General features: G+C 35.1%; 13 protein-coding genes, 2 long non-coding RNA genes and 2 pseudogenes across 22 annotated transcripts; 9 read left to right on the forward strand and 8 right to left on the reverse strand.

Moving 5' to 3' along the window:
- Window positions 1-299: 299 nt before the first annotated feature.
- Window positions 300-1,907, reverse strand: LOC126691323 (cytochrome P450 94A1-like). The gene has a single exon (XM_050386376.1). The coding sequence runs from the start codon at window positions 1,833-1,835 to the stop codon at window positions 300-302; it is 1,536 nt and encodes a 511-aa protein (XP_050242333.1). The 5' UTR covers window positions 1,836-1,907.
- Window positions 1,908-12,041: 10,134 nt separating this feature from the next.
- On the reverse strand, window positions 12,042-16,856 carry LOC126691324 (cytochrome P450 94A1-like; annotated as a pseudogene).
- Window positions 16,857-23,545: 6,689 nt separating this feature from the next.
- On the forward strand, window positions 23,546-25,018 carry LOC126691326 (serine/threonine-protein phosphatase 7 long form homolog). Its single transcript, XM_050386377.1, has 3 exons — window positions 23,546-23,605; window positions 24,058-24,164; window positions 24,248-25,018. The coding sequence occupies exons 2-3, from the start codon at window positions 24,060-24,062 to the stop codon at window positions 25,016-25,018; spliced, it is 876 nt and encodes a 291-aa protein (XP_050242334.1). The 5' UTR covers window positions 23,546-23,605; window positions 24,058-24,059.
- A 1,694-nt stretch (window positions 25,019-26,712) lies between these two features.
- LOC126690904 (uncharacterized) lies at window positions 26,713-27,873 on the reverse strand. The gene is made up of 2 exons (XM_050386015.1): window positions 27,562-27,873; window positions 26,713-27,193 (listed from the first exon to the last, which is right to left on the reverse strand). The coding sequence occupies exon 2, from the start codon at window positions 27,186-27,188 to the stop codon at window positions 26,739-26,741; it is 450 nt and encodes a 149-aa protein (XP_050241972.1). The 5' UTR covers window positions 27,189-27,193; window positions 27,562-27,873; the 3' UTR covers window positions 26,713-26,738.
- A 9,068-nt stretch (window positions 27,874-36,941) lies between these two features.
- Window positions 36,942-57,722, reverse strand: LOC126693276 (ubiquitin carboxyl-terminal hydrolase 5). 2 transcript variants are annotated; one of them, XM_050389195.1, is made up of 15 exons: window positions 57,449-57,722; window positions 55,592-55,846; window positions 53,493-53,637; window positions 53,323-53,382; window positions 53,116-53,211; window positions 50,981-51,011; window positions 50,592-50,872; window positions 46,554-46,694; window positions 46,300-46,470; window positions 40,819-41,076; window positions 40,577-40,725; window positions 39,489-40,064; window positions 38,443-38,719; window positions 37,883-38,112; window positions 36,942-37,528 (listed from the first exon to the last, which is right to left on the reverse strand). In XM_050389195.1, exons 1-14 carry the CDS (start codon window positions 57,586-57,588, stop codon window positions 37,930-37,932), a joined length of 2,763 nt encoding a protein of 920 aa, XP_050245152.1. In that variant the 5' UTR covers window positions 57,589-57,722; the 3' UTR covers window positions 36,942-37,528; window positions 37,883-37,929. The 2 variants fall into 2 exon arrangements, with proteins under 2 accessions (XP_050245152.1, XP_050245151.1); XM_050389194.1 differs by having other exon boundaries at window positions 50,592-51,011.
- Window positions 57,723-65,587: 7,865 nt separating this feature from the next.
- Window positions 65,588-67,877, reverse strand: LOC126691327 (sugar transport protein 10-like). Its single transcript, XM_050386378.1, has 4 exons — window positions 67,748-67,877; window positions 67,041-67,366; window positions 66,187-66,816; window positions 65,588-66,065 (listed from the first exon to the last, which is right to left on the reverse strand). The coding sequence occupies exons 1-4, from the start codon at window positions 67,875-67,877 to the stop codon at window positions 65,646-65,648; spliced, it is 1,506 nt and encodes a 501-aa protein (XP_050242335.1). The 3' UTR covers window positions 65,588-65,645.
- A 13,417-nt stretch (window positions 67,878-81,294) lies between these two features.
- On the reverse strand, window positions 81,295-83,272 carry LOC126691328 (uncharacterized). Its single transcript, XM_050386379.1, has 3 exons — window positions 83,233-83,272; window positions 82,850-83,035; window positions 81,295-82,691 (listed from the first exon to the last, which is right to left on the reverse strand). The coding sequence occupies exons 1-3, from the start codon at window positions 83,270-83,272 to the stop codon at window positions 81,466-81,468; spliced, it is 1,452 nt and encodes a 483-aa protein (XP_050242336.1). The 3' UTR covers window positions 81,295-81,465.
- A 12,694-nt stretch (window positions 83,273-95,966) lies between these two features.
- Window positions 95,967-97,413, reverse strand: LOC126691329 (uncharacterized). The gene is made up of 4 exons (XM_050386381.1): window positions 97,341-97,413; window positions 97,013-97,232; window positions 96,317-96,758; window positions 95,967-96,194 (listed from the first exon to the last, which is right to left on the reverse strand). Exons 1-4 carry the CDS (start codon window positions 97,411-97,413, stop codon window positions 95,967-95,969), a joined length of 963 nt encoding a protein of 320 aa, XP_050242338.1.
- A 1,863-nt stretch (window positions 97,414-99,276) lies between these two features.
- On the forward strand, window positions 99,277-101,037 carry LOC126690905 (uncharacterized). 2 transcript variants are annotated; one of them, XM_050386018.1, is made up of 3 exons: window positions 99,277-99,456; window positions 99,604-99,840; window positions 99,934-101,037. In XM_050386018.1, exons 1-3 carry the CDS (start codon window positions 99,291-99,293, stop codon window positions 100,827-100,829), a joined length of 1,299 nt encoding a protein of 432 aa, XP_050241975.1. In that variant the 5' UTR covers window positions 99,277-99,290; the 3' UTR covers window positions 100,830-101,037. The 2 variants fall into 2 exon arrangements, with proteins under 2 accessions (XP_050241975.1, XP_050241974.1); XM_050386017.1 differs by having other exon boundaries at window positions 99,604-101,037.
- A 16,754-nt stretch (window positions 101,038-117,791) lies between these two features.
- LOC126690906 (GDSL esterase/lipase 4-like) lies at window positions 117,792-118,518 on the reverse strand. The gene is made up of 2 exons (XM_050386019.1): window positions 118,232-118,518; window positions 117,792-118,117 (listed from the first exon to the last, which is right to left on the reverse strand). Exons 1-2 carry the CDS (start codon window positions 118,407-118,409, stop codon window positions 117,879-117,881), a joined length of 417 nt encoding a protein of 138 aa, XP_050241976.1. The 5' UTR covers window positions 118,410-118,518; the 3' UTR covers window positions 117,792-117,878.
- A 967-nt stretch (window positions 118,519-119,485) lies between these two features.
- LOC126691330 (serine/threonine-protein phosphatase 7 long form homolog) lies at window positions 119,486-123,430 on the forward strand. Its single transcript, XM_050386382.1, has 7 exons — window positions 119,486-119,556; window positions 120,283-120,394; window positions 121,433-122,190; window positions 122,491-122,581; window positions 122,708-123,106; window positions 123,192-123,378; window positions 123,420-123,430. Exons 2-7 carry the CDS (start codon window positions 120,284-120,286, stop codon window positions 123,428-123,430), a joined length of 1,557 nt encoding a protein of 518 aa, XP_050242339.1. The 5' UTR covers window positions 119,486-119,556; window position 120,283.
- An 18-nt stretch (window positions 123,431-123,448) lies between these two features.
- LOC126690907 (uncharacterized) lies at window positions 123,449-124,661 on the forward strand. The gene is made up of 4 exons (XR_007644768.1): window positions 123,449-123,998; window positions 124,101-124,208; window positions 124,313-124,422; window positions 124,563-124,661. It is a non-coding gene; the product is annotated as an uncharacterized LOC126690907 (long non-coding RNA).
- Window positions 124,662-124,690: 29 nt separating this feature from the next.
- Window positions 124,691-128,643, forward strand: LOC126693277 (uncharacterized). 6 transcript variants are annotated; one of them, XR_007645261.1, is made up of 10 exons: window positions 124,691-124,774; window positions 125,264-125,421; window positions 126,298-126,428; window positions 126,702-126,760; window positions 127,011-127,127; window positions 127,225-127,270; window positions 127,370-127,524; window positions 128,084-128,113; window positions 128,205-128,251; window positions 128,409-128,643. It is a non-coding gene; the product is annotated as an uncharacterized LOC126693277 (long non-coding RNA). The 6 variants fall into 6 exon arrangements; XR_007645262.1 differs by having other exon boundaries at window positions 127,454-127,524; XR_007645267.1 differs by having other exon boundaries at window positions 127,230-127,270.
- Window positions 128,644-130,456: 1,813 nt separating this feature from the next.
- LOC126693278 (chromatin-remodeling ATPase INO80-like) lies at window positions 130,457-133,123 on the forward strand. The gene is made up of 6 exons (XM_050389196.1): window positions 130,457-130,471; window positions 130,979-131,104; window positions 131,992-132,153; window positions 132,259-132,316; window positions 132,545-132,775; window positions 132,950-133,123. Exons 2-6 carry the CDS (start codon window positions 131,064-131,066, stop codon window positions 133,106-133,108), a joined length of 651 nt encoding a protein of 216 aa, XP_050245153.1. The 5' UTR covers window positions 130,457-130,471; window positions 130,979-131,063; the 3' UTR covers window positions 133,109-133,123.
- A 192-nt stretch (window positions 133,124-133,315) lies between these two features.
- Window positions 133,316-135,179, forward strand: LOC126691331 (uncharacterized). Its single transcript, XM_050386383.1, has 5 exons — window positions 133,316-133,361; window positions 133,815-133,928; window positions 134,012-134,319; window positions 134,795-134,937; window positions 135,078-135,179. The coding sequence occupies exons 1-4, from the start codon at window positions 133,316-133,318 to the stop codon at window positions 134,921-134,923; spliced, it is 597 nt and encodes a 198-aa protein (XP_050242340.1). The 3' UTR covers window positions 134,924-134,937; window positions 135,078-135,179.
- LOC126693279 (alanine--glyoxylate aminotransferase 2 homolog 1, mitochondrial-like) lies at window positions 135,177-135,937 on the forward strand. The gene is made up of 2 exons (XM_050389197.1): window positions 135,177-135,257; window positions 135,419-135,937. Exons 1-2 carry the CDS (start codon window positions 135,249-135,251, stop codon window positions 135,656-135,658), a joined length of 249 nt encoding a protein of 82 aa, XP_050245154.1. The 5' UTR covers window positions 135,177-135,248; the 3' UTR covers window positions 135,659-135,937.
- A 6,632-nt stretch (window positions 135,938-142,569) lies between these two features.
- Window positions 142,570-142,762, forward strand: part of LOC126693280 (uncharacterized acetyltransferase At3g50280-like) — a 1,737-nt pseudogene continuing 1,544 nt past the window's right edge.

Here is a 142,762-nt window from a genome sequence, read left to right on the forward strand (position 1 = left end):
AGACCTTATCGTTCATATATCATTATTCTGACATATTTTTCTAATTAAAATTGAATTTCATTCTATATTTAAACTATGCATTAAAATTTTGACGTATTATAATTTTTTTAAATAGTAGAGTATTTATTTTCGTATACAAACATAATCATAATAAATTACTATAATTAATAACACAAAAAGTACACCATAATCAATTATCAATTTTCATATTTAGGAAAAAAAAAAAAAATCTAATAAGAGAGAAAAAAAATCTCATTATATTAATCATTGTCGTACATTGCAAGGATTATAGACTATTATTATATAATTCCACATTCATTAATCTTATCCACGTATCTTTTCCTCAACCTCACAGGTAACCCACCTTTCATTCTCAGTGTCAAAGCCAACAAATGCTCAGGAGCCTTGTCCTTACTCTCCACCTCCATCTCAAACCTCTCTATCACGGAGGCAGCAATGGACTTCATCTGAATATAAGCCATATCTTTCCCAAGACAAATCCTCGGCCCGGCTTGAAATACTGGAAACCGAAACGGGCTCTCTTGCTTACACACTCCATTCTCAATCCATCTTTCGGGCAAAAACTCAAAACAATTCTTCCCCCAAATGCTCTCCATCCTCGCCATTCCATACATGTGATAAGTCACTTCCCAACCCTTCCCAACAAAAGTTCCATCCGGCATTATATCATTGTTTAGACATGCTTTGGTGTCGACCGGAACAGGTGGGTAAAGTCTTAGTGCTTCTGAGATTGCAGCATGTAGATAATGCATGTCTCGGAGCTCGTCATAACTATATGTTTCACCTATGTTTTTACTATTACGAACCCGAATTTTTTCGAGCTCTTTCAGTATGTTTTGTTCTACATTTGGTTTCGAAGATAATAGCCAAAAGAACCAACTCAAAGCTGAAGAGGTTGTGTCACGTCCTGCTAGAATAAAGCTTATGACGATATCTCTGAGAAATTCTGGTGAGTTTTCTTTGTTTAAGCTAAAGCGTGACAATAAGTCTTCTTCCTTACCAATGTTTTGGTCTGTTCTAGATCGTATAATATTGTCTGCAAATTCATGGACAATTTTAATTGATTCTTTTAGCCTTCGCTCTGATCCAATGTTTAGAAACTTTTTGACTTTTGAAAGAAATGGTAACGCATACAGGAATCTCCCAGAGCTAAGCATAGTGGCATTTTCAAAAGCCCGCATGAACTCAGCAGCACTAGTGGTCGTTCCATCAACGCTGAGACAAGTTGGGTCAACATTAAAAGCCAATTTACAAATATTGTCAAACGCAAAACGCTCCAAGATGTCTTGAAAGTCCAAAACTTGTTGTGTTTCCGAGGCTTTGATTAAAATAGGAAGCAATCTGGTATTGATCTCAACAGTGACATTTTCCATGACAAAGTTGCGGAGAGATTTGGTGTTGAATTCATAGCTTGCTGTTTTTCTTTGGAGCTTCCAGAGTTCACCATCAGAGTTGAAAATTCCATGGCCTAGAAAGTCTTCGAGAAGGGTTATAAAACGATTGCCTTTTGGGTAGTTTTCAAAGTTGGTCTTGAGCATGTGTTCAACGTTGGAAGGATTGGCTGTGATGATGCCATGGCCCTTGCCTGGAATCCAATATACAACAGTGTTCGTGCGAAAATAGCTTAGAATTTCGAATGTCCAGTCAAGGAAACGATGCCTATTCTTCAAGAATTCGGGTAAAACTCCAACAATAGGGTATATTTTGGGGCCTTGTTTTTTTATGGGTTTTTTCTTGGAAGTGTTAAAGTTAAAGTAGAGATATAGAGAAAGAAGAAAGAAGAAGAGAAAAGTTTCTACAGAGAAGAGCTCCATAGACAAATATAGGATGAGACAAGTGATAAGATTTTTTTTTTCATATAACAAAGTGATAAGATTTAAAGTGCTAGACATGGATGAAGTATATGGGGAGGGCTTGGGTTTTATAAAGTTAGGGGTTGTCTCGCAGAATTCTTTTATTTAGTAGTTTAATTAGTGTTATGTATTTTGTTTTTCCGAAGGTGAAATAAATATTACTCATTTAATTCTCCACCTATAGGTAAATATTTTAATGAATTGATTCGTTTAACCTTTCACGTAAGTAATGATTTTAATGAATTAGTATTTAATTTTTAGTCATTTATGTTCAAGAATAAATAATTTTTATCGAATTGATTTATTTAACCTTCCAATTAAGCATAAATTTTATTGAATTAGTATTTAATAATTATTATTTATTTATATTCAACTATAAATATTTTTAACGAATTGACTCATTTAACCTTCTAGCTAAGGAAATATTTTAATGAATTACTAATTATATTTTTATTATTTAAATTGTTGGGCAACCACTTAGCAGTATGTATGCATGTATCTCATAGAAAAAAATTAATAAAATATATAATGGCATTATACTCCATAGATGGCTTACCAACATGTAAATGCATGCCAAGTATTGGCTTGAATTTGGTCAAGTCCCGTTAACTAACATCTCTGCCGCCACCTCCATAGTCCTTTAGGGCTATCACAAGTTACAAACACCAACCAAGTCCAAGTAATGCTTGAACTTGTCCTTTGGAACCGGCTTCATTAACATTTCAGCTACATTCTCCGAAATGTGAACCTTCTCAAGAAAAATTTCTTTTGTAACAATCAACTCCCTTATCTTGTGAAACCTCACAGCAATATGCTTTTTCATCACATGATAAACTTGATTCTTTGCCAAATAAATGGCACTCTATCTATCACAATGCAACTGAATTCCTCCTTGGTTTAAACCAAGCTCTTCAACTAGCCATTTCAACTATATCACTTCCTTTGCAGCTTCACCTGCATCCCATGTATTCAGCTTCAATTGTAGACATGGCTATTATGGATTGTAATGTGGATATGCAATAGATAGGCCCACCTGACAATGTGAAAATATAACCATCCACATTGCCTACACAATCCGATTCCACATATCCTACCAATGAATTATCACCCTATTGCCCCGCAAACAAATTCCCATGTTCTGAAGTACCTTCAAAGTATATGAATATCCACTCACTACACTCCAGTGCTCTATACCAAGGTTTGGCATGTACCTGCTAATAGTACTCACTACATGAGCCAAATCCAGCTTAGTGCAGACCATCTCATACATCAAACACCCAATAGCACTTGCATCTGAGACCTTTGACATGTCTTCAGCTTCCATTTTTAACTCCTTGCACAACAGACTTTCGTCTGTCAACCTCACACCTGCTCTTAGCAGCAATTAACATAACATCCTTCTCTCTAGACACCCACTTGAAACCCATTGGTTTCTTTCCTATTGGAAGTTCTAACAACTCCTAAGTCTTGTTCTTATTCAAGATTCCATCTCCTCCATTGTAGCTTCCATCCGCTTGTCCCTTCAAAGCAATCCATTGCTGCCTGAAATGTGGAAGGATCCCCACTACTAATCAGTAAATAATAAGAAGCAAAATTCTCTAAACGATACCTAATTGGTGATCTTTTGTTGTGTTTAGGTCTATCTGATATTGTATTGTGATTTTCCTAATCACAATTGTGAGATTCCTTATCGAGCTGAGACTTCAGTTCATCTAGCTTCACTTATACAATTGTTTTACCACTGTCACTACAACTTCCCACTACTTGAGACTCCTCTTCCTTTCGTCAAAGATCACATCTCTACTTATCACCACTTTTTCTACAACCAGATCCCAAAGCATGTATCTCTTTACACCTTTCTTTAACCCAAGAGAGATGCACTTCTTTGATTTTGAATGCTGTCTTCACTAGGAATATGCCCATAGTCAGGATACCTGAAGATCCTTATTGAAAAATAATCAACTTCTTTCCCAATTCGAACCTCTTTAGCAACGTTCCCATCAAGTGAAAACCTAGGTGATCAGTTCATGATGTAACAAGACATATTCACAGTTTCAACCCATAAGACCTTAGGAAGCCCAGCATTCAGTCTTATGCATCTAGATATTTCACCAAGTGTTCTATTAAGCCTCTTAGGTTTTCCATTTTGTTGTGGTGTTCTTGGTACAATAAAGTGCCTCCTAATGCCATGCTTTTCACAAAACCTCAAGAACTCCTTATTCATATACTCAGTGCCATTATCAGTTCTAAGGCACTTGACTTTCCTTCCAGTTTGGTTTTCCACTTCTTGAACTTTGCAAGGGCATCAGACTTGTTTTTAAATAAGTAAATCCAAACTCTCCTAGAATAGTCATCAATGAGACTCATATAATATTGAGAACCACCTTTAGAGATAACCTTCGCCGGTCCCCAAATATCATAATGAACATAATCCATAATACCCTTTATCTTGTGTGTGGAAGTTTTGAATTGCACTTTACACTTCTTTCCCATAATGCAGTATTTACAGAAATCTAATTTGCATGACTTAACTCCAACCAACAGATTTCTATTTTGCAATTCCCCCATACCACACTCACCTATATGCCCGAATCGCATATGCAATAAGAGTGTATCATCCTGCTTAGATTTAATAACTATAGCAGCTCCACCTATATATGGTTCTACCAAGCAATCTGTAGATATTACCATTTACTTTCTGTCCCTTCACCATAACTATAGCACCTTTCGATACCTTTATTATCTCATTTTCATATTTATATCTAAAACCATTAGAACTTAGGGTTCCCAATGAAATAAGATTTTTTTTTTTTTCAAATCTAGAACATGTCTTACATCCTTTAATGTCCTCACAACATCATTGAACATCTTAACTTCAATTGTTCCTATTCCAATAACTTTGCAAACAACTTTGTTTCTCATTAGAACCAAACCACAATTAATTAACCTGTGTGTGGCAAACCAGTCCCTATAAGGAGTCACGTAGTATGAACATGCTAAATCCCCAAAACCCAAGAATTGACTAACCTGTCTACACTTGATGAAACAGAACACAAATCTCAATTTGAATTTGCATCTACTGCCACTATGTTTACAGGTTTTAAGGACCCTTCCTTGTCTTTATCCTTGTATATTTTCCACTATAGACAAACTCACAACATATGCCCTTTCTTTTGGAATTTATAACACTTCACTGTCTTACTCTTGGATTTGGATCTACTGTGTCCCATAGCAAAACTGTTATCCTTGTCTTTTTTTCTTCCACGATCTTGATTGCCTTTTACCATGAGCCCTTCACTAGAACTCTCACCCAAATTCTGTTTCCAATGGTAGTGATCCATCAAGGCTCCTAAGATCTCTTTAAATTCCAGAGTCTCCTTCCCCAACATAAGGTTGTAACCAAGTGTTCATAGGAAGCCGGAAGTGAGGTCAAAAGCATCATCGCTTTATCTTGATCATCGAGTTTTATATCGATCCTTAACATGTCACTAGAAACTAAGTTGAATGTGTTGATGTGTTGAGTCAAATCTGCACCATCTACCATCTTAAGCTCATAAAGTTCCATTTAAGATTCGATTTATTTGTGAGGGACTTGGACATATACTGACTTTTTAACTTTAACCATATAGCAACAATGAGCTCATCCATGACATCATTCATAAGCTCATCTGCCAGACATATCCGAATTGTACTCATTGCCTTCATCTCGAGTTCTTCCTACTCGTTATCAGTCATCTTCTCTTGTTTCTTTGTTTTCCCATACAAAGCCTTCACCAAACCTTGCTATAGCAACATATCTTTCACCCTTCTCTTCTATAACCCGAAGTTACTAGTCTCGTTGAACTTAACAACGTTTACCTTGGCAATAGAAGCATTAACCTCCATTAGATCTACCAACCTGGGGCTCTAATACCAATTATTGTGAAAATAAACCCACTTATGCAAGATTAAAGAAGAGAGAAGAAAATTAGACATAAAGAATTTTCGTGGTTCGGCAATATGCTTACATCCACTGGCGGTAACAGAGAAGGCTCCACTATAAAATAAGGAGATTACAAAAGTAGCACAATAGTACCCTCACAAATATACCCTTGGCTCTCTCACATAAAGAATAGAGCACCCTATTGTATTTTCACTAGTCTTGTAGCACTACACTTTCTCACACATAATTTACTAAAAAACAAAAGAATCTATGCATATATATATATATATATATATATATGAAAGTTCAAATATGTGTATAAACACCCTTGAACGTTTAGACCCCCAATTACAAAACAACCAATTCAAGCTATATGACAAACACTAAGTGTGCGGAAAATGAACACAAGCTATAAACAGAATTGGTAACCAATCTAAACCAATTAAAATCACATTCACAGCAGAAAATAAAAGGCAAAGATTAAGGGATGAGAGATGCAAACACAAGGACAACACACGATGTGTTATCGAAGAGGAAACCGAAGCCCTCGACGTAAAACCTCTCCGCCACCCTCCAAGCGGTCAATAATCCACTAGAAAATGTAGTTGGGATACATGAACAGCAATAGACCCTCCAAGCCTAATCTACCCGATGTACCTAAGCCCTCCAAGCTTCTTGCTCCAACGAGGTTGCGCCGAACCTTTTTCTTTTCTAGCTTACCGGATTCCGCTATAATCCATAGCATCCGTCATCCTTGGCATCTTCCAATGCTTCCCAAAACTCCAAAAACACTCAACACTCTAAATGGGTGTGGGTAGTGTTTGGATAGAAATCTCCTCTCAATAGGTATGACAATGAGAGAGGGAATGAAAAGAGACTACAAAAATTTCTCTCTAAGAATAAGTAGCTCTTCTAATTGGGTGGGTGTTTTGAAGAAACCTCTCTTAGGGTTTTTTTTTCTGAATAGCCACACATATTTTGTGGGAATGAGGGGTATTTATACTGGTGTGAGAATGGAATGCGAAGAGTCAGTTTTTCCAAAAACAAGGCTGGCTAGCGACTTGACCTCGCGACTTGACTGAGTCGCGAGTTCAAGCCGCGAGCTAACTTAATGGCCAGTCTGGATTTTTGTCTTGTAGTGCTCCAGGTGGCATGACTGTTCAGCTCCCCTGCATGCTCTGCGCGTGTGCAACTTTTGGTGGCTTGCAAGCCGCGAGCCTCCCGCGAGATCAAGCCGCAAGTCCCTGCTTCACTGCACAGTCTTGAGCATTTCTTCACACTCTCTCACACACTACCCTTACATGATTCTCACCTAAATACAGGGTTTCTAAGTGCTGTATTACAAGCAAATTTGTCACGGAATAAAGCCAACACATAGTTGATTAAATTCAACCTTACAATATATACTAGCATAGGTCAGCTACTACAAGTCCTAAACCAAGTAGGACTTGGTTTTCTAGTGCATGTCATACACGGCCAAAGTAGAGTCATATTGCTACTAGGACTATGCAAACCTAATTTGACCAAATACATGCTATTGACTCAACATACACTAAAATAATATCTATCGTAATATATTCATCATCTTACCTAATCAATTTCATCTCCATATAGTGTGTTTGGAAATAGATTATGAGTTAGTTTTTTTGCTTTTTAGCTTTTATGAATAGTTTTTTAAAACCTCATTTTTTTCTAACTTTTTTTATTTTTTCAAAGTACAAGTACACTTTTACACACACTTTTAGCAAAAACAAAATCAACAAAAAGCTAAATAAGCTATTCTCAAATAGTCAGATATAGTCCAAGTCAATGTTATCATCATCTTCATCATATTACAAAATCATCTCATCATTGACATCATCTTCGTCATCTTCAACAGTTAACATCTTTTCTTTTTATTCTCTTTCAATAATTGTTCCTTTGTATTTTTTTTTTTTTTTAGAGAAAGCCCCAAACGGGGAAGTATTGTTCATTATTCAAGTAGAGATCGTTATTGTAAACATCACACATATCAGGAGGAACAGACTCCATCCAAACAAGAAATTAATTACTAATAGCTCTTCTAACAGGCCTATGAGCAACACAATTCCCTAACCGTCTAGCATAGCAAACAAAAACATTATTGAATAAAAAAAAGAAAAAAAAATTAGCTTAATATCTAGACAAATGTGACCAAAGGACGAAGAACCCATATTGTCTCCAATGATAGAGTGTATAACAGATTCCAATCACTTTCCAACACCAACTTGTCGAAGCCCAGCTCTTGTGTGAGACAAAGTGCTCAACATTCTACTAACTCTTCCACCATCTTTACTGAAGTAGGCAGTGGAATTTGTTGTGATAGAGTAACCCTAAGTAATCCATTATCATTATGTATTATAATGTCGAGACCAATAGTACAATCTTTTAAGAAGAGAGCACCATCAAAATTCACCTTAACCTATCCCGTTGGAGGAGGCCTCCATCTAATTGATCTTACTATTGGAGGGATCTTAATATGAGTAGGCTGGAGTTGCTGAAATTCCTGGATCAAATCCCAGGCCATGGAATTAATCTTTGATTTTGGGACCTATTTTTGTCTTGGCCTTCAAGTTTTAAAGTTTACTAACCTTCTTGGTTTTGTTCTTGATTAGATTGACTAAAAGGAAATGTCAAATCAAAGCTGTAAAGAGTTCTAGTATTTAGGTAAAGGTTCAAACTTTGTCTCTTCATTTTTTTGTTGTTTGTTTATTTTCTTTTGTGCTTTATTGCTTTATTACCTCTGTCTTTAGTTTAGGTAGTTTAATGTTTGTGTTATAAGATAATGGGTTGCAAGATTTCCCTGTTTTAATTTATCTGTTTTGTATTTCTAAGTTTGTGTTTTTAGGCGTGTATGCATGCACATGCTTTATACATACGTACACATACACACGGGATGTGCAAGCACTCCCCATGTATGCATATGCATTCTTATGCCCAAAAGCCCAGATTCAGGTTTCTTTGAATTTTATTTGTTTTCTTTAATATGTTTAGCTTCTATGTAATTTAGTTTCACATGTTTAGCTTTATAGTCAGTAGAATAACATGTTTTGCTTTATTTAATTATTAGATGAATGATTAGGGTTTGTGCTTGGATGAATAACATGAACATGCATTAATATATAGGTACTGTGATGCAAAGAGATAAGTGAGATAAGGCATGCATGGCCACATGAACATGGTTTTGCCTGATATTTGTGAATTGATTGTTCATGATGAATATACTTGGTTGATGCCATGATGCTTTGATGTCTTATTTTGCTCAAATATGCATGTGTTGATGTTTGATGCTACTACCTTATGAAGATTATTTGCATGTGCTTTTTGCCGCTCTTGGATAATGTGAATGAATGACATGATAGATGAATGTTAGGGTTTTAGGATGTTATACCATGTTGATTTCTTTAGATGCATGTTAGAATGTGTTCACGTCTAGAATAACACATTAAAAGACCCTTTTATAGGACTAAGACTTGGAACACAATGAGTAGAGGTCAGCCTACGGGTCGGGTGAGGTTAGGTGCCTAACACCTTCCCATCCTATACCTAAACTTTGAACACATGCTTTGGTAAAGATCAGTCCTTTCACAAAGGCGCTTTACATATGATTCCTAAACCTAATCTAGGTGGTTACTCCATTTATACCTTCCACTTGGTTCACCCTAGGCCAAGGCATACTTCACACAAGGAAAACACTCATTACTGGCACTTGCGCCCACACCTTCATCACGCTATTGTTGGATGAGCTTGGGGTATTCACACTATCCTCTTCCAATAATAGATGATACCTAGATTTAACCAAGAATACCCCATCATAGTTCCTAGGCCAGAAAATTGTATCCTCTTGATTGGAAAGGGTCAACATAATGGATTTGATGGAATTGGTTACATGAGGTTGGAAGAATCTATCAATAGTCGAATCCCTCCAACAATGAGACTCCTGATCAATTAGGTTTGAAACCATAGCCTCCGGGTTGTAGTGTCCAAGAGGAGATAGAACTCCCCCATATAGTAAGTCTGGTAGCCAACAGTCTTGGTAAATCCTCACAGATAAGCCATTCCCTCTCCTCAATTTCATTCCCTTTCTAACTACATCGTGCTCCTTCAATATACTCTTCCAAGCTAAAGACCCTGTATTTTCCTTGGAATCGAAGATGGTACCATGAGGAAAATTTTGCTTTAAAAAATCTATAGAACAATATTGAGTCTCGATTACTCATCAATCACCACACTTGTTTAGCTAATAAAGCATCATTGAAGTTTTGGAGCTCTTAGAAACCAATCCCTCCTTCATGCATCGGTCTACACAACTTGCTTCATTTAACCCAATGAATCTTTTGTCGATTACCCCTTTGTCCCCACCAGAATTCTCGAATCATAGCCTCTATCTCATGACAAAGAATTATGGGTAGTTTGAAACAACTCATGGAGTATGTTGGAATAACTTGTACCACTGTTTTCAAGAGAACCTCTCTAGTCTCTACCTGCTTGAGAAATAAGCTTTTCCTTCCAACCTTGAAGTTTGGACCATATCCTCTCCTTAATGTAAACCAAACTAGCTTTTTTGTTGCATCTCACAAAGGAAGGAAGGCCCAAATACTTCTTATATTTCTTGATCTCCGGCACCCCAGCAAGTCTTTAATGCTATCTTGAATCTCTAAAGGGGTAGCTTTGCTAAATTAAGAACAAAGTATTTTGTTCTTGTTCAGTTGTTGCCCTGAATCTTCCTCATAGATTGTAAGAATACCATGGATGAACTGACACTCTCGCACTGAAGCTTGGCAAAACAGACTATCATTTGCAAAAAATCGGACTATTCTACAATTACATTTTGTTTGGAATTTATGCTTCCTAAACTTCAAAATTACAAAACTGACCACAGAGATTGATTTTATGACCCCCTGTGAGTTTTTGCGGTATTAAACAATTCAAACTCCAGGAAGTAATCAGAGATGATTGTTCATACATGGCCTTACAAAAAGACTGGTATGATTTTACAAAATAAAGTAGTATAATCCTCAGGTCTTTTAGATGCCACGCTTAATGTGATGACGAATCAAACCTTGAGCAGCCTTGCGGCCGAGAAACTATAAAATCGTCTTCAAAACCGCAAAGGACTAGTTCTTTCATGCTTACTTTAACATGCCATCATAATCATCACTAGAATCAGACTCCACACAGTAAACTATCATAACAAAGAATTTTTTTTTTTTTTTTTCCTATGTACAAATAACATGTAAAAAGAGTTTGTGTTTATCTTGGGTAAAGCAATGTATGATGAAGTATAATAAAGGAAAGTTAAAATCTGATTTTTCATGTTTTATTTTAATATATATATATATATATATATATAGAGAGAGAGAGAGAGAGAGAGAGAGAGAGAGATTTTTTAGTGTGATGGTATTAGTGATTGGATGGTTAAGGTGACGAACTAGCGTGCAGAAGATATATTTACAAAAGTTGAAGCCTTAAGTTACCATGAAAAATTGATCACTAACAATGATTCAAAACACTTGCAGCAACATTTTTTTAAACAATTTTGGATTTTAATTAGTTTGGATTCCTCCTGGCATACGATTTTGGAGGCCTTATCATGAGAAAGATAACAAATAGTCCAACTATATTACTATTTTAATTATTTTTTCAATATAACTAATTATTAAACAAACATTTAGGGACATTTTACAATTAGAATAACAAAGTTATTGATTTTTTTATGTAGAAAGTATTCTAATATAAATCTTGTGTTTGTAACAAAAACTTTACCGGTTAATTGAACTAACTGAAACCAAAAGCACCACATAAAATAGTAAACACAGATATATACAAAAATATCTATTAAAACATATTTGTATCAACATGTACAATAGATAAATGCTATGTTTATGACATTTCCACAACACATTTATAACAAATCTTAAGTGATAGGTTGTTACTAGTAGATAAAAAAGTAATTTCAATGTTAGGTTCAAATTGGAAACAATAATAATTTAGCACCTAGTATTTGTTGCAAAAGTATTATGAAAATGTTGTAAACATAAAACTTCTCATGTATAATATTATATAATTCCATGAACATTGCTATATAACCAGCTTATTTTATAAGGAATGTCAAATGAATACAAGGTAGGTTGTGATTGATGAAATACAAAATAAATACAAAGCAAGTTGTGATTGACAGAAATTAAAGTAGAAGATAAAAAGTGCTACATAAGATATGAGCATCATCAATTATTCTCATCCACACATCTTTTCCTCACCCTCACAGGTAATCCATTTTTCATCCTAAGAGTCAAAGCCAACACAAACTCAGGAACCTTATCCTTACTTTCCACTTCCATCTCAAAACTTTCCATCACGGACGCAGCAATGGACTTCATTTGATTATAAGCCATATCTTTCCCAAGACAGATTCTCGGCCCGGCTTGAAATGCTGGAAACCTAAACGGGCTCTCTTGCTTACACACTCCATTCTCAATCCATCTTTCAGGTAAAAACTCAAAGCAATTCTTCCCCCAAATGTTCTCCATCCTACCCATTCCATACAAATTAAAACTCACTTCCCAACAAAAGTTCCGTCTGGCATTATATCATCATTTAAACATGTTTTCTTATTGGCCGGTACAGGTGGGTAAAGTCGTAGTGCTTCTGAGATTGCTGCATGTAGATAATGCATGTCATGAAGCTCGTCATAACTATATGTTTCACCTATTTTTTTCCATAACGAACTCGAATTATTTCAAGCTCTTTCAATATGTTTTGTTCCACATTTGGATGTGAAGATAAGAGCCAAAAGAACCAACTCAAAGAGGAAGAGGTTGTGTCACATCCTGCTAGAATAAAGCGTATGACAATATCTCTAAGAAATTTGAGTGAATTTTCTTCATTTGACATAAAACGAAATAATAGGTCTTTTTCCTTATCAACTTTAGAGCACCCACAGTAGATGTGGGATATGTGCCAAATGCTAAATATTTGGCACATATCCCACACCAAATCAAGTTTGACCCCATTTATCAGATGTTGTAAATGTTATATTTTTTGCAACATGCTACAATACAATCATAAATTTGCAACGGTACGGTAATATGTGGTATATGGGTTTATTAATTTTTTATTCCTCTTTCACTCACATATCTCTTTCATCTTCTCCTTCAGCTATTCAGTATTCACCGCCTCCATCTCCATCTCCACTCTCCCATTCTCTTTCTTCTTCCCTCTTCCCTGTTGCTCTATTCTCTTCCCATTCATGAATATGAGCCACCATCAATTTCCTCTCTACCATCACTGATCTATATCCTTCACCGATTTTTTCCCCTTTTGTTCGCTCTCTCCTCTCTGTTCTATCGGCGTGGGTCTAGTTGTGGGTCTAGGTTGTGGTTGTGATTTCCGATTGTGGGTCTGGTTGTGGGTCTGGTTGTGATTTTCGATTGTGATCGGCGTGGGCGTAGGTCTCTGGGTTGTGGGTCTCTCCTCTCTGCTCTATATCCCGGTGAACTGACCAAGCCCTTTCTTCTCATCAGAGAGTAGGCTCTTTGAATCAATTCTTGGCGCCGATTCGCTGTTCTCAGAGTCGCCGAAATCCTCCCTACCATCGCCAATTCGCTGTTCAATCTCGGTAATGTAAGCCCAATTTTTTTACTTCTCAATTTGAAAAACTGATGCATGCTTCTATTTTTGCTCTAGATTTGTTGGGCTTTTGTTTGAATGAATCTGAAAAAATTGTGGGTTTTGAATGATTTTGTGATTTGTTTGGTTATTCGTCTTTTTTGCCCTGTTTTTTTGTTTGTTTGTTTGCTTTATTTATAAATTGTTAGCTTCTTTTTTTTTTGGGTTTCTGGATTTATGAAACGATGAACTCAATTTTATGGTACATAGTATTGTGATGGTATGGTACATATAAAAGTTGGGTCAGTGAAGGTTCTTCTCAGTCAAAATATGGACAACTAATATGAGACAATGAGAGTAGCTATATATTACAGTTCTAGGGTGCTTGAATGATTGGAGTGTATGTGTGCGTGTGTGATCTATGTTTCTTTTTGAAGCTTCTTGTGAGTTCAAAAGTTCCTTGATTGGTGTTGAAAAGTAAACACAATGGAGAAAATCAAGTTTTTGGCCATTTTAAAGATACCTAAACTTGAATTCGAAGAGTCTTCTACTTCTTTACTTGCAGATTTCAATAAATCTTCCTGTTTGAGCCACATCTTTTGGCCTGGGCTTCTTCCTTTTAAGAATGGGGAATCTGTTTTGGCCCCCTTTTTAGCATCATTGAAAGATTCTTTATCAAATATCTCTCAAATCAGATTTTTACTACATTTTATTTCTTTTTATTTTTATTTTTTGTATTTTATGTAAATCTTGATTTTGAAGCTGGAGGCCTATCCCATCATTAGAAAGATGCAACTATAATAGCATAATTTATCTTGAAGTGCATTAACATTTCTCATGGTGGCAGAAATCCACTTGTTTGGCCAGAAAATATTTGAGTGAGATTTATTGGAATTTGATCTAGGCTGAGCCCCTTAAAAGCTTTCAGGCCTAGAGCTGAGGTTGGGCTCAACTAAGGTCATCATATATTTAGCCATACCAGAAGCAAAACAATGCATCTTTGATTTTTGTATGTATTTTTGTATGTATTTGGGCTCAACCAAGAGGAGGTTTGTTTGAGCTTGCGAGTTGTCCAAACTATTTTGGGGAGGATTATCCCAAGGGAAGAAAAGCTGTAATTCCCTTCTTGTATTGACACAAAAACTTTTCTTGTTTTGTTTTGGTTTTTGGGGATTCGGATGTCTAATTGCAATTAGTACTTTATAAACAAAGATTTGGATTTAGCTATTGATATTGATACGGCAATGATGAATTGCTTATCTTTTGATGTTTTACAATGATATTGATATTGATATTCGGATGATATTGATATTTGGATGTGCCTTCTTCTCATTTTTTTTTTTTTTTTTTTTAAGGTGACAGGTTCTAAGGTTTTTTTTTTGAAGTCCCCAGGTTTTGAGTTTTTTTTTTTTTTTTTTTTTTTGAAGGTGACAGGTTCTAAGTTTTTTTTTTTTTTTTAAATGTTTAAGAAAATATCATTTTTTAAAAATATGACCGTTGAATTAAGGGGATTGTCTGAAAATGTTACCGTTAGAATAAGAAAATTTGAAAATATGATTGTTTAGGAGAAAATTTGAAAATATGACTGTTTAGGAACAAATATTACCGTTAGGAACAAATAATAAAGAAAGAATAAAATAAGAATTAAAAAATAATATTTAAATGAAGTGGTAAAAATATAGAACATCTGATAAATGGGATATTGTAAAATGATGTGGTAAAATAATAAAATAGGCTTTTGGTGTGGTAAAATTGCATAATTTTTGCAACATCTACTACGGATGCTCTTATGGCCCATTCTGGATCGTATAATATTGTCTGCAAATTCATGGACGATTTTGATTGATTCTTTTAGCCTTCGCTCTGATCCAATATTTAGAAACTTTTTGACTTTTACCATAAATGGAAACGCATACATGAATCTGTAAGAGGAAATTTTTGTAGCTTCTTCGAAAGCCCTCATGAACTCAAAAGCACCAGTTCCATCAACGCTAAGACAACTTGGGTCGACGTTGAAAGCTAATTTACATATATTATCAAAAGCAAAACACTCCTGTTAGGTTCTAAAGACTTAGGATTTTATGTATTTAGAACTCTAATTTGTATTGTTGGCAAACCATGATCAAAACAATGTGTTTAGAAGTGTTTTAGTCTAGCTCAAAGTTGTGTTTTTATGTAAGGTTGGAATCAAGTTAAAGCAGGAAAGCATTGTGCCTTTCGGCCTGGCTCGATCGATCGAAGCTCGGGCAGAATGTTTTTTCTGCAGAATTTTCCAACTCAGTCCTAGTTGTTTTAAAACGTTTTTAGAATTTCTTATTTGTCCTAAGTATAAAAAGCAAACCCTAGCCACGTTTTAGTGTTGCTCATATTGCGGTTTGTGTAAATCTCTTGTGAAATCTAGAGGAGCTTTCCTTTACACAAACTTAGGGTTTTCAAGGAGAAGATTTATCTACACCTTGATGATCAATTTAGTTGCTGTCATTGAAGTTTAAAGAAAACACAAGCGGGTGTGCTTGTATCTGGTGGTGAATCCAAGAAAGAAGAAGTCCATGAATTCGGAGCTTGCACGTGGTCATGTCAGTAAGTTCTACTGGTTGGTAGCAATAAGAAGTCGAGCATGGGGGTTTATAAGTCTTATTGTATGAACTTCGATTCTTTCAAGATAGTGGATTCAAGTTTACCTTGAGGATAGTTAGGTCAAATCCTCCCCAGGTTTTTACCGGTTTGGTTTCCTGGGTGATCATATCTTGTGTTATTTATTTTCCGCTGCTTTGCATGATTTGATCTTTGTTATTGTGATAAACTAGACTTGTTTAATTGGACTAAGTAACAACTTAGCTAATTACCTAGGTTAAATCAATTGTTTTAAGGGGTCTAAAAACTATCAACTCCAATATGTCTTGTAAGTCCAAAACTTCTTGTGTTTTTGAGGCCTGTGTTAAAATGGGAAGCAATCTGGTATTGATCTCAATGGTGACGTTTTCCATGACAAAGTTTCGGAGAGATTTGGTGTTGAATTCATGGCTAGCTATTTTTCTTTGGAGCTTCCAGAGTTCACCATCGGAGTTAAACATTCCATGGCCAAGAAAGTCTTTGAGAATAGGTGTGAAATGATTGCCTTTTGGGTAGTTTCCAAAGCTGGTCTTTAGCACATGTTCAAGGTCGGATGGATTGGCCGTCATGAAGGTATAACCCTTGCCTGGTCTCCAATATACATCATTATTTGTTGGGCAATCTCTCAGATTTTCAGTGAACCAGTCAAGGGAACGATGCCTATTTTTCAAGAACTTAGGTAAAATTCCAACAAGAGGGTAAATTTTGGGTCCTGGTTTTTTTATGGGTTTTTTTGTGGAAGTGTTAAAGCGAAAGTAGAGATATATAGAAAGAACAAAGAAGAAGAGGAACGTTTGGATAGAGAAGAGCTCTATAGACATTGGAAGAGACAAAGAGATAAGATTTAAAGTGATAGAAATCCATGGAGTATATAAGGAGGACTTGGGTTTTATAAGGTTACATACTAATATAAGCAACGTTTAACAATGGAACATAAAAAGTGGGATAAGGAATTTATATTCCTAATTAATATAGTCCTACTTGGGTTTTATAAATTTAGGTAATAATATAAGCAACACTACGTCAGCATTTTCTTTAAAAAAAACAATCCACATCAAATAAAACAATAAAAACATTAAATTTTAAACTTCTGATTTTTTAATAAAATAATTAAATTAAACCTTTTTTCTTTACATTATATTCTTCCTAGTCATAGTGAAGAACATGCCATCATGTTCTTCCTTAAATAATATGTTTGCATGCCTAAGAAATTTTTAAAAAAATAATAATAATAATAATAATAATCAAGAACAGACCCAACATGGAACACGTAAAATCAAAGGGCACAGATCTACAAAATAAAAAGACCTTTAAAGATTTAAAACACAAAGAACACAAAACCAAACCCAACAATCAATCTCCAGCAAACCCATAACATCACATGAACCCAAAATATGAAAAATCAAACCCTCCATATATATCAAACCCAAAAATTTCAAACCTAGAAAAATTTGAAAAAGGAAAAGATCATTAGATCCAAATCACTTCAAACCCAACTGATTGTTAAAATTTCCCACTACAAACAAACCCACATGAAACTAAAAAGCCAAACCCAAATGAAACTAAAACCAAAACCAAAGATCTAAGATTAGAAAACACAAAGGCCTCTAACAATTACTCTGCTAATTCTTTCACTTTCTCAAAACAAAAAAAAAAAAAAAAAAAAAAAAAAAAAAAAAATCCATTGGAGGAACTCTAGCTTCTTCAAAAGCAAGGACATTGAGAATCTTGATCTAGGTCAATATGAAAATGGGTGCTTATCTCGGTTCTACCACCTACCTTCACTGCAATCTCCACCACCAAGTTGAGAGAGAGAGAGAGAGAGAGAGAGACCCACCCACCAATCTGAGAGAGAGAGAGACCCATCGATATATCTAAGAGAGAGAAAGGATTTTAGGTTTTTAGTTGAGAGCTTGAGAGAGTTTGGGGAAGAATTTTGGTTTTCAGCTAAGAGAGAGAGTATGAGATAAGAGAGAGGGAGATATAGGAAAATAACAATGACGATGGGTTTTCAACTGATGTTGTGTTTGGTTGCCAAAAATGTTTAAGAAAAGTTGAGAAATTTAGTACAAAAATTTTTCTCAATCTTTAAAATTGAAAAATTAAATTTTCTGGGCAACTAAACATGATATTCAAGGATGAACATGAACTGTCATGTTCTGGTGAATGTTCTTCCAAAAAAAAATAATGAAAGGAAAAGGAAAATTTATTTTATTTAAAAAATCATAAGTTTAGAATTTTGTTTTAATTGTTTTTCTGAAATGGATTTTTTTAAATATGTAGCATTATTTAAATGTTAAAGAAAAATTTTATTATTATTTTAATAACTTTGTAGGCATTCTGTGTGCCAACTGTGCACTTTGTCTACCACATAAACTATTTTCCTTTAGTAAGATGATGATAAAAACTAAAATAGAACGCATTTTTCATTTTGAAAACTAAAGGCGATAAAATATAAAAGTAAAAACCAAAATGAAAATAAGATTAAAATATAAGGACCAGCAGTGCATTTAAGCCCTTTTTTTTTCTAAGCTGCCTCACGTCACGTCACGTCACACAAAATGAAAATAGAATTCTGGAATGCTTGAACAGCTCTAGAAGGTCAAATCAGTTTATCCTCTTAACACAAGTCCCGTGGGGTGTCAATGGTTAATGGCTTGTAGTGGCAGCGTCATTCTTACAATTCCTCCTTTGTTGCTGGCTCTTCTTCACCTTGGCTGAAATGTTGACAACTCTTCTTCGATTGCCTTAATTTTCGACATCTAATACTACCACTTGTCAGTTACAAATTACAATGTCAGCATTCTCGCTCAATTTCTTTTGACTATTTCCAATTAGATAACTATCTCACTATTTTTTTTTTCAACAATTTGCTTGATTTCTCTTCTTACATTAAGTGATAATCTTTTCTTATCTGGAGTTGTAAAGGAATGGGCTAATTTTCGTACCAATCAATTGTTCATTTACTCTGCCATACCATTAAAAAGGCTATGGAATTGGAACCTTTAGTAGTCATTTGTTTTATTATGAACACTAGACCCTTATGAATTCTGTATAGAATTACATGTAGTTCTTTTGCTTGTAAAGTGTTTGTCATATTGTTTATCATCTTCCTAGAGTTGGTTGTAGATGAAAGATTATCTGTAAAGTACCTGCATATAAATTATTGGTATATAAAGAGCATAAGAATCATGTTTTTGTTTCAAACTTCACTTTTATTTCATTTTCACAAAAGCAATTCAATATAAGTCTACTTGAACTCCAAACTACTTGTTAAAAATAACAAATGGTCTTCTATCTAGTAGCAACCATTTTGGGATCAACTATTAAGGATATATAAAATGTAAAACAAATTTCCAAAATCTTTAACACAGCTGATTTCTTCCGTATTTCCTCCTTTTTAATTTGTTCTTTACTTAAATTTCTTTTGCAAACGCACTGACAATGCGACTACCCTTGCGGCTGTAGAGAGGAGAGAAAACCAAAAAATAAAAAAATAAAAAAACAATAAAATAAAAAATAAAAAAAAATAAAAAAAACTTTGAGAAGCAGTAAAAGCCCAGAGGGATCCATGAAACGGATCAAAATTTTTTACCTAAAGCAAAAACAAGTTGCCCCGTGACTCTACTTGTGTTTTATAGTCAACTCAATCTAACCCAACTAACTTATGACCTAATCCGTTTTTAAATTTCTTTTTTTTTTTTTTGGTAAAAAATAATAATAAAAGTAAGAAATTATTGGTTTGATTGTGTGTTGTGAGCTTTACGGTGCACACGTCAAACTCAATTGGCAATATATAATAAAAATTATTATTATTAGTTTTTATATATAAAAATAAAATAAAATAATAATAAAAATAAATAAATAAACATTAATTTTTTAATATTTTTTGGATAACACCATTCAAATATATATATATATATATATATATATATGTATATATATATATATATATATATATATTTAACACTATTTAAATACAATGGCTTTAAGGAAACAACTAAGACCCTTACATAATTACATTTAAATTAATTGAAAGATGAATGGTTGAGACATTCTATAATGAGTCAAGATTTTTAGATATCAAATAACAAATTACATAGCAAGATTATTTGGTTACAGTAGAATAAAAAAACATATATTTACAATTATATACATGTATGAGAAACATAAGTGTGAAAAGAGTGAAGCAAAGTCTATCAATCAAATTAGCATAAATTTTGGATACTTGGACCCATTTTTTAACAATTCATGTCCAAAATAAATGGCTTTTCAAAATAAAATATGATATTTTTTGGAGTGTGTCTTTTAACAATAACATTATATTCATAAAAAGACACCATATATAAATAAGTAGACAATCCAACTTTAATGTATATTTTCAAATTGAAATAGAGTTCCAACCACAGTTAATATTAGATTATAAAATTAATTTTCAAAATTTTAAATTTCATATATGTTTTTATTCTTTGTCAAATTAGTTATCCATTAAGGCATTTGTAATTTTCTTTTATATTTTCAATGTTGATATTGTGTAGAAATGAAACTTGTGTGGTTGTTTTAATTATTCTTTGTGCTATTTTGTGTTTTGGTTAGTAATATTGGGATTTGTGTAATTTTAAAATTATTGAACAAGTATTAATTTGTTTAGCTGAGCCATTATTGATATAAATGTTGAATTCAAAGTAATACATTTTATATCAAGTAATTTTCTATATGACTTTCCAAATGACAAATGCATTTTTTTTTTTTCTTAAAAGAAAAAAATCATGTGAAAAAATACGGGTAGACCCAACCTGATCCGACCCTGCAACCTGATTGACCTAATTTGTTTCTAATCCGCTTAAAATGACCCTTTTTTTTTTTTACGCAAAACCATTTCTGACTCACAACCTGATTGACCCGAACTCGACCCTGACCCCAACCCCGGCCATTAACGAAGCTGAACTAAAAAAAAAAAAAAAATTGAGTGAAAAGATGAGCCATGTGCAAACTAAAATGTAATGTTACCATTTGAAGGAAGGTTAGTGAACGAAAGAGAAGTGACGTGAGGCAGCTTAGAGAGAGAGAGAAATGCGTGTCGTTAGCTCACCGGTGGTACATGAATTGGGATAGGAAGATTGAAACAGAGGATGCTCTAAGCAACGTTTAAAATGAAACACAAAAAGGGGATAAGGAATTTATATTCCTAATATAGTTCCTGCTTCGGTTTTATAAGATATAAGCAATGTTTAAAATAGAATACAAAAAGTAAGATAGATAATTTGTATTTCTAATATAGTTCATAAACTTGGAAAGGGTTTCGCCAAAATCAGAGGCGATTTGCACATTATTTGAGAATTCTATTATTTTATTAGCTTCCACCTTAATTATCTCTTAATTTATTACTCTTCTTTAAAATGAAAATAGATATCATTCATTTAATCTTCCACCTGAGTAATATCTAAATGAATAAGTATTTAATTATTATAATTTATTTATATTCAACTATAAATCATTTTTGATTAATTCATTCATTTAACCTTCCACCAAAGGAAATATTTTAATGAATTATAATAATTAAATACTTTATTTCTTATTTACTATTTATTTATATTCAACAATAACTAATTTATTTCTTAGTGTTTAAATTTTAATTAAATTTTTTGGCAACCACTTAGATATAGATATAGATATATATATATATATATATATATATATATATATTATAGAAATAAAATCCAAAAACTAAATAATTGTATTATGCACCATAGATGGCTTGCCAACATGTAAGTGCCAAATACGTAAATTAGCATGTTAGCCAATAAATCTTCTAAATAAAAGGTGTCTAGTATATGTTATTATCCCATGAACTTTTAATCATTTACTTAATTATTTTTAGTATTATTTTTTTTTCCCAAAAATAATTTTAACTTTTGTGACAAGATATTAGTTTATTGTCATATTTTAAAAAAGGTACATGCATTCATTTCTAATTACTAATTTTTTATAGCTAGTGAATCAATTATTAATATAAAGAGAATTTGTATGACTTTTCTCTTTTTCTTTTTAATCACAACTAGCTGTGAAGGAGGACTTTTTCTTTTTCTTTCATTTTTTTTAAATTTTTTACTAATGTGTACAACATTGTACATATTGTTTAGTCTATAATGTAATCTTATATTACTAGTACGATGTGAATTAAGAATTTTCATTTTATTTATTGGAGTAAGGTGTACATTGAACAAAATTTTGTAGCTTAGCCTTAAATTCTTCTGGCAGCCTAGAAGCTAATTGGCACATCTACTCATGTCTAAAACATGTAGGGTCGAATCTCTAAAACCAAATTGAGATCCAATGCAATATCATTGGCTTCAAAATTTTGAAAATTTAGGGAACAAAGTTTTTGTTGTTTTGGGTTTTTTTTTTTTTTTTTTAACCTTTTGTATATAATCCAATGGCTGATGACAAAACTTAACTTTTTAATATTTCTTATAAGCCATTGGAATTTGGATGGGATATAGATCTCCATCTCCTAAACCACTAACTCCTTTACTTTTTTTTTTTTTTCTTTTTTTTTCTTTTTTTTTCTTTTTTTTTAACTCTAAGCCCTTTATTCAACCAAACAAAAGAAGACAAAAAAAAGGACCCATTGTATAAAATTCTGACTAGTCACTTATCCATCATATATATATATATATATATATATAGTGGTACATGTTTGAAATATTTATCAAGAAACAAAATGCTAAATATATATATATATATATAAATAAATAAAATATTTAAAATGTATAACTTGTTAGAAAGCACCAAACGTAATATAATTAGAGTTTGTTTAGTATTGGATTGTTTTATTCTTTTAATAGAAAACTGAGTTGTAATTTATTTTAACTAATTTAAGCAAAAAAATTAATCAAAAATAGGATAAATTGTATTTTTGTCCTCAATTTTAAAACGTTTGGCTTCAACCCCTGAAATTTCAAAAATAGGATAAAACGTTTGACTCTAATCCCTCCATCTATTTTTTAGTTTGCTCGATTATTTAGATGTTGAGGCACACCCACGATAAACAAGCCATGCTTAAGAACTGAATTTAATTCATGCCAGCTTAAGCTTTACAAAAAATGTGCCTAATTGACAAAATGCTTGACAAAGATTTTGGGAGAAAATGGGCAAATACCCTTTTTCTCGAAATTAAACATTCGTTTGCCCTCTTTCTGAAACTAAATAGGGAATTGCCCCTCTTTTGTAACTCGATAATATAGAAATCGAGTTTTAATGAATAACTCGATATTATTATAGTCGAGTTAGTCTGACCTTTCGAATTTTCCCGAATAAAAAAATGTTTGTGCAGACGGCCATAACTCGGGAAACTGGAAATCGAGTTATGTTCAGCGGTTTGAATCAATAGGACCCTAACGTCTCACAACGCTATTCAGTCACTCACTCTCTCTGTACACTCTCTTTCCCTCGCTCTCTGCCATCACTCTCTCTCCACACTCTGTCTCTCTCGCTCTGCGATCAGGTTTCCCCACTCTTCCTCGAGTCTCCATCAGTCGTCGTTGGTTCCCGCCGCCGCTGATTACAGGTACGGTCCTCTCCCTCTGAAATATTTTCTGACGTTGGTTAATGTTAGGTTGCGTTTTGTGTGGGATTTTGATTATTTTGTTGAAACTTAAGGAAGTAGTAAATTTACTAATGAAGATGAGAATTTTGTTGTCTTTTATATGCTGCAATGATGATTTTCTCATTAATGAGTTTAAATGTGCTTGGGGTTTTGATGAGGGGTTTTGGCAAATCGAGTGGTGTTATAACTTATATTTTCATAAATAGTTAATTAATAATTATCCGAAGCTTTAAGAAGTGATTTAAATAGTTCTGAAATAATTTTTTTTATGGCAAGTTCTTATTTATTTAAGAAGTGATGTTGAAAATCTTGTGCTCAAAATATAATGTCTTACTGAATCTATGCTTTTATTTTATATTAAATGTGGTTTACTTGTTAGAAAATTGCTAACAATGTATTTGCTGCCATGTCAGATATGCAGGCACTAGATAGAGTGCGGCCTGGACCCGATGTGGATACCCAGTTGGCCCAGCAGCCGAATCATCGGTCAAGTCCACTTTGGAGGTGCGCCGCTGACGAGGTATGTAGTAGTATTATTAATACATGTTTGTTTTATAATTACCTCGTGTTTAATCTCCTAACAGAATACTCGTCCGTGTGCAGGAGGCGCCTGGCATGATAAAGGTTCGACGCCGTAAATGTGTATTGCCACAGGGTGGGTTAGATCCACGTATCATGCAACACATAGATGCAGCAGGGTTGACTGGTTTATTCAAGGTTCCTGATATGGAGGTCGACCACGCCTTGATCACGGCGTTGGTTGAGCGGTGGCGTCCGAAGACGCACACGTTCCACTTACCCCATGGAGAAATGGGTATCACCTTGCAAGATATGGAGGTGATGCTGGGGCTTCCGGTGGATGGGTTGCCTGTCACTGGGAAGACAGACTACAAATGGAGTGAGCTGTGCGAACAGTTGTTGGGCCATAAACCTCCACCCCCGATACCAAACTCAAACAAGTCTACCCTTGCTGGGGCGAGGATAAGATACACCTGGCTTGATGCACAGTTTGCCGCTCCCTTAGTTGTGGACGCTGCTGACGAAGTCGTGCAGCAATATGCCCGCTACCACCTACTTGTACGGATGGGGGCCCTCTTGTTCATGGACAGGTCTGCGGACCGGGTCTCAGTGCTGCCTCTGCAGTTGCTCAACCCAGTCAGCAATGCGAGACGGTATAGCTGGGGTAGTGCAGCATTGGCCTGGCTGTATAGGCAACTTTGTGGTGCATCGAAGAAGGATGCGATGCAGATTGGAGGAGCACTCTTGTTGGTGCAGCTATGGGCCTATTCAAGGTTCCCACAATTATGCCCTGTTGTGAGGCCGCCTCTACCGCCAGTGCACTCAGGGCCCCTTGCCATTAGGTACGTTCATTGAGTTCTCGTTATTTGTCTCTTCCTCTGGACATAATCTGTAATTTTTTAAGAACAAACTTTTCTCTGACTTCATGTTTTATGGGTTTGTACATTAAGGAAGAAATGTTTGTATGATCTTCATCTAAGTTTTTGATATTTTTACCTGATGATCTTCCAATTTACAATTCTTCCTACGTGGATATTGAATCTCAATGGCAGTCTTATCAAATATAACAATATGGAAGCTTGAATTTCCTTCATATCTGAAGACTAAAAAATAACCATAACAGATAGAATGGTATTCAGCGAAATCCTGCCAACCATTACAAAACCTAATGTTGTTATCAGCTTTCTTCAATCACACTTGCCAAATTCCACCATAGGGAGCAATGACTGTAGCTACGGTGGATAGCTCAGTATTGTTGAACCCTGACCAGAAGTACCCATCCACACTCACGTCAATACACATAGCAACGCAGAAAATTTTGTGCATCAATTTCGAGTGTTATTGGTCCTATTGCTACATTGATGTTCGTAGTGCTGCTCAATAGCTTTGCACTATTGAACCCTATCCAGTCATATCACCTACACGCACGTCAATACACAGCTATGCATCCTTTTGCAATGCAGCATTTTTAAAGGATGTACCTATAGCATCCCTGAGAAGTTTATGATACATTTAACACAGCTCAACATTGTCTCGTCAAATCATGTCAGATGAAGCACATCAATGTTGAATAGTCTTCACGTGAATAAATACGCAACCTCTTTTGCAGTACACATCACCAGCCCGCTACTGTAGCACAAGCTATAGTGTAACTCGACAGCTACCTCAACGAATCACATGCACCAACAGACGCCACTGAACAATATACTGTCAACTCATATCATCTTTATTCACGTGAATACTTATACTCACATCCACCTGAATACTTGCCCTTGCAAAACCCCTATATAAAGTCCCATTTGCATCTACCCTTGCAAAACATCTACACATACCGAAGTCCCATTTACATACATCTACCCTTGCAAAACTTCTACACATACCGATCTAAAGTCACATTTTCCAATGTCAATGCGTAATTGGATGCTACCTCGTTTTCCAAATAACTATAGAACGCAAAGAGATTATGACGAGAGGGAATACTATGCCGGATTGCAACAGGAGTGGGACTTTCGCGTGAACGAGTCCAACGCTCTGCACAATGATCTCCTGCAAATCGGAGCGCCTCTTGTCGAGCGTAGCTCGCTCACACTGCCACGACAAAACATGCACCAATATGAGCGTGCAGTGACGAAAATAAAAAAATAGAACAATCTTATGATACTTCGTAGGTCCAGGTATCATATGCTACAATTGGCGGAGGAGCAAGCCGTTGCAACAAACAGGCAACTCACTCCGGCAGAACGTAACAATGTCCTCAACTACGAGGACTACCTATCAGAATGAATGCCACTGTGGTGTGTGTGTGTGTGTGTTATGTCTATGGTTAAGTTAATAATGTTAGTGTAAGTTATTTTATGTTTTCTGTGTTATGTCGTACGTGCTTATTGAAAAACATCATGTGTGAGAATATTTGACTTTTATGACTTATGTGAGAATAATCTACATTACGAATAACGTGCATGCTTCTCATAATCAATAATAAGGTTTACATAGTACAAATGCAACCATACATATAACACATAGTTAAGCAAAATAGTTCTCCAACAAAATTTAATTACACCACGACACAACACGATTACTCTTCATCTGACATCTCCACGTCTGACTGATAAATGGGATCAGCAAGAAGTGATTGCATGAACTGTGCATGCTCGTACCACCCTTCCTGCACTGACTCTCGAATCTCAACTTGGGTCCGATATCGATTAAGACGTATCTTCATTCGATTATTTTCTTCTCTTATGCGGTTCAATGCTTTACGAAGTTCGTCGATGCTGTCTCTGGGCATTTCTGATGCGAGTCGCCGAGGCACTGGCAACTTAAAACCAACCAACTCATCATAAAACATTTGTTGTTCACGAAATAACCAAGCCCACTCCTGTCTCATGGTATTGTGAACGTAAGCACTATTTCGCAAATTCGGATTGATTGGATAGCTGAACTCATCTTCCAATACCCAACAACGACCCATAGCAGTGAACACATCATGAGGCCTATAGAGTTGTGGGTTGCCAGAACCAGACATTGACACTGAATACAATAACACCAAATGATCAAGTTAACAGTGTGTATCAACTGTTGCTAAATAATGTAATCCTGCATAGAATGGTATACAACAAAGACATTCATAAACAATAGACATTGTTGGTAATGTCTACACATTGTCTTCAACACTAAATGTTGTTGTAAATGTCTGACCAATGATGATTATGTGCAATACAAAATGTTGCTATAGTAAAGAAATTATTTCATTCTCTTCTCACCAACGTTTACTACAACAAATAACCAAAATCACACCAATGTACTTACTTCACATTCATTCAACCTAAAAAATCAAAATTTAGTACAATATCAAATGAAAATAACATTGCCCTAAAATTGTGATGTGAATTTTTTACCTGAGGTGATACAAATTTCAATTGAGTTTGAAGAAAGCTGCTGTTGATCCGTGGAGGAGTTCCAACTCAGTTCAGCAGAAAGTCCTCAGTTCAGCAGAGAGCAAGGCACACTGAGTGGGAGAAGGTGTGCAGAAATTATAAGAGAATAACTCGACTTTACGGATATCAAGTATACTTTATAACTCGATATTCCAGGAATCGAGTTACATTGAAACACTCCACCTGACACAAAGACAGTACGAAATCAGGGTTTATAACAGTATAACTAACTCGATTTTTAAATAATCGAGTTATGTAGAGATTCAAAACAAAAAATGCCAGCAGTGCGGGAAAAACCTGTGTATAACTCGATTATTGAAGTATCGAGTATTTCATATAACTCGATTTTATTATCATCGAGTTACAAAAGAGGGGCATTTCCCTATTTAGTTTCAGAATGAGGGCACAAAGATGTTTAATTTCCGAAAAAAGGGCATTTGCCCATTTTGGCCTCGATTTTGTCCATGTTCAGTCCCATGATCAAGACATCAAAGGAAAAGGTTAAATTAATACTCTAAGAGTAATGCTCATTTCTCTCACACATGAATGGTAGGTATTAACATAAATTTTATTAGTGAGATCTATTATTATATAAATAAATAAAAAAGTGTGGGTTCTAGTTAGCTCAACTGTTAAAGTCTATGATGGTTGAATAAGAGATCTGGAGTTCAATTCCCGCCTACACCAAAAACCGATTGGTATCTTGGTCTAATAACTAAAGAGCATCATCAGGAGTAGACGCCATAGGTTGAAACTCTCTAAAAAAAAATTAATAATAAAAAGGTAGCATTGCTCCCAAAACACTGAATAATTACTCATTTTCAACATTCCTATTAGGGTGCTTGGTACTGTTCCAAGTTAAGCCTTATAGATTATCATCACTAGGAATGACTAGTATGTTTAATTTTTATTATTTTTTATAATTTTGTTTAATTTTAATTAATTGATCATTTTGAGCAATTAGTCACTTGGCCTAAACTTTACTTATAGGCTGTTCCAATAATTCCATATTGGGTATGGAAACACGGGTAAATTTGTCTAAATGAAATGATAGTTGTCAACGTAGTTGTCATTTGTCATAATAAATTATATCGTGAATTAACTTTTTTTTTTTTTTTTTTTTGTCATATCTCATATCACGTATCGTAAGATACACAAACATTTAAAAAAATATTATAGATATACATATATAAATGATATCTTTATTATAAATCTAGAACATATTCAAATAATGACCAATTTGATTATCATTTATGAAGTATTATTTAACAAAACTAACTAAATAAATCAGTTTAAAATACATTTATAATATACACATTCAAATTTGTGAAATTCCAAAGTGATGATACATTGATACATGATATCTAAGCTAAAATAATATTTTCTATTGTAGCATATTTATCATCTTGCCTAATCAACTTCATCTCTATAATCCAAGTCAACGTCACTATCCTCTTCATCATATTACAAAATTTTCTCATAATTGACGTCTTCTTCATCATCTTCAACATTTACCACCTATTCTTGTTATTCTCTTTCAATAACTGTTCTTTTATATTTCTCAATGAATTCAAGTTAATAACAAAAATAAAAGATAATAATATTTTCATTTAATACTTTATTCAAAATGTACAAAAGCAATTTGCAAATGCGAAAGTGAAATTTCAAGTGTGTGGTCCAAATTTTATACAAGAAAAAAAAATATGGACGTGTCATTTTATTGGTTCAACCATGTCACTCAATAATTTTGTGTTAAAAACAAGTCCAATGATATGTTGACTCAAATTAAAGCACAAATTTTAGCCCCAAAAAAAAAAAAAAAAAAAACCCTCAAGAAATGCACATGTTCATATATCATTCAATAGATACTATTCATAAAATATGAACATGCTTTTATATATCATTTGATTCATTAAACATGGTTGATATGTAACTATAATATGGCACTTTTTTAATTCAATCCGATACCTAAGATACTATCTAGGTAAGAATAGGACAATGTTTTGTATAGGATAATTTCCAGTGTAATAATTTCTTGAAGAATGAAAAGAAAATAGGAGGAAAATAACAACAATACCTTCATGTCCACATAAACAAATATGAAAAGAGAGGTAGCTTGTCATGTGCTTTGCTTGGGTGTTAGAATGTGTCGATAAAGACTAGCTTCATCTAAGAACAATGATAGGGGCAAAAGAAAAGAAGACTGTTCTGAATCTTCATTTGCTTCAAAAAGTAGGTTTCTCTAACAGCAACGCTGGTTAAGAGATGTTGAATGGTTGATTTGTTTTCGTCGCTAAATTTGCATGAATTTCATTTTCCGTCTCTAAACTTTTAAAAGTTTGTTTTTCATCTCTAAATTATTATTATTATTATTATATATAACCAAAACCTCTGAAACTCCCACAATTTTCCACATCAGCACAATATTAAAAAACAAAACAAAACAAAGCAAAAAAACCGCAAAAAAAAAAAAAAAAAAAAAAAAAAAAAAAAAAACGTAATAAAACTTTTCTAAATACAATGCTCTGCCTTTCCCTTTCATGATGCTCTACCTTCTCTACCCTACCTTCCTTTACCAGCTCCTCCTCGATTAGACCCACGGCAAACCAACAGCAAAGCATTGCATCGCATAAAGACCCACAGATTCCTTAATCAAAACCTGCCATACCCACCATACCCATAAACCAACAGCCATCTTCTTCCTCAGAACAGAGGTCGATCTCCTTCCTCAGACCACCCATTTGCCACAAACCACCCACATCCAACTTCTACAACCCAAAAATGGCGCTCCATTTGCCGTGGGTCTCATCTAGCCCATGGCCACAGATTCCTTAATCAAAACCCACCAATGGAGCTTACAATCCCATACAAACCAAACTCACTTTTATTTTCTTCAGCTCCACTCACACACAACTCTCAAACTCTCATTCTTCTCAAGCTTCCTAAGAACCCCAGGTCCAAAAATCCACCACAGACCCAATTTTCGTATTCTAGCTTCTCCAAACCCAAATGGGTCTGATGGGTTTTCATGGCTAAGTCTGACTCGGTCAGTCCGACATGGCTCTATTGTAGGGAAAAGAAAAGAAAAAAATTTTAAATGGAAAAGATAGGAGAGTGATATGGAGTGACAACTAGAGAGAAACTTCCTGGCAATGTATATGTAAATACTATTCCAACTATCTCCCAATAGTCTTAATAAAATATGTAACTCTAACCCCAACGTGACTCTATTTAGTATTTTATTTTTCCTTTCTTTCATTTTTCAATAGGCACATTTTCGGTCAAAAGACACCTTTTGATATATCTAATATGAAGAGTTATGACATTTCAATAAGAATCTTTTGGTAGTCACCTTTTTATTCAATAAACACATTTTCATTCAATAGGCACATTTTTGGCCAATAGACACTTCTTCGGTTAACAAGCACATTTTTAGCCAATAGACACTTTTTGCATATATATTACAACCTTTCTTTTATATACCTATATATACAACACAAACTAAACTAGAGACGCAACATTCTGTCTTTTATTCCTTCCCACAAAAATAAAAAATTAAAAAAAAAAATAAAACAACATTACTTTCTTCTACTTAACTAATAAAATTTTATGCTATTTCTTTCAATATCAATTTTTTTTTTTATTTCATGCATTTTTACTTACTACTCCAACTCAAAAATAATGGCTTTTTTTTTTTTTCCTTGAAACTCATTCAATAGCTATTCTCATGCATCGCACGGGTTCGCGACTATTTATTACTAGTCGCAGACCCACGCGATGCGTGGGGATATACAACTATTTTGTAACATTTTATAATATATGATTTATTCTAGAAAACGTACTGAAGATATTATTTATAAAATTATTTTTCATCTCTCCATCTCTACAAATATATCATTCTATTATTTTGAGTTTTTTATTATTTAAAAATTTAGGTGCATTCGATTGATATTAGTCTATTATATTTTTTGAGATGAAAGAAAGAAATGCTATTTTTTTTTTTTTTCAAGTAATCTATTTTATTCAAACTTTTGTATAGTGAGTTATGGTTTTTTTTCTACAACTAAAATTTTTAAGTTCCAAAATTAATTATTTGAATTTCTCATTCTCTTAAGAAAATTATCATGATAATCAAATCTCGTTACAAATTTACAATTGATATTACTCAAATAATTTATAGAGACATTAAAATACATAATCATCTCACTTCTTAAATATCTAAAAATTAACTCAAACTAAAACTATAAGATAGAGAGTACATGTGATAAATAACTCAAAAAACACACCACCAAAGTGTATCATCCAAAAGTAGAGACACAAAAAAAGTTCATTAATCTAAATTTACAATTGCAAGAAAGAATTAATAATTGAGAGAGAGAGAGAGAGAGAGAGAGAGAGAGAGAGAGAGAGAGAGAGAGAGAGAGAACAATCACCTTTTTTGAAAGAGAATGTGAGACAAATAATAAAATTATATAAAAAAAGATGAGTAAAAAAATATTTAAAAGAAAACTATATAGTTCTAAACACCAAATTATCCAAGTCATGCTATGTAATAGAATAATAGTAAATCATTCTATAATTTCCAAGGATAACATGTAACAAATAAATAAAATAATATTAAAAAGATAATAAATTAAAATATAACCAAATCATATCAATCTAAAGTAGAGTAAAACATAAAAATTTATCAATCTAAAGAATTAAACATCCACCAAAATAAAGAATATATATATATATATATATAGAGAGAGAGAGAGAGAGAGAGAGAGAGAGAGAGAGAGAGAGAGAGTATTCACCTTTTTGTATGATCAAAATATGGATTGAATGTAAGAGAAATAACAAATTTTTATAGTCAAAAAATGGGGAGAAGAAGAGTCAAAATAAAAGGAAGTTGAAGGGATGGAGAAAGTGTAAGGTCAAGGTGTAGAGTAGTGGGGAGATAAAAATGTTAAAATAAGTAAATATTGGAAAATGTGTAATTGTAAAGTGGCAAATTAATAAGGAGAAAAAAAAATTAAAAATAAGAGAGAAAATATTAAAAATAGATTGAAGATGTGGTGTTGGTGTGGTGCTAATGTGGCTCGACAGGAGCACGGCAACATTAAACTCTACGCTTCAACTTTTAAATATATATAGATTATCACAAAACTAACAATAAAAGTTCTTTTTTCCTTGTTACACTACTAAAAAAAACTTTTTAAAAATCTTAGAGATATAGCAAAGAGCTGATTCTAGTGGGCATCCTTTGAAGAAGGAATAGAAATTGGTGAAAGATGGCATTGAGAATGGTCTTCATTATTACAAGTTCAATTGGAAAAAGATTTTCTTGGAAGCCATATGCTCTTACTAGAATCCTTCACTGTGTTGTTTCTCCATTGGCAGTGTAGACTTGGTCTAAACCATTAAAGAGTACTAATGTCTCTTAGGCATACTTGATTCCTTAGCCAATACTTAGAGGGTGTTTGGATTGGCCTGTTTTCAGTTACATAACTCAAAAACCTTAACTCAAAACTCAAAATCCATGGGACCCACTAGTTGAAATGTTGTTTGGTTCAGTTTCCAGTTTGTGTTTTTGTAACTCATATCTCGAAATTTTGAGTTTTGAGAATGAGAAATGAGAACTCCTCAAAGGCTATTTTCACTTTCTGAGAAATGAGTTTTGTGGCATTTTGAGTAAATAATTGCAAATATGTGGGACCCTCTTCAGTGTATTGTCACATCACCCTCAGAGCCGTTGGAAGCTTTTGCTGTGTCAAATGCTCCAGCTTCAGTTATGGACTCTATTTTCCTCTATTTTCTTTACTCCTCTGACTTCTCCATTTACTTCATTTACACCTTCTCCATTTACTCCTACTCCTTCTCCATTTATTACTTCTCCATCAACACCTCTCACCCACCTCTACCAACATACCATTATTTCAAACTTTTGCCTTTTCTTTTATTGCTCAGACCTCTCACTTGTTCCATTTTTTTCACAAGCTACTCTTAAACCAGCACAAAGCAAGAGGAAGAAGGAGTCCCAACCAGAAACAAGCACACCTCGACACATCCGATACTGGCGCCAACACCGGTTTAAGAATCCGACCTCTGCCCAAGTGACCACATTTTCTCTCTCTCCTTCCGTAAACCCACCTTGCTCTGTTTTGTATTCCTTTAAATTTCAATGTTTGTATTTCAAAGTTTTTGTTCAGGTGCTCTGTTTTGCTTTTGTTTGTGTTTCAATGTTTTTTTCAATTTCTCTAAACATTGATAGGTTTTGTAAAATAATGAAATTTGTGTCTGATGTGCTCCTTGGTGTTTGTTCTGGCTTTGGAGTGAAGCAGCAAAGCTTCATCTAGATGAGATATGGGTTTTTCTTTGTGGGTTTGTGCAGGTACAATGTTTGATGTTTGGCTTTGTGTTTTGGGTTCTGATTTTGGGGCTTTTGATGGTTAAGGTTTGGTGTCTCTATTCTGTGTATGGGTTTTTGTATTTGGAGATTTGAGGTTTTGGATGGAATTATTATAGATTGTGAGTTTTGTGTGTGTGTGTGTGTTTCTCTCTCTAAGGTTTGGTGTCTCTATTCTGTGTATGGGTTCTTGTATTTGGAGATTTGAGGTTTTGGATGGAATTATTATAGATTGTGAGTTTTGTGTGTGTGTGTGTGTGTGTGTGTGTGTGTGTTTCTCTCTCTCTCTCTCTCTCTCTCTCTCTCTCTCTCTCTCTCTCTCTCTCTCTCTCTCTCTCTCTCTCTCTCTCTCTCTCTCTCTTTGTTTCTACTTCTCCTCTCAAGAATCTCCCTTTGGATTTTCAATTAACAACAAAGAGCTCCAGAGACTCTCTCAAAATTGCTAGCCGTTAGCTTTTGTGAACCTAGCGGTTTTTGGCACAATTACTAGCCATTTGAAAAGGAAAGGACAAACCTGTGGGGTTTGGGCAGAACAGTGGGTACGATTGGCCTAGAAGAAACGGAGAAAGGGGTTTGATGGAGATGGGTTTCAATGAAAATTTGGGGATTTAGGGGTTCTTTTGGGACAAAGGAAGAAGAGCAAACCTCGTCCATCATAGCCCATAAAACAGAGAAAGAAAAGGAACTCACCAGCAGAAATCAAGTTGGCTGTTTGCAGGCAATAGGTCTTCGGGATATTAAGGCAGAAGTGTAGAAAAGGGAAAGAAAAAGAAAAAACCACAAAACCTTGTTCTAACATTTAGTGTGTGTGTGGAGATAGGAAGACAAAACAGTGTTTTGGGTGAAAGGAGAGAGAAGAGGACACGCACAAGAGGAAACTCCCCTTCTGACCTGTGCAGGTTATGGGCTCCACCAAAAAGTGAAAAAGTTAAGTACTGAGATGTGGGGCACACTTTTGAGATATTGGAGCCAAACAAAAATTTTCAGTTTTGGGATTTTAGTGAGATAGAGTTTTGAGAAATGAGTGATGAGTTTGAGTTATGTGTTTTGAGTTTATGATTTTTGAGTTTTGAGATACTCTCAATCCAAACACCCTCTTATTTTCCAAAGACTTGTGTGTTCATGTCTCTAAGCCTTGTGTCGATTTTTGGGGTTTTCCATCTTCCCAATTTTGTTTATCCCTCTATTTCCCTTATTATGAGGATCCCTCACCTCATTGCAAGATTTAAAGAAAATAGTTGAGGCATCCAAATCCAATTCTTCAAACAATCTCAATCACCATTTATTCCAACTGCCCAATCTAAAATAGTTGTTTTACCATCAACCCTAAGTTATTTCAAGGATTTTTTTTTTTTTTTTTAATTTCAAAACCAAAATTCCACTTATGAATAAAAAGATGTTTAATAATTAGATAGACACCATGTACAACTTACCTTTATGTAATTATCTTAAAAAAAAAAAATTGCTTGCCTTACTTAACCCACCCCTCCCCATTTCACCCCGCGCGAGTTTTTCTCGCCCTGCAAAGGTAGTGAGGCAAGGATGAGGCAAGATTTTAGCCCTGCACCACTGGGCGGGGCGGGACGGGTTTAAACTTTTTAGACCCACCCCGCCCCGCGTTTCTAAGGATTATAATTGTAAATTTTTCACACCCTAAAACACTAACATTTAAACAAACATATCAATATTAACTTATTTTATTCTACTCAATTTGGTTTTCTGTCTTTATTTTGTTATTTGTTATACTATGAGATTTTTTATTTTTTTTTTTATGATTGTCTTGTTAAACACTTGGATATATTATTCAATTTTTTCTAATAATTGATTTGATTTAATGAGATAAACTTAGTTGTAATTTCAAGTATATTTTTATTAATGAAATATGTTTCATTAAAAAATTGTACTAGTTGTAGGGCAAATTAACAAAAGGTAAAGTTTTACAAGATGAGGCAGGGCTTCGCTAGGCTCTAAGGGGCGGGGATGGGATAAGAAAGTTTTCCCCATCATGCGGGGCAAGGCGAGGATGGGACAAGACAAAACCATACGGGACGAGGACAAAGACCCCATCCTTCAACCCCACTCTACCCCATTGTCATCCCTAATTTTGCTTATTACTCGTTTTATGAAGGAGATTTTGTTTTTATTATTTAGAAACTAAAAGAATAAATTATTAAATAAAGAATTTGAGGTCCTATTGATTTTTTTTTTAACAGATAAGATTCATCGTATCTTTTAGTTGAAATAAGATGACATATAACTCTATGAAGTGAATTTTGGGTTGTCATTTAATGGAGTGGAATCAAAGATTGTAGTTACCTCATCTACAATGGTTTGAAAGCTTTTTTTTTTTTTTTTTTTTTTCTTAAGCATATATCCCTTTAGTATATTAGTGTGATATGTGCAAATGTAGCAATGAAACAGTTCGATCATTTGTTAATCCACTTTTGGAGATAAGTGTACTCGAATCACTAACATCCGCAACTGGTTACACCCGTGCCTCTTAGGCCCACGATTGATTCTACCAGCAATGGATGTGACTGCTCTAAGGTAGTTTTACTATTTTTTTTCTTTTTCTTTTTAAAATCATTTTAGAAATGTAACAGCATTCAGCAGTGATAAGTGACTAAACTTCCATTCCATTTTTCCCTTACTAACGAAGTGCAAATTGCCAGACTAGAATGCTGCCAAACCTGCTCAAAAAGCAAAGAATTATTCACAACTTATTTTTATGCCACAGTTGTTTATATATATATATATATATATATATATATATATATATATATATATATATATACTGCCATTAGCTTCCACACCGACTTTCCAACCCTTACACCATCTCATTCTGATCTCCAATTAAAATTCATGAGCACGTATACTACCCCCACATGATCTCACATTCTACCACATGCACACAAAATTGACAAAGTAGCCTAAAGACTAAAAAAAAATTAAATTATACAAAGAAGTAAAACGACTCTGCTCATTCAGTTCCTTTGCAATTCAAGGTCCACAACCACATCCATTTGAGAATTATAGAAGGTATGAGGGGGAAGAATCATCCTTTAAACCAAAAAAATAGACCTCTTTGAGCCACATCCTGTCAATTGGACTATTCTCAATTACATTTTGTTTGGAATTTATGCTTTCCTAAACTTCAAAATTACCAAACTGACCACAGTGATTGATTTTATGACCCCCTCTGAGTTTTTGCAGTATTAAACAATTCAAACTCCAGGAAGTCGTCAGAGATGATTGTTCATACATGGGCTTACAAACAGACTGGTATGTTTTTACAAAATAAAGTAGTATAATCCTCAGGTCTTTTAGATGCCACGCTTAAATTGTCCTGCGAGAGTGAACTAGGAGGCTCCTTGACATGTAATGTGATGACCAATCAATCCCTGAGCAGCCTTGCGGCTGTGAAACTATAAAATCGCCTTCAAAACCGCAAAGGACTAGTTCTTTCATGCTTACTTAACATGCCATCATAACCATCACTAGAATCAGACTCCACATCAATACAGTAAACTGCCTAGGAATCTGCAATATGCCAAACATGAGCCAGATCTTACTAAAATATCAATGAAAAACCATCAACTAAAGCTCGGTATTTTTAAAAGCAACAGCTGCATAAAATTTACATCCTGGCCCTTCCTCTTTTCTTTTCTTTTTGTTTGCTTGGTACATCAAGGCCAGATAAGAACATTCCGCTTATTCTCATAACATGATTGGCACTTGCCTTTAAAATTGTACTAAAATGTCAAAATGTAAGTTCAAGTAAGACAATTTGCAAGCATTAGCACTCAAAGCTAAATATGTGTGTGAAATCATTTCAGCCAAAGGCTTGCAAGTTCCATAATTCAAAGAAAAGTTACAAAATTAATGCATGCACACCTGGGTAATGCTCTCTTGTTTGAAGAGAATCATACATGTCCACGGACTCATTTTTGAGAGCTAATGTGATTGCCGCCTGCACAGGACTGTGCCCCATTGCTAGCAGAGGTACCATCATTCTTCACCCTTCGATAAAAGAGGACATATGCATGAGCTGTCTTTACTTCTTCCTCATGTATGGGTGATACCTGGTGGTCATCAAAATTGTACCACCTATTCTCATCTAAAAGCTGCACTTAATAGAAAAAAGTATATATCAGAATGAAATATTGGAAAAGTAGAAAAAGTCCACCTAAAAGTAAACTGGATAGTTGGTAGATAGGCTTATCCACATCTGCAGGCTAAAATTGGACAAAAAACAATGGTGTGCCATAAAGGCGAAGGACTAAAGGTTTATATGTACTCATTATAACAAAGACACTAGACATCAACAATGATCAGTAAAGCAACACCCAAATCAGTGTCAACCACAATAGTTTGCAACTGAGAGAGCAGCTGATCTTTGGAGGGGGAAAAATGACAAAATCTTTGAGAAAGAGGTACAAAGCTTTTTCACTGACCTTGATATGTGCAGTATAGTGCCCACTACCCATGCCACCATAATGATTAGTTAAAGCATACAGTTCGTAGAGTTGCCGTCGGGATGTGATTTTGTTTGCAACATAATTTGTTAAGTCAAAGTCATGAATGGGGAAGTTGACAAAGGTTTCTAACTTATTATGCTTTATGGACCTGCTGTATGAGAATCTCTTTAGATGGATGACCAATACTTCTGGAAGCCTCCATAGATCAAGCTTTTTACTTGCTTGTCGTCGCTCTTCGCATTGAGGACAAAACCTTCATCAGATACACAAACAAATCAGATTAGTGTTTAGTTGTTCAACAGGTAGCCATTCTTTCAAAAGGATTTTTGCATTGATCAAACAGTTTAGATATTGATATAAGAAATTTAGACTACGAATGTCAATAGCAAGTGCAAAGTAGTGGAATCCAACATTCTTCATTCAAGGGCTTCGTAAAGTACAAAGACTTTATGCACTACCAAAAAATGATTGAGCAAAAAACAAAATCTGAGAACACAAACTAAGAGCTGTTCCATTAAGTAACCAAGGAAAGCATTTTGCATTCATTAAATTTGCAAGGCATGACTTGCAAATTCACATGGTGTTTCAAGGTTAACTAACATGTAATAGCCACATTTTCTTATATTTCACCACAATCTTAAGGCACTAGTCAAAGGGGCAAGTTGCTCCCCAAAAGGTTGAAAGATTGAAACCATCGATATTCACCAATTCAGTCTCAATACCCCTATTTCTATTTGTATTTTGTCTTGAGGCAGTAAACATTATTTGCATAAGGCAATAGAAAGTAACATTCTTTTGAACAACTAAGCAATGTTGGTCAGTAATGCAATCCACCAACTAGAAGAAATACAATTTTGTTGGATCACCAGTTTATATATCAATCTTAAATTCTTGACCCTTAGGTAGGATCACCACCATATCAATCTAAGTCCATCATGAACAACATGCCTGCACACAACAACATTTACATTGACAATGACGACACCAAGAACAAATAAAAAGAAAAAGAAAAAGAAACTAACCACATATCTTCAGGGACCAGTGGTTCTTCACGCAGAAAAGCTTCCAGGCATGTATACAAGGAGAGAGGTTCAGTACGAGCTTTCTTGTTAGGAGGCCCATTAAACACTTCTGGCAAATTTTCTAAATAATGTGTATCATACTTGTCTAGAAGCTTCTGTGACCAGTCAACATAAACTAGTATCGAAGTTGATGATGAGGACAATCTAACAGGTTTATCTTCTCCCACTGAAAGATCAATGCAAGCATTGCTTTCATCAACCAACTGAAGAGGTAGTTTCAGTAATGCAACTGCTTCAGAATTAGTGCTTTCCTTATTTATTGAATTTGACATAGAGGAATCAGTGCATGCTTCACCAGAACTGATATCATGACTCTGGTCTGATGCTGCTATAGAGATGCTAGTATCAAAAATATCAGTTTTTCTTCGGCTTTCAGTTGTTGCCATTGGAGAAAGCATTTTGTGAACAAGTAGCTGTATATCACCTCTTGTAATTACATCATCACATGAGATTGATGAGACAAGAGGTGTTCCATAAGGCTTCCAACCTGACATGGTTTGGGCATCATTTGTTTCCCTAAGAAACAAAAATATACAAGAACAAATTAGAAAGTGGCTCAACACAAGAAACCACCATATAGACTAAAACTTCTCGAAATTGGTATTTTTCTAAACTGATAATTGCATGTTAGCATTGGATCAATTCCACCCACCATCTGGTATCCTTTTGGTCCAGGATGTCATTTTTCTTTTCCTCTTGTGTTTTTTTCATTTTTGAAAACTAAAATTAGACTGGGATGCCATTTGACTAGAGACAATTTTGGTCACAGAAAAAATGAAAAAGAGAAACTGTAGTCTTGACTAACTATGGAACTATTTGTTTCTTCAGGATATCTATGATAGTTAAAAGCATAAAGCAGTCGATGTAGTAATTAAAGCAGCCAGTATAATTTTTTTTAAATTGATGGACTCAATAACTACTGCCAGTTTTCTGGAGGCCCTGCCTTCTGGAACAAGAGATAAAAGATAGAGAAAAGGCAGCCCAAATTTTTCTGTCACTGATTAAAAGTGTCATGAAATTATACATACTGCTCTCTATGGCGGTGTATTAACTGAAGATGTTTTGTATTCTTCACCAACTTTGGCATCTTGTATGCAGCAAGGTAGTCATCATCTTTGATGGTGGACAACATTATTAGAGGATCTTCTAGAAACTTTTGAATCAAATGGTTTCGTATCTGTGAACAAAACATTTGTATAATTCAATCCAATTAAACATATAAAAATTAAGCCGCATACACACAAAATTCAGAATGTTTACTGCTGCAAACCTCAACAAGCAAAAGCTTCTCACTGTGCTTCAGGGAACATGCACTGCTAAGGGCCTGTATTAAGTCCCTGCAACGTCCCTGCTTGGGGACAGTCACAGTGCAAGAAGATGGCAGGGCACTTCCATCACAAGTAAAAACTGTTACTGTCATAGTGCGGGTGATGGTCTGCTGGAGAGGTAGGGAGAGGTACATGAATGGATCAAATGTGACGGAGACTTTATTGCATACTGGACACACCAATGTTGACTTGTATTGGCCCTGTAATGGAGACAATTTAGATGTATAAGTTCAAAAGCATTAGTAGGCAGGTGAAATAAATTGTTTTTTTTGGGGGGGGGGTGTGGGGTGGGTGGGTGTGGTGGTGGGGAAGAGTGAGGGATGACAACAATGAAAATCAACAGCATGCCCTGTGGCAGGATGTGATTAAGAGATTTATCTAATGTGAGAAAAAGTGAGGCATAAATTGTATTTGTTGAACCTCATCTAAGCCTTTCACAATTTTATCGGTAAGTTACACACCCGGTGGATCTTAAACCCATGTCCGGATCCTCCACCTTGCTATTACAAGGAAGAAATTTCCATTTGAACTTATGATCATTGACTCTAGGGCCTGTTTGGTAGAGATGTTCAAACAACAGTTTTCAATGTTTAAACATTGAAAACTATGGGCCCAAAAAAAAAAACGTGTTTGGTAGCAATGTTTAATTATGGGTATTTAAGTTACAATTCTCAAATTAGGGTGTTTAAAACATGTATTTTGAAAACTCATCTATACTAGTTTTTAGTTTTCAAGCAACGTTGTTAAATGATCTTTTTGTAAATAAGTTGAAGGCCCATTGACAAGACCAAACTCTCTCTCTCACACTTCAACCCTTTTTTTTTCTTTTTCTCCCACGGGCCCACCTCTTTGTCCTTCTCTCTTCTTCTTTTTCTCTTTTTCTCTCTCCTTAAATAAAATAGTATTCTTTTACTCTACAACCATCATTGCTATAAAGAAGACATATATACATACCAAACACACAATTATATTTTTTTCACATTTTAAAATATGTTATTTGAAAAACGGTACAAAACAAATTTTTTGCATTATGAGTACTTTAAACAAGTGTTTATACAACATTTTTTAAACCACAATTTTTACATCAATTTGAACAACAATATTTAAACACAACTACCAAACGAGCCCAAAGCATTTTACATTAATTAGGGCAAGAAATCTAAATAGATCATAATTGAACCATAGTACTAAAATATAGGCTAAAGCACAATACTGTAATATAAAATTTTCATATAATAATATAAAGATCATATTATTTTAGCTTCTAGATTTTCTACAAGACGATAATGTTTATGCAATAAAGCCTTAGTCCCAAAATTTTGGGGCCGGCTATAGATCCTCAATAGATTAGCCAGGAATGGCTACATGTATTATTTTCCTCCACTCTATTTTATCTGAAGTCGTACTCTATGCTAATGAAGTCCGTTACTTCATTACTTCTTTAATTGACATGTCATTTTTTATTACTTCTACTAAAAGTTATTTTTGGTCTTCTTCTACCTGTTTTCATTCCCTTAACTTGGATCAACTCACTCTTTCTTACCAATGCATTAATCGCTCTCCTCTAAACATGACCAAACCATCTCAAGCGACTCTCCCTCGTCTTTTCATCAATAAAGGCTACCCTCCTTATCTTTAACGAGATTTCCTCATTTTAAATCCTATCTTTCTATGTATTTCCACTTATCTATCTTAACATTCTCCTTTCAACTACAATCAATATATTAGTATGTTGCTTCTTAATAGCCTGCCCAACATTCAATACCATAGAGCATAGCTGGTCATAAAGCAATCTTATACAATTTTCCATTTAACTTAATATGTATTTTTTCTCTTATCTTTTTTTGATAGGAAAAGATTTCAAATTAAATAGGAATCCTTTTTTTTTTTTTTTGGAGATAATTTCATCCTATGGCGTCCATCCGCTTCTAATGATAACTCTTTATCATCAAACCAAAACACTAGTCGGTTTTTAGTATAGGCGGGAATTGAACCCCAGATCTCATATTCAACCTATGTATTTTTGCTCTTATCTTGATTGACATCCTCTTCAATCTCTCCATCTTTATGGATTATTGATTCAAGATATCAAAAGTGTTTGATCTCTAGTATTTCTTGACCATAAAGTCTTACCACCCCTTCGTTTTTTTTTTCCTACTTTTACTAAACACACATTTCATGTACTCTATTTTAGTCCTTAATAAAAAACCTTTAGATTCTAAAGTGTCATGCCAAATTTCCAACTTAGCATCACTCTACTTCTAGTTTTATCCACTAAAATATTACTGGTATATTATAAATATTTCATTTTTGTAGAAAGAATAAATTGATGATTAGCCATTTTCTTGAAACTTTAGAACTTGAGAATAAGCATAGGAAAATTAGATTTGCAATAAAGACTGCCTTGCTTCATTTACTATTAAACAGGATGAATCAATCAAACCCACTAAAGTTATGATGCTTCGTGAGGAAGACTCAAAGGGGCACTTATAACAAGGTAATTTCAACTTACCTCAGCCAAGCTTCATTCATCAACCCTACTAAAGTTATGAGGCTTTGAGAAGAAGACAAGGGCCACTTATGACAACATAATTTCAACTTATCTTAGCCAAGCTTCATCTGAACTGATTTGTAAAATTTATAATGATTTAAATTCTTTTATAATTTTAATGGAGGTATTATTGATAGGAAGTAACTGTAGAACACGAAGCACAATGCATGCGAAAGATAACAGGAAGTAACCATAGAATAAAAAACACAATAATGCAGGACAATGAATTCTCAAAGGGAACTTGGTGTTTGAGGAAACAAAAGAAGTACAAAAGGATAAGACCTAGGAATCACCACCAAGCACCAAAAGAAAACTTCGAACCCAAATTTTATAAATCCATGATCAACTATCTACAATAGTTTACTTTGGGCCCTTTAAATAGAGTTCCCAAATTACATTAAATGCATAAAGAAAATAAAAACTCATAATGCCTATTTGAATTTCAAATCTTCAGTCATATTCAAACTCAAATGTAAAATTCTAAAACACATTGGATTTTGGATTAAATTCGGATATACTGGTTTTGAATACTCGAATTCAAAGTCTGACTCCAACAAGTCCGCACCAACTAATAAAAACATGACTGATAATAAGCTTAATCCATCTCAAAATGTATCCTGTACAAAATAACTTATTGTGTAGAGAATTTTCGTTTTATAAGAGTACATATTGTGCAAAGATACAGACTATTTTTGGAAAACATCTGGTTAAGGACCGCTAACAACCTGACTTTAAATCAAGTTATTTACAGTTAGAATCTTATCCAAAATGAAGTCCAAACAGTTTCTTAAGGGATGAAAAGATAAGAAACCAGGCAACCTTAAAGATTTCTGATGAAAATTATCCAAAGGGTCATGACCACAGCCAACAGTAAAGATAAACAACAACTTTTTTATATATAATTTAAAATAAAATAAAATAAAATAAAAACAATACTGATTTTGTGTGTGAGAAACTTGTGAGGTTTAATATTGAAGAAATGAAGGAAAACATATGGACAACAGGTTTGAATATTCTAGAGCTAACAAGCAGCACCCTCTCCCCTATTTTGAGAGACATTACGATAACAAGTAAGCTTGAATATCTTAGAAACAATGGAAGACATAAGGAACCTCTATTCCTGGAAAATTACCTCGAATGACATATGGACAACAGGCTTGAATATTCTAGAGTGAATAAGCAGCACCGTCTCCTCTATTTTGAGAGACATTACTATAACAAGAAAGCTCGAATATCCTAGAAACAATGGGAGACATATGAAACCTTTATTCCTGGAAAATTTCCTCCAATGAACAATACTCACAAAATGGTATAAACATCCCAAGAAATTGGCACTTACTGGTGCCAGAAGGAAACACATACAAGTTACTGCTACAGGTTTTATTCAACTTGCTTACAGCATAAGATTTCATAAAATATTGTTTTTTTATAAGTGATTTCATAGAATATTGTGAGTCAATACCAATGTCAACCAAGTTCAAATACTAGCATTGAGAGGCTTAACACCATATCTAGATATGTGATGGAGGTCTTTGACAATACTACCAAGACTACTATCCAGAAAAGCAAAACCCTAAAGAATCATCCTACAAATTCAATTAAGGTTTTCAGTAGGTCTGATAGGACAGTTTTACTGGCTTCCAGAACACGTTTACTTGGGTTCCAAGTCTATATTGTCACCATATTAACATCTTACTGATTTATTTTCAAGTTGGCAAGATTCTTTCAGTAGACATCGAAGCATAAATCTGTGGAGGGCTGTACCACATTGTCTTATGGTGTATTTGGTGAGAACCAAACTCAAGATGTTTTGAGGGGAAGGAACGGTCTATTCTGGAAATTAAATCTTTCCTTCTCCACAACTTGTGGGATTGGAGTTCAGATTTTAATCTTTTCCATGTTCTAATTTTTTAAAATGCTTGATCTTTGTAATTTAAGAGTTTGATGTACTGCTACCCATGTACACCCCCAGTGTACCTGGATCTTTGATTAATACAATTTCGTTTTTATCAAAAAAAAAAAAAAAAAAAATTTAATCTTGAAGATGCAATGACAAAGAAGCAATTTTAGTTCCATTGGTGAATGGTTTGATATGTGTCAATGTGTGATATAATCTAGGTTAAGATGCCTGAAGACCTTAGATTTTATCCTGTTTAATGCTAGATTCTTTCTGTCTTCTCTCTAACTTTTTACTTTCTACCTCTGTATTTTAGCTTCCAAACGTCCAACCAGTATTCCAACCATCAAATACTAATAAAACCATAAGTTACATAACAGCCTTTTTTCAAACTAGTTACCAAATCCTTAAATTCTGATAAGTTTCCATTGCCATTTTATGGAAATCCAAAAGATTGGTGTGTGTTATTCTTTTCTTCTTTTTTTTGTTTAAGCGCAATTGTTATCCTACATTAATGAATGGACACAGAAAATATAAGCAGAACCAGAAAAATTTTGGTTAGAATTATAAGTTTGCTGGTGTCTCACTATTAGTGAAGCTTAAGATCTAAGCAAGGACATTGCCCAAGATCCAACAATTTTTTTTTAAGCTCTTCAAGGTTGAAGCTTCTCACATGAGAAATAAACATGGACTAGCATCAGTGGATACCGAAGATAGAATGCCCTATACATTCAGTGTAGAGTATATCAAAGGTGAAAATATTATTTAATAAGTGGAAGAACTCTGCCTGCAACCTATAAGCAAGAGATTTGCCCCCAAAGCTTGACCTGGAGTCCAAGTAACCCATCCCCAAAAACAGCAAGACATACAAGAATAATTGATTCCAGAAAGAGGGTGCTTGCATACAGTAAAAAAGTACAAAACCATAAACTACACTCACGATTTAGATTTAAAATGTATCAACGTTATACTCACTTGGCACACATCAACAATTATAGAATCATTACGAGCAATATGATTTGCCCAATACTCATCGGCAACCTCTTCATCAGGTCGGCCATCAGCATCCCTGGTCTTCATATAAGGTTTGTGTTTGACGCGATTCAGATCTTCGTGAAGACCATCTAGCAAAAATGCTAAAAGCTCCTGACAAAATAACACACCATTTTACTGATGCAAATTGCATGGAAACCATGGAATGAATAAAAGATTCAAGTCAAGCACTAAACCTGAGAATCATGCTGATTGTATCCAGTAAATTGAGGTGCAAAGCGAGCAAGCTTCGCTTTAAAGGATCGAGGAGCAACTGGTGCCCGTCCAGGTGCCCACAGCTTTCGAAGTAACTCACCAAAAGCTAGAGCTAGCTCACCCTACATAATGACTACATCAATTCACAAGAATAATAACATAACAGCACTATTATCAAGTTATACTCATTATAGAATTTTCATCAACAAATTTATTTCAATAGAAAGAATATCTACCTGAAATAAGTGTGGCATTTTGTTTTTGATAAGTAAAGAAAATTATTGATCCAAAAATATAATCCCATGTACACCAGCTGTGTACGTAGGAAGCAGCACATTCAAACTTTCAAATTACACTGCTCAAGCATATCTAATAAAGAATAACAGGGAGGAGATTTGAAGGCAACACTCCAATCCAGTAAAGTGTGAAAAAAGAGAGATTTAATCTCAAGAATGTCCATTCACTTCACTCAAAATATCATGCATTCAGTTCATGCCAAAGACACCACATAATGCAATGTGGCACAAACCTCCAAAAAGCTCTATTTCGATGTCTACCAAAGGTACCTTGCCATGCTGCCAACAATTCAAGGACTCTCTCTGTGGCATAACCCATATAAGACCAAACAAAATCCACACCATTGCCCATAACTCATAAGCTATGGGATAGTGAAGAAGCAAATGATCCACCAACTCCCCACTCTGTTTGCACATATAGCACCATTCTAAGGAAATAATACTTCTCTTTCGTAAATTTTCTATAGACAATCCTCCCTAAGGCAGCACTCCATGATTGCCACACCAACTTTCAAGGGATTGACATGCCAGTAGCTGGGGAAAGAGAATGGTAGTACCCATGCACCTCAAAACCCTGACTCTTGACTAGCCTCCAACAAAGGTTATCAAGATCCTCACCCTTCACTGAGGTGGAATGAATTAAATGCATAAAAGCAGTCAAGCTCTCCAACTCCTCCTAATCCTAGACTGATCTAGAGAACTGAACATCCCAATGAAGAATCCCATTACGGAAATGCATAATCTCAGCTATAGAAGATTCCTAATCACAAAAAATTCTATATAACTCCAAGAAGGCTTCTTTAAGAGGACAATCACCACACCACTAGTCATGCAAAAATTTTACCCTAGTACCATCACCTACATTGAATTGAATAAACCGGGAAAAAATCAACCAAAGATATACACATGGATTTCCAGAGATACACAATATGGACCCGGCACTATAGAAAAAGTCAACCACTCCCGTCTTAAGGAACTTTATTGATGAAAAATTAACAAGAAGCAAGCCTTCTTAGTACACAGGTAGTGTACTAAGGATGGATGGGAATCAACAGAAAGTACAAAGATCTAAAAATTATATAAGAGGAGAGAAAGAATGACCACTCATCACAGCCATCTAAGCATAGAACACAAGAAAAACAACCATCAAACATATTCAAGATCCAATCTTTTCATTACCTAAACCCTTAAACATCATACCTTATTCAAGATCCCTTCATGATCTCATCAAGAAATCTAATTTCATGCTAAATTCCAAAGGATCCTACATCAAAATTAGCATCAGAGTCCCATTAGGTTGGATAAAAAAGGGGGAGGATGCAAAATGAGAGTTTCTCTTGTTTGGTGTGGTGGAAATGAGGGAGGATGGAAAAGGGTCTGAGTGGAAACACATTTACTGAGACTAGTAATAGCTACAAAATATGGCAAGAAATGGGGGGATGGATATTGAAACCTGTTAAAGGGACCCATGGTTGTAGCCTATGGAAATGTATCAGAGTAGGATCGAATAGATTATGCGTCCTTTGATGTAGGTGATGACACTCAAGTACAATTCTGGAATGACAATCGGTGCTGGAATCGTCCTTTGAAGGAGTTGTTCCAGAGTTGTTTGTATGCTCTTCAGACAGTGATCCATCAATTCAATCATTGATTATTGGTCAGATAAATGGGAAGGTGCGGAGTTGGGATGTTAGATTTCATAGAGATTTTAATGATTGGGAATTTGAATTGTTACATTCCTTCGTAAATCTTCTTTACGCATACACTTCTATGAGAGAAGATTGTGATAGATTGAGCTGGACATTGAATGGGAGTGGTAAGTTTGATATTCATTCATTCTACATTGTCTTACATGGTACTAGTGCAGTCTCTTTCCCTTGGAGGAGTATTTGGTGTGTTAAGGCTCCAAGGAGAGTTTTTTGTATGGACAACATCTTGGGGTAAGATCCTTAGATGTGAGAATCTCATGAAGAGAGGTTTTACTTTAGCAGGTTGGTGTTGTAGATAGTAGATCATCTATTGGAGCATTGCTCTCTAGCTCATGCTCCGTGAAGTTATGTTTTTAGTTCTTTCAAGATTCAATGAGTTTTACCAAGGACAGTCATATATCTTCCATTTACTTGGAGGAATTGATTTGGGAAACATTCTTCATATTTGGAATCTATTTCCTTCATGATTGATGTGGACCTTGTAGAGGGAAAAAAATTGACATACTTTTGAAGATGCAAAGTGTTCGACGACTCAATTGCAAACACTGCTGCTTAGAGCCATGTTTGATTCCCATGTATGGAGTTTCACCACCAGCATTTCCATTGTACATTTCAAAGAGTGGCTATGTTTACATCACAACTTACTCTTCGTAATTCTTCAGACTTCTTTATGTTCTTTGACCATGAGGTAGTCTTCATTTTCAGTAAAATGTCATTACTTATAAAAAAATTATAATAATAAGAATAATAAAAGAGTCTCAAAAACCATCCATCTATAGAATTCGAAGTCAAAGTTTCACAAGTACTAGCACTAGAGACAAAAAAATCAATCCGCAATAGAAATCCACACAAGTCTATGTAAAATTCTAGACTCAAATAAGCTTATTTGGAACAAAATTTCAAAATAATTTATGACTATTTAGTTGTACCGCGATACATCAATGTAGCATATTATGTTAGCCAAAGCAAGGAATCAACAATGGCAACAACCAGGCCTTAGTCCCAAAATTTTGGGGTCGGCTATGGATCCTTAACAAACTAGTCAGGGTTGGTCACATGTATTATTTTCTACATTCTATTTCATCCAAAGTCATACTTTCTATTACTTCCTTAATTGACATGACCTTTATCTACTTCTATTTTAGTTATTTTTGGATTTCCTCTACCTTTTTTGTTCTCTCAACTTGAATCAACTCACTCTCTCATTGATGCAAAGCAAGGAGTTATAGATTAAAAATAAAAACAATAAAAAAGTAAAAAGTATAGAACCACGCAATCAACACAATTGAAAAAATAAAATAAATACTTCAACGTACTTCAACAGTAATGCAATCCACACAACAATAAATATCTAAACCTAAACTCAAACGTGAGTGCCCTTTCAAACAAAAAGTCAAATACATATTAATTCATATTCCGATGACTGATGGCTGCATTGTGTTTCGTTTATAAAGAGAAAAGAAAAGGTGAGCATAATAATTCATGCACAAAGGACACCGAGAATGAGAGAACATGAGGCATCAGGACTTGTATTTAACAAAGCCACAAAGGGTACTGGGTCTTAATGGAATTGTCGCATTTAAAAAATATCAAATAAAGGCACCTTGAAGACCAAAAATTATTTATGAAACTATGGAAAAGAATAAATATATATGGGAAAAACAAAACAAAACAAAAACCCTACAAACTGATCCAATAAATTCAACCTACGGTGCCTTAGACACCAAACTCTAGCTTTCACATAAAATCTCAAAAGGCTTTATAATCATTAATCAGGCTTTGATAAAAAAGATCAATTTTTCCTTTTGTCTTTAACTTTTTTGTATATAGGTAAGTTACACATGCACCCAATGGATATTGAACCCATGACCTCAAGCTCTAACTTGCTCTTACAAAGGGAGGAAGTGTCATTTGAGCTAAAGCTCACTGGCCAAAAGATCAGTTATTTCACATTTATAATTGTTTTAATTTATTTTTATAAGTAATAAATTTTATAATTGTATATGATACTTACAACCATGCCCAAAGGGTTCTGCCAGTTGATCTCTTGATGATAATCTTCTCGAAAATATCTAGCAAACTCCGGTGTATGAACAAGGCATTGTATTGCACTGTTCATAAAACAAGTGTTCCCAAGGTTCATCAACCCAGTCAAACCACCAGTAGCACCCCTTGTACTTACGCCGCTGGTACCGTATGCATTATCCGATTCTCTTACTGGAGAAGTCAGGTTAGTAATTTGTGGCAGCTCCACCGCGTTGCTTCTAGTTGCACCCTTACTAGCGGACAAGCCTCCTGCAATTGATAAGCTTGACTTAGACGGCTCTATAAGAAAAGAAGTAGCTTCCCTCTGTGAAGATCCATTGTCCTGAATAGAAGTTATGGAACCAGCCAGTGCAGTACCATTCACATGGTTAAGGACCTCCACCAGAATCTGTTTTAAATTATTAAAGAACAAAAGAAAAATGTCTGTTAAAAACCAGAAAAAGTACAGCATTAACTAGATGGCCATCATCAAATATATAGAAGCCAGAAGGAAAAATAGCCAAATGATTATTACAGGGGGTGAGGCTATTTCATCTTCTACTGTATGTGACTTTCTCAAATTTTAATGCATACATGTACTACATGACTGTCACTGTTTTGGTGTTTTTGTAACAGTGTGTGCGCTCATGTGTAAAGATGACTCTACAGATAATGTTTTCAGCAGGAAAAACACCAGCCATGACAAAATTAATACAAATTACAAGAACTAGATCATTTTATGGCAAATGCACATTAATAAAAAGGCTTCATAAATAGTCTGCACCTCGTGAAACTAAGTGTTCAGATGTTGCAAGATAATGTCGGGCAGCATCAGTGTTGGTAAAAGTGCAAGGCGCACTTAAGCACAAAGGCCTCTTGGAGCCTAGGCACAAAGCGCAAGCATGCGCCTGATTCAAGGGAAGCATATATTCTAAAAGAATAATTTAATAAATTTAAAAATAATTATTAATGAGAACTACAACAATCAAATTATCACATTAATTGAAAAAAAAAATTATATAAGCCCTACTTTTGCAATTTTAACACAAAAATTGCAAGTCAAGTCATTTTAATTTTTTGGATCAGATTTGAGTACTTCCATGTAATACCCTTTCTTAAATCTCTGATAGCCATAATTCCCTATGACTAATTACTAATATTAGTTAATATTTTATACACTTAATAATTACAAGTCTTTAAGAATTAGTCTACTATGTTCAACATCAACTACTAAAGTAACTAAACAATTAACACAAATATATTATATCATACTTTTTTTTTTCATGAATGAGCTAAGAATATCAGGACAAATCAGTATGGTAATTGGTACCAAGCAGATATTCAAAAGGGAAAAAATAAAATAAAAAGAAGAAGAAAAAGCTGGGTGGGTTATTGTTTCGGGGAGAAAAAACCAAGAAAAAATGAAAATAAAAATAGAGAAGAACTAGGGGGTTGTGGATTTTAGCACAAGTTACATTCAAATTTTTTTTTTTTTTTTTTTTGATAAGTCACACTAAAAATATGCCAAATCATGGTTTATATCAATTATGCTGGGGCTGCATCAACATGACTATCAATCAAGGGACATCTGGTAATTAGCAGCAGAACCACATGGCTCACTGTTCTGTTTTTGGCCTTACAAAGAATGCAATAAATATATGTTCACTTATTGAATATATTATTAGAAATTTCTAACACAACAAGAGTATCGAGTAAGCAACCTTAAGTGTATGACTGCCTTCTAAGCACAATTTAAAGGAGAAGATAAATCCAAAAAAAAAAAAAAAAAAAACTTCAACGCTCACAAAAGCAAAGAAGAATCTTAACTTTGAATCACCAAAATCATTTGACAACCATCTTTCATTGCAACCCAAATGACCAAGCCCTATGAGCATCTAGATCAAGAGTTTCCTCTATCTTAAGGAATGCATGGACACCAACAAGACTTTTTTCTAACCACCTCCCTACCACATCAACATTGATCTTAAACCTATCAAAACTTTGTATCATTCCAAAAATATCATAAAACCACAAACTAAACAGTCTTATACAAAAAAAGCCTTCAAAAAACCAAGCACTCAGGTTTCAACCATCCATCCATTACTTGCTCAAAGAGGAAGCGCATTATCTGGGATATTTCAAACCTCCAGGAACATGACCAGCCTAATTGATATCAACTGCATGGCTCACTGTTCCGTTTTTGGCCTAATATAGAATACAATAAATAGTTTTTCACTTATTGAATATATTATTATAAATTGTCCATAACAAAAATATATAGTAAGCAACTTGGAATTATATGAGAGCCTTCTAAGCACAATTAAAAGGACAAGACAAAAATATTAGCCTTCATCACTCACAAAAGCAAGGATGAATTTTAACTTTAAGAACTGCACCTTAGATATTCAACAGCAATTACATCAAATGCAAAATCTTATTTCATATTCTAAGTGACTTCTTTAGAGAAAACATAGTAGTCATAAAAGGATAGCAAGTGTGCAATGTAAACCTACATCCTGATCCATCTGTACATTGGCATCATCAAGCGTCTTATCCATGTCATTCATCAACGCATGTTTTCGACGGCCATAGTAATCCCAAATGCACACCTGCAACAGAGTAATACTCCTGAGAGTGAAAGAAGAGATTCCCAAAGAAGAATATTTATCAAAAATAGACTACCAAGTTATACATGTAGGTAGGATATATGAAGTCTTTACATGTTCCAAGTTAAGATCAAATATTTCACAGGCTTTCCTATGAAGCTCTCCAATGGTTTCCTGCCCACCAAGTTTGAAGACACAATTCAATATGCTTATACCTTGTAACAAGAGAAGTGCAACAGGCACTAAAAGGAAGTCATATAAAAAATGAGGTCTCAATTTTATACCTTCTTGCTTATTCTAATAGTAGAACGGTCACCTTTAGGAATCACATGTAACTGAAGACGCAGAGGATACACCTCAACAGCCAACTCTGTCTGAGAAAGACCAGAACTGATTACTTTCCGTTCTAGTGTTGGACCACCACCATACCTAAGACACACAGAAGGCTATAATTGTCTCCTTAATACTTCATGTAAATGATAGACTAGAAAATACAAGAAGTAGTTTCAATAGATTCACCCATTCATATTGAACAAGGGTAAAATATTTAGTCTTGAAGTTTAAGGATGGTTTCAACCTGGTCCCTCTAAATCTAAAAGTTGCAATAAAGTTCTTAAAATTTTTAAGTTATTAGTGTACCATCATTCTGTCAAACAAAGTTACAAATCCAATGGAAATTGCTAATGTGGCTACTTTTGGCTGATATGACACATGGCATGTGCCACATCAGGAAATAATAAAAATTTTAACGTTTAATTTTCATCTTATGTATTGGATAAAAATATAAGTTTTTTTTTATTAAAAGAGGTACATAATTTCTACTGAAATTTCAATTCAAATGGATAAGGCATTGAAAAGATAAGGTTCTGGAAGGAAGATATTTTTTGGTTTTCCTTTTTTTGTGTTTTAAATTTAAAGGGAAGGGAGGATAGATGAAAATTAGAGAGCAGTGGGTGACGGAGGCAAAACAATGGATTGATATATATATATGACAAGAAATGGAGGCAATGGAGAAATCTGGAGTAAAATAAATGGAAATGGTTCTTGACGGATGCTTCTTCTATGCAATCTTTTCTTTTACTATTCAATCGCATTCACTTAAACAGGATGAAAAGGAGAGATGCAGATCTGAGAAATGAGTCAATGCAGATTTTAATTTGAATTTCATAAATCAGTCTGAGGAAAACAATTTTTAGTGATCCACTAAACTTTGAACTTCAACCAAATAAGCAAACATGGAGAGATTTAAGTGAGAGAAAAGCATGTGAGATGTAAGCAGAGTGATTGGGGGTTGCAAAGGATTTTGTTGAATATTCTTCATGTCATGTATGCGCCATGTCAGTCTCCATTAGTGCCACATTAACCAGATAGAATATAACTTCATACAAAAATCCACTGAATAGGATTTTCATAAGTTTGGTTTCACCACAATTTGGACTATATCAAATGGTTTGTTTGAAATAATCAAGAATGTAGGAATCAAATTGAAACTGCATACTACACAAAGGGAGCTAAAATGTATTCAAGCAAACATATATTTAATAAAAGCATGAGGTTGCAAATGAAACCTCTATATTTATGAGGATAGAGGATCATTTTAATTAGTCTATAGCATTATGTAGAGATGACTATGGCCAATGAGTTTTAAATCAAATGGAACTTCCTCCTCCCACAATAATGGGATAAAGGGTGAGGTTGTGGGTGCAAAACCCACTAAGAGCATATGCAAGATACCAATAAAAAAATGTATAGAGATGATTATGGATTGATCAAGCACCTTTACATCATATATGTTCACCAGAATGTCATCAAGAGGGACCTTGTTAAATTTAGAGCTCTTTTCATATAACAAATGACTAAACTCTAGATCCAACTGAGAAATCATTCAAGTTTATAGTGTTTCTAACATATCAGAACATTTCAAATTTTTTTATCTTTACCCTCAATCAAGGAAAGGGAGGAGTTTATACCATGCCCCATGGTATGGGGGAAAGATCATTAAACCAAAAACATATTGTGATTCCAAAGATCATTGACACTATATCAGTGGTGTATTACAGCTCAAGAAACTATTTTCTCATTCTAGTTTTTCTAATAGACCAGAAAGGAATGCTACAAATTTTCTCCAACATTCCTTCATAAAACAAGACAAAAAGTACATACATTGATTGTTCAAAAAGTAGCCTACTGATATTTTCTACTCATGATGTTAGTATTTTATTGTAATAGCAATCAACATAATAAAACTAACATAAAATATGTTGCTAACCATCTTCATTTAATATGAAATAGCATAATGCTAAGAATTACAGAGAAAAAATGGAACCAAATTATGGAAGGACATTCTCACGTCCAAAATCTTGTACATTCCCACTTAACTTACCACAAATATAATTGGTGCCAAACTTCTTGCGGAAGCAATACATAATCACGACCTTCTAGTAGAGTATCGTGAATCTCAATAACCATACGAGAATTTTCAGATGCTGTATCATATATTAAATCAGAATTATCAATACCAGCAGGCCTCTTTAGAGAACTTGAACCAACAAAATCACCATGATCAGTCAATGAGGATCCATCATTTGCATTGTTTGGCTGGTCTTGGTTCACATATTCAATCCAATGCTGCCACCATCTGTAGAAACCAATTATGAACACAATAAAAATATATTCGCGTTTAATATAACCCAAATCTAAAAGGACAGAAAATTGGGAGCAGCACACAAGGAATTTCAGACTTTAGACAGCAAAACATACCACAAGATACTAGCTATTGAGTGCTGAAAATAAATAAATCAATAAACTGCCGCATCATTAAGGTAACAGCTAATGTTAAGGCTTTAATTGTTCCTTTTTCTTTTTCGGCTTACAACAAGTGGTGAAGAGGGGGATTTGAACTCAAGTTCTCCCTCTGGGGGAGTTCAGGCAGTGCTGCTAAGCCACAAAGCTCTTTGCATGTTAGGGCTTTAATTGTATGAGAGGCTTTTCATTTCAAAAATTCCTCCACATCATTAAGGTAACATCAGGACCAAATTCCAAAATGGACCTCAAAGAGATTGGACATGATGGCTTCATGGAAAAAAGGAGCAATGTTACCTCCATGAATCCCACCATATATTTAACTGAACCTACACTGAACAAAACATGAAATATGAAGTAATGAAGGAACAGGTGTTGACCCCCACACCCCCCACCCCCCCCAAAAAAAAAAAAAAAAAAAAGTTTGTTTTAATTCAGCTATAACAAAATTCAAGCCATGGAGCCACATCCAAGTTCTAGAATAGCAAGCTATGTTCCAAGTATAAAGCTACAACAATTATATCCAATTTCTCCACAAATATCTCTAAAATAGTGGGGTTGTTATTTTTAAGTGGTAAGTTACACACACTCAATGAGACTTTAACACACAAACTCATCCACATCTTTTTAATACAAGAACTCACCCATTGATAAAACACCCAAACGTAGCATTTCTTTTTTGTGTGGTAAGTTACACACGCACTCCGTGAGTCTTGAACCCGTGATCTCACCCATTTTCTTCGATAGCATAGGGAACCTTTCTAAAGAAGAGCCCATTGGACTAGCCTCTAGCCAATAAAACCTACAGGCACTTGCCAGAACCAATTGTCCGGTAATTCAGAGGCATTCACCCCTGACGAGCTACGCAGTTTATGCTCATTCCCAGAAGCATCCTCGTCCCATTATATGGGCAAAAGAGGGCAAAAACACCCCCAACATATATAGCAAGTGTCCCTCACCATACTAAACGTGTATGGTCCTCAGACTCCAAACTTCTTTTTTTTCTTTATTACTAAGTTACAAACTTACACACACCCAGTGGATTTTGGACCCATGAATATGAAATTACCCTCCACGCACTCTTAAGAGACCAGAAAAGCTGCATTTGAGGCAGACCCAATTTGCAAATGTTGAATAGAAGCCCTAGAGTACTACAAACACAAACATTTCAACTGAAAAACCCTCACAACCAAGCTAAAAAGGTATTAAAAAAAAAAATTTAATATTAAAAAAAAAACACTGAAAATTCACTCTCTTTTTTCCTCTTCCATAAAGACCATACTGAAATTGAGGGTTTCGGTTTCACAACTCTCAAATTCCTACAATCCTTTCGATTTTCTACCAAAAAAAGTGTTTTCCAAAAAGATTGAAATTTTGAAATAATTCATAACCAAAAAACACAAAAACAAAAACAAAATTACAAATTTGAGAAATTCACCTCTGAGTGATTAAGAAAAAAGTGTCGCCCTCTTTGCTATTAGATTCGGAGGCCAAAGCAATGTCACGGATCGTAATCCTCTCTTCCTCTGGCGTCAGCTCCGTACTGCTCGCGTTGCAGCACATCTTCACCTCCGCCATTGCCCTCTCTCTTTTCGCCTCAAATCTCAGTTTGCTGAGTGAGCGAATGAGTGAGTGAGAAAATTTTTTTGTGTTTTTCTTTTTCGTTTTCTTAGTAACCAAACGAGGTGGTAAAGATAACACAAGCTGAGAAATGGCAAAAGGGAAGTGTTTTTAAATGTGGTTTTAATCCAGACCCGTATTTTCTCATCAAACGGGTTGAGAGCTTATAAACCCGAACTAAACCCGTATATCTTATTTTTTTAGTAATATTTTATTTAAGTTTTTCAATGAGAAAATATTTATAAAAAAAAATTAATTATTGAAATGATGGAGTTTAGATTATATTAATTTCATGTTATGGCTTTTAAATTCTTTAAAAAAAATTAAATCAAATATGTGAAAAATTTTAGTGAAGTAATTAATGGTTTGAGTGAAAATGTTTAGTAATTAATTGAAATTTCCATTTAACCAGGTAGATTTCAGTTCTAAATAAATTTAAGTGTTGCTTTTAGTCCTACCAATTTTTACTTTTTTTAATAGGAAAGTGCACACTTAATATTAATCAAATAATAGTAAAGTTTACATTATGAAGAATTACTAATTCTAAGAAACTAGGACATTTCTCCATCCACATACACTGATGAACTATGCCCTTGGCATACTTTGCTAACCAGGGGTGTCCAACCCAACCCGGAACCCAACCAACCCGAGCAACCCGCCCGAACCCGAACCGGCAACCGTTCGAACCGACCACTCCGACGGTCGGTGACGGGTTTCTGCCCCAAGACCCGACGCCAGCGAGTCGAGTGGCAAGTTTTCTTCTCCAAAACCCGAGCCACCCGACCCGACCGACGTTATATACAAATCTGGCAATATCCGGCGACATTCAAGCGAAATCTGGCAATATCCGGCGACATTCAAGCGAGATTTGGTGAGATCCGGTGACATTTGAGGAGATCCAAGCGAGATTTGGTGAGATCCGGCAACATTCGAGGAGATCCAAGCGAGATCTCAACCATATTTGGTGAGATCCGGCGAGATTCGAGGAGATCCAGGCTGATTTCGGCAATTTTTGGTGCATCTACTGGGTTTTTGCAGATTCCAGCGAAGTTTTTGAAGATTCCGGCGACGTTTGCAGGATCCGGCGACTCTCAACACCGACCGAATCGACCTGAACACCACCCGAACCCAAAACCGACCCGACCGAGTGACGCCGGCAGTCGGTTTCAGATCCCTCCGCCTTCCACCCGACGCTGGCGGGTCGGGTCCGGGTTGGGTCCAAAACCGACCCGACCCGACCCGTGGACAGCCATATTGCTAACAAATAAGTTGGGATATTTGCATTACGTTTTACTGAGAAAAATACACATTATGGAACTCCAAGATCGCTGATCTAATACCCATAATCACCGCATCAATCGAGACTAGAGCTGAGGAAGAGTGACTCAACGCCCTAGAGACAATTAGCGAATCACCCTCAATTATGAAATCTGAAACACCAAGCTGCTTTGCGAACTGCAAACCAACTTCATCAGCCTTCAATTCCGCTTCAAAAGGCCCCAGTGGTGCATGAGTTTGCTTGCACATTGCTGTTACAAATCAGCCATTCCAGTCCTGTGCTATGACTCCAACTCCCACAGAATGCAACTCTACAAATACAGCACCATCAACATTGAAATTTAAACACGGTACAGGTGGCAGACTCCATCTCAGAATGTGCTAGATAGACACCTGAGCATCCAATAATAAATCAATAGCAACCCAACATTCCTCTCAGTATTGCATTGCCCATTGAAGAAGCATCCTTCCATCTTTTCGCGTTCCGCCATACCGAATATCATTCCTGTTATCCCATATCGTCCACGCATAGGTCAACAGCAGCTCAATGTTTTCCAGTGAACTCTTTTTGTCCATCATTAAACACCATAACATATCCTTAAAAGAGCTAAGCTAGTCCAACACGTTAGGGAAAATCAACTTTGACGAAGACCATAATTCTTTAGCTCGGGAACATTTCCAGAAAAAGGTGGATTGAATCCTTTGCCTCCACGTTGCATCCATCGAATGTATCAACTTGCAAAACATTTCTTTTAACCAAGTTAGTTTTCAACAGTAGAATGTCTCGACAAGCCCTCCAAGCGAAGTGCCTAATTTTATGAGGCACATTGATCTGCCATATGTGTTTCCAAAAGCTTCTTTTTGGCTGCCATTAGAACTTTAACCCGAGGAATCAGCTAAAGACGTTTAAGACGCAACCCAATAGGCATTTTTTACTGAAAAAGCTCCATTAGTGCTCCAAGCCCAAATTTGTTTGTCTTCTGGCAGATTAGAACTTATAGGGATTGCTTTTATAGCCTCTGCTTCATGTGGCAAAAACAGGACATCAACAACACCAACCTTCCATGAAGCCTTTTCCTTATCTATCAATTCTCCAACCTTCATATCTTGTGGCATAAACAACCTGGGAGATGAAACCATAAAAGTTGAAGGCTTGGGCAGCCATCTATCACCCCAAATCCAGATTCTCTCACCATTACCAAGTCTCCACCGTAAACCATATTTAACAAGAGGTTGAGCAAACATAATACTTTGCCAAGTAAATGGAGGATTATTACCCAAAACATCCTGTGAAAAATCACTTGTGGGGAAATACTTAGCCTTCAAAACCTTGTACACCAATGAGTTATGACCTTGTTGAAGTCTCCACCCTTACTTTGCCAATAAAGCCAAGTTGAACTCCTTAAGCTTTTTAAAACCCATCCCACCACAATTCTTCGGAGCACATAATTTCTCCTAACTCATCCAAGCTATTTTCCTCTCATCATTTCTTTGCCCCCACCAAAAATTACGAATCATACTAGTCAAATCCTTACATAAAGAGTCAGGCAATTTGAAAACACTCATAGTATACGTTGGTATTGCTTATGCCACAGCTTTTATCAACACTTCTTTCCTCGCCTTAGACAATAACTTCTCTTTCCATCTAGCAAGCTTTTTTCTTAATTTATCCTTAATAGAATTGAAAGTGTTCTTATTCCTTCCCACCAATGATGGCAAACCAAGATATTTTTCATGATGCTTAATCACTTGGGCCCCAAACCTCTCTTTGGTGACTTCTTGAATATCAATAGGAGTATTACTACTAAAAAATAGAGAAGTTTTAACACGATTTAACTACTGCCCCGAAGCACCCTCATAAACCCTCAACACCCTCTGAAGGGCATCACACTCCTCCAAGGAAGCTCTACAAAATATCAAACTATCATCTGCAAAAAAAAGATGGGATATTTTGGGACCCCTACGGCAAATTGCAACTCCCCCCAACCTTCCATTCTCCACCTCTTTCTTAGTAAGAGCAGAAAGTCCTTCCACACATAACAAGAATAGATAAGGAGATAGTCGATCACCTTGCCTAATTCCCCTACTTGGAACAATATGCCCTTTAGGCTTGCCATTAATCTTTACAGAATAAGAAATAGTAGTGACACACTTCATAATCAAAGCGCACCATTTATCATCAAAACCCAACTTTTGCATAATTTTTTCCAACCAAATCCACTCTACCCTATCATATGCCTTACTCATATCAAGCTTTAGAGCCAAATCACCCACTCTTCCATTCTTCTTTTGACTAATACGATGCATTATCTCATATGCTACAAGAACATTATCAGTGATTAACCTACCATGCACAAATGCACTTTGGGTATCACTAATAATAGAAGGAAGAACTTTTTTCAACCTATTAGTAATGGCTTTTAATGCAATTTTATAAACCACATTACAAAGACTAATGGGTCTATAATCAATCACAATTTTTGGCTCTTTACATTTAGGAATAAGGACAATATGTGTATGATTGAAGTTTGGTGGAATGATACCTGAATTGAGGATGGCCAAAACTGTTGAAGTAACCACACCACCAATCTTGGACCAAAAGTGTTGATAAAACAGTGGAGGTATGCCATCCGATCTAGGGGACTTCAAAGGGTACATTTGCTTAATGGCATTTTTCACTTCAACTTCTGTAAACTCCCTTACAAGTACCTAATTCATCCTAGGGGTGACTTTATGTTGAACTACATCTAGAATTTCTTTGAAATCCGTAGGATCACTACTAATAAAAAGCCTTTCATAGTACTGCAACATCAACTCCTCTACATGCTTATCTCCCTCCAACCACCTACCATTCTCATCCATCAAACCCTCTATGAGATTCTTTTTGTATCTTGTTGAAGCTTTCTCATGGAAAAAACCTGGTATTCCTATCCCTAGATTGCAAGCAGCTAATTCTTGATCTTTGCCTCCACATATCATCTTCCTTATCCATCCAACAATTCAACTCAATTCTAGCGTTTTTCAAAGATCTAATCATATCCGGTGTTAAAGGTTGCAGCTCTAACCATTCTAACTTTTTCTGTAATTCAGCCACTGTTTTCCTCACATTACCAAATCTACGCCATTCCACACCTCAAGTCTAGCACGGCAACTCTCCAAGCATCTATTAAGAACATCACCAAACCCTCCATACAAGCCTTCATCCCAAGCTTCCTCCACAATAACCTCACATCTTGGATCCTTTAACCACATTGATTCAAATCGGAAAACTCTACCCATCCTCTTTTTTCTTGGTTTTACAAACAATTGAAGAATGAGAGGGGAATGATTTGAAGCCGATGATGAAAGATGAGTAAGCGTAGCCATTGGAAATAAATGAAACCACTCCATCGTAGCCAAAGATCTATCCAACCTTTCTCTAATTTGGGACCCATCCTCTTTTAAATACAACCAAGTAAACAATGGCCTCGTAAACCAAACTTCCTTAAGACCACAACAGTTAATAGTGTTAACAAAATATTTTATTTGCTGTCTTGTTCTATTACTTCCCCCCTCCTTTTTCAGCCATGCTAGTAATTTCATTAAAATCCCCAATTGCTAGCCACGACAAAGAGGATGTCCTATGTAAATGTTTGAGTTTTTGCCATGACTCCCATCTCTTAGAAGTATCAGGTTCACTATAAAAACCTGTAAGGTGCCACCAACCAATACCATCCCTCCATCTACCCATGCATTAATATGTGAATGAGAATAAGTTTGAATATCAAGCCTAATCTCTTGTTTCCAAAATAAACCTAAGCCACCACTACTTCCCCTACTAGGCACAATAAGACCATTTTTATATTTACACCAATCACGAACCATTATCATCCAATCCAAACCAGATTTTGTCTCCATTAAAAAGACAATATTGGGATCTTGTTTATTGATTACCTTGACTAAGGCACGAACTGTCCAACGGTTCCTAAGCTCTCGGCAATTCCATCTTAATAGACTCATAATGCTCGATGCGGTTGTGTAGCAACCTCCGCCGATGTAATTTGATCCTCACCAGAAAGAACATGTAAACCTTCATTGTTACTCACCTTGGTTTTCTTTTTTGCCAATTCTGCCTTCTCTGTTTCACGTAAAATCTCCTTGCTACTCCTCTTTGGACCAAGTACATTATTAAGAGGCAAAACCAAACCAGCCCGAAACTTAGGATGAGCCCTCTTCCAAGTCCCTTTCTTGAGCCCATCCTCTTCAGCACTGCTTAAATTACTAACCTTTGAAGTGGGCTTTTTAGTTATAACACCATCTGAACCACTAGAAGGTGGGCCTTGTAAAGTGGGCATCCTACAAATATCCTCCTGAAGACACGAAACATCACACGACACTACTTGTTTTCCTGATGAAACACGTTTGCAAGAAGTTAAATCTTCATCCATCACTTTAATATCAACCAAACCCGAGTAAAAGCCACTTTTCTCCATCAACTGCTCCACATGGATAGAGTTTGAATTCAAAAATAAAGCTAAGCCACCACTACTTCCCCTACTAGGCACAATAAAACCATTTTTATATTTACACCAATCACGAACCTTTGAAGTGGGTTTTTTAGTTATAACACCATTTGAACCACTGGAAGGTGGGCCTTGTAAAGTGGGCATCCCACAAATATCCTCCTAAAGACACGAAGCATCACACGACACTACTTGTTTTCCTGATGAAACACGTTTGTAAGAAGTTAAATCTTCATCCATCACTTCAATATCAGCCAAACTCGAGTAAAAGTTACTTTTCTCCATCAACTGCTCCACATGGATAGAGTTTGAATTCGAAATAATCGACTTTGATTGGATAGCTTGATCAAGCTCAGAGATTATCGCCTCAAAATTAGGAGTAAGTTTCCCAACAAAAGTTGCAACTGTTCCAGCCTTCACAACCGACTCAACCACAGCACCACCCTTGGACAGCCCACCAACAGAACCGCCACTAACAACTTCACGGTGATTCTACCCTAAAACTACTCCCACTGTATCAATCTCTAAGTTTACATTCTCCCTAATAGACGGTATAGATAATCTTCCTCGACTCGGACCCACTTGCGCGTCAACCTCTCAAAACTGACACCAGAGTTTGCAGAAGTATTGGTTTTTTGAAAACCGGCCTTCAACCATTCACCATAAGGGAGTTCTTGCTGATGGTCAACGTGAAAAGAACAATCTCTGGCTTCATGACCAATTCAACCACACTTGAAATAGAGCCCCACTAATCTTTCATATTTAAAGCCAATATAGACCTTATCTCCTTCAGAACATGCAACAACACCACCTCTATGTAGCAGTTTCTCCAATGGCAATTCAACCCTTACATGTAGAAAACGGGGTTGATTTGATGAAAAGGCTTTCAAAATCAACCTCCACAACCTTACCCAGTCCATTACCAATATCTCTACCTACCTCCTCAGACAACAAATCAAAAGGAAGTCCCCAAACTTGGACCCACATTGGTATTGAAGTAAAACGAACAGAAGTAGTAGTCATACCCCGCTCCCATCTACACAAAACCAATGGATGATCCTCAAAACTCCAAGGATCATTTGCTAGCACCCACTTCAACTGGCTTTCCATGGAAAATTTAAATTGAAATACACCATCTCCAACATCAACAATACGAACATTAGAACTCATCTTCCACACAGATCGCAGTAAAGCCTTGGTGGCATGTTGGTTAAAAGACCTATTTGTGAGAAATCTCCCCAACAGACTGAGAGAGCATTCTTCCAACATCTTGTCCCTATGCACTGTTCCAACCTTAATTACCTCTCATTCATCTTCCATCAACTTAATGTTTTGTAGTTTTGAAACAAAATCCGAATCCATAATTGAAAAACATAAAACTGAAAGAAGTCTAATAAAACTAAATTGCTAGAGAAAGACCAAGCACACTACTACGTCTCACCAATAACGTGAGAAGGAGACTCCCATGTGGATTTGAAGAATCTAGATATAGACAAAATCCCCATGAATCTAGATCTCAAGTGTGGGCTCTAAAATCAATGCTCATGGTGATGCAAGAAAAGTGGAATTATGCGATTTATGAGCAAAACTTGATGTTATAAGGTGCACAAATACACATTTCTCAACAACAACAAAAAAAGGTGCACAAATAGACAAACTTAGAGAAAGAACGATTAATACTCTGATACCATGTTAAAATATAAAGAAGAAAATAAAATAACGAAGAGTGACGAAATGAAAAAGAAAACAAAACAAAAAAAAATACTTGATTTAACTTAACAATCTATGTGCAACGTAAAATGCTAAACAACTACATTTTTACTATATTGAATTGTGGGTTCCAGTTAGTTCAACTGGTAAATTCTCTGATAGTTGAATAAGAGATCTGAGGCTCAATCCCTACCTATACCAAAAACCGACTGGTGTCTTGGTCTGATAATAAAGAGTTATCATCAGGAGCGGACACCATAAATTGAAATTCTCTCTAAAAAAAGAAAGAACCTATAGGTTGAAATTATTTATTAAAAAAAAAAAAGAATTGTCTTATAATAAACCCAATGTGGGTTATATATATAGGAAATTAGGAATACAGTCATCTTATTATTATAACCCTATAGCCACTTATGGCATTACAAAACTACGGTAGCTCATGATATCCTACAAAACAAAGGGTTACAAGTTTATGGTAATATTTATACAAATTAATGGCAATATCCTAAAATATTCTAACAAATTCTAATAATCTGGGACAAAATCTTGCCAAAACCAATGTGCCTTCCAGACTCTCTTCATATCCTCAATTGGGACTCTCTTCGTCTCGGGCACAAAGAAATATATGAAAATAGTCATCATGATCTGAAATAATACAAAGAAGAAGAAGAGACCAAACTTCATGTAGCAAAGCATAGAGAGGAAGCCTTGATTAATAGCAAAGGTCAGCGTCATGTTAAGGGAGACATTGATGGCTTGTCCTACTGATCGAATCTCTAGGGGGCAAATTTCACTGGGTACCAACCACCCCAATGGACCCCAGGACCATGCAAATGCAGCTACATAAGCACAGATTAAGAACAAGGCCATATTGGCTTCTGTCGTTGTAAAGAATCCTTCACCAGTGGACCCATACCTCAGGCCTATCATGACTGCTACTGTAGTCTACAATGAAACAAAAGAATTTGTAAACATTAGAATTAATGGTTCTGAATTAGTTAATTAATGTGTTACTGTTTTCTATATATGTAGGATTTTCCTTAATCATATTAGTTTTAAATATTACCTGGCAAATAATCATTTGTATGGCACCTTGAAAGAACAAAAACCTTCTCCCTAGCTTGTCAACTAAGAGGATGGCAACCAATGTGGCAAGGACATTAACAATGCCAGCAAGGACTGCCGACATCAGTGCAGCACGGTCACCAAAACCCAAAGTCTTAAACAAAACAGGTGCATAAAACATCACAACATTAATGCCAGTGAGCTGCTGGAAGAATGGAATGAGAATGCAAAGCACAAGTTGAGGCCTATGTCTTCTTTCTGTGATGTTCTTCCAAGGGTTTTCCACTTTCTTTGCAGCCTCACTTGCTTTAAAAAGTTCTTGAAACTCCTCTTCCACTTCCTCCGTCCCGCGAATTTTTTGTAACAGTTCCTTTGCCTTGCCATTTTGGCCTTTTGTAAGAATGGAATTGGGAGTGTCTGGAAGCAATAGAGATCCAAGAGCCATGATTAATCCGAGAATGGCTGCAAAGCCTAAAGGAAATCTCCAGCCCCAATCACCCCCAAGGTTGGCTGTGCTATAGTGAACAAGGGAAGAAACTAGAATACCAACTGTAATGGCCATTTGGAAAAAAATGTTGAGTGCTCCTCTAAGCTTTGTTGGTGCCATTTCAGATAGATAAACTGGAACAGACTGCAATGCATCAATATTAACATTAGCTTTATGCCTTTTACATTGAGAGTGTTTAGGCAGGAGCAATGGCTAGTGTTAGAACATGAGTACATTTACTTTCCAAATCTTTAAGCTTTTGGGATACGAAATCGATAATATGTATCAAAACATATGGTCTTAAGTTATTTGTACTTTCTCAGGAGTGCAAATTTTTTGGGGATAGTTAATAATTTATCAATTAGTACCTGATTTCCAAAGCCAACACCAACACCGAGCAACAAACGACCAATGATGAGCATCTCTATGTTCATGGCAGCACCGCCTAGGATTGATCCAACAAAGAAGACCAGACCTCCCAAAATCATTGAGGTTCTCCTGCCATAGGCCGTGGTTACTGAAGAAGCGAAGATGGGAGCTACCATTGCTGCCATATAAATGGAGGAGGCGAACAACGTAAGCATCTGGCTATCAAATTTGCAGTACCCATCTTCCTTATCCATTTCACATTTCATTTTTATATACACTGATGGGAAGAACTTCCTTAGAAACTCGTTTGATGTAGTCGCCCCTGCTGCTAAAATATAAAAGCAAACCACCAACTTGTTAGATATGATTATATGATTAAATTCATTATTTTCTAACAGCTTTTATATATATATATATATATCAAAATTCATAATATAATATGGTTTCAAAGTGATCATAAATTCTAACATGTTGGGCTCCACTAATTAAGAGTAATTTGGTTGAAACTAGTGTTAAACCAATTCCTAACAACTTAAAACTTTTGAAATAATCAGACAATCTGTAATTTTTTATCATTACTAAACACTCCAATGCTTTTTAAAATTCATTCCATATTTCTTAAAAGTGGTTATTTTCAACTGAAATCATGTAAAAAAAAAAGTTCATGCATGGTAAATAGAACAAGATGACAAAGTGTGAATCAAACCTGTAACTCCGACATCATAACCAAAGATGAGACCACCTGTAGCAGCAACCAAACAAATCACCAACACAAGAGGGGTGACCTTGCCTCCATATTTTTTTCCCTCTCTTTGAGCATTATCTTCTTGTAACATCTTTAAGTGAACTAGAAGAAGTATATTGTAATCCTTAGCTTAAAGACACAACTCTCACAAAATTATTCCATTGATCTTTCTTTTTGCTCTTTTAAGTACCTTTCTTGCTTGTCCACTTCTAATTCTCAATATTATAATTAGTTTCAACTAATAAGATTTTAGTTAATCTAAGTCTAAAGTTAACTTCCTAACTTAATTTTTAATGGTTTACATTGAAGTTTTGGCAACTAATAAATGCTGTCTTGGCATAGCTAAAAGTAAGTTACAACTACTACAGATCTGTCGCACTTGTTCTAGACAAAGTTACTATTTATTACTTATCAAAAGAAAAAAAAAAAAAAGTTACTATTTTTTTTTTTTGAGGAGCAGAAGTTACTATTTATTTATTTTTTTGAGAATCAAGTTACTATTTATTAACCACTCAAAAAAAAAAAAAAGTTTCTATTTATTAAGAGCACTTGCTCTAGACAAAGTTACTATTTATTAAAAAAAAAAAAAATTACTATTTATTAAGGTACGATCGTTGCAATGTGACTTAGCTGACCCAATTAGAACTTGACACCTCAATTAAAAGCCAAAATTCTTCGGTCATCTTTTAAGTATTTAATTTGGTGGGTTGGAGCTGATTTGGATTTTTTTTTTTTTTTTTTTTTTTTTTTTTTTTTTTTTTTATGGCTTGGATATTTTAATTGAGATGGCAAGCTATAATTAGTGAGCTAAGTCACATTGTAACAATTGTACCTTAATGCATTGCACGTGATATATTTAAAGATACTACAGTCTGTAAAAAAAAAAAAAAAGGAAAAAAAGAAAAAGAAAACTACTATGGATATAATTAAACAACAAACTCTAAATATAGAAATATAAGAAACTTTACAACTAACAAAAACAAAAAAGGAAAAATTTTACTACTATAACTAGTTTTAACTACTTTTTTTTTTTTATCTTCTTTTTTCAAAAGATTTAATGAAGAATTTTTTAATACCATTAACATTACTAAAAAAATAGTAAATGAAATATGATCTATAAATGAGCTAATGATTAATTATAACTTAGAACAATTTTTTTTTTTTTTTTGAGAATACTGAGTTACTAACTATTTTTAACACATACATACGAGAAAATGGGAGAAGATCTTAAAGAAATTGACAATAGTGTATATCCAAAAGGGAACAAAAAGCTTGATTGAAGTAATTAGTGTAACAAGCTTATTTGAATCAAGTTATTTTTTTCTTCACCATCACGAACCCTTAACGTAATAGTCACTCTATAAGTACAAAGTTATTATGGGGTGGAAGGGAATAAGGGTTAGAGTTCAAGTTTTTAAGAGAGAATTTCATATACATATACATCTAAATTAAGCTAAAGTAGATTTTTTATCTTGTATATATATATATATATATATATTTTTTTTTTTTTTTCATGAAAGGAATAGTTATAGTCAATCAAGAGAAAGCAAGGCTTATGTTTTAAGGATTTTGGGGAATAATTTAGGCAATCAAAAAGTGAAAGTCATACTCATGATTTAAAGACTTTCCATTGTTATTTATTTATTGCTGAGACTTTCAATTGTTATATTAGTTTTAAAATTTGTCCTTTAAAAAAAAAAAAATATATATATATATATATATATATATAAATTTAAATCAATATAAATATGTGATGAATACCCTTATTAAGGTATCGATATCACATTCTTCACCAAGGAACATTAATTTTGAATTCTTGAAGAGCGCAATTAGATATGATGTGAATTTTAAATTTACGAATTTGTATTGAAATTTTCCTTTTGGTGTATTGGGATTTAGGTTTGTTTGCGTTTGTGAAGGATTGTGAACATATTTGTATCTTAGAGGATGATTTAAGTTTCTAATTGGGATTTGTGAGAATTGCTCGAATGTTCATAATATTGTTGATATGTCATCACAAATTATTGTTGCGATTGGATATTTGATTGGAATTGTACCGAAACCAATGATTTTAGTTACTGACCATGTAACCACCTAAGGACTCAGTACATGCTTATCAAATATTCATTCAAATTATTCAATTCAATCCACACCATTTAGGGTATCATAGATCATCCACTATTTGATGTCTAAATAATTTTGAGGATATCGGTTGAAATTAGAGGTGGCAAATGGGTGGGTTTGGGGTGGGCATAATTGGGTTAGGTATATAAAATCCATTTACCCATCAAAAACTCATTTAACTAATTGCTTCTAATCCAAATCCAACCCAACCCAATTATTATGGGTAAACCCCAACCCACCCAATTACCCAATTATAAAAATTACCAAAATGCCACTAAAGTGAAAATTACTAAAGTACTCTAAAATCTTCAAAAATGACCAAAATGCCCCCAAATTTAAAATTACTAAAGTACTCTAAAATCTTCAAAAATGACCAAAATGCCCCCAAATTTAAAATTACCAAAATACCCCCCAAAACCTAGAAAATGACCAAAATACCCTCGAAACCTAAAAAATGACCAAAATACCCTAGAAACCCGAAAAAAGACCAAAATACCCCCGAAACACAAAAAATTTCTAAAATACCTCCAAAACCTAAAAATTACCAAAATACCCTCGAAATCCAAAAAATTACCAAAATTCCCCTTAAGCCCAAAAAATGACCAAAATACTCCCGAAACCCAAAAAATTACCAAAATACCCCCGAAACCCAAAAAATGACCAAAATACCCCTGAAACTCAAAAAATTACTAAAATACCCCCGAAACCTAAAATTTACCAAAATACCCCCGAAACATAAAAAAATGACCAAAATACTCCTGAAACTTAAAAAATGACCAAAATATTCCTGAAACCCAAAAAATGACTAAAATACCCTTGAAACCTAAAAAATAACCAAAATTCCCATAAAACCCAAAAAATGACCAACATACCCCCGAAACCTAAAAATTACCATAATACCCCCGAAATCTAAAAAATAACTAAAATACATCTGAAACCCAAAAAATTATCAAAATACCTTCGAAACCTAAAAAATGACCAAAATACACCCGAAACCCCAAAAATGACCAAAATACCCCCAAAACCTAAAAAATGACCAAAATACCCTCCAAAACCTAAAAATTACCAAAATAATCACGAAACCTACAAAATGACCAAATACCCCCAGGAATCCAAAAAATGACCAAAATACCCTTGAAACCTAAAAATTACCAAAATACCCCAAAAATCCATAAAATGACCAAAATACACCCGAAATCAAAAATTAACAAAATACCCCCGAAACATAAAAAATGACCAAAATACCCCTGAAACCCCAAAAATAACCAAAATACCCCCAAAACCTAAAAATGATCAAAATACCCCCAAAACCCAAAAAAATGTCCAAAATACCCTTGAAACCTAAAAAATTACCAAAATAATCTTGAAGCCTAAAAATTAACCAAAATAATGCCAAAACCTAAAAATGACCAAAATACCCCCGAAACCTTAAAAATGGCCAAAATAACCCCGAAACCTAAAAAATGACCAAAATAACACCTAAACCTAAAAATGACCAAAATATTCCTAAAACCTATTAGACATTGGCTCAGGCATTTCAAACACCAATCTTGAAGAACATATATATGTAGAGGACCTATTAGACAATTGATTTGAGTTCTTTATGTCATCTTCTCCACCGATCTATGCTTCGAGACATCTTGGGATAGAATCAAGAATTTAACTTAGGGAGGGCCAAAATATTAATAATTTTTTTTTTGATCTTTCAAGAATAAGAAATATACAAAATTTAAAGCTAAATTAATGCATGAAAAATAAAACTAGTATCGTGTTGACAAAATAAAAGATACAAATTACTATTTTTTAATATATTTCAACTTAATCATTTATGATATATCAAAAGGAATTCGACCTTCTTTTGTATCATTAAATTCATCTATGATTAATTATATGTACTAAATCTCAAAATGATTCTCCTTTTTATGTAACTCCAGCACCAGAGATATCCTTATATACCAATTTATAATCCATAGCTTTTTCTTCCACCAATCTATTCTCAAGCAGCCTCCTCATCCACCAATCTATGCTTTGACAACCTTCTCAGAGTCTAAAATTGATCTTACCATAATTTGAGAGAAGACCATCTTTGGTATATGTTTTGGAATCTGAAATTAATGCAATTATCGTGATTATCAAACTACTAGGACCTTAGTTATGATATACACAAAATTTTCTTTTCAAGGTAAAAAAAGACCCATAACCTATAATCACATTTTATTTTTTACTTGCCCCCCATGACAAATGACAAATTCCTAACTCCGCCACTGCTTACCCCCAAGAAAAAAAATCCTAAAGCCGCCACTGTTTTGGTTTCCAGTATGACATAATATAGCCATATCCAATTTTATATGATGAGGACACAAAGTTTGCCATAAGGGAAGGGCTGCCATGCAAAGGATAAGTGTGTCAAAGACAGCAAAAATTCTAAATGAAAGTCAAGATGCTGCGTCTAAAAACTAAATTTATGGGCCATGATCAACATAGATTTTGAGTTTTCTTCACAGAACAATCATCAAGAAGACTAATCAAGAACTGTTAGATATAAGTATTTAGTGGTCTTAAAGATGAATGCCTAAATGAACATGACAACATCACAATGTATTTGTGACCATCATTTTGCACCTTACGACAAATATGGTCAAGTAACCTATTATAGAATCCACAATCACATAGTTAGCCAAAATGCAAATCTGATCAGTAATTTGCTGTATTAAACCTTGCTTTGTAGCAAAACCTGTAGTTTTAGCAGTTCAATGCAGATAAGAACAAAAATTTCACCTAAAATCCTTCCCAATAATATTCAGTAGATAAGTAGAACAGAACATTTTAAGCAAAGAATTACAGTTAGCATAGCAATTAAGCCTATTGTTAACCATCATGATGGACTTTTATGGCTTAGAGAAGTTCAATTTCCCTCTAAATACATGCTCAAACATTAATAATAACTACACAACTGCAGGCACATAACAAAACATACATAAAAGGTGATAGATTGATATATAGATTCAATAGAGTTTGCTGCTAGTTTGAAATAAAAGAACCTACCCAAGTATTCAAATGTTTAGAACAAAGACATATGAGCAATCTTTCTACTTTCAACTCCATCCTTCTTTCTTTTTTAAAAAAAAAGCAAATTAAATTAAATAAAGTTTGTCATCATCAACCTCAGAACTGCAACTTAAATTAGAAAAAGAACTTCCTACTCCTACAGCAACCCATGCCCCACGAATCTGTGATGGAATTGTTGCAATTTGGGTTGAACATCACGTATCTCCCTGTGTAGATCATCCATTTTGTCTGTCATACCTTCCAACTCAGCCTCAACCATTCGTAATGCTGATTGCAACTTCATTATTTCAAGCTTCATAAAGTCATGATCTCTCTTCCTTAATTCAAACATTTCAGTTGTTTTTATTAATTCAGTTTTCAGATTTTTGTAGTGAGGAATTTGATTCACAGTCTCCCATATTTCATCATGATAGTGGCAAAGCCATTCTACATCCAGATTCACACTTTCAGCAACAAATATAACATCATTTAGAGAAGTTAGATGATGCTCCTTGAGCTTACTAGATGGTAATTGCTGCAGATTCTGAACAGCTGTGCAAACTTTCTCCAGTATGTCCTTTAACATCTCAGGAGACATGAGCCTGCAATTTCTTGCAATGTCACCATGCTCCTTAATTATGGCATGAAGAGTCGGAGCAAACTCAGCACTCACACGATATGAACCAACTTGTTTAAGATTGTTATCCACTGAGCTTGTTGCATCAGAGCTAGTTTCAAAGAAAGAGCTAGTTTCAAAGAAGGTGCTTGCCATGTGAAAAAGTGACTGACCAAAACTCTTACAGCTCACACGATCTGGGCTGTATGTACCAATTTCTTCATTATCTCCTCGAAGATCAGAGTCCAGAAAAACAACTGCATCTGGGACATCTTGTTCTGAAGGCATGGATGTTAAAGCGGCAGCAGTATTGGCACCAGCACCATCAGCAGTTTCCTCAGGAATGTGGGTCTCAAATGTTTTTTCTGGGGCACCTCTAAGTTCTTGCTTAGCCAATGTTACACTTTTTTCTCCTTCAACTTCAACCCAAAGTGGCATATCTGAGCTAGATGACTCTTTAGAGGTATGTGCACTTTGAAGAAGTGATGCAATAATGCCACTGCAGTTAAAATGATCACCCTGTCCATCGTTATATCCTTGAGGGTCAGGAGATACTATTTCTGCACCTTGGACATTTTGATCAGAAGCCATTGATGTAGACATGGCAGGAGAAGTCTCACAAGCTTCTGTAGATTGGTTCCTATAAGTTTGCACTATAATATCTTTTCTGGTGAAACCTACTTGTTCATTGTCTATTGCACCTTCTGCTTCCTTATTTCCTTGAATTATGTTGTCAGGAGAAATGGTTTCTGCATCATGGACATCGCATTAGGAAATTATTCAAATAAAAAATCAAAGACAGCTCATGTTTAATTTGAGCAATAAAACACTCCAAAAGAGAGAGAGAGACAGAAAGAGAGATAAAAGAAAGACACATTACCTTGCTTCAATGTGACAGCATTTGGACCCCTTGGTGAAACAGCTCTCTCCCCAAGGAATATGACGGAATTGTTGGTATGCATATTTCTTTTCTTCCGCTTACCCAACAATTTTGAGGTCAAACTGATTTCACTTTCGTTACCCATTGGCAATTTGATCTTCAAACACTTCATTTTTTCCTGGTTGTCTATATTTTTCCAAATTTACATATTATTTGAGATGCATGCCAATAAAAGGCAAAACACAATCAAGTCAAATTACATTGTTTAGGGCAACATGTCTAGCTTAGGGTGAGATACCTCCCAAGTAGAATTCTTGGAAAGAAAGAGATATGTACACATGAAAAACAGTTTTTTTAGGAGAACAAGTATAAAGAATTTGAACCTTCAAATGATGCTCTCAATAAACCTTGGGGCCATTTCATACCAAACCATAAGGTTGCAGATGAAAGACCTTCCAGTTCTGAGTTAAAACCCAAGAAGAAAAGATGGGAAAGTGAGCGGAAATAGGTAAAATTTTCCTGGATATTTATTATTTATTCTACAACACACAATCCCATTAATAATTTTGTGTCTTCACTATTCATATACTGCAAGAGACTAATCAGGCCTTGGACAGAGGGAGTATTTCTTTTTTTGAGTGAAAGAGGAAGTGATTGTTAACTATACTGAAATACCAAAAACTCATTTTTGAAAAATTATTATTATGCTCATATCCAAAGTTAAAACTTCTACCCTGATATGCTTAACAGTTAAAACCTATCATTCAAACAAGAAGAAGGCTCCATAATTAATGACATTTCCATTGAACAAAATAAAAATTTGTCTTTATTGGAGTTTCAGATCCAATTGCAGAATGGTCCAGCAGCAAATAGGCATCATAGCCTTTCAAGTTAAGGGCCAATTAATTTTTCCAACAGATTCTGGCTTTTCCAAAAAAAATGATATTACCAAAGTGCAATTTCCCAAAGCTACATCTATAAAATGTAGGCAACAGAGTTACGACATATAATTTTGTCCCAATTATTGATAATCTGATTCTTTTAAAAAAAGAAAAAAAAATGTATGGAGCTGTAGCCGTTGCAAAAGAATAAACTAAATGGTACTTCCTGATACAGTAATTGAAGCAATTGTTTGCTTCATTATAATATGCAATTAAAAAAAGTTCTTGAAAAGGTAAAAAGAGAGCTTTCAGTATAACGGCTGTTAATATTTTACCAGAAAGGTTTGAAATAAAACCCCCCACCCCAAGGAAACAAATTTTTCCCAACATTAAATAAAAGGTTGGCGTTCAGAAATATTTCCCTACAAAATAAGATATTCTAGTGAAAGATCCTATTCCTAGTCAGGAAAACAGTGAAGTCATTGCTATTCTTTCCCCATATCCCACTACTAAGAAAGATGTCCACTTCTTAAAGGGATCATATTTATCCCAGCAGAAGTAATAATAACGTTTATAATGCTATAACAGATGGTATAAAGAGCAAAATCATATGAAAAGAAAAATGAGAGTAATGGAGGAAGATGGATCACCTGTAACTGCCTTACAGTCCTTCAATATATTTCTTGATTTTTCTCGTTCAATATTTCTTGATTGTACACGTGCACTTTTTCAGCGTGGAATAGAACCCCAGTTTGCATGCCTAGATACCTCTGGACTTAACATATACTCTTCACCAGAGCTTTCCTTCGTTTGTTGCAAGCGATTAGTGGGAACAATGCAACAAAAGAAAAATAGAATATAAGTAAAAGGTAATTTTATAATTATGTTGATGAGAAGAAGAATGAACAGGAGGTTTCAGAGGAAGGTCTAATGAACTACTTAAAGAGCTATACCTACACCCTGCATACACACACACACACACACACACACACACAGAGTACACACTATATCAATATACGAGAACTTTGATAACCTTTTGCAAGAAGCCCCTTTTTCAGGCCAAACAATAGCAAGGTATTAGACCTGGATCCAGCTGAAAAAAATGATGGAATACTCTAAGATGCATAGCTTCAACAAGTGCAACAGTTGTTTAAAAGGGATTTGGCAAGTCTTTGCTCTATGGAGAATGTTTAATTGAGTAAGTTTTGATTTGTATTTCAAACAACACAAGTTTTTTCAATTCCAATATTATCAAGTTTAATATTTTGAAGATAGTCTCCTTCCAATCTTTATTATATTAGCTATGAGTTTGTCTTCTTTAAGATTGCAAGAGGAAACACAAACAACTCATTTGACTGAAATTGACATCAGAGTTTGTCTTACAATTCTATGAAGTGATATAAACTGGGCATTATGTAACTTGATAGAGCAATGCAGCAACTTGATACCTGAGTAATTTAAAGACTTGGAGTAGCTGTTGTTGTCACCACAGGTAGACAAACTATGGCCGAAAAAAAAAACAAACAATAAGTAAGCACAGCATATAGCACTCTGTCACCAAACTAAGCCACACCTATTAATTATTAACCAAATAGATTAAAACTCCTCAGCCAGAAAAAATAAAAAGAAAGAGAGAGAGAGATCTAAAGCAAGAAAGAAAGAAAACCCTGAATAGAAATTGGAATTCAAGGATGGAAAATCAAGGGATGCAACAGAATCATAACAAGTTTCTTTGTTATTGTAAACTAAACAACAGTTTATGATGCTACTACTTCCATCTTAAACACTCTCCCATATCTTGCACACAATCGGTTAATGACGTCAATCAAAGAAACATGCAAATGGAGTGAGAGCTTGAGAACCTAGCTACATGCAACTCCTCTGCCTTTAAATAATATTTTACATTTTCTTTTTTGATTGTCTCTAAATAATGGTCCATTATTAAGAAAGGTAAGCATAATTTGTTACACGTAACCCTTGTTAATCCTATCCATTAAAAAGGATATTTCAATGTAAAAATAAAGAGTTTGTTGGAAAGTTAAATTCTTGAGATAGGTGGGAGTTCAGTTCCCCTCCCCCCTCTTGAATCATTTGTATTTTCAAGTGAAACTATAAGAAAGAATTATTCAGCATTCAAGTCTATAGGTCTAGTGTGTTCATCCTCCCAAAAAAAGGTTTTGAAAGCTATTGAGAAATTCTAAACAAGTTCTTATGGAATGGTGCCCGAAAATTCTGCTCCAAGGGCTAGAGTTTCTTGGAAAGAAGTGTGCTGTCCCAAAAGGGAGGGTGGATTGGGCTTGAAGTGGTGTGAGGAATGAAGTAAAGCAGCAATTATGAGATCCATTTGGCTCTTGTCCAAGCAGGCGAGCTTTCTTTGGGTTGCATGGGTCAGGAATAACTTGTTGAAGAACCAAAGCTTTTGGCAAGTGAAGGTTCCTCAACAATGTTAAGTTTGGATGAAAATTCTAAAAATTCAAGAGTTAGTGAGACCAAGTATCAACTTCCAGGTTGGTGATGGCTCTAGTATGTTTTTTTTATAACAGGATGGTCCTTTGTATTTGAAGTATGAACATCATGTGGTGTGTCATACTGCCAGCACTACAAATGTTAAGCTCTCCTCAGTCATTAGCAACCATTCCTGGTATTGGCTGCCTGCTAGGTCTGAAGACCTTGTAAGTATACAATATAAGCTTCCTGAGATAGTTATTGGGGACTCAGACCAGGTGGTTTGGGTGCATACAAATGGCTGCTACTCTTGTGCTTCAGCTTGGGAACAAGTCAGATACAAGGATGTTTTCCAGAAATGATTCCTAGTCATACCTTTATATGTTGGTTAGCAATGAAAGACAGGTTGCTAACAAGGGCTAGATTGGAGATATGGGGAGTATGCAGTGATGTACTGTGTCTATTATGCAGTGCAACTTTAGGGAGTCAGGACCATTTATTCTTTGAATTTCTTTTTCCACAAACAGTCTGGAAAGTGATTATGGAATTCAGTCTACAATGTAATCCTGAGTTTGATTGGGAAAAGATGGTTGGGCTGTAAACACCACTGGAGAGGGCAGAGCTTGAAGGCTGTAATTTGTAAATTTGGCTAGGAAGCTACTGTTTATGAAATCTGGAAATGCAGTAACGCTGTGTTGCATCAAGGCTGTCCTAGTTCTGAAGAGCAGATTATTACTTCAATTAAGAAGCAAGTGAAAATGAGACTTGAGTTCAAAGGGTCATTCCCTTGTACTAAAGAGAAGAGGGACATTTGCTGTAAATGGGGACTATCTACAGACTTTCTTAGGTCTTGTAGGCCTTCAATTTAGACTAATGAATAGGTGTTTGCTGGCATATCAGCCAGTTGTATTCTATGTTGTTGTAATTTGTGTTGCTATTATGGCTGCTTGTTTTCTCTTAAGATTTGTCTTGATTGTCCAAAAAAAAAAAAAAAAAAAAAAAAAAAAACTATAATAACAGTGGGACTATTAATTAAGAAAGATAATTACTTTAGCCCTCAAAACTGTAAATTACTAAAAAATAAAAGGTGATTGTAAAGGCCTCATTCTCATCAAATCATTTAGCGCTTTTTGTTGACTGAGAAAACTCAGTAAGAGCAACATAAAAGCAAATGTTGTCTTATGTCTTTTGGGATTTGTAAGGGATAAAAAATCCCCCAACTCAACAGATTGAATTTTAAAGGTTTTTCCTTTCTTGGGTTCCACGTAACAAACAATCATTACATTCCCAACCCATCTAAAAAATTTCCTTCCTTTTATTTTCATTTTCCAAATTTTCAAACATTAAAACATTACACTCAAGCTAAGTATGAAGCTCAGCCTTGCTTACTCTAATACCCATCAGAAGTTCAGACACATCACAAACACTGACACACAGACACCCACTCACCCGCATATATACATGCAAAAGGGTGAACAAAAACAATAGAAAAGTAGTGAAACAAGAAAATAGTGTTTTTTTTCTTACTTGCTTTGTCTTCTTAGTGACCCTTTGACCAGTATCAAACGCAGTTTGCAAAACCAGAGGGAGCGAGTGAGAAAGAGAGACAGAATAGTTTTACAAAAAAAGCTGACCCAAGTAGTATCCGGGTTTAGATTATATGAGTCTGGGACTTTTCTTTTTCATTTTTTAAATTTGGGTCTTAGTGATAAGTATTCGTACTCTTGAGTCTGAGATTTATTAGATTCTCACTTATATTCTTACTCTCTTTTTAAAAAAATCTTTGGACATTGGCATTTCATTTCATGGGTGTAAAGTGTCGTGGTTTTTGGGTTGTTTCTATAGATAGAAGTTGATGAAGTTAATATGTCTCCTGCAAAGCTTGCCATGCCATGCGCATATTTGGTATGGGTTTCTTGAAAAAGGACAGGCCATCGACACGTGGAAAGAATGAGTGGAGGCTTTAACTGTAGTTTGAAGTTTGAAATGATGTTATTTGAGGAGAATAACAAATAAACAGTGCAATGGTTTCTAGCTAGTCCATTTTTTCCCATTTTTTTTCTAGTTAATTTACACTTTATATATTTTTCCTCCGTTTTTTTTTTTTTTTTTTTTTTTTTTTTTTTTTTTTTTTTTTTTGGGTAAGAACAAAATATTCGTTTTTTTGTTAATAATGTTAGATTGAATTATTAATTCATAATTTTTTTTAATAATTTAAAATTTTGAAATAATCAAAATTTATCATGGTATTAGAATATAAGGTTTTAAATTCAAGTTCTATTACTATTTCTACCTTACATCTCATTTAAAAAATTTCCACAATATTACTTGTTTTGATATGTTTTCCTTTGACGATTATGTAAGATTTGAATCTATAATCTCATTACAATTGATCTTTATAATCAAATCCATATATTAATGGATTTTCTGCTTATATAGATAAAATTTGAACTCAATTTCTTTATTCACTGAAATTCTCATTATAATAATTAATAATTAGCCTGTTTAGGGGTTGATTATTATGAGATGTATTACGTCCACAATATTTTTATAATATTTTCACAACAAATTCTAGGTAGTAAATTATTATTGGTTATAATTTGAATTTACAACTGAAATTACTTTTTTGCTTACTAGTAATAATTTGTTACTTATAATTTGTTGTGAAAATATTATGAAAATATTGTAAGAGCTAACCTTTCTCAATTATTAATATTATTATAGCTTCAATGGTATAAAGATGCCGTGTAAAAATGTCAATTAAAAGGTTTGTAAAGGTGCAAAGGAGGTGGGAATGGTTTGAGATTAAGATGGAGCATGAATAAGTGGATATATCTTGGATGAAAATATTGGAGTTATCAAAACTAGATGATTCACTTAAGAAGATGAACGAAATTTCCTTCAATTTCTTATTTGGTTACACAAATCAATGATCCATGATGAGGACATGGAAATGGTTACACAAGTAGTGTAACTAGCAAAAACATCAACAACCCCACGCACATATACTAAACTTATTACACGTGCTTTACACGTACAATAATGCACTTTTTATTTATTTATTTGTTTTTTGAATTAGTATTATATAATGTTTAAAAGTGATATATAAATAACTTTGTATATTTTTTTTAAAGAAAGAAGTAAGGTAAGGTGGAATATATAATGTTTAAAAATGAAATGAAGATAGTGTTCTAAGTTTTAGGCCGAATGGAGAAGATAAAGAAAAAAGCAAAACTTAGAAACAGTAAATTACTCTTTTAACCAGATTGTGTTTTTTAATTTAAAATTATTTAACTAAAAGATAGGAATATTTTAGAAAGTTTAAGAATTTGTGTAAAGGTATTGTAATATGCAAAAGGTTGAAATCCAAACATGGAATTCTGTTATTAATAGTGTGTGTGTGTATATATATATATATATATATATTAGAATACTCAGCTGGAGGCACATAACAAATACTGTAATACTAAAAGGTGACGGATTTAATACATAGATTGCATATAGTTTGCAGCAAGTTTGAAATAATAGAAACTAGCCAAGTATTCAAAAGTTTAGAACAAGGCCATATGAGCATTCTTTCAAGTATCAACTTCATCTTTTCTTTAAAAAATAAAAATAAACTTAAATTAAGTTTTCCATGATCAACCTTAGAGCTCCAACTTGAATTAGAAATCGAAGTTCCTAGCTACTTCTTCAGCAACCCATGTCCAGCAGACCTGCAATGGTATTGTTGCAATTTGGATTGAACTTTGTGTTTCTCCTCCTTTAGTTCCTCCACTGTTTTTGAAATGCGTTGCAACTGACACTCCTCATTTTCAATCTCACACTCCAGCATTCGTAATTCAGCTTGCAACTTCAACCTTTCAAGCTTCTTATTATCAAGAGATGTCTTCTTTGATTTGAGCAATTCAGTGGAATTTGCTAAATCAGTTTTCAGATCTTTGTAGTAAGGAATGTTATCCACAATAATCTCCCTAATTTCATCATGATGGTCACGAAGCCATTCTACATCAAGCTTTGCAGCATCAGCCAAAACTATAACATCATTAACAGAAGTTAGATGATGCTTCTTGAGCTTACTAAATGGTAATTCCTGCAGATCGTGAACAGCTGTGCAAACTCTCTCCAGCAAGTAATTAATCATCTTAGGAGACTCGAGCCTACAATTTCTAGCAATGTCACCATACTTCTCAATTATGGCAAGAAGAGTCGGAGCACACTCAGCACTCACACAATATGAACCCACTTGTTCAAGTGTGTTATCTGCCGAGCTTGTTGCATCAGAGCTAATGTCATAGAAGGCGCTTGTCATGTGAAAAAGCGATGGAGCCAAACTCTTACAGCTCACGCGATCTGGACTGTATGTACCCATTCCTTCATTATCTCCTTCAAGAGCAGTGTCCAGGGAAACAACAGCTGCATCTCGGACATCTTGTTCTAAAGGCATGATGGTTAAAATGGCAGCGGCATTGGCACCGGCACCACCAGCAGTCTCCTCAGGAATGTGTGTCTCAAATGTTTTTTCCAGGGCACCTTTAAGCTCTTGGTTTGCCAATGTTATACTTCTTTCTCCTGCAACATCTACACAGATATCATCTGAGCTCGAGGATTCTAAAGAGGTACTTGAATTTTCAAAAAGTGATGCATTAATGCCATTGCAGCTAAAATAATCACCGTGTCCATCGTTATATCCTTGAGGGTCATTATCAGGGGATACAACTTCTGCACCATGGACATTTTGCTCAGAAGCCATTGATGTAAACATGGCAGGAGAATTCTCACAAGCTTCTGTAGCAATGTTCCTAGAAGTTTGCACTTCAATATCTTTTCTGGTGATACCTGCTTGTTCATCGTCTATTGCACCTTCTGCTTCTTTATTTCCTTGAATTTCTTTGTCAGGAGAAACAGTTTCTGCATCACAGAAATTCCGTTCGTAGAAACAATTCAAATAAATAAGCAAAGATAGCTCATGCTTAAGTAGAGCAAAAACACACTCCAAAAAAAAAAAAAAAAAAAAAAAGAAAAAAAAAAAAAAAAGAAACAAGAAAGAAAAAAGCAAGACACATTACCTTGATTCAATGTGGCAGCATTTGAACCCCTTGGTGAAACAGCTCTCTCCCCCAGGAATGTTAGGGAATTGTTGCTATGCATATTTCTTCTCTTCCGCTTACTCAACACCTTTGGGGTCAAACTGGTTTCACTTCCTTTACGCATTGGCAATTTGATCTTCAGCCCCTTCATTTCTGCCTGGTTGTCTATATTTTTCCAAATTTAAATAGTCAAACAAGTAGGATTCTTGGAAAGAAAAACACAAACAAGTCAAGTTACATGGTCAAGGCAAAGCGTCTAGCTTAGGGTGAGATACTTCCAAGTAGAATTCTTGGAAAGAAAGAGATATGTACACAAGTAAAAAGATTTGTTTAAGAGACAAGTATAAATAAGTTGAAGTAACCTTCAAATGATGCACTGAATTGAACTTGGGGCCTAGTCATTTTCGGTTTATAGTTAACCAAACTATAAGATTGCAGATGAAAAACGTTCCAGTTCTGAGTTAAAACCCAAGAAGAAAAGATGGGAAAGTGAGGGGAAATAGCTAAAATTTTCCTGGAAATTTATTATTTATTCTACAACACACAATCCCGTTAACAGTTTTCTGTCTTCGCTATTCATATACAGCAAGAGACTAATGACCAGGCCTTGGACCGGGGGGGGGGGGGGGGTAATTTTTAAATTTTTTTTTTTTGAGTGATTGAGGGATTGTTAACTATACTGAATTACAAACAACTCATTTTTGTATTATTATTATTATTATGCTCACATCCAAAGTTGAAACTTCTACCCTGATATGCTTAACAGTTAAAAACTATCATTCAAACAAGCAGAAGGCTCCCTAATTAATTATAGTTTCATCCAACAAAATACAAATTTTTTCTTTATTGGGGTTTCAGACCCAAGTGCAGAATGTTGGAGGAAGAAGGATCACCTGAATCTGCCTCACTGTCCTTCCATATATTTTTTGATTTTTCTTTTTCACGATTTATTGATTGTATACGTGCACTTCTCCGGGATGGGATAGAACTCCAGTTTGCACGCCTAGATACTTTTGGACTTATCATATACTCTTCACCAGAGCTTTCCTGCATTTGTTGCAAGTGATGACTGGGAACAATAAAACAACAACAACAACAAAAAAAGAATATAAGTAACAGGCAATTCCATAATAATAGGTGTTGGAGGAAGGACTAACGAACTAATTACAGTGGTATACCTACACCATGCACAGACACTTAATATATTAAAATACATATGTGTTGATAGCCTTTCGCAAAAATCCCCTTTCTTTCTATCTACTAAATACAATGTTTTTCAGGCCAAACAATAACAAGGTATAACAAGATGGAATAATCTAAGTTGCTTATCTTCAATAAGTGCATCAGGTCTTTCAAAGGGATTTGGCAAGCGTTTGATATACATAGAATGCTTAATGAGTATGCTTTGAATTGTGCTTCAAACAAGATAAATTTTTTTCAATTCCAATGATATTGTTTAATATTTTGAAAAAAATGTCCTTCCAAAATTTTTACATTAGCTACAAGTCCATCTCCTTTAAGATTGCAGGAGGAAACACAATAGAGCAATGCAGTTCTGTGAAATGATATTAATTGGGCGTTATGCAACTTAATAATGCATTGCAGCAACCTGATATCTGAGTAAATCCAAGATTTGGAGTATCTGTTGTTGTAATTACATTTAGACAAACTATGGCCTAAAAACAACAAAAAACAAGTAAGCACAGTATATTGTACTCTGTCATCATACTAAGCCATACAATGGGGGTTACTCCTCACCCTCCCCATATCCCTTCCCTATAATGACAATATCTATTAATCATTAAACAAATAGCTTAAAAATCCTCAGCCAAAAATAAGATCTAGAGCAAGAAAGGAAAAAAAAAAAAAAAAAAAAAATCCCTGAATAGCAACTGAAATTAAGGGATGGAAAATTAAAAGATGCAATAGAATAATAGAAAGTTTTTTTGTTATTGTAAATTAAAACAGTTTATGATTTCACCACTTCCATCTTGAACACTTTCCCAAATCTTCCATATTAAACACTCTTTCATTCCTCAAGATAGTTCTTGGGGTTGGAGTCTTGGAGAGCTATTCTTAAACTTCAAGAGGAGGCAAGGAAGCCTTTGAGATATGAAATTGGTGATGGCAGAAAATTTATTCTTTGGCATGATTCATGACATCCTGATGGAGTACCACTTACAGAAATATGGGTACAGCTGTACAGGGTCATATACGAGGCTGCCAGCAACTATGAAGCTAGAGTTAGCTCAGTCCTTAAAAATTAACTATGGTCCTGGAATCCTATCAGATCAGATAGTTGGTGAGCATTCACAGGAAGCTGCACCTGGTTGTTTTGAAGCAAGATGATAGAGCACTGTGGGCCAATTCCTACAAATTTGATTTTGCTGGCAAATAAAGCAGAGTGGTGGCAGTTATTGTGGTTTAACTTAAGCCATTCCTAGACACTCCTTTGCTGGATGGATGGCTATTCTTGATAATCTTCCAACCAAAGCTAGGATGCTGCAATGGGGACTTTCAGTAAATGGTTTATGTGTTTACTACTTTACTGCAGGTCTAGCCTTGAGTCTAGAGAACATTTTGATGAACCTAGGTACATGCTACTCCTCTATCTCTAAATAATATTTTACATTTTCTTTTTGATTGCCTCTTAATAATGGTCCATTTGTAAACAAGGTTAGCATAATTTTTTACACATAACCTTTGTTAATCCTATCTATTACAAAAATGTATTTCAAAGTGAAAATAAATAGTGTTTTGTTGGAAAATTAAAATCTTGAGAAAGGTGGAAGCTTTTTTTATTTTCTTTGAAACGAGTGTATTTTCAAGTGAACCTATATTAAGCATAGTACATATTGCATCATTGACACCATGTAAATGCTCAAAATAATGAATAGTTTACATGGCGTCAATAATGCAAGAATGAAAGATAATTATGTTAGTCCTCAAAACTGTAAATTACCAACCAAAAAAAGAAGAAGAAGAAGAAAGGTAATGTACACATGCCATATTCACATCAAATCATTTAGCTCTGTTTGGTGACTGAGAAAACTCAGTAAGAAAGTTACAAGACATAAAATTTAAAGTTGTCTTATGTCTTCTGGGATTTATAAGGGGCAAAAAAAATTCCCCATATCAACAGATCCGAAATATTTGGAACCCCAATATGAAAGGTTTTTCCTTTCTTTGGTTTCAAGTAACAAAACAATCTAGACATACCCAACTAAAAGATTTCCTTCCTTTTCCTTTCCTTTTCCAAAATTTTAAAGCAACCCAAACCATCAGAAGTTCATACACATCAGACATCACACACACACACATGTATATGCAAGAGAATGAACAGAAACAGTGGAAACAGAAGTGGAACAAGAAAAGATTGAATTTTTTTCTCTTACTGGCTTTGTCTTCCTAGTGTCCCCTTTGACCAGTACCATACACGGTTTGCTAAACCAGAGAGAGTGAGTGTGAGGGAGTAGTTTTACAAGAGAAGAAAGTTTGTCTCTTTGGTTTAGAATGTGTGAATTCTGTGTATGGGACTTCTTTTTTATTTGGGTCTCAGAAAAAAGCTTCTCATGTGGTTTGAATGAGGAAATAACAGCCAATGAGTACAGGGCATTTGTTATGCAAAGTAGCACAAGGGGTACTCTATCTCTCTCTGAGTCTGAGATTTTGATTCTTACTGATTTTTTTTTAATGAAAGCTATTCTTAACGTTAAGCATTTCAATTTTATCTCACTTTTTTTGCCTATTTGTTATATGAAATTACCGAATTCTCAAAAAAAGAAAAGAAAATGAAAACCAAAGTTTTTTTTTTTTTGGGTTCTTTCTATAGATAGAAGTTGACGAAGACAGTCATCTTCTACAAAGCTTGCCATGCCAGCACAGTTTTGGAATGAATTTTCTGCTGAAAGGCCACGCGCTTGACACGCGGAAAGAAAAGGTGGAGATTTTAAGGGTCTTTTTGTATTTGTCTATGGTTTTTGCATGGTGGGAGGGTTTAACTTTTTTTTTTTTTTTTTGGTAATCAGACCAAAACACCAATTAATCTTTGGTATAGGCAGAGATTGAACCCCAGATCTCTTATACAATTATCAGAGACTTTACCAGTTGAGCTAATTGGAATTCGCATTTTTTTTTTTGAAAGAGAATTTCAACCTATGGCGTCCGCTCCTGATGATAGCTATTTATCATCAGACCAAGACACCAATTAGTTTTTGGTGTAGGCAGGGATTGAATCCTAGATCTCTTATTCAACCATTAGAGACTCTACCAGTTGAACTAACTGGAACCCACAGTGATCATTGAAGTTTGAACTGCTGTTATTTGAGGAAAATAATAAATAAATAAATAATGCATTAATTTCCAGCAAGTTTATATATATACTTTTATTTTTCTAGACTAATTTTTAATTTTGTAGGTAAGAGCAAAGTATAAAGCTAATTATTATTTCTAATTCCATTGTGAAATGTTTCATGTAATACTTACACTTTTGTATCAGATGCCCACATTTTATATATGATGTGAAAGATAGTCAACATTGTTGAATGTGAAAGTGTAAACAACCAAAACTCATCATTAAAATAATTAGCCTAAACCTTTTATTTCAAAAATCATTTATAAGAATGAGATAAGATTGATGAGCTTTACCTCTCCCTCCCCTACTATTTATTAGTATTATTTGTTATTATATATTCCTTTGTTTTTTTTTTCCCTTCAAATATCATAAGATTTGAATCTATGATTCTATTATTAATAATATATTCTTCTAAATATATATATATATATATATTATTTAGATTAAATTTAAACCCTTGTTCTTTATTCACTAGATTTATTTGAACTAATGGAAACCCATTGAAAAAAGATTTTACTATTCTGATATGCAAAACTATATTAGTTAAAAAAAATTGCGGGATTAAAAAGAGTGATAGTGTTTCAAAACCATCGAAGTGTTTCATTTTCATACCTAAAGTCCATTTGGGAACAACTTATTTAGCTGAAACTAAAAACTTTTTGCTGAAAATATTGTAAATAAAACTAAAAGGTAGCTGAAATAGTACAAAAAGACCTAATCAAAATGTTTCATTTTTATACTTGGAGTCCATTTGAGAATAGCTTATTTAGTTGAAACTGAAAACTTTTTGCTAAAAGTATTGTGGATAAAGCTAAAAGGTAGCTGAAATAGTACAGGGAGCTAAAGTTGCAAATAAAAACACTCATCAAGAAGAAAAGAAAGTGGGACTATTTGCCAAAATGGACAGAACTAGTTTTATTGCGAGCCCAAATTGTTTTGCAGACCTTATAATTAGTACACAATATATCCTCACAAATTACTTGCCCAGGTCCCATGCAATGCCAAGTAACCTACTTTGAGTACAAGAACCAATGACTCATACGAAGTCAAATGGCCCTCTTGAAAATATTCCAATGGAAGGGTTACACAAGAAATCCTGTGGTTATTTTCCGGAATTGCTATCTATAGAACCCAACAACTTAATTGTATCCTAGAGAAAAATTTGTAATAACCCTTTAGCAACAATAGTGTGGGGCAAATATTTTTTAAGTATAACAATTTTGTGTCTCCAAGTTATCTTTTCTGTTTGTCTTTTGTGTTATCCTTGTTCTTCCTTTATTACTTTGTGTATTATTCTCAACAGTCTTAGAGAATATTCCCTACGATGGAAGGAATAAGTGATGTTTCAGCACTGAAGATGTTGAATCATGAGTTGGTGAAATTGGATCGCTTTGATGGAACCAATTTCTCTTGGTGGAAAGACAAGGTGATATTCCCATCAATTCGAAACAACTCTAATCATTTAGGAGAGACATGTGAATCTTGTTGATCTTAAGGATTCCTTCATTCCTAACTGTTTTGAAGGACGTGGCTGGGATAAACTCCTTGGTGAACTCTCCAGAGTCTGTGAACCTTTGATTAGAGAGTTCTATGTAAATGCATCACTCAAAGAGGTTCACATAGAATGCTGGGTTAGAGGACGTGCATTCTTACATGGAGGACATTGATGATATACTTGGACTTGAAGAACAAGATTATGAAGGGTTCATTTCGTTCATGGACAGAATGGTCTCTCTAGAATCTGTGCAACTCCGCATTGGTGGCTATAGGAAAGGAAGATGCCTCCACACAACCTCCTTTCCTCCGGATTTGAGACGCCTTGCCTATATCATGATGTTCAACTTGTATCTGGTAAGGAAGTTGTCAACCATTAACCATGCTAGAGCCATATTCCTCATGGAGCTTCGTGAGAAAATCTACATTGACATTGGTGCACACTTGTACAACATCATTGCCGAAGCCACAAAGACAACCGCAAGTTCAAAACTTGTTGTTCCAAGTCTTATAATGAGGATTCTTCATGAAAATGGTGTGGAGACTCCACAAAACATAAGCCTAATGACTCCATCTCCTTTCTTTAACACTCAAACAATCCTAGGAAGTAGGATTCGAATTCTTAGAGATGAACAAGCTGAAGAGCCTGAAAAGGCACCTCTTGCTGATACAAAGACTGAAGCGGAAGGACAACAACCTACTCCAAGACATGGTGGTGGTCGAGGTAGGAGCGGAGCATCATCGTCTTCATCAGCTTCTCCCGATACTTTTCAGATCATACTTGAGAGGATTGATGGCCTTCGGGATGTAGCAATTGAGCACTCCAACAGCTTTGTAGCTATCCAGGACCAAATTAACTTGTTGGCTGCCAAGTTTGATAGCTTTACTCACCAGCCTTAGCCCTTTGGCCATTTCGGTCAAAAAGGGGGAGTAGTATTGGGTAGCTCTTAATGGGGTGCTTATCTTGAAGGGGAGAATATGGCATTAGTTTTCATAGCACTTATGGTTTTTACAGTTTTTATGGTTTTCATAGCACCTTAATTTAGTACTCTATTGGTTTTAGTACTTTGGTTTTAAAGGATATTTTGTGTTATGGATACTTGGATGTTTTAGCTATTTTGACTATGCTTATTATGTACCTTTGCTTATGTAGCTTAGTACTTTTAGTTAATATTTTGTATTTTCTTTAGTACTCTTGTGCCCTTGTTGGATCTTGTATCCTTGATGCAATTGCTTTAGTGTTCTTGTATCGGTTGAGTGTTGGGCATGCAAATGATACTTTGCATTGAGCTTACTTGCTTACATGTCCGGAAGTTCATTCATCGTGTGAATGTTCATTGTAGTCACTATTTATAGTGATTGTCCTTGTATAGTCAAGTTATGTTTCATTGTCATATTCATACTTGCTTGATTGTATTGTGCTTGCTCCATATGCATTCTAAGTTTTCCGCTTACAATGAACTTAATGAGTGCATTTTATAATATTGTTTTCAAGAGACTTCTTTGTATGATTCAAGAGCTTCACAAATCTAGAATTAGGTGTGAGTGAGTTTTGGCAACTGTTCCCAACTCAATTTTTAAGTCTAGAGTCTGTTTTAGGGTTTTGTCACGGAATAGCCAAAGGGAGAGATTGTAAAGTTAAATTTATTCAACTATGTGTTGGCTTTATTCCGTGCCAAATTTGCTTGTAATTCAACATTAAAAAACCCTGTATTTAGGTGGGAATAATATAAGAGTTGTGCATGAGAGAGTGTGAAGAATTGATCAAGTGTGTGCATCAAGAGGCAACTCACGAATGGTGACTTACTAGAATCTAGCACACGTGTGGAGCATGTAGAAAGTTGAAGGGTCAGGACAGCTGGATCACTATAGGACAAAAAGTAAAGTCTAGCCTTTATATTAACTAGTGACTAGAACTTACGACTCATCCCAGTCACAAAGTGACTCACTAATGCACCCTGTTTTGCTGAAAACTAATTTTTCACATTCCATCTCATACCCTATTGAATGTTCACTTGGTGTGAAAAACACTAGTGAATATTTAGACCCCCAATTTCAAAAGTACCAACATATACTTATATTGAAACAATGTTTATGTGGAATAATAAATATAAGCTATACCCAAACAATCAAACTACTTTAAACCATAATTTAATCACAACACAAGATAACACCGGCATGTGTTCTTAAAGAAAAAACTGAAGAACTCGATGAAAAACCTCTCTGCCGCCTTCCAAGCAGTGAAATGATCGACTAAAAAATTAGTTGGGATATATGAATAGCAATAGACCCTCCAAGCCTAATCTACCTGATGAACCTAAGCCTCCAAGCTTCTTGCTCCAATAGGGTTAAGCCTAACCTTGTCTTCTGTAGCTTACTGGATCTCGCAATAAACCCATTGCATCAACCAAATGAATTGGTCCTCTTTAAACTGCTTCCCAAGCACCAAATAACCTTTTCACTGATATGAATATGGTGAGGTAAGGATTTGGCTAAAACTCCTTTCAAAGGTATGTCAATGGAAATAGTGAGAGTAGAGAAATTTGGAGAATCAAAAGTATAAGATTGTGGATTGATGATGCCGAAAAACCACCAGTAAGCTGCACAATCCTCACATACTCGGAACAATACCTGCACAACACAAAAGAGAAGACCTCATAGAGAGCATCGGTGTGGCGCCGGCCAAATACCCTCCGAAGGTCAAGTTAGAATTTCTCACAACTTTAGAATGCCAAAGCGGGTAAATTATGCGTACCTTGATTTGTGAGGTTCTTGGGTTTTTATAGTGGTAGGGGATCGACCTCCTTTCCTTGGGCTGTAAGTCTTTTCCTTATAGGAGTTTTCATAAGCGTATTTGGTGAAACCCTTTCCTTGTAGGAGTCCTTTTGGGTAGCACTAAACGTGAAATACAAAATATTTCCTTATATATGTATACGTGGGGACCAAGCTAAGCTATGTCAAGGTCGTCAGCTCCACCTAATCCCCTCAACTTTCTTGTTGTCGGCTACCCGTACCTTTTACCTAAGGTCATCCCGTTAGCTATGAGGCGCGCTACATGGCCTCTTTAATGTCGTCGTTTTCCAATGAATCCTAACGGGCTTAATTGGACTATCATTTTATACCTTATCAAGGGAGAGTACTATTATTGTAATTTTTCCCCTTATCATGGATGAATCAATCTTGTTGTTCTCTAGGGTTTATCTCTCAAAATTTTCTCTAGAATCTTTCTACATTTTTTACGTATAAGGGTATTTATAGTAGGGTATGAAAAGGAATGTGAAAAGTCATTTTTCTACAAAACAGGAGGCTTTGGTGAGTGACTCGCAACTGGGATGAGCCGTGAGTTCTAGTTGCCAAGTAATAGAATGGCCAGACTGTACTTTTTGTCCTGTAGTAATCCACCTGTATTAACGCTTCAACTTTCTGCATGCTTCACACATGTGACACTTCTGGCAAGTCATCACTCGCGAGTTAGTCATGAGAATGCTCTTAAATGCATATACTTGATCAATTCTTCACAGTCTCTCGCACACAACCTTTACATTATTCCCACTTAAATACAGAGTTTCTAATTTGGTGTTTGACTTATGACTATATTTTTTATTTTGATACTTATTTTTCTTATTTTATTTTTTATTTCTCTCTCGAAAAAGGTGATCACTCTCTCTCTCTCTAGCTCTTTATATATATATATATATATATATATATATATTATTTATTCTTTTTTGATGAATCATTGTATTTTTGTATATAATACTATTTTGAGTTAATAAGATTTGGTAGTGTGTTTGATTTTTTAAATTTTCTGTCACAAGTCTTCTCTCTCCCTCTTTTAGCTTTTGTTTGATTTTTTTTTTATTATTTAATTTTTGACATAATACTTAGTTATTTTGGAAGTGAGATTTTGAATTTATATCAAAATACAATGTTGGATATGTATTTGAATGTATCTATCAACTATTAAAATTAAACCTCCCAAGATAAATATGTATAGAAAATATTTTGAGGGGAAATTACAGTAAACCCACTTGTGGTTTGGCCCATTTTCACTTTACCTACCTATGGTTTAAAACTTAACACTTTGCCCACCTGAACTTCAATTCGTTTGCTCTTCTTTACCCACCTCACCCTCAGACGTTAGAAAAATAACCTCTTATTAAAAATCAGAACATAACATTGATAAAAAACACAAACCATTGAATCTTTTCCTCACGAGCTCTAAAAACACGAAAAACCCTTGTATTGAGCTGGGGTTTTGATTTTTCTAATTGTGGTGCATAACACTTTCATGTGAGGGTGAGGTTTTGACTTTGGGTTGTCTTGAGGCATTGAATATTCGAAGATACATCATCACCAGGTACAAAATTTCTGTTTTATGTGGGTTGGGGTTTCAACTTTTGATGGTAGCTTTGATTTATAGGAAACTTGATTCATGCGAAGTTGATAAGTGATGCCTTCTTCGAGTGGAAATTACTTAGGTTCAAGTGGGCATATGTGTACATATGAAACTTATGTGTTGAGAACAAGTCTGACAGTGGATAATTTTGGGAGAAGGTTTGTGGGTTGTAGCCGATATAAGGTAAGTATAGTTTTTATCTAATCTAGTTGACTTAAGTGAGTTTGGAATGTGATGTGTTCAATTCAATTTTATGAACAAGTTGGTCCCAAGTGCCATTTCTTTTAATGGATTGATAATCCCACTTGTATGCATGAGAATGAAGCTGCCCCTTTGTTGCAACAAAAGTTGCATTTACTGTAGAGTGAGTTGCAACTTGCAAATGAAAGGGAAAAAGCAGCTACCCAAATAGCAGCTGAAGCTACCCAAATGGCAAAAATTACTCAAGAAAGGGCAGCAAAAGCCACTAAGAGAGAGAGAAAGTTTCAAGTTTTTTCTGTTAAAGCCAAGGAGATAGTAGTGAGAGCTTTAGAGCAAGAGAGAAAGTGCAGAATTGCACTAATTCTGTCATGGTTTTTTTTTTTTTTTTTGGTTATGTTGTTTTCATGTTTTGGCTCAAGTGAGAATATTGGAATGATGAAATTGAGTCTACCTAGTGGGTTGTAATGTATAGGCAAGTTCTCAATTGTATTGTAATAAAACTATGTAAGATGGTAGATGTTATTGGCTTGAAGCCACTTAATAATATAAGCTTTTTAAAGATAAAGTGTTATTTATGTTAAATGTTGTTGGTGTTTTTGTTTAAAGTGAATTGGCAACTTGTGACTTGTTGTTTTGTTGGATGCTGTGAGCTGTGTAGGTTTGTGCATAAAGTACATTGCGTGAAGATAATTGTGTTGAAAGTGAATTGTTTAAAGTTTAAAGTGCATTGTGTAGAGTGTTTATGTTGAAAGTACATGACAACCATCTTTCAACTTGCAAGCAAAGACAACAAATGCACACATAAACCTGCTATTCAATACATAAGATACTCCAATAAATGCACATATAAGATACTCCAAGAAAAGACAACAAATGCACACATAAACTTGCCATTCAACACATATACCTGCTATATTCAAAAGTGACTGCTCACATAAACAAACCTATATATGTTCAACTGCAATAATCAACCACATGACAACTAGTCAAAATAATAATTTTGAACATCTGCCATTAAGTTGGGAAATTGTATACACATTTAAGGTGACATTGAATAGTCTTTCATCAACAATCAATAAATATAGGGCATTTGGTACAACAACAACTAAAACAGTTGCACCTTCCCTTATTTACAAAACTTACAAAAATACAAATAAATCCCAACAGTGTTTTAACAGCATATATAATCAACAATTATCTGCCCTGCCATTGTCTACAAATTACATATAATCCTAACACTACATAACACAAAACCATATTGCCCTAACACTACATATACATAACAACAATATTGTCTTGACATAGGCTTCATTTATTGCCCCTGCCCCTGCCTCTCCCACCACAGCTGACCTTTCCACCTCTCGTTTTACATTTCTATGTCCTAGCTGCATTACCCCTTCCTCTCAAAGTAACTCCTCTAGTTGCAGGTGGTCTTGTGGGCTACAAAGTACAAGAATTCATATGTTAGCTACCATTATTACAGTTTTATGAATAAAACATCAAACATAAAACTACAGTACCTGTGATAATGGTGCTCTAGTGTCCCATGTTTCTGCAGGGGTGTGTGGTGCTGGCTGGCTTGAAGAGAACCAATGAGCTCATCTAGCTGTGTACCTGAAGTCTGAAGAGTTCCATTGACTTGGTTATTGTGACCATGGAATCTGAGCTGGTGGCTATGACCCTGTTGTCTAGTTGGATAAGGCCATAATGTAAGGCTGATGTGTTGGTAAGGGCTGAGATGAGGATGGGGCTCGGGATGCAGATTGGGCCTGAGATGAGGATTGGGCCTGTGATGAAAATGGGGCCAGGAATCTTTGTCTGCATATAGAAGGCTTTCCACTTGCCTGCAACCAAATATGAGCATGCTTACAGTGTCAGTTATTGGCATTTTGCATATGATAAAAAAAATTTGTATAAATTTATAGATTTCTCTTTTTGCAATCTCTTCCTTCTCTCCTATGGCGTCTCACCAGTGACATTGGCCTTGCATCCCCTTGCATTATTCCCTTTCTTTTGACACATTCCACACCTCATTGGCTTGTTTGCTTTAGACACCTTATAAGGGTTCCTTGGCTCATCAACATTTTTCTTCCTCTTTATGGGTGGCCTGCCAAGTGGCTTATAGATAGTAGGTGCAATAGGCTTAGGTTGGCCATTTGAGATCTACTCAGATTGGCTAGGTATGGGTGTCTTGTATGTCTCCACAAAAGCATCCTTGTAGTAGCATGGATGGGTGTAATCCTTTGGATTCTTACAATTAACAAAAATGCTACAACTCCATGCTTGTAAAGGATTCTTGTCAAGTCCCATACTCTACAATTGCATGTCCTCCCTACCAAGTCCACCACATGCCTTTCCCTCTCATTGTCAAATTTATACACAAACCTCCTAGATGGCATTACACAAAAGTTCTTAGACTCTATTTTCAACTTCTCCAACCTGTCCTGTATGCTTGGACACAACTTGCCACCATACTTTTCTATGTCAATCTTCTTTATATACATCTTGCTTATAAACCTAACTCTAATCCACTCTAGCATTGATAATATTGGCTTGTTTCTAGCCTTTACAATCATAGAGTTAAAACTCTCACTTAGATTTTTTACCAGACAATCTATCAAAGCCATTGGAGAAAAGTGGGATCTAGACCACTATGTAGGCCCTATATCTACAAGGTACTTCCAAGTTTCTTCATCCAAACTCTTAAGATGCTGCATCCTCCTATCAAAATCTCTGACTGATGTTGTGCTAGCACACCTCCACAGTACATTCTTCAACTCCATGCTTTTGTGGTTAACCTTGAAGTTGTTGTATATATGCTTCACACAATACCTGTGCTCTACAATTGGGAATGGATTCTCCATTGTAAGCAAAAGGCCCTAAGTATTGCAAGCAAGTAAGCATTCAATATCAGTAAGTATGTAAGCATTCAAGTAAGCAACAATGCAAGTAAGCATTCAAGTAAGTAATGAAGTCATAAACATGAGCTAAATGATAATACCTTCTGCCTGTCACTGATGAATACTAGATTAAGATCCTCTGGCTCGCCAATGTAATATGCAAACTGCTCCAAGAACCAAATCCAGTTGTCCTTGTTCTCTTGCTCAACCACATCCATTGCCACTGGGAATATATTGTCATTTCCATCCTTGACAGTGGCAGACAATAATTTCCCACCAAACCTACCCTTCAAGTGGTATTCATCCAACCCAACAAAGGGTCTACAACCACCTAGAAAGCCAACTTTCTGAGCATTGTACCTAATGTACATCCTTTTAAACTTGGGTTCTACATTCTCATTTTCTATCTCTGTTTGCAGTATCACCTTGCTTCCTACATCTGTCTTCCTTATCATTTCTGCATAATCTCTAAGTAAGCCATATAAAGCCTCTTCATTCCCAATGATTAAACCTTTAGTTGCCTTCCTTGATCTATACATAGACCTGAGACCTCCCAGTTAGGATTCTTACTAAAATCCTCCAAATACCTATTTGCCACATAAATTGATGTAACTTGCCCATTTTGAAATGTTAAGGGGCAGGTACACTTAGGATTAAGTGTCTTGATCTCAAATATGCAATCTCCAGTCACCATTAAGGCATAACACCTCCATCCACAGTTGTTCTGACAATGTACATAAATCTTTTTCTTCTCATTCAACTTCCACTTGATATCAATGTGATGCTAAATCACATACTCCATAAAAGCCTTCCTAAAAACCTTGGAGTGTGGAAACTTCATCCCTTTTACCAACTGAACATTTGTCGTATCAGTCCTCTCATTGAATTTTGGGTTGCTAGACCTCTGATCATCATCAGAACCATCCATACTTGCAATATTATCCTTTAAAGCTGGTTTAGCCCACTCTTCATCTAAATCTATGTTTGGAGGTGGAACATTGCTTGGCTGAGGTGTATCTGTGTTTGGCTAAGGTGTATTAATGTATGGCTGAGGTGTATCAGTGGTTGGTTGAGGTGGAATAGTATTAGGCTCGGATGGAACTCTGTGAGGTGGAGAAGACTCACCAAAAATATCATCAACAAAGTCTTCTCCTTCCAGACTTTCATTCAAACAATCAAACTCCTCCTCTACCCCCATACTAGGATCACCCCCTATAGCAACCCCTATAGCAGCTTCTACACCAGCTCCTGCACAACCCCTGCACCCCCTGTAGCAGCCCCTGCACCACCCCCTGCATCAACCCCTTGACCAACACCATCAGGAACTTCAACTGCAAGTGGAGCTTGACCACTCTCCACATATAGTATGATGGTGTCTCTTGGCCCTCCCTCATTAAGCTTACACATGAACATCACATCCTTATCATCTTCTATGAGCCTCAAGTCTTGCTCTAAGTTGCCCCTAGGAGCAAAATAATGAACCCTAGATGGTTCATCAATCTCCAATTCTCACATATACCTTATATTTCAAAATAACTAAGCCTATCAAGATCCCTATACATTATTTCAAATTTCCCACCAAAGTATTCTAAACTTGGGTTCCACAGAAAAGTACCCCCATAATGAACCTTGAATTTCACTTCCTTATCATCCATTTGCAATAACAAATAACCATTTGACATGTACACAATTAACAATTAAAGAATTGTAAACAACAAACACATAAAAAGTAAACACTTGTATGTTTCTGTTTTGTTTTTGGGATGCAACACACACATTAGAAGGACCACATTTTTTGCTTTGCTTTTGTTTCTATTTTACTAATAAGCACATGCAAACACTAAAATTTAAACGTAATAGAAGCTTAGGTCTACTGTGAGACATAATGACCACGATAAACAAAATGGCCATAAACAAACACAAATCCAAACAGTAGGTGGTCACATTTTTTATAAACATCAACAAACACAACCAATATTTTCATTTCATTACATGTAACATTGACCATTGACTGATTACTTAAAAAACTATAGAACAACCACAAGCCCAAATTAAAAACCCAAATAGTGACTGATTTCTTACCAAGATTTTAGTCCCTCGAACAACCCGTTGCTTGTCTAGGTTTATACTTGCAGCATGATTTCAATATCAGATACATAATGGGGTTTTTCGTGTTTCTAAGGCTTGTGAGGAAAAGATTCAATGGTTCGTGTTTTTTATTTGTGTTATGTTTTGATTTTTAATAAAATAGTGTTTTTCTAACATCTGGGGGTAAGGTGGGTAACGGAGAGCAAACGGATTGAAGTTCAAGTGAGCAAAGTGTTAAAGTTTTAAACCACGGATAGGTAAAGGGAAAACAGGCCAAACCACAGGTGAGTTTACTGTTGTGGGGACATTAGAAGGCTTTTGTCCGCTTTGGGGAGCCAGTCCCTCACGGTTTTGTCCTCGTCCCCGAGTGTGGTTGGGGGATTTTTGCCATGAAGTGATTGACACCTAGGCTCACCTTTGTCCCACATCGGTTAGAGAACCCTCCCACTCAAGGTTTATAAGCTTCTGGAGCAACCAAGAGTGTACCACTACTACACATGTGTAGTAGTGGTACACTCTTGGTTGCTCCAGAAGCTTATAAACCTTGAGTGGGAGGGTTCTCTAACCGATGTGGGACAAAGGTGAGCCTAGGTGTCAATCACTTCATGGCAAAAATCCCCCAACCACACTCGGGGACGAGGACAAAACCGTGAGGGACTGGCTCCCCAAAGCGGACAAAAGCCTTCTAATGTCCCCACACTTATAGTTTCGTAATAACTATAAACCTAAGATGACTAGGCCCCAAGTTCAATTCAGTGCATCATTTGAAGGTTACTTCAATTTATTTATACTTGTCTCTTAAACAAATCTTTTTACTTGTGTACATATCTCTTTCTTTCCAAGAATTCTACTTGGAAAGTATCTCACCCTAAGCTAGACGCTTTGCTTTGCCTTGACCATGTAACTTGACTTGTTTGTGTTTTTCTTTCCAAGAATCCTAATTGTTTGACTATTTAAATTTGGAAAAATATAGACAACCGGGCAGAAATGAAGGGGCTGAAGATCAAATTGCCAATGCGTCGTGAAACCAGTTTGACCCCAAAGGTGTTTGGTAAGCGGAAGAGAAGAAATATGCATAGCAACAATTCCCTAACATTCCTTGGGGAGAGAGCTGTTTCACCAAGGGGTTCAAATGCTGCCACATTGAATCAAGGTAATGTGTCTTGCTTTTTTCTTTCTTGTTTCTTTTTTTCTTTTTCTTTTTTCTCCCTTTTGGAGTGTGTTTTTGCTCTACTTAAACATGAGCTATCTTTGCTTCTTTATTTGAATTATTTCTACGAACGGAATTTCTGTGATGCAGAAACTGTTTCTCCTGACAAAGAAATTCATGGAAATAAAGAAGCGGAAGGTGCAATAGACGATGAACAAGCAGGTGTCACCAGAAAAGATATTGAAGTGCAAACTTCTAGGAACATTGCTACAGAAGCTTGTGAGAATTCTCCTGCCATGTTTACATCAACGGCTTCTGAGCAAAATGTCCATGGTGCAGAAGTTGTATCCCCTGATAATGACCCTCATGGATATAACGATGGACACGGTGATTATTTTAGCTGCAATTGCATTAATGCATCACTTTTTGAAAATTCAAGTACCTCTTTAGAATCCTCGAGCTCAGATGACCTCTGTGTAGATTTTGCAGGAGAAAGAAGTGTAATATTGGCAAACCAAGAGCTTAAAGGTGCCCTGGAAAAAACATTTGAGATACATATTCCTGAGGAGACTGCTGATGGTGCCGGTGCCAATGCTGCTGCCATTTTGACCGTCATGCCTTCAGAACAAGATGTCCGAGATGCGGCTGTCGTTTCCCTGGACACTGCTCTTGAAGGAGATAATGAAGGAATGGGTACATACAGTCCAGATCGCGTGAGCTGTAAGAGTTTGGCTCCATCGCTTTTTCACATGACAAGCGCCTTCTATGACATTACCTCTGATGCAACAAGCTCAGCAGATAACACACTTGAACAAGTGGGTTCATATTGTGTGAGTGCTGAGTGTGCTCCGACTCTTCTTGCCATAATTGAGAAGTATGGTGACATTGCTAGAAATTGTAGGCTCGAGTCTTCTAAGATGATTAATTACTTACTGGAGAGAGTTTGCACAGCTGTTCACGATCTGCAGGAATTACCATTTAGTAAGCTCAAGAAGCATCATCTAACTTCTGTTAATGATGTTATAGTTTTGGCTGATGCTGCAAAGCTGGATGTAGAATGGCTTTGTGACCATCATGATGAAATTAGGGAGATTATTGTGCATAACATTCCTTACTACAAAGATCTGAAATCTGATTTAGCAAATTCCACTGAATTTCTCAAATCAAAGAAGACATCTCTTGGTAATAAGAAGCTTGAAAGGTTGAAGTTGCAAGCTGAATTACGAATGCTGGAGTGCGAGATTGAAAATGAGGAGTGTCAGTTGCAACGCATTTCAAAAACAGTGGAGGAACTGAAGGAGGAGAAACGCAAAGTTCAATCCAAATTGCAACAATACCATTGCAGGTCTGCTGGACACGGGTTGCTGGAGAAGTAGCTAGGAACCTCGATTTCTAATTCAAGTTGGAGCTCTAAGGTTGATCATGGAAAACTTAATTTAAGTTTATTTTTATTTTTTAAAGAAAAGACGAAGTTGATACTTGGAAGAATGCTCATATGGCCTTGTTCTGAACTTTTGAATACTTGGCTAGTTTCTATTATTTCAAACTAGCTGCAAACTATATGCAATCTATGTATTAAATCTAATAGCCTCTTTCGTGCTGTGATATAGATGATTGTTACGTTGATTTTTCTTTGTATTTGATTTTTTTTAGGATGTTGAATTTTTGATTGCTAGGTTTTTTAATTGGAGCTCTATCTCTTTTGTATTGTGGGTCATATATGGGTTAGTGTGATTCTGATTTCTTCGTGTAGTGCTGTTGTGTGGATATGCCAACTGGGTTTTTTAATTGGAGTTCTACCTCTTTTGTGTTGTGGGTCATATATGGGTTTATGTAGATATTGTTTAATGAGAGAGGTTGAATAGTTTGCAGACTTATTTCCCATATGATATGAGCGGTTGCCCCAAATTAATAAAAAGTGAAACAGAGTGGTCCAAAATTTCCCATATTCGATGTTTTGGTATTGACGCTATTAAAATTCATCCCTAGCTGCGCAGGTTGGTCCAAGACAGATCCCGGCCATAAGTTTTCTCATATTGAATCAACCAAACAATTATCAAAGATTGCCAAATTCACTTTCAGTTCTCTCTCTCTCTCTCTCTCTCTCTCTCTCTCTCTCTTAAATTTCCAGTTATACTTTAAGAAGTAATAATAAAATAGAATGTTCTGTTCTCTTCAGCTGCAAATGATCGAAATTCAAGAGCTACATGTGATGACAAACCAAATAAGAGAAGCTCCAGATTTGTTTGCGCAATGGTAATACAAAAACAATGTGGTTAGTCCATCTTCTACTCTCTCTTTTCTTTTATAGATTTCTTAATTTTTTTTTCCCTGTTTATTTCCAAGTGTAATTCCCAAATTTTGAATGTGCCTGTAGGGTTATTTGATGATTATCCAATTGGGGAGTGGTGAGAAATTTTTTTACCTGCAAACAAGTTCAGGTATTTAAATTTCTCCTTCTGCCAAAGACATTATTTTCTTTCTCAGCATAACACAATGCAAGACTTATGCAATGATATATTTGTCTAGCTTAGATTATTGGGAGAATTTATGTGAAACAATCTTGGACAATATTAAGGGTCTACTTAGATCCATAGGAAATTTTAGGAAACATATGCATAATTTTTCAGATCTATAAAATTTTCATTTGCCCAAACTCAAACACTCAAAAAAAAAACCTCATACAATCTAAGTTTCATAGACAACAAAAAATCTTTTTTTACAAATTCCTGATGCAATATGCTATTCTTGATATAAAGTATGCATAATAAAAGAACACCAAAATCAGCTTAAAATTATGCAGGGCAAGGATTCTGTTATTATAAAAGAAAACAAACTTTTCCTTATCCTAGCTGCCTTGACTAAGTTAAGTAGGAAGTATCATATTCTTTTTTCCTTTTCTTGTCTTGGATTTTTCCATTTTGCATGATAAGTAATGTCTATAATTTTGTTTATCAAAAGCAAAAAAAAAAAAAAAAAAGTCTCTAATTTCATTGTTTTACTATTTCATTTTTCCATCTACTCTACTTAATAGAATGGAGAGTGGCCCCATTTATGATGACTCAATTCTTGATAGAAACTTATCCAGGAATTGGAGTCTCAATTCTAATATCCCTTAAGTCCAAGTAATGGAATGGACTGGATTCATCTGTATAGTTTTGTACAGGTGATTTTGCTGTAATTTGGGTTTTCATTTGCTGTAACAGTATTAGTCTTTGTGTTGTATATGGAGGTTGCAAGTTGCAGCTTAAGCTGCCATATGCTATACAGAATGATGTAGAGCTTGCTCTGCTGTCTGGTTGTTTGGCTTGCGCCAAATTTTTTTTTTTTGTTAGATAGGGATTAATTTAAAGATTTTGAGTTTATTTACGTTGCATGCATTATGTGAGCCTAGATTTTTGGGTTGGGTCTTCTCCTATGTGATTTTAATGACTATTTGTGTAGGTATGTGTAAGTATTTTCTGTCACTTTTGTGTGTAAGTATTTGGGTTGGGTCTTATCCTGTGTGATTTCAATGAACATGTAGTGTAACAGTATAATTTTTTCTGTCATTTGTCAACCACTTTGTTTTATGGCTATTGAAATTGTTGTATAACTTAATATGGTCCTTTGAATTGATTCTATTGTGGACCTATTTTTACGTGTAATTTAATAATTTTGTAGAATTTGAGTTTGATTCATTTCTATCTGTTTAAAAGATTCAGTTTTTGGAAATTCTGAGAATTGGAGTTTTATATATCAAATTTTTTTTTGAGATGTGGATTTGTTTATAAATCTATTATAGGATGCTGGGTCTTGTATATTAATATTTGAATTGTTGTAATCTAAGACTTTTTAGGGATTTTTATAGGTTTGGTGTCATTGGGAAGATGGGTTTGATTGAATAAAGAAAGGGGCTATTTGGCACAATATATGTGAATTCATAAGATTTTAGCAATAATTATGTTTTGTTTGGTTTTTGAGATAAGGTTGGAATAGAAAATTAATTTGGGTTTTTTACTGTGGTTTGATTTTGATGGTCAATGTAACAGAACCTTGTGCTATTAGGGAGCTTGGTACAACTTTTCGTTTTAGTCCTAGAGTGGTTGTATAGCTTGGGGATTGAAACAAAATAAGTAGTAAGATTAAAGATTTTGTTTTGTTTTTTTCCAAGCTTTTTTCTCATCAACCAGAGAGTTGTTGTAATTTGATTCAATGGACCACCTTATGCTGGTTGATGACACATTGGGTGACAGTTTAGATTTAGAAGTTGATGACTTAATTAAAGTGTGACGACATAGTGGATAAAGATGTGAGTGATGAAGAGATTGAAGCAGAAGAATTGGAAAGGTGAATGTGGAAGGATCGTATCAAACTCAAGAGGCTTAAGGAAAGACAGAAGATTGCAGCCTAACAAGCTGCAGAGAAGCAGAAGCCCAAGCAGACCACTGAGATCAGGCTCAGAGGAAGTAGTGCATAGGATGGGATTCTCAAGTATATGCTAAAGCTGATGGAAGTTTGCAAAAACCAAGTAGACCACTGAGATTAGGCTCGGAGGAAGTAGAGCATAGGATGGGATTCTCAAGTATATGCTAAAGTTGATGGAAGTTTGCAAAGCTCTCAGCTTTGTCTTTGGTATAATTCCTAAGAAGGATAAGCCAGTTAGTGGTGCTTCTGACAACATTAGAGCTTGGTGGAAAGAAAAGGTGAAGTTTGATAAGAATGGGCCAGCAGCCATAGCCAAGTATGAAGCGAAATGCCTTGCCATGAGTGAGGTAGAAAATAATCAGAATGGGAACTCTAAAAGCATTCTCCAAGACTTGCAAGATTCTACTCTTGGGTCAATTTTGTCTTCTTAAATGCAACACTATGACCCCCCTCAAAGGAAGTACTTGCTAGAAAAGGGAGCTCTGCCACCTTGGTGGCCAACTAGAAATGAAGATTGGTGGGTAAAGTTAGGGCTACCCCATGGTCAAAGACCTCCTTATAAGAAGCCACATGATTTGAAGAAGATGATGAAGAAAGTTGGAGTATTAACATGCTGGATCTAAATGAATGCAATCACATGCTACAATCTTATAAAAAAAAAGTTGTGCACATCACTTTCAAGGATTTTGCAATCACATGCTGCTGAATGCAAATTAAACTTGAAATGTCATATTTACGTGTTTGCATGTACCAAAATAAAAATGTCACCTTAAGTTTGATTGCTCATATGAATATTTATTCTTGATGTGCTGCTACTTTAAAGTTTAAAGTAGTGAGAAGGGAATTTGAATTGTGCATGTCAATCTATAGAACAAATGGGGTTTGATGGATAGCTTAGTGATATTGTTATGTTCTGGTCTTTTGTAGGACGGTTGAATAATAAAAGTGATTGACTTTGCATGAATTGTAGAAGGATTCACATTTCTAAGATATTTCTGAATGCATTTTTTTTTTTAAACTATTTGCTTTGTCTTTGCCCATTAAACAATAAGTTAGATAAGAGTTGCACTTATCAAGTTTAAAAAAAAAAAAAAAAGCTGCATATTGAGAAATTGATTCTTTCTATCTTTGATCTTAAAAAAAAGAATCAGATTCAATTCCAATTGCATTAAAAAATTCTATTATTTTATATGGATTGTGAATAATATAAAATGTCTTTTTTAATGAATGTTTTATGAATTATTATTTATATTAGTTTAAAATATTATTGATTGATGATTATGAAAGGGGGTTTTTTATTTTTGCTTTGTTTTATGCTTTGTCAATGGGTATCATGACAACAATCTAAAATCGACCTACCTTTGCAAGTAGAAAATTTGAATGGAAAAACATTTGTTTTCCAAATATAATTAAATGAATATAATCTCAAGTTTGGATGGGAATTCTACATAGTTAAGAAAGTTTTTTACTTTGTTATAGAAACTGACAAACACATTTAAGCTTGAGAAGTGCATATATTTTTAATATAGCAAAATTACAAATTTGATATCTAACTTTTACATGTCGTAATACATTTCTCAACGTGTTTTATTGACGAGCTTATATTAGTGGTACTTCAAAAGAATGTAAGAACAACAAAGGAAGAAAGATACAAAAAGTACTTTAAAGTTGTCTTTCAATTTATTGGAAATTGATATTTTAGCATTTATTGGATATTTGAGGATGTAGAAGATTGAAATCCTAATTTTAATTTTAATTTTAATTTGATTTATATTTTCCATTTCGTGATTTTATGTTTCATATCAAGGATAGGAATCCTAATGTGAGATCAAAGATGAAGAAACAAGGAATTGTTTCAATCTTCGTACACAATAGCTTTCCCGTGCATCGCACGGGTTAGTGACTAGTATCAATAATGAAATTTTCCTTTATCATATGTTTATCTTTTGTGTAAACAAATCATGCCTCCCATTAAGACATCTTTCTAAGTGATTAAATAGAACCTTAGACATGTCTGGCTCCTCGGACCATATGCTTTGGGGAAATTAACACTCTAAGACATCTTTCTAAGTGATTAAACAGAACCTTAGACATGTCTGACTCCTTGGACCACATGCTTTGGGAAAATTTACACTCAATGACACCTACTCATTCTTACTAAGTGTTAAACAGAACCCTAGTCATGACTGGTCCCTCAGATCACATACTTGGGGAAAATTAACACTAGGATATTTATTTTCTTTCACTAAGTGTTAAAACAAATCCAAGATCACACTCAACTCCTCAGATTACTAGCTTTAAGCGAGTTAAAGTCATTAACTATTTATCTAATTGTAGAGCAGGAAGAAGGTTGCCCGCCCCTTTTATCTTTTGCAAAATACATCATTCATCTCTATTAGATTCAATCTTCATTGTAAAGGGTTCAATTCTCAATACAAGTATGTGATAAAGCTCTTTATTTCTATTACTTGGTCAAATTACTTGAATTATTAGCAATGTGCTATTGTTAGCCTTTTTACTAAAGACAGAGTGGCAACAGTTCAATTCTACTTGCAAAAATAGTAGGCTTGAAAACATATAAAGTAAAGACACAAGAGGTAGAAAGAGAAGCCTATTCAGTAATTAAAGAAAGAAGGCCGAGGAGAAAGAAATATAAAGAAGTAGAGACTTACACAAGCAAGTACGTGTGTTAATCCCTGAACCTTTAGAAGAAATCTTTCACAGATTTCTTAAGGAAAAAAAGTTAGAGAAGCTTGGGAACTTAGAGAATTTTGCGAGTTGAAATGCTTGGAATCTCTAGAGAGCTTGAAGGTTTGTGAAAGGAAGGGAAAGTTATTTCCCTCGAGGCTTTATATAAAGAGCGAAATTGAGTGGGAGTTATCCTGCTCAAAATTCCAAGAGAAAGGTCAACCGTTGGATATGTGCCTCATCGTTGGATGTGGGGAACAAAGCGCCGCGTGGGGGACAAAGTGCCGCCTGGAGCAATTAATGACGCCTCGCAAGCTCCGAAGCATCAGTAGTAATTATGAGGCGCACAAAATGGCACTCTTACATGTGTAAATCAAAGGATTAAATAATGTTAACTCTTAAAAAATCAAAACCCCACTTTTCTCCTCGGACGAAAGGGAAAAAATCGGAGTTTGAGGGGCTATTGTAGGGTTAAGGGCCCAAATCCAAAATTGGGCCTTGGCCGAGGGCATGAGTGATTCGAGGACAAACGAATAGTAGTGGATGGTTTAAGCTCAGAGTCTCATGAGTGACATGTGAATGGGAGGGCGGTTCGAGGAAGAATATCTCCTCGGACATGCTAAGTACAGCTCAAATATATATCCCGATAGTCAGGGTGACCTTCCAGGAAGCTCTAGTGGTAGGGACGTGCATCATGAACATACAAGAAGGATGGGAACTCAAAAATATCTAAGAGTAAGTTGCTACCACCACATTGAATGCCTTGTAGCTAATTTTCTGGCCGCATTTATGTGGAGAAGACCCTCGAACAATGTTGCCTTAGCAACCACAACTCACAAAAGGTCAAAAAGGGTGTCTAATGGGACAAGCACTCAAGTGAAGGCTCAAATGATCAACAAGTGTAGGATCAAGATCGTCCAAAGGGAACTATATATTGTAAGAGGTCCTTTATGGAAAGGGATCGAAAGAGAGATAGAGAACACTGTAGCAATCAAAATTATACTTGTAATCGATTTAATTGATTTATATGGAAACTTACCTCCTCGGACAGTGAATTCATTCAAAATAGTGCTTCTTGTTTTTGTTTGATCATCCTCTAAATCCATACTAGTCGTTGTCCAATTCATTAGGGCCTAGTTCTTTGACCCATTCTCTACAAATTTATTGTACTGGGTTCACTAGGCCGAGATCCCATACATTTTGGGCTTGGGCTGCAAAACGTGTTCTTACAATTATCTTAACCAAAATTAAAATGAAACCATAGGAATAAAATATAGACTTTATAATAAATTATTACTCAAACAATTGGTAGGCACATTCGAATTCATAGCCATGTACATTTTGTTTTGATATAAACTCAAATTCCTATTTCTAGAACATACTATGTATTAACCCAAACCAAAATTCAACCAAAGCTATAAGAGGGATTTGTGATGGGGGGGAAAAAACGCAACATCAAAACACATATTATAATTAAATTTTAAAAAAAAAACCATCAAATTAACTTAGAACAAAAATCCAGAGAGAGAGAGAGAGAGAGAGTACTCACAATTTTTGTATGGGAAAAAATTATATCAAATTTATACAAAATAAGATGTATAAAAGAAGAGTCAAAATATAAGAAAGAGAAAATGATAAAAGAATTTTAATGGTCAAGTAAAGAGTAGTAAAGAGGCAAAGAGGGAATGAAAAGTTGGAGAAAGTGTAATAGTAGATGTGGACTAATAGAAAGAAGAAGAGGTTTTTTTTTTAACTTTTTTTTATTTTATTTTTAAGAATAGGGAGAAAAAAATTTTAAAAAAAGAAAAAAAAAAAGAAGTTGAAAATAAGCGGACATTGTGGCACAATGACAAAGTAGTGAAATTTATTGCATACATTAATATTTATGTATATACTTTTTAAAAATGATGACATGACCGCTGATGTGACTCAACAAAAATGTAGTAACAATAAATGTGATGTTTCAACTTATATATATATATATATATATATATATATATATATTGAAAGTTCAAATATGTGTATAAACACCCTTGAACGTTTAGACTCTCAAATTGCAAATTACCAATTCAAGTTTTATATCAAATAATTAATGTGCGGAACATGAATAAAAGCTTAATACAGAATTGGTAAACAATATAAGCCAATTAAAATCACATCTACAGCAGAAAATAAAAGGCAAAGATAAAGGGAAGAGAGATGCAAACACAAGGACAACACACGATGTGTTATCGAAGAGGAAACCGAAGCCCTCGGCGTAAAACCTCTCCACCGCCCTCCAAGCGGTCAATAATTCACTAGAAAATGTAGTTGGGATACATGAACAACAATAAACCCTCCAAGCCTAATCTACCGGATGTACCTAAGCCCTCCAAGCTTCTTGCTCCAACGAGGTTGCGCCGAACCTTTTTCTTTTCTGGCTTACCGGATTCCACTATAATCCATAGCATCTGTCATCCTTGGCATCTTCCAATGCTTCCCAAAGCTCCAAAAACACTCAACACTCTAAATGGGTGTGGGTAGTGTTTGGATAGAAATCTCCTCTCAATAGGTATGACAATGAGAGAGAGAATGAGAAGAGACTACAAAGATTTCTTTCTAAAAATGAGTAGCTCTCTCTAATTGGGTGGGTGTTTTGAAGAAACCTCTCTTAGGGTTTTTCTTTCTGAATGGTCACACATATTTTGTGGGAATGAGGGGTATTTATACTGGTGTGAGAATGGAATGCGAAGAGTCAGTTTTTCCAACACAGGGCTGGCTGGCGACTTGACTGAGTCGCGAGTTCAAGCCGCGAGCTAACTGAGTGGCCAGTCTGGATTTTTGTCCGGTAGTGCTCCAGCTGGCATGACTGTTCAACTCCCCTGCACGCTCTGCACGTGTGCAACTTTCGGCGGCTTACAAGCCGCAAGCCTCCCGAGAGATCCAGCCGCGAGTCCCTGTTTCACTGCACAGTCTTGAGCATTTCTTCGCACTCTCTCACACACTACCCTTACATGATTCCCACCTAAATACAGGGTTTCTAAGTGCTGTATTACAAGCAAATTTGTCACGGAATAAAGCCAACACATGGTTGATTAAATTCAACCTTACATATATATATATATATATATAATTTTAAATATAGATTGGTATGCTAAAACATTATTATTTTTTAAAGGTATTTTTTTATTTTATTCAAAACTGATGTAATACATTTTGGAGCCTAAGGCGATAAATTTTGGTAAATTTTTTAATATTTAAATATTCATTAAAAACTAAGTATTCAACTTTTTATATATTTATTGTTTAAAAATTTTTCTTCTTACATTTTGAGATACAAAATTGCTATTATAGTTTTTGTATTTTGGTTTTATTAATATCTCTTTTACACATTGTTAAGAAATAAGTGATTTCAATGATTATTTAGCACATTCATAACAATTCATAACAATTTTTCATGTGAATCAATTCAGGATTTCAATTATGTTCTTTTTTATTTTATTCAAAACTGACTTTATACAATTTGGAGCATAAGACGATAAATTTTAGTAAATTTTTTAATATTTAAATATTCAGTAAATACAAAGTTTTTAAATTTTTATATATTTTTTGTTTAAAAATTGTTCTTCTTACTTTTTGAGATACAAAATTGCTATTATAGCTTTTGTATTTTGGTTTTATTAATATCTCTCTTCAAATTGTTAAGAAATCATTGATTTCAATGATTATTTGGCACATTCGTAATAATTCATAACAATTTTTTTTATTTTTATGTGAAATAATATAGGATTTTAATTATGTTTGATTTCTATTGAAGAGTCATGATAGTCACATTATAATGCAACAACTTCTTCCAATAGCAATAAGAGGAGCTTTACCAAAAAAAGTCAGTATGGCTTTAATAGATTTATCTTGTTACTTCAGAGAAGTATGTTCCAAAGTCCTACAAGTAGAAGATCTTGAGAAACTTGAATCTCAAATTGCAATGACATTATGTGAATTGGAAAAAATATTCCCTCCTTCTTTCTTTACTGTCATGGTTCATTCAGTCCTCCATTTGGCCACTGAAGCAAAAATTGCTGGACTAGTCCATTATCAGTGGATGTATCCCATTGAGAGGTAAGTCATAATTATTTAAATTTTTCAATGAAATCCATTATTCCACTATTGATCTTCTATTTCTAAATAGGTATCTCTTAAGACTTAAGTCTTATGTTCGTAATAGAGCTCATCCAGAGGCCTCTATTGCTGAGGGATACATTGCAGAAGAGTGCTTAATATTCTGCTCACGATATTTGGAATCCATTGAGACAGTATTCACTAGACCCATCAGAAACATTGATGATGCTACAGGAGCAATGTTGAATATTCAACTTGATTCAACTGAATGGGTACAAGCACATCGTTATGTTCTATTCAATGGTAATGAAATTATTCCATTTTGCGAGTAAGTAATATTGATAAATATGATTCATATTTAAGCATGTTAATCAAATGATAACTCTTAATAATAACACATGCTACATTTGTTTATATAGGTTACATAAGGAACGAATAAAGAGCAGAATACGTCCACGTCGCGTACCAGAAGGAGTTATTAATAAGATCCATATAGATGAGTTTTGTGACTGGTTTCAAAATTATGTAAGTAATTCATTGCTAATAATTTTTAGCATACAAAAGAAGTAGTATAAGGGTTACTTAGCTCATATTGATATATCATGTATAATTTTAGGTTGTGGCCATGAGTAATACTAAGAAGGTGAAACTTACTGATAAAGTTAGATGGCTTGCTGAAGGACTGAATATTGAAGCTAGACGGATGAAACGATATGTTGTCAATGGTACTAAATTCCAAACTAAAGATTATGAGGAAAATAAGAAAACTCAAAACAGTGGAGTCAGTGTAGCAACAGAAGGAGGCATTACCTACTATGGTGTTCTGTCTGACATAATTGAATTGAATTATTATGATAATTTGAGATGCATATTATTCAAATGTGATTGGGTTGACGTTGATACAGGTAGGGGATATAAGATAGATGAATTTGGGTTCCCCCTAGTCAATTTTTCACATTTAATACATGTTGGGAAGAGAATGACAGATGACCCATTTATTTTGGCATCTCAAGCTTCACAAGTATATTATGTTGAAGATGAAAGAGACAAGGATTGGCTTGTTGTTGTCAAAATTAAACCAAGGGATGTGTTCGACGTTGGTAATGGCGATTTGAGTGATAATGATGTAGACATTTATTGTGATAATGAGCCATATGATACAGTGATTGAAAATACACCTAATAATGCGAGTGACGACCTAAATTGGGCTCGAAATGATGTGGATGGAACCATAGTTGATACACCCCTTCCACTTGATGAAGAGAATTTTATGGGTGATTCTGAGTCTGAAGAAGATTACTAGTCATGAGAGGGAATGTGTTTCATTGTTTTAGTGATTCTTGGTGATTAATGCTTTCAAGGGAGAAAATTGTTTCATTGTAGCTTGCCTAATTAGTTTATCATTGCTTGAGTACCAATCTATATTGTTTTTATTGTAATGTGTCTAGTGACCATTTTGGATTTGAAACAATAATATTGCTTGCAATATTTACTTTATTAGTGTGAGTTTTTAAATTGTGGATTTAAAACAATATTTTTGCAGCTACTAGGACTAACCTTTTTGCCAAGGTGTATGAGCCATTTTAGTTTCAAAATTTTTATTAGACTAATACATAAATAGCATTATACTTGGTCCAATAGCTTGGAGTTTATGCTCTTCTCATTTCTTTAGTGCTAATTGAGTTCTCGCACGATGGGCGGGGAAACTTATTATTAGTTTTTTCCAATATTTCAATAATTTTAACCAAGAATCTTATAACTTGACTAGTTGCCACATTTCTAACAAAGACGTGCAAGGTTCAAATCCCCCACCACAACAATCGATGTATAAAAAAAATTATTTCAATAATTTTTCCAGTAAAAAAATTGTAATATTTAGTTATTTTATATACAAAATAGAAAGATAGTAAGAATATTGTAGTGATTTGATTATACTATATATATATATATATATATATATATGTGTTTTCAAAATTGAAAATTGCATGATATAGTAGCTAATATAGACAAGCATGTTTCATGCCTACTAAAGAAAATGCAAATATCATTTAATTATTATTATTTTTTGTTAAATTCTTGATTGTGTGTAACTAAATTTATTTTTTTCCTTTTTGTTGGACATTGTTTCAGTTGTTGCAAAACCAACTTAAGTTGAGCAAGAATACCATATTTCAAACCAATTGTTTCTCACACATAAAAAAATTCAATTGTTTCTAGTATAAATCTTAGAAAAATGATATTAAAATTTCATTATGCTTAAAATAAATAATATAAAAAAATAAACATATTTACTCTATTAGTAATCTTTCTAATCACATAGAATAAATACTAAAATGTTAGTTCCCCCCCCCCCCCCACACACACACACATATATATATATATATTACATGTCACTAAAATGAGTTAGGAAATTATGGTCTTCTCAATAGGTGTTTGACATCACACTAAGATTGCTGAGGATAAACATCTTCACAATTTAAACCAATAGATAACAGTAGTACAATGGTTTGGGGGGTATTTTTATCATTTAGTGATTTTAGGGATTTTTTTTTTTTGTTCATTGTAATCATTCCTAATGTATTTTGTAAATTTGGAGGTCCACGGGTATATTGTTCATTTTGAAAATTTTAAAAATAGTTCTCTAGTTATGGACATTCTAGAGATATTTTGGTCATTTTATAATTCTAGGGGTATTTGTGTCATTTTGAGTATTTTAGGTGTATGATAATCTCATTAGGATATTAGTTTTCTACTCTGGAGTATACACAAAAAAAAAAAAAAAGAACTAAACTTTGTAGTTTTGTATTTAGAAAACACCTATAGAAGCACAAAAAATTAAGTATATTGTAGTAGTTGGGAAACCATTGCCAAAAAAAAAAAAAAAAAAAAAAAAAATTGTAGTTTTGTATTTAGAAATCACCTATAGAAGCACAAAAAATAATGTATATTGTAGCAGTTGGGAAATCGGTGTTAAAAAAAAATATTATAATGGTTACAAAAAAACCACTGCTACAAAGAGACTTATAGTAGCATTTGAAAATCTGCTACAATAAAGTAGCATTTTTTGTAAGTGCTACAAAAAAGACCACTGTTAGAGCATTTGTAGCAGTGGAGCTAAATAACTATAATGCTATTTTAGCTCCACCAAAATACCAAAAAGGGCCACGCAGCAATGGAGGCATAGCAATAATTTTTAGCTGAACTGCTACAGTGCACATCTATCTATAAATGTGCACTGTAGTAGTCATCTAAAAAAAAAATTTATTCAACCCCCCGGATTAAAATAATACTAGGTTGTTTGTTTTTTTCATTATTTTATTCTTCATCTCACCGTCCTCTCTCTCATCACTCTTAAGCTCCCATCTGAGAAATTTCTCTCTAGCTCGCCAGCCAACTCCCTCATCTCCCTCATCCCTCAGCTCGCCGGCCAGCTCCCTCATCGCCAATCTGTCCTGCCGACCCACCCCAAGCCCCATCGCCGATCTCCCCAAGCCCCATCGCCCAGTCTGTGCCTCTCTCTCTCTCTCAACGTCTCCGAACCACGCCTCCACCAGCCTCAACGTCACTGGCCCAAGCCTTCAGCCGCCACTAGGTTTCATTGTCAATGCCGCCGCTGCCTTCCTTGTCGTGGGTTTCGTGGGTTTTTCTGTCGATCCAAGCTTTGGGTTTTTTTTTTTTTTTTTTTCCTACTGTGGTGGTGGTGGTGGTGGTTGTGGTTATGGGTGAGGAAAAAGATTGGAGATTTGAGTTTTTTTTTTTCCCTGTTGTGGATTGGTGGTGGTGGTGGTGGTGGTTGTGGATGTGGCTGTGGCTGTGGCTATGGTTGATAGTAGAGGTGGTTGTGGTTGGTGCTGTGGGTTTTTTTGGTATTGATATATAGTATTTTATTGTAGTGGTTATATTATTTTATTGTGTTGAAAGCTAAAATAGATCCACTGCTGCAGCATGTGTGTAGGTAAAATAAATAAAATAACTTTTATTGTTACTAAATAACTAAAATTATAGATCTGCTGCTGGATGCTCTTATAATTCATATTTTTTGTAGTGTTTGTGACCTTGAAGATGGGGAAAGAATGTGAAACACACGCACATTGTTTTCTTTCAAAAAATTAGTTATCATTCTACATTTATTTTTTCCAATTTTGAGGCCTATTGTTACTTTAATGAGGTTGAGGCCCTTAAAACCTTTTAAAAAATTTTGGGACAAAAAGGGGGCCCCAGGCCTAGGCCTTGAGTTGATGCTGATTTTACACTATCATCCCCTGGCAAATAAAGTTCCTGCAGTTCCTTGCAATTCCACATTTGAGATGACAACCAAATAGAAAATGTTAACATATGTTAACTTGAAAACCCAGTTCCCAAGCCAATTGATGGCGAAACCGTGCTGCTTGTAATTTGGAAGCCAGTCCCAATAAGTTAATCAACCTTCCATAGTACTACTGACCCGGTCTCTTTCGCCCATATTGCACTTGATGGAAAAAGTTCTTATTGAAATTATTTAGCAAAATGTTCATGTTTTTTAAATTTGATTTTAACAAAATCAAGTTACAGTTAAAACTTGAAATTAACAATATCAAATTCTATGTATAATTTGACACTTAAATTTTATTTAAAATTTAAGTGAAACTCGACATTACAGTGACATTTTACAACATAATTTTACATAAAACTTAATTTTGTGTAAAACTCAATTTTACACTTAAATTTTACATAAATTTAAATTTTACACTTAAATTTTACATAAATTTAAATTTTACACTTAAATTTTACATAAAACTCAATTTTATTGAAATCGAGTTTCAAAAATAAAAATATTTTATTAAATAATTTTAAAATAAAGAAATTTTACTACATAATTTATAAGTCTACTAAGGTGGAATGTACTGGCAGACAATAACAAAAGTCTAGCGTATCATGAAGGATTCGGTGAATTAATTGTGAAGATTCAAAAGTAGGAAGGTGAAGCTGGTCATTTGGTGGGAGGCATATTGCAGACCAAAGCATTGTTCTCTTGCTGCTCCTTTTCCTACTTGAAAAGGGACTACAACATGCTTGGTCACAAGCTTGCTCAATTCGTCAAGTCTAATCATTGTTCTCATGTATGGAAAGGTGTTACCCCACCTTTTGTTTCTCATTTGATTGTATCTGATTTAGAGCCTCATGCTGGTGACTATCTATTGTAGCCCTTTTCTGGTTTAATGGAATTATTTTCCTCTCAAAAAAAAAAAAAAAAAAAAGTAGGATTAATAAATAGAAAAGGGAAGACAGCTATTCTGTCGAAGATATGAGCTTATCGCAAGACAAGATTTCAGTTTTCACATGGGAACGGGTCACAGAAACCAATGGCTATGTCCAGGATGGGCTCCACAACTTTGATGATGATAGGATTGGGATCGGTGCAATTGCTTGTTGCAGTCCATTTTGCCATTTCTTTGCAGTGAGAATCAAACAGGCTTTGTATGTATGGTTCTCATAAAGCTCCTTTAAAATTTTAAATAGCCACTCTGTTTTCAATGTTTGCATATGCACTCATCTGGATTTTTTTAGAAAATAACTATAAAATCTAAACAATATCATTAGTTAGCAAACGTTTTAAACTATTTTGGTTTCTAACAATTCGAGTTTATTGGAGTCGATTTGTGGGTTGTAAAATCGAGTTTAGTATACTCGATTTTCCTTTTTTGCAGTGAACGACGTGGGAATGGGCGTACAGAAATCGAGTTAAATAAACTCGATTTCTATGCATACAAACCGAGTCCAATACACTTGGTTTTTACACATAGAAATCGAGTTAAATAAACTCGATTTCCATGCATACAAACCGAGTCCAATAGACTCGGTTTTTACACATAGAAATCGAGTCCATTGGACTCGATTTCTGTGTGTAGAAAACGAGTCTATTAGACTCGGTTTGTATGTATAAAAACCGACTAGCGGTTTTTCTACACAGAAATCAAGTCCGTTGGACTTGATTTCTATTTTCTTTTGCCACACGTGTCTCTCAACAAAACTCTCAAAAAAACAGTCTCAAAAAAACTCAGTCCTCCCACACTTTACAGTACTCTCTCAAAAAAAACTCTTTAGTTCAAAAAACTCTCATTCCCTCCCACACTCACAGTGCATCACTCAACAAACTCAGTCTCTCTCTCTCTCTCACTCTCAGTCCTCTTCAGCTCCGTCGCCGTTCCGTCGCACTCGATCTCTCTTCAGCTCCGTCGCCGTTCCGTCGCATTCATTCCCTCTCTTCAGCTCCGTCCTTGTCCGTCGCCGTCGGCCCTCCATCTCGCTTCGGTCTCTCACTTTCCGTCGCCGTCGCCGTCATAGAAACGTCGCCTTCGCCGTCAGCGTCTCCGTCTCCGTCGCCGTCGCCGTCGCCGTCGCCGTCCCAACAAACCGCAGGGTATCATTCTCATTTGATCTCTTCTTTTTGGGTTTTTATATCATTGTATGATTTTTGCTTATATGTTCTTTTATTTTTTTTATTTTTTATAGTGAGTTTCTGTCATTGCCCAGATATTGCTGGGTATGGGTATGGCAATTATAATAGATACGCTTGGAATTGAATAATTAAAGTAATATTATTTCTGGTCTAACAAAGATATGTTCAAAGCAAATCAATTTGATTGCATGTTAAGATCTAACATAGATTTGTTCAAAGTAAACGAATTTGACTGCATATTAATTTTGGAAGGCAATGCAAGAGGAAAAATATAGAAAATCTTCTTATAATTTAACTACAAGAACATATGCTTCACCGGGTTGCATCCAATCCCCTGAATCATTTTTAGTAGTGTTTGCCACCACTGGCCGAGGTGCATCTCTAGTGTTTGGATCCACCTCTAATTTGGTGTATTGTCCAAATGTTGAGAGTATCATATGATGATTGAATTATTAAACATATAAATTTATGGTTATAAGGGTTCATATATTAAGGATTAATAATTGCTCAATTTTGAGCAGTAATGCACATTTTTCAAAGAAGAAAATACATTTGTTTTAATAATTTATTAGCTTACATGCATAATTTCATTGTGGTTATTGTGTGTGCTTTTTGGAATATATGCGTATAGTTTGTCTGTAATATTTTTTAAATATAAATAAAAAAAATAAACATTAAATACATCTTAATCACTATCCTTATGACATTTGTTATATAACAAAATCATTAATTTATTAAACTATAATATGCTCCATAAGTTTTTTATTTTACATTTATTAAAATTTTAATGCAATCAGTGATCAAACAACTCTTTGAGACTATGAGGTCGTATGACATTGGGACTTCCACTCCAAATCAGCTCTGCGAATTGCTGGTAGGCTTTTTCGGAAGGATGAGGAGCATCAAAGAACACATAGTCACTAATGTTCCTACATAATTCGTACTTTGGGCCATCTGCTCTCTTTCCTCCGCAACTATAAATTCCATTATATGGACCAGTTCCACAGCATGCAATCTTCCCTTCTTTAAAACCTTCCCAACATAATTAAAACAAAGATGCTATTAGTCTATGGCAAAAATAAAAAGCAAAGTACAATTAAAAAAAAAAAAAATACATATCGTACTATTAAAATGGAAGTGACATACCATATTTTGAAGGATTATCTATTCTTTCACTAAGAAAAGTGTAGAAATCGGCTATTGAATATTTGAGTCCTTTCAGTTCACTCTCTAGCTTCTTAAGGGCTTTAGGAAGTGCTTTATTGTGTAGTTTCGTAATTGATGTTACTTCCTCCACGCATGGATTGGCTTTTTCTGGTGTCATTGCTTTCACAAGCGGGAAACAACCCAAAGGGGGCAGGTTTAAGATCACATGTTTTCTTCCTCCTTTCTTATATATTTCCTAACAAATCAAATTATAATTATGACCAATGAATTGAGTTATTAATGGGTTTTTGGATTTTTATTTTTATAAAATGTTTATTATTTCTGTGATTTGAATGCACAAGTTATGCTTACCAGTAAATAGGTAGCATTGATTGCTGGGATGACATGATTTCTTATTTATTGAATTGCTGTTTGAACCTAGGGTTTTTATCATGTGGCCTTTTCAATGAACTTTTAACTCTTCACCATCTTGTGTGAAGTTGCCATAATCACGATATATGTTCCTTCCTAGCAAATAAATTGCTCTGATAGTTTTTTCTTGTCATGACTAGCATCTAACTGGGTCTAACGTATTTGTAGAAATATAGGAGGCATTGAAAAGGCCTGAATAAAAACATCTCTTTAATCTTGGTTTTCTGTTAGGCATTGAACGAGAGGGCAGGGATTTTCTTTATACATATGTACATATGTAAAGAATCTATTGATAGATTTCTCATCATTTGGAAATTAAAAAATTACGTTATTAACTGCTCATACAAGTGTAAATGGACTTTGCCATTAATGCTCCTCTTTCCAATTAATCGTTTTAGTTCTCAAATCAGCATATTTCTTCATTTTTGGCAGTTCCACATATATCATGATGCTTTAACTTTCATTAAATGTCTTATTCCTTTTTTTATATTGTTTTATGGTCTTTTGGTTTTATGGTCTTTGTTTCACAACTAGTGACGCCATTCCTGCATTTATAGTCTCTTTCTTATTGAACATAATTTTTTTTTTTTTTTTTCGTGTAATTGTTTTGGCTGCTTTGTGCTTTTTGTATGTAGTCTTTTTTTCAATAAAATTATTCTTATAAAAAAAAGGCTCTCCTAAATATTACAATATGAAATTCATCATATATATTAAAATGTCTGTCTAGAAATTTATTTTCCTTTCTTCCTTCTTTATATAAGCATAGAAATGATGTTCATCCATATATATACGTATTTGAGGTGCTAATTGCATTTTATACCTTGCAGGAATAGGCTTGAAAAGGCTTCACAACATAAGCTTTTAGAGAAGGTAGTTGCATAGTGATATTGCAGGTAATGATTCTACTATGTTGCTGCATTTCAAATCTTGGCTGCCATGTTTGCTTTGTTACCTTTGTTCATCTGCTTTACTATACATTGCTGTTATTGAAGATTTTTTATTTATTTATTTATTTATTTTTTGTCCTGGTATTTAAATTTTGCATTATATTGTCTTATTTTTAACATCTGGTTCTTCACTTCTTCTGCATAGTTTTCACATGAATCTACACAGGCAATGCTGCAATGTTGAAATGATTTTATGATTTCTTACATTATGTTTGGTAGGATGAAGTGTAGAAATGAGATTTTTCGTACCTAGTTGTGTTGGGGTGGTAGGGTAAAGGCTTTGTTCACCATTGTACCCTGGTTTGGATGTTTTGTTGTGAGTTCAGACAATCAATTTTAGAAAGTCTTTTAAGAACCCACCCCACAAACTCCTCCCCCCTTTTTAATTTTTTCAGATCTTTTATGTAGCACGTAACTGTAGGGTCCATTTGGTAGGAGGGAAAATAGTAAGGCCAACTATGTGGGTAGCCCAAATTAATCAACGCAGATATGATTTTCCTTCATTCTTTTTGTCACCTTTTGTAAAACTTCATTGTAGCCCAAATTAATTTTATGAGTAAAGAGGACCATCTGCTTGTTGTCAAAATAAACTGAATCATTTTCTTGTTCATCACTTTCCTTGCCAATTTAACATGTGATTATATTACTCTTGACTCCCTAAACTTCGTGCAGTATGGCTGCTGTTCCTGCTCAGCTCCCTGATGAGTTTGGTCCTGAGCCCACTGACGATTCAGTGTTAAGGTTTATAAAAACACATCGAGCGTGCGCTGTTTGGGAAGGCAAGGTAAAAATGAAAACCGACCACCTGCTGAATATTCTCTTCTTATCCTTTTACATTATGTTGATTTTTTTTTCTTCCCATTTCTGAAATTCTAAGTGTCAATGGTATTACTAGCTTTCAATGCATGGTCATGCGCATTAGTTGGGTTAAGTTAGATTGGTTGACTGTTAGTGTGGGTGTACATGAACAAAGCAATCCTAGGTGCATAAGAGTTATTTTTGTTTGAAGCAATGTGACCTGTGATAATTTTATTGTTGCTTGGCAAGAAGTTGTTCAGGTTGTGGTTGTTGCAGTAATTTTTATTGTTATTATTGAGAACGCTAGCCTTTGCCTCTAGTTTCTTTTACTTTCCTCTATTTAGGTTGTTTATTTTCCATATCATGTCAAACAGAGCTAAATTTTTTTAAAAAAAATGTGCTTGAGATTGGAAGCAATGGTACATGCATAAAATATGATCCTTAGGTTCCAAAAGCAAAACATAGAAGTTTATATTTAGGAATCCATTTGGAATTACAACTTGTCTAACAAACCTAGCTTAATGAATCATATTGAAGACAAGCTTTTGTCATAAATCAAATAAAATCCTTAAGGACCCTTTTCACTTGAGTTTCTTACTTGCATTAAAATACTTAGTTAAGTAAATTCAAGGGTTGGACAACAACAGAGCTTAAGGGAAAACAAACACAAATCAGCAACTATGACAACGAAATACAACCAAATTCCAAGATAGTTACTTAAAGCTTCTTAAATTAATGAAATAGCTTTAAGAAGCCTTTTGACTTTTCCTGGTTTAGAGGCAACAATAGGCTGGTCGCATGGGAAGCCTTTCATTACTAGACAAATGTATAAAGTGCATTGCATCCTTTTATTTTGCTCCCGTTGTTGCTTTTTTTTTTGGTTTTTTTTTTTTCTTTTTGGGGTTGATATTTTAAGGTCCCTTCATAATTGCTTTATTTTTGTTTTTTGGGATCAATAACTACAATCATATATACAAAGGTTATGGCATATTGCATCTCATCACCATAATTCTATCATGTGCAGGATCCAGGGCCACTGAAATGCCGCGGTCGTAATGACGAGTTCCGAAAACGACGCCGGATAGTGGTGGATGATCGTATCGTCGACATTGTGAAGAGAGTTGGATTAGAGGGGCTGTATAGGACCCCAGGTAGAGAGATTGATCATAACCTGATCACGGCCTTCGTTGAGCGATGGCGGCCTGAAACCCACACCTTCCACCTGCCACATGGTGAGACAACGATCACATTACAAGATGTGGAGGTTCTTTTTGGGATTCCAATCGATGGTGAGGCAATTGTTGGAACAACTGACTTGACATGGAAAGATGAATGTCAGAGTCTGCTTGGAATTGCTACTAATGACACCACGCTTAAAGGACAAAGGATCCAAATAAAGAAGCTACTAGAAAAAATTGACGAAGGGTTGCCCGATGATGCAACAGAGGTGGTTGTGCATCAATATGCACGGTGTTATATCCTAGCACTCCTGGCAGACACAATTTTCGCCGACAAGTCTGGTGATAGGGTGCATACGATGTGGTTGCAGATGCTGAGGAACCTTCGGAATCCACCTCAGTACAGTTGGGGGAGCGCTTGCCTTGCATGGCTGTACAGAGAGTTATGCAAGGCAACCGACAGAGGTGCTAGTCAGATTGGTGGGGCCTTGTTGCTAGTTCAGTATTGGGCATGGGTCAGATTCCCTTTTTTGTGCCCAAGGATGGACCTCCCACCAGATGGTGCATATGGCCCACCATTTGCACCTTCTCCATTGTCTATTAAGTAAGTCTCTTCCTTGACCGATTCTCTCTATTGGAAATAAATCCATAATTTTAAACACATTGTTAGACATAGAAAATAAAATTTTAACCTTGACAACCACGGAGGTCATATGTTATGATTGATGTATAATATAAGTCTTATTAATTTTTAGCTCCACCTCTAATCATATGTATAGATAATCATTTATTAGTATAATCTTAGTGGTATGTACTGTTAAATTTACGATTGCCTATCACTTATTGTTGTTGATTACTTCATATTCTCAATTCCAAGTATTGACTCCCTCTTTCGCAATTGTAGGACTGTGTGGGTTGTGAACACCTTGAATAGCCCCGCCGAAATCTGTCTGGTCCGGTACCGTCAGCTTTTAGATTGTATGCATCCAAAGCAGGTACCAACATTGTGTTTATTCTATTGTTTATGACTATTGTTTATGATTATTGTATTTATAAATGTAAAAGAGCTCATAGATATGGAACATTGCATAATGTGCTGCCCTTTGATTTGACTATTTTAGGTGGTGTGGCAACCATATGAAGCTGAATTAGCCCACCTGCCTGCGTTTTGTGTCGCCGGAAGGGATGTATGGACGGCAAAGGTACCGCTTGTATGTTTCTGGCTAGTAGAGAAACATACACCGGACCGTGTTGTTCGTCAGTTCGGGATGGTACAAGAACCCCCCCCATATGTTGATACTGACGAAGCCCTTCATGCCATAGACCTGAGGGGGAAGGTGGAGGTGAATTGGAGGGACAGACATGATGGCCATATCCGAGTATGGAATACTCGAGCACGATCTCTATGTCTTGGAGCACGACTAGAGGGTGATATGTCGCCTGCTCATCCATACTTCGATTGGTACGATAGGGTGACTTGGAGGTTCGTCGACCACACTTCGACTTCACTTATTATTATGGTAATTGCTTCGACCTTTCTTTTCAATTTTTGTTGCGTATCAGGAACTTCAGTATGATGTACTAATTGTATTTATTTACTTTCAGGTTGCCAGTCACAAGAAGTTGTTGAGACTTTATACAGTAGGCAGTCTTGAGTACAAGCATATTTCAGCTGTACTTAAGACAGTGGAACGCCTTCACCGTATAACTGCTCGACTTCCGTTGGAAGATATCGATGGGGCAAATCCAGAAGTGCCAGAAGATACTGGACGACCAAGCACGAGCTCAACTCGTGCCAGCCATAGCCATGGTCAGCGTGCTGCATCCCATCAGGTTGTCAGTAGGGCAAATCTCCCTCCACCCCCACGTGCATCTCCTGCCCCAGAGTTCCCTCCACCTCCACATGCATCTCCTTCCCTAGAGATCCCTCCACATACTGCTCATGCAGTTTCTGACCTAGATATCTCTCTACCCACTACTCCTGCATCTTTTCACCCCGAGATCCCTTCACACACCTCACATACATTTTTTGATCCTGCTCATCTTTCATTTACTCCACCATCCTTTGATCTCGGCCCTGATTTCAATCAAACCCCTCCTGTCATGCACATGCAATCCCCATCGTACAACATTGGTCATATAGACCATGTACCGCCCCATAGTCACTCCATGTCATTCATGCCCACTCCTAGACTGCATATAGATCCCATGAGTACGGGCACTCACATTTCATTTGCTACACCATCCTCCCCCGCAGTTGTTGGGAGTCAAGCAAAACAACCAGCTGTGCATGTTGAGAATGAGCAGGTTGTTGGGTTACAGTCACCCCCACAAGGTCGACCTAAACGTACAATGAAAGCACCTCCTTGTGGGACAGGTGGTCACAAAGCAGGACACAACGCTGGCCCCACGGTATGACAACTCATTTAATGTAATAAATATCGAGTAACTACTGTTATGGTTGGTATTGGAATTCATGTAATCCATTGTTTGGTTGTAACTTCATCTTTGCAGCAACGTGAGGAGCCTCACGAAGGAGATGCAGTACCCCCTCCCCCACATACCAGACACTATACGAGACAGCATAAGCGTAAAATGCATTAGGATTAGCATCCCATAGAGGTTCGCTCTCTCTCTCTCGCTCTCTGAAATCACTTTTTTTTTTTTTATTTAATTCTTTTAATGCTTTCAAAACATTCCTAATTATTTGATGTGGGTTTATCAAGAAACAAAGGAGGACACTCGAGAATTGGAGTTTCTGACCCTAAGTGATGATCAGCACTTAGCTTAGAAAACACCTCACTCTTTCTAGGTTGGACCTGAAAATGCTTCACAGGTTTGTTAGGATCTCTCTTTCTGCCATATTAATGGTGTTTTTAACAATTAATTTGAATTGACTTTTAGGTAAAATGATAATGTAATGCTTTCAGTTTTCAAATTTTGAACTGCACGTTATAATTTTTTGCCATGGAGCAGGTTTGTCCAGCCCCGTACTGAATGAAGGGGAGCTTGAGTCCTTGCTAAATGATCCCTCTTTGAAACCTCAAGTTTTGCCAACATTTTTTGATATTCGTAAAGGAGTTGATGGTTCCTTCGAAAAGACACTAAATATATATAGTGAAGCTGCTGATGAAGCTGTTCGAAATGGTTCCCAACTGCTTGTTCTGTCAGACCGTTCTGATGTGCTGGTAAAAAACTTTCACCTTACCTCTGTATTCATCCTGAAGTTATCTTTGTTTTTATATCTCAATCCTTTTTTTAGCTCATTGAGAGTTTATATCTACTGTGAGCATGAGTTAATTTTATTAAGTTAAAAAGAATTATATTTAGTTAAATGACCATTGAACAGAAACTTTTATAGTTCACTACTAGCATTATTCTGATCATACCGATGTTTGAACTTCCTGATTATTATTCGTTGTCCTGCATTTTTCTTGATAAAGTTTTATGGCTTTATAAAATATTGTATGTTATGCAAACGATTGCCATTTGTCCTACATGTAGTGGGTCATGTTCTAGTGTGTATGCATGAGTTTTTACGTAAACACACACACACACACATATATATGTGCGTGTGTGTGGTACTTTAACGTAATCCTCATTAAAGCCTGGGAGGAAACTTTTTTGTAGACTGATTTTCTTATGTTGGAGCAATGCGTTGTTTCTTTTTCTTCCAGGAACCAACTCGTCCGGCAGTTCCAATACTTCTGGCTGTTGGTGCGGTTCATCAGCATCTTATTCAGAATGGATTGTGAATGTCAGCTTCTATTGTTGCAGAGACTGCACAATGCTTCAGCACTCATCAGTTTGCCTGTTTGGTTGGATTTGGTGCAAGGTAATTTTTCCCTTGTGAAAATTTTTAAATAATGGATTTCTTTTTATTTGTTGAAAAAAATTAACAAATATTGTTTCTTGTTAATATTTTCTTAAAGCATTATTTTATTTGGTCTGATACCAGTTACTCTAAAATGTTCTCAGATAAATTCACTTTCTGTGTGTTAGTTGCATTATCTTAGACAATTTCATAGATCCTTTATAGTTGACACCTATGAAAAAAAATAGATCGTTTATAGCTGATCCCACTGTGAGAAGCAAAAAATTAATAATCAATATATATTATAATTTAATTATTGCAATTAAAAATTAACTGCTTTAATTTTTTTTTTACTTACAAATGGGGACGGGGATTTGAACCCATACTCTCTCCATGGAGAGGAGCATACAATGCTACTGAGCCATGAGGCTTTTGGCATTTGTACGGCATACATAAAATAGAACAAAGTGTATTTCTGTAAATGAAGGAACAGTTTTTTATTACTTATAAAAAAAAAAAGTAGGAATAGTTTCTTGAAAGTAAAGCTATAAGTTGCAGGGACAAGATTACTTTCTGGAAATGTCTCAGTAGCTGATTAAATCCCGCTAACAGTGTAGAATATTGTAAAAATGCTTTAAATGTATAATAACTCCTTTTTTTTTTTTTTTTTTTGCTAAACAATGTATTGCAAACTTCTGTTCCTGTTTTACATGCACGTTTGGTTGTGTTAATGCTTGACCAAACTGTCTTATGAAAAGATCTTAGAGGGTTCTACATCCCTCTGAATCAGAATCCTCTTCTTCATCTTCATTCCATTATTTGGGCTTCTTGATACTTTTACGTCTATTTTTTATCTTGAAAATGCTTAACACTATATCTCTTGAATTATTTTTTCAGTGCCATATGTCCATACTTGGCACTAGAAACATGCCGACAGTGGCGTCTGAGTAATAAAACCGTAAACAATTATGAGGAATGGAAAGATGCCTACTGTAACAATTGAGCAGGCTCAAAAGAACTTTTGCAAGGTCAGTACATCAATATTAGAAGGAATATTTTAGGGATGAAAATATTTTGCTGTAATTTTCTAATGCAATTCATGTAATATTGTTCCCATAGCGTGTGTTGGCCCAATTCAATCCAGGCACTTATGTCAAGTGCGTTAGAACTTGATGATTCATTTTAGTGAGTTCCACCTTAAGAATTATCCACTTCTGGTTTATCTGTGGTTTCAATAGAAAAAAATGTTGCTCTATTCCATTGCTTTACTATTTTATACTGATTGTTTCTAATTATTTCAGGCTGTTAAATCCGGTCTTCTCAAAATTCTTTCCAAAATGGGAATCTCATTGCTTTCTAGGTATTAACTCTTTTTATTTTTATTTATTTATTTATATATATATATATATATATATTTTTTTTTTTTAATCATGAATACCTCCGGTGTACTAGAGTGGCACTAATGTAATACCTGTTTTTTGTTCACTTTGCTAATTATATTCCCATTATACGTATAAAATATTCCTTTCCCATGTATATGAAAACAAGAGCTCCTATCAGCAGTCCTGGTTAATAGGCAGCAATTTTGACTAAATATCTAAAATTTGCAGGCTTAAGCAAGGGAGAAAGCTGAAAAAGAGGGATTTGAAGTAAGCAATCCCAAGACCCAAAATTTGGTGGCTAACACAAAGGCCCTAGCAGAAAATGAAGGGGAGGGACTTGCCAAGGTTACATTTCTTTTACTTTTGTGCCTTGATTTATCCACCCCCTAGCTTAAATAAGTGTTCCTGCTCAGCACACTGTAATTCATCTTGATTATTACAGCACAGTTGAAGAGTTGGTGGAAGTGGGTCCTGAACAGTTAAAGGAGGTAAGGAGTTTTTTTTTTTTCTTTTTTATAAACCTATAGTTGTAAGACTCCAGAACATATGACCTTACAAGAGTAATTGTGAATCATTTTCCCCCCTAGTAAAAGATATAAGGTGTTAGCAAATAGCTTTCAATGAAGGGATGATATCCTCCTCCATTAACTGAGGCAGTGGCTTGGCCGCAGCTTTTGCTGGAGGTTTGGCCTTTGCTGGAGCTTCTTCTTGAGCTGTCTTCACCTCCTTTGTGGGTCTTTGGGTATGTAGTATGCCTTACTTTGTGATAGTTATTATTAAATTACCATCTCATATATATATACACACACATATATCACGAAATTGTTCATTTTCTTTCCCGGCTGATAATTAGTAGCACAAAAGTCAATTGTTTTTAAAAAAATAACAAAAAAAAACTACTGGATATGTTGAATTCTCCATTTATTTTTTTGTATCCCTTGATTTGTTATCACTTTTTTGGCAATTGAACAAGACTCAAAACACAAAATAATAGTCTTTGGTGTGTAGAACAACTCGCTACAGCATATTCCAGAAAATAAGAAAATTACCAAACTACCCCTAGTTTTAGTAAGACTTTATTAAAACTGAACCAGCAACTTTCTAAAGTAAAGAAACTAAATACTTAGATTTAATAACAACTAAAGTAGCCTTTAAAAGGTGCCAAAAAGCCCCCCACGTCAAAATTAGTCCATAATTCTAGGTTTACTATTTAATCTTGTTTCTCCTTGAACACTTTACTTTTTGCATCATTAAGCCTAACGTATAAGTTATCATTTGTCCTTAATGCCATTATCTTTCAGGTACTTAATATACCGACTAAGATGAATGAGGTGACTAATAACTTATGTTGAATCATTTTGCTCATACAGTCATTGATAGTCATCCTTTAATACTGATCATTTGTGCATCCTTTTTGTGCAGCTGTTGGTGCCATATTGTCAGCAACTGATTCAGTTTGCACGCTGCAGGTACACGATGTTCATCCTTACATGAATGTTATACATGGCAGCATTTTAGGAGAGCAGCCTCTGTTCATGTTGTGTATCCTCCTTATAGAGCATTTTAAAATGCCATTCTTTCACATACTAGTTGATATCTGATTAATGGATTCTGGCTTTGAAACAGGGACAAGGAGCTTGTCATTTCCTTCAATGGGAGGATACTCAAGAAATTACCACAATTAATGATCTTGTAGATGAAAGCAAACATGGCATATCTGTAGATTCTACTTCAACAAGCCATGAGTTAGTCACTAAAATGGGTGATTTGAGTACTAATAATTGAAAGAGGAAGTTTGATTCACTAGAGATGGAAAATCCTCAACATCTCCCAACTTCTGTGGCTGTACATGAACATTTTGAGAAAGATGAAGAGCCTGTCATAGAGAGGAGTGAACATGATGAGAGTTCAGAGAATTTAACATCTACAAAGTATATTGATCCATCACGAGTTGAGGACTCTTCAAATCTCCAAGACCTAGCTGTGCTGGAGGTTGAGTTGACTGTATGTGAACCTTCTGCTCTTACTGTATCTTTGCATTCTTGTTGGCCTTTTGCCAATGGTGATTGGTACAGTTTTTGTGTCAATCATAAACTCCTCGTGTATGCACTCCATCTGTGTTCAGTGTGAAATGCTCCTGTCTATCATCATTAATTGTCTGATATTTAACTAGTTAACACTTGTGACATGGTATGACCTGATTAGACATGGTGTGACTTGGGTGGGGTAGTGTGAGTTGTGAGGGTGGTTTTGATAGTTGTGGAAAAAAATGCCCACACCTTATATGGAGGAAGTGGGGAATATTTGGCTAAACAAAAACGGGAAGGCTGCTATCCTTATATATGAATTCTCAATTTACATGCTGGATTGGCTACATTAATTCTTACATCTAAATTTTGGATGGAGTGAGTGTACTGCTCTCCAACCCCCCACCTCCAATCCTTTTGTTTTACTTGTTGTTGGCTAGCAAGGTATTATCGGCCAATTGACTATAATTGGAGCCTATCTTTAGCTAAACTAGAGCTTTCAATCTTTTTTGCAACTCAAGTTTGCATCCTTTCCTGCCATTGTCCTTTCGGTGCTGCAATTCAGATCATTTGTGTCCATTGGTGCAGCCATTGGACAACAACAAATCTTGCACTTGATCATGGCAGCTTGCCCTGAATTAATGCAAGCCATAAGCCTGTAACCACCAAGAATTAAGCAAGCATCTTATTTTGCCATATGCCCTTCTGATCAGTTTGTGCCTGTCTGACTATCATGATCTGATAGGTACAGGAACATGCCAATTTTGCTGTGTTTGAAGTATTTAGGATTCTAGAAAGAAAAAAAATGATAAAAACTTAGGATTCTTTTTGACAATAATCTGAACTTTTTGAATATATTTATATTGTAGCCAAAGAAAGAAAATGGATCATACTAGATTTAATATAGTACTATATTTGCATGTTTTTAATATAGTAAACTAGTCTGCATCGCACTATATTTGTTGAGCTAATGTCTACCATCCTTTTGTGCCTTTTCAGTTCTCTATGTTGACCTCTTCATTTCTTGTCTGCTTCCTATCTTGAGGGGGATGGTGGACAAATTGTTCTAGTAGGCATTAGACTTTGACAGTTAAAAGGTTGAAAGCTTCGGATAATCTTATGGTAACAAGACTTTGTTGGTTTTTGGGTGATGCAAATGATAAGAAAGAAATTGAAAATCTTGTAAATAATTTAAGAGTTGACATGGGACTTCTTGTTCCAAGCTCTCAACTTGTGGCCTAACTGAAATTGGAGCTGGATACCAATTCATCTAAAAAAAATGTACAGTTTGTGTGGGTGTTCTAGATATCTTTTCTTACAATCTGATAGTTATATTGTAGGATTAAGTAGAACTTCTAGAATAACATTCTATTTAATCTTGGAACAGTCATCTGCTAAGAACATATTTTATAAACTAGAACATGTAATAGTTAAATTTCTTCTTGCATTTTTTGAATGGACAAATAGTTATATGATTGATTTTGTAATGTGCAAGCATGTCCAAACCATTTTTATTTGCTGCTCGGACGTGATTGTGTTGTCCTTATGTATGCTGCAACACCAATTTTTGGATATTCATGTTTCTCTGTATTTTTCTAGGATCATGGGGAAGGAAGAAAGGTTATGTGTGTTGAGCTGGTGGCTAATCGCTTCTTACGCAAGGTGATTGTTTTACGTTTTATCATGTCAAGAAATATATGTGGTAAAGTGCATACATTGAGAAAATAGGTATTGCAAAGATGACAACATGAAATTAATTTCTTTGGATGTGGAAACTAAGGGCCTGATTGGAACAGAAAACTGTTTTTGAGAAGGAGAATACAAAACTGATTCCTATTATTTTTTAAATAAAAAATGTGTTCGATAAAGAAATAGTTCAAAAACAGTTTTAAAAAATTAAACAGAATTTGGGTTTGGGTAATAAAAAAAACTGTTGGAAAGTGTTTAAAACAACAAAACTAACAAGAGTGGTTAGTGCCATGCATACATTTATCTTTGTATTTCCATTCTTAAAACCATCAACCTGCATTTTCGGGTTATCTTGCTGATGCTCTAGGGTCTTGTTGCCACTAATTTGGTGGCTAACCATAATTGAAACATAAACTATAAAGAAGTGCATTATATCGTTTTTTTAATTTTTATTTTATATGAGCTTCTTTCTCTTGCCAGGGAAGCTGGATTTCACATTCTCATTACCAGCTAACAGCTGTTAGTGTCTGATGAGAAGTACTTTCGGCGTGTGAAATGGCAATACATGGTGTTAGATGAAGCCCAGGCAATCAAAAGTTCGAACAGGTTCTAACTTATTTCTTTGTGGTTGTAGTGGCTTTATTCTTTTGAGATGTTTTTATTCTTTGGTCTTTGTTGCTATGATTTTATTTCTTGCGTCCCACTAAAGAGTCAACCGTGGGGAGTTATCTTATTTTGTGTGTATGTAATAAAATGGACATATAGTGGGAAGAGAGTAATACCATTAAAAAAAAGGGTCATACCTAGTACCTATAAAAAAAAAAGGGCGTCATACCTAATGCACAAGACTCCCACTTTTGCGGGTTTGGGAGAGGTGATTGGCAGGCAATCTTACCTCCAAAATTTTCTTTTTGGAGACTAACTTCTAGATTCGATCTTGCAACTTGTCAATTTTGGTTGAAGGCACTTGCCATCGCATCAAAGCCTGACATCTAGAGTAGTACCATAAAAAAATTGAAACAAACCCAAGAATCTACTGAAATCATTTATTTATTCAGCATTCGTTTATTAAATATGTAGTCACATAAAGAACAAGTTTTCTCATCCATCTGATCTTTCCTTTCCTTTTTTGAACTCTGCTTTTATTTCTTTTAATAAATTGATAGAGTGGTTGTTACTTTAGTTTTCATTTCATATCCATTCTGTTCTTTTTATTTCAATGTGCTTTTTTTATCATCATCATTCTTGTTGATGTTGATATTATTATTAGAATTATTTTGTTAAGAGAAATTAAGATTCAATATAAAACGTCATCCAGATAAATTGTATCTTTTTAGTATTGCAGTATCGACATGTCTACAGTATCACATAAGAATTCAGTTTTAGCCATTACAGCCCTCCTAAAGTTTCATGCATCATCTTTCTGGTGAATAGTTTATGTTTCTAATCCTTTATATTCTCATCATTAATTCATTGGATATTTGACTCGGCAGTATAAGATGGAAGACACTGCTTAGCTTCAATTGTCGGAACCGATTGCTACTGACTGGTACACCTATCCAGAATAATATGGCAGAGCTGTGGGCCCTTTTGCATTTTATTATGCCAACCTTATTTGACAGCCATGAACAATTTAATGAGTGGTTTTCAAAAGGGTAAGCATTTTTTCTTTGGTTGGTTCATCTTTTCGGTGAGTGTAGCCTGCAGTCTACAGAATTATAATATTTTCCTATCAATGATCTTTTACTGCATTCTATCAGAATCGAGAACCATGCAGAGCACGGGGGTACTTTGAACGAGCACCAGCTTAACAGATTGGTGAGTTTGCCTTTTTCAGTATTGTCATTGTGAGAGTGAGCAATAAAGTTTTTTTGTCTACTTGCTGCCACGTACCATCCGAGACCATATATGTATGCTATTTAAAATAACTACAATAATTCTCAGTTTCTTTTTAGATCATGATCTCTTCTGCCTTCACTTTTGACCTTTGATATTAATATAACTATATCTTTCTAACTTGTATTTTGGTTGCCTTTTTTCTTACAGCATTCAATTCTTAAGCCTTTTATGCTGCGAAGAGTTAAAACAGATGTAATTTCTGAGCTGACCAGGAAAACTGAGGTTACAGTGCATTGCAAGTTGAGTTCTCGCCAGCAAGCTTTTTATCAGGCTATTAAGAACAAGATATCTCTTGCCGAGTTGTTTGAGGGCAATCGTGGGCATCTTAATGAGAAGAAAATACTAAATTTAATGAATATTGTCATTCAGCTGAGAAAGGTATATTCTCAATTCTATTGGCATTCTGTTTGGTTCCCCTTCTTCATTTAAAAAGTATAACTTATCAACTCTGTGGGGGCAAGAAGTTGTGGAGTTTCATGCATTTTGTCTGTCATGTGGAATATTTCTTTTTACTAGTTGTCCATGACATGTGTTCCAATGGTGCAATGGTAGGTGTGTAATCATCCAGAGTTGTTTGAAAGGAATGAGGGAAGAACATACCTCCACTTTGGGGAGATCCCAAATTCTCTTCTGCCCCCTCCCTTTGGGGAGTTGGAGGACGTGCACTATGCAGGAGGTCACAATCCTATAACATACAAGGTACGTTCTTAAAGCTTTTTCTGCCTTACATTAATGTTTTTGTTTGTTATATATACTACCAAAACATTAAGGTTCACTGTCATGAAAATGCCAACCTTACTAAATACTCAATTCTTAGGTTTCTCTTATAGCTTTAAAAGTGAGGAAAGTTGCTTTGCTTCTTCTTCTTCTTCTTTATTTATTTATTTATTTATTTTTAATAAAATAAGTGAATACTTCATGCATTTGCACTTGCTTTATGTGTTTGGCTATAGACATGACACATGTACAAAAAAAATTAAAAAATTAAAATTAATGATTCTTTTTTGTTGATAAGGGCAGATTGTTCTGTATTTTTTTTGAGTTAGGCCAGCAGGCTAATATTTTTTTCTAGGAGGTCATTTGGTGAGCTCAAATATTTTTTTGTGGGGGAATGAGGGGGGGAGAGGGGTGGGCAATTCAAATTTTTCGAATCCCAGCCTTTGGCAGGCCTCTATATATGTGCGTGTGTGTGTGTTGTAAATGGGAATTCAAATTTTGGTGGGCACCATAGCCACCCAAGGGATATTTTGACTCTTCCAATGTGATGAGAATGCACGCTCCAGCTTCATTCTCTGCTTTAGTTTATGAGAATAAGGAACTTGAGCTCTTTATAGTTTATGTTTCTCTTGCTTTGTTCTTGCTAACTTGCTGCTTGCCCTTATCAGTTATCTGTTAATATATATATTTTTTCTTCCAGTGACAGATTGTATAAGTCAAGTTTTAGGACTTCATATTCTGGGTTGGTTGGGCCGGCTTCCTTTCCCTCCTCCTCGATGTTTATTAGTTCTTCCACCTCGGCCTCTCTCTTGTGGTAAATACAGATTACATTCCATTTGTTTGGTTTTTTTTCCCTCTTTCATCTTTGGTTGTGACTCTGATTCATATTTTTGGCAGGTGTTTTCCCTAATTTTGATTCCATATTTGTTCCTCGAGATAAAGATGTGTCTAATTGTGAAGGCTCTGCTGACCTGCATCATAGTCCTTCAATTGTTGAATTTGATGAGACGTCATCACAAATATCTTGTCGTGACGCTCAGTCTTCGAGTGAATTGTCAATCCCCAAGAGTCCTCCTGCTTTGCTAAAAGGTAGCGTAACAACTTTAAACGTGGATGTGCTTGAGCAGACAGTGTTGCATGTTCAAAATCAGCTTCTTACCCGTCTTGAATCAATGAATCCGCTTCAACACGAGTCCATGACACAGGTGGTGGAATCTACTTTTATCGTTTTGGATCGTCTATTAGTTAATTATACACCTTTTCAAGAGCGTGTGAAGGAGTTCATTGCCTGTGCATCATCAGACAATGGACAATTAGCTATGAGTGTTCTATTCCATATCTTTATTTTAAATTTGTTCTGGTATTGATGAAACATTCACAAACTCACAAGAAGTTTATTGTAGGAAATACAAAGTTGGTAATCTCTTGTTATCAAACACTTGCTGAGAGTAATAATGGAAATGTCTTTTCCCAATTCTTTTGCACATTGACCACAAACATGTAGAAAAACTCACTGAAGCTCTGTTGTTTGCGAGTCTATAGTTATAACTATTGTAATTATCACTGTCACAATGAAACTTAGTATGTGAAATTCATCATGTACATGTGTGTAAAAGACATTTGTCAAAATATAATAAATATTCTGATCTATCTGCTCAAAATTACTGCAACATTTTGCAGGGTGAAATTCATCATGTTGTAAATCCGATCCATACCATGGAGTTTTTGGTTCCGATGCCAATCGTTATGCCAAAGATTTGCAAGATCACATTGATTTTGGTACTTCAGGAAAAGTTGCAGGATTTATAGCTGAAACAATTCAGGTTATCTTCTTTTCTTTTCTTTTTTCTTCATTTTTTTCTTTTTTGGCATCTATAGTAAGGTCTGAAATTGTTGGTGTTACAACCACCTATTTAAGGACACTGAAAATTTTCTAATTGGTTGTACTTTTCACTTACTGTAGGGAGCTGGAGGAGCAGTTGAATTGGCGCCTGGATACTTGAAACTGGTTTATGACATTGTACGCAAGGCTGGTGGTGTCTGCATTGTAGATGAAGTGCAAACTAGCTTTGGTCGAACAGGAAGCAATTACTGGGGCTTTGAAACACAGGGCGTCATTCCTGATATATTTACTATGGCAAAGGTCATTACCCATAATCTATTTTAGGAAGACATGTAAATCATGTTAGTGTTGCAAGTGTCAATAGCTTTTTTCTTTAAATAACTTACAATTTCAGTTAATCAGTTTTTGTTTTATAATCTTATGCAACCATTCCATTGAATCTCACAATTAATATCTATCAGGGTATTGGCAATGGTTTACCATTGGGAGCAGTTGTGACAACCCCAGAGATTGCGAGTGTATTGGCCCAGAAAATTCAATTTAATACTTTTGGAGGAAACCCTGTATGTTCGGCTGGGGGGCTAGCAGTGCTGAGAGTTATTGACCAGGAGAAGCGTCAAGCTCATTGCGCTGATGTTGGTTCTCACTTGCTCAAGCGTTTGAGAGCTCTTCAGCAAACACATGAAAGTAATTACTCTTGAATTTAACATTTGTAAAAAAATCATCACACTTTTGTCTGTATACGGGTATCTATTGTAATTTAATAGATAATATTGGCCTTGCCCTTTTAGAGCACTTCCTCTAAGTCTCCAAATTACATTGAAATGTGAATCCTATGAACCAATTGTTAGGTTTCTATGCACTAGTGGAATTTCTTTCCTTAGTATTAAAAACCCATATACGTAATATAGTATTCCCATTAATCACTAATTCCCATTAATCAATGAATGCAAACCTTAAGAAGGTCACTGTTAATTTAATATTTGCCTTCATGCATCATGCTAATGAAAATTGTATGAGGATTTTAGTCTTCAGGCAGGAGCTTGCATTTAAACTTAAACAGAGTTTTATCAAGTTTTACTTGATGTCATGGCCCTCAGTCGGTACTTCCCTGTATCTGTTAGAATCAGTTTTTCGCAGTAGCCAATGTGTTATCTATATGGGTTTCCTCTCCAATTCAATATCGTTAAACTTGTTTTTTATGTGTTATTTGTACACTTATTTCCTCTCCAACTTTGTATTTCCTACAATAAACTTGTTGTGATATTGTGAATGTTTCATCAATACCAGAACAAATTTAAAATAAAGATATGGAATAGAACACTCATAGCTAATTGTCCATTGTTCAATTTAAAATAAAAGTCATCTATTTCACCTTTTCTGTTCCATTGATGCTTCTATCAATCACAAATTGTTAGAATTTATTTTTTCCTTATAAAATAACCAATGTTTAAAATGGGGAAAAAAAATCAGACAAATGGGAGGTTGTAATTGATATATTTGATAGACAATAATCTGTTCACTAGATAAATGCATAGTCGGGTTTGCATGGATGTTGAGGTGGGAAATTTCCTACGAGTGTCGTTAGAAATAAGTGTTTCCTTGGGGTGTTTATTGTTTCTCTCTTTTTGGTTGTTTTTTGATGAATGAGCATGATTGCACTGATGGTACTGACCAAGCTTCAATTGGAAGTTGTAGCATCAATGCTCAAAGCACGAATAATTAAAGGGCTGATGGTGGATTGACAATATATATTACTGCTTGAAGGGGAAGGGAAGGATGTGCATGTGTCTATAGCATTCAGGAAAAATCATAGTTAAGAATTGTGAACATTGGGTTCAATAAAGGCTTTTTATGTTTTTTTTTTTGGGAACAAAAGAACCCTTACAAGTAATATTCTCCCCTAAAAAATAAAATAAATTTTTATTTTTATTTTTTTACCTAAATAATGAGGCTATTGCATTTACGTGGAGCTCTCTTGCCATTTCTCTTTTTGGTCTTCTATAATTAACTATAATAGGAGGAAAAAAACAACCTTAAAAACAACCTTAACCGTCCAAGTCACACATCACTCTGACAAAATTTGTTCCTGGCCTGGATATATATGTACTGTTTAAAGTTCATTTCAGTAAGTTAATTCAATCATCACAATTAAACTAGTGAGTAGTAAGCAATATAAACTACAAAATTGTGGGGATTTAAAATTGAAAGACAAAATTAAACAGTCATAATATCACAATCTAGAAACAGGTACATTAGATATAAAATACTTCGATTACAAGTTCATTCAGTGACAAACAAAATAATAATTGTGTGGATACAACCCAGTAGTAAGTTCAAATACATAATAAAGAGAACCCCAATTGACATCTACAATGCCATTCCAAACTCGAGTATTTGCATGCCTAGCAAAAATTCAAATATTGTTGTTAGATACCAAAACCCAAAACATACGTACTAATCTATGCAACTTGGCTAATTGATACAATCATGGCATTTTATATAAAAGCATCACTTACCTAGTTTGGATTATTACTGCTTGTCGAAGCCCCACGGGAAAGTGGACATCTTCTACGGTTATGCCCATGTTGATGACACAGTCCACAGCTCTGCTTTTGCTGAATCTCCCTCAAGTCAGAATCTGGCCTCCGGCTTCCCGGTTCTCGCCGGACCCCATCCATCTCATTTCGTATCCTAGACGCCACAGGTCGACCTTTGCCCCGCAACAGTTTTGGGTCAGGCACCCACTTTGGACCATCCACATCCCTCCACAATGAATCTGACTTTGGCACCACAAATGCATGTGAGTAGGTGTGAATGGCGTTCACCAAACTATAACATGGGTCAATATATGCAGTCGCATCTTGCCCCAAGTACTGAAGAGCTTTAATTGCATGTGAACAAGGGATCTTTCTAATTTGCCACTTTCCACAACCACATGTTCTGGCCTTTACATTTACTTCATAACTATGGTGTCCCCCTCCAGAGCTATAGATGTTGTATGAAGTAATTACTTGATATATACCATTCTGATTATTAAACGGATTTATTTGGTGTGAAATTGATTTTTGTAGGTTGTGTCCATAGATTTTTAAGGCATATTTAGTCCATACCTTGTCCTTTGAGAGCTCATGAGTAATTTCTTTGTGTCGATCATGGAAATACGCAACAAGTTTGCAATGAGTGAATTCAACCATTGCAGCAATGGGTAGGCCACGGGCACCTTTGAGTACTCCATTGAAGCACTCCGAGACATTGGTTGTCATAGCCCCATAACGGTATCCACCATCATGTAGTTGGGTCCACTTGTCTAGATCCTCATTCATTAGATATGTGTATGGCATGATGGATGAGTCGGGTTCACTTTCCTGCCGCTCGGTTCTCCGTTTCTTCCTAAGGGCCTCGATCTCAGCTTCCTTGATAGGTTGCATGTACAGCTCAAATTTTGATTCCTTAGTAGCATACCCCGCTTTCAAGGCTAATGACTTTAAAGTGGCGTCCTGAAAATGCGTGTTGAAGTTGCTAGCAACATGTCGAAGGCAATATCTGTGAACTACTCGTTGTCGTCCATCATCATGTCTAGGCCAGTTTGCAATTGCACTTTGAATACCCTTATGTCGGTCAGAAATTATACAGATGTCCTTATCTGCTATCACATCCCCCAGTGCATTCCTGAGGCGTTCTAAAAACCACCCCCAACTAGACCCTGACTCTTTGTCCACAACAGCAAAGGCAAGAGGCAAAACCTTGTTGTTGGCATCGGTGGCCATTGCAATCAACAACACCCCTCGATATTTACCATACAAATGGGTCCCATCAATACTGATCACTGGCTTACAATGTCTGAATCCTGCAATGCATGGAGCGAAAGCCCAAAATATATAGCGCAATATTGTATCACCGAACTCGTCCCTGGGTATGGTGTGAAACCAGAAACGGGTGCCAGGTTCTTGATCCCAGTATGCAAACAATAACTTTTTCAACCTTTCGTAAGACTCTTCCCAATCCCCAAATATCTTTGCAATACCTCGTTGTTTCGCATCCCATATCTTATAGTAAGAAAGAATATGCCCATAATACTTCCCTTTAATGAAATGTCTGAGGTGATAAATTGTTGCCGTGTGTTTCTCTTTCAACAATGGAACAAATTCTTCTGCTAGAAAATTACAATCCATCATTCTACCATCAAGGGCTGTGGCAAGGGGCATACAACTATGAGGACCCCTATAAGATGTGACCATCCATAGTCCGAGTTCAGGCTTCACAACTGCCCCAACGTACCACATGCATGATTCATCGCTGCATTTCACAGACAGTCTACTTGTGGTCGACCTACTAGTCACAAAGTTTCTGTTATGCTTTGCGGCGTAAATTGTTAATGCACGTCTCACCGCATCTTTATTAGCAAAAATCAACCCTTTCGCAAAATTCATGTCTGCATTCCAAGAACCAAATGATTGCTGAACAACTTCAGGATCAACCATATTTTCCCAAGTATTTTCATAAAATGATGAGGCAGGAGGTTCATAAACGAGGGCCGTATTTGTAACATGCTGAACTCTAGCATTAGCGTCCTCATCATCTTCATCACATTCAGCCATATCATCAACATGAGGAATGTGAGTAATTTCATGGTCATCAAGACCCCTGTCAAAGTCACCATCGTCAATCCTCTCTTCATACTCATCTCTATCCTCACAATCTTCCCTAGAACAGTCTTCGTCTTCATCTTCATCTTCAACTACTGGAACTGTAGAGGATTCACCTCGATGTGTACAAAATTGATCTTCATATCTATTTCCAGGTTCACTCTCAATTGTTACTGGTGTCTCTTGAAAAGGGGGTGTATAGCCTCCCAATGTGGTGCATTGATCATCTAGGACTGCAAACTGTAGAGATGTAGTTGTTTGTACAATTTCGTCTTCTACGCCGACTTCTGCACGAGGCTCCAAAGTGACATATAACTCAAAATCTGCTGCTTGTTTCCATTTGTCCATCTTACTAAACATGAATTTCACATGTTTGTCATCTGTTATCGCCATATATCTGTAATTAATGCATTGATTGAGGACTTCATATGGAGAACGGAAAGTAATATGTATGTCATGCAAAGCAGGGTTCACTTGCAACTCTTCCATAATTTTTACTTTCAGCTCATTCAGGGTCTTTAGCTTACGGCGTATCATCATATAGTAGCACTGGATACCCGGACCTTGAAATGAGGCTCCATCATAAGGGTTGGCATTGCTAAGGGGTCCACCGTAGTATATATTTATATAGATCATTGTCAACCTATAGATCATCAAGTGCAATTGTGTTAGTGACAAATTTATAACGCTCAATCAACATCAATCACAAAACTTTGCGTATGAAATGCCAACAATACTAACCTCAACCAAATTTGCATATACTCACCTTTAGTAATCTTACAAAAATAGTCATTACCAATTTCATATTCTTTAAAAATTCTAAATCATTCTAGGGGCATGACTTTCAAAACCCATTCAAATAAGTTATGATGAACAAAAATATTATATACCAACCAGTTATCCATTGAAATCTCTGTTACAAATCTTAAACAAATATATCTTGAAATAATTTATGGTAAAAAGACTACTATCTTAGGTATCAAACTCATAATGTTATGATATATCCATGAGAAAGACCTAAAAGTACTAAATATTCCTAACAATTGATCACAATATTTAGTACTAAATATTCCCAATAATTAATCACAATATTAATTTTTTTTTTAACTTAGCATATTATCACAATATTTACACTAACAAACAAAACAAATATTCCCATATGTTGTAATAACATAATAATCACAATATTTGGTACTAAATATTCCCAATAATCACAATATTTGTAGTTATTTTCTAAAAAAACCCTAATGACTCCATTCTTTTTGCCAATATCTAATCCCCTAAAATCCTAAAGGGCTATGGAAATGGACAGCGTTTGCTCTCTTTCTATTTTTAAAGTCTGCTCCTTTTTTCCTAACTTGGAATGTTACAAATGGTAATAACACCAAATATTTGTAAATTTTTCACAAACTATACGTGCTCGTGCTGCACCATCCTTACACATTCATTCATGGTCATGGTCATGACCATTTCATGTTACAATTTTACTGTTGCAACTTCCTTAAAAAAAATAAAAAATAATTGGATTTATAAGATTTTGAGCTTCGAACCTTTAGCCAAAAAAGTTTTATATATTCTCTTAAATGAAAAAATAAAAATAAAAAGGAAAAAATTGCATATCTAGAGTACTCAAATTTTCACATAATAATCACAATATTTGGTACTAAATATTCCCAATAATCACAATATTAACTTTCTTAAAAAAAAACTTAGCAAATAATTTAATCACAATATTCACACTAACAAAAAAAAAAAAAAAAAAAAAATTCCCCAATATGTTGTAATTTAATCAAAATATTTACACTAACAAAAAAAAAATTCCCCAATATGTTGTAATTTAATCACAATTATTTACTAAATATTCCCAACAATTAATCATTAAATTACTACTCATTATAGATATTTTTTCTTAAGTAGATTTATGATCTTATATAAATGTGTTATAACATTAATTTAAAAAAAAAATAGCAAATAATCACAATATACTAACAAATAAATTAATCACACTATTTACACTAACAAATAAGAAAAACAAAACATTTCCTAATATGTTCTAAATTTTTCTTTAAAAAAAACCTAGCAAATAATCACAATATACTAACAAATAAATTGATCACAATATTTACACTAACAAATAAGAAAAAACAAAACTTTTCCTAATATGTTCTAAATTTTTCTTTAAAAAAAATCTAGCAAAATAATCACAACATTGTAAAAATATTACCTGAGAATGTTGTGTGATGAGTGTTCTGTGAGTGAGTTGAATATAGAGACTGTGAGTTGAAAGAGTGTTCAAGAGAACTTATATTCACAATACAGAGAGAGCATATAGAGACTGAGTTGAAAGAGTTGAAAGAGTGTTTAAGATAACTTATATTCACAATACAGAGAGAGCATATAGAGACTGAGTTGAAACAGTTGAGAGAGCATATAGAGACTGAGTTTCTGATATTCCAATACAACTTATTCCCACGGCAAGAGAGAGAACTTATTGGAGCTGGGACCCACAGACACATGGAGGGCTGGGGACTGAAGCTGCTGTGGGGGAACTGTGATGCCCACGTGAAAGCTGCTGTGGGATGGGAGTGTTGCTGTTTGATGGAACTGATGGTGGTTTATAAAAGGAAATCGAGTCCAAAGGACTCGGTTCCTAAGCCTGAAAAACGAGTTCGTTAAACTCGACTTCTAAGGCTGGAAATCGAGTCCAATGGACTCGGTTTCCAGGCTTTGAAACCGAGTGCAAGGGACTCGGTTTCCATGCTTTAAAACCGAGTCCTTTGGACTCGTTTTCCAGCCTTAGAAGTCGAGTTCTTTTAACTCGATTTCTAGCAATAATAAACTAATAAACCCAGGAAATCGTGGATACTGAACTCGAGTTGCTATATTCCAAATTAGTTTCAAACGTTTCCTAACTAATGAAATAGTTTCGGTTTCAAGGTTATTTTCTAAAAAATCCCCACTCATCTAGTACTAGTAGTTTGAACTTTGAACTCTGAAGCAAAGATCATGACACACATTCGCTTCATTTCCACAAGTACCGTTCAGTCAGCAGCGAGTCCCAACGAGTTAACTCGAAGGATTGAGTTAACTCCATGGGATCTCCAGCTGCTCTTAGTTGATCATATCCAAAAGGGTATCCTTTTCTTCAAACCTACA

This window comes from Quercus robur, chromosome 7 (assembly GCF_932294415.1).
Source record: "Quercus robur chromosome 7, dhQueRobu3.1, whole genome shotgun sequence".
NCBI classification, from domain to species: domain Eukaryota; kingdom Viridiplantae; phylum Streptophyta; class Magnoliopsida; order Fagales; family Fagaceae; genus Quercus; species Quercus robur.

What these genes read in the sequence shown, in the direction of transcription:
- LOC126690905 (XM_050386017.1), top strand. Translation starts at nt 99,291, where the DNA reads ATGAAGGGGCTGAAGATCAAATTGCCAATGCGTCGTGAAACCAGTTTG. An exon ending in TGCTGCCACATTGAATCAAG is followed by an intron (nt 99,457 to 99,603) that starts GTAATGTGTCTT and finishes TCTGTGATGCAG; the next exon opens with AAACTGTTTCTCCTGACAAA.
- LOC126691323 (XM_050386376.1), bottom strand. Translation starts at nt 1,835, where the DNA reads ATGGAGCTCTTCTCTGTAGAAACTTTTCTCTTCTTCTTTCTTCTTTCT.
- LOC126690904 (XM_050386015.1), bottom strand. Translation starts at nt 27,188, where the DNA reads ATGTCTGGTTCTGGCAACCCACAACTCTATAGGCCTCATGATGTGTTC.
- LOC126693276 (XM_050389194.1), bottom strand. Translation starts at nt 57,588, where the DNA reads ATGGCGGAGGTGAAGATGTGCTGCAACGCGAGCAGTACGGAGCTGACG. An exon ending in TTTTTCTTAATCACTCAGAG is followed by an intron (nt 55,847 to 57,448) that starts GTGAATTTCTCA and finishes TGGTTTCTACAG; the next exon opens with ATGGTGGCAGCATTGGATTG. An exon ending in TAATTGTTGATGTGTGCCAA is followed by an intron (nt 41,077 to 46,299) that starts GTGAGTATAACG and finishes TCTCCATTACAG; the next exon opens with GGCCAATACAAGTCAACATT.
- LOC126691330 (XM_050386382.1), top strand. Translation starts at nt 120,284, where the DNA reads ATGGCTGCTGTTCCTGCTCAGCTCCCTGATGAGTTTGGTCCTGAGCCC. An exon ending in CCTTCTCCATTGTCTATTAA is followed by an intron (nt 122,191 to 122,490) that starts GTAAGTCTCTTC and finishes TCGCAATTGTAG; the next exon opens with GACTGTGTGGGTTGTGAACA. An exon ending in CGACTTCACTTATTATTATG is followed by an intron (nt 123,107 to 123,191) that starts GTAATTGCTTCG and finishes ATTTACTTTCAG; the next exon opens with GTTGCCAGTCACAAGAAGTT.
- LOC126690906 (XM_050386019.1), bottom strand. Translation starts at nt 118,409, where the DNA reads ATGACACCAGAAAAAGCCAATCCATGCGTGGAGGAAGTAACATCAATT. An exon ending in AGATAATCCTTCAAAATATG is followed by an intron (nt 118,118 to 118,231) that starts GTATGTCACTTC and finishes TATGTTGGGAAG; the next exon opens with GTTTTAAAGAAGGGAAGATT.
- LOC126691329 (XM_050386381.1), bottom strand. Translation starts at nt 97,413, where the DNA reads ATGGGGGTAGAGGAGGAGTTTGATTGTTTGAATGAAAGTCTGGAAGGA. An exon ending in TTTAGGAAGGCTTTTATGGA is followed by an intron (nt 96,759 to 97,012) that starts GTATGTGATTTA and finishes GGGAGGTCTCAG; the next exon opens with GTCTATGTATAGATCAAGGA. An exon ending in TCATCAGTGACAGGCAGAAG is followed by an intron (nt 96,195 to 96,316) that starts GTATTATCATTT and finishes TGCAATACTTAG; the next exon opens with GGCCTTTTGCTTACAATGGA.
- LOC126691328 (XM_050386379.1), bottom strand. Translation starts at nt 83,272, where the DNA reads ATGACTAGGCCCCAAGTTCAATTCAGTGCATCATTTGAAG. An exon ending in ATTCAGTGCATCATTTGAAG is followed by an intron (nt 83,036 to 83,232) that starts GTTACTTCAACT and finishes GGAAAAATATAG; the next exon opens with ACAACCAGGCAGAAATGAAG. An exon ending in TGCTGCCACATTGAATCAAG is followed by an intron (nt 82,692 to 82,849) that starts GTAATGTGTCTT and finishes TCTGTGATGCAG; the next exon opens with AAACTGTTTCTCCTGACAAA.
- LOC126693278 (XM_050389196.1), top strand. Translation starts at nt 131,064, where the DNA reads ATGGTGTTAGATGAAGCCCAGGCAATCAAAAGTTCGAACAG. An exon ending in GCAATCAAAAGTTCGAACAG is followed by an intron (nt 131,105 to 131,991) that starts GTTCTAACTTAT and finishes TTGACTCGGCAG; the next exon opens with TATAAGATGGAAGACACTGC. An exon ending in TTGTCATTCAGCTGAGAAAG is followed by an intron (nt 132,776 to 132,949) that starts GTATATTCTCAA and finishes GTGCAATGGTAG; the next exon opens with GTGTGTAATCATCCAGAGTT.
- LOC126691331 (XM_050386383.1), top strand. Translation starts at nt 133,316, where the DNA reads ATGCATTTGCACTTGCTTTATGTGTTTGGCTATAGACATGACACAT. An exon ending in ACCTCGGCCTCTCTCTTGTG is followed by an intron (nt 133,929 to 134,011) that starts GTAAATACAGAT and finishes TATTTTTGGCAG; the next exon opens with GTGTTTTCCCTAATTTTGAT. An exon ending in AACACGAGTCCATGACACAG is followed by an intron (nt 134,320 to 134,794) that starts GTGGTGGAATCT and finishes AACATTTTGCAG; the next exon opens with GGTGAAATTCATCATGTTGT.
- LOC126691326 (XM_050386377.1), top strand. Translation starts at nt 24,060, where the DNA reads ATGCAGGCACTAGATAGAGTGCGGCCTGGACCCGATGTGGATACCCAG. An exon ending in GGAGGTGCGCCGCTGACGAG is followed by an intron (nt 24,165 to 24,247) that starts GTATGTAGTAGT and finishes GTCCGTGTGCAG; the next exon opens with GAGGCGCCTGGCATGATAAA.
- LOC126691327 (XM_050386378.1), bottom strand. Translation starts at nt 67,877, where the DNA reads ATGTTACAAGAAGATAATGCTCAAAGAGAGGGAAAAAAATATGGAGGC. An exon ending in TTATGATGTCGGAGTTACAG is followed by an intron (nt 67,367 to 67,747) that starts GTTTGATTCACA and finishes ATATTTTAGCAG; the next exon opens with CAGGGGCGACTACATCAAAC. An exon ending in GTGTTGGCTTTGGAAATCAG is followed by an intron (nt 66,817 to 67,040) that starts GTACTAATTGAT and finishes GATGCATTGCAG; the next exon opens with TCTGTTCCAGTTTATCTATC.